A 143364-nucleotide genomic window follows, 5' to 3' on the forward strand; every position below is an offset into this window, starting at 1 on the left:
TAGAGACGGGGTTTCGCCATGTTGGCCAGGCTGGTCTCAAACTCCTGACCTCAGGTGATCTGCCCGCCTCGGCCTCCCAAAATGCTGAGATCACAGGCGTGAGCCACTGCACCCGGCTCAGTTTCTACACTTTCTTATCTCTTTACTTTGTTCCTCAAGCATGGTTCAAGAAACTTCTGTGCTTTCTATTTTTATTTTTTTAATTTTTTGAGACAGGTTCTTGCTGAGTTGCCCTGGCTGGAGTGCAGTGATGCCATCACAGCTTACTGCAGCCTTGACCTCCCACACTCAAATGGTCCTCCCACCTCAGCCTCCCGAGTAGCTGGGACTATAGGCATGCATCACCACGCCCGGCTAATTTTTGTATTTTTGGTAGAGATGGGGTCTCACTTTGTTGCCCAGGCTGGTCTCAAACTCCTGGGCTCAAGCGATCCCCACAACCCCTGCCCTGGCCTCCCAAAGTGCTGGGATTACAGGTGTGAGGCACTGTGCCCGGCCTCCCTTTCTTTCCTTCTTTTCTTTCTTTTCTCTTCTCTTCTCTTCTCTTTTCTTTCTTTCTTTCTTTTTCTCTTTCTTTTACTTTCTCTCTCTCCCTTCCTTCTTTCTTTCCTTCCTTCCTTTCTCTCTCCCTCTCTTTCTTTCTTTTTTTTTTTTTAAATAGAGTCTCATTCTGTCACTCAGGCTAGAATGCAATGGCACGATCTCAGCTCACTGCAACCTCCGCCTCCCACGTTCAAGTGATTCTCCTGCCTCAGCCTCCCCAGTAGCTGGGATTACAGGCACCTGCTACCCACGCCAGACTAATTTTTGTATTTTTAGTAGAGACGGGGTTTCACCATGTTGGCCTGGCTGGTCTCAAACTCCTGACCTTGTGATTTGCCTGCCTTGGCCTCCCAAAGTGTTGGGATTTACAGGCGTTAGCTACCGTGCCCGGCCTCTATTTCTTGTATCTGTCTTCCTATTTTTTTTTCTTCTCCCTGCTGTGCCCCCCCGCGACGCCCGGCTTCCCAAGCTTATGATGTCTTCCTACTTCTGCACCCCTCTCTTATTTTCTGTTTTCTGGGAATAACATTTGAGCTCCTCCAAGGTCTGATGCCATCCGGCCCTGGCTCAAGTCTCCATCCTTCCTGCCCTGGCTTGCCGGCCTCTTCCTGTCCCTAAACAAGGCAAGCTCTGAGACAGAGGCCAGGTGTGGGGCTGAGGTGGATAGAGAGGCTTGCCGCTGAGCTGACCATAGCCATTCTCAAAGTGTGGCTCCTGCTGCATCTCAGTGGCGTCAGCATCACCTGCTAATCAGAAACTGAAACTCTAGGGGTGAGACCCAGGGATCTGGGTTTTAAGGAGCTCTTCAGGAGACTCTGATGCCAACTAGACCTTGAAAATTGCTGGCTTATGGCTGGGCGCGGTGGCTCATTCCTGTAACCCCAGCACTTTGGGAGGCTGAGGTGGGCGGATCACCTGAGGTCAGGAGTTTGAGACCAGCCAGGCCAACATGGTGAAACCCCGTCTCTACTAAAAATACAAAAATTAGTCTGGCGTGGGTAGCAGGTGCCTGTAATCCCAGCTACTTGGGAGGCTGAGGCAGGAGAATCACTTGAACGTGGGAGGCGGAGGTTGCAGTGAGCTGAGATTGCGCCACTGCACTCCAGCCTGGGCAAGAGAGGGAGACTCTGTCTCAAAAAACCAAGAAACAGAAAACAAAAAATTAAAAAAGAAGATTGCTGGCTTAAACTTGGTGCATTGGTGGGGGCTGGGGAGGAGGCTGGTTTTCAAGGTAATAATGTTTGATCAGTATCTCTTGCAGGGAGGAGGTGAGGTGAGGCAGGGCCACTAGTGACAATGCCCTGGGGACAAACTTGCAGGGACTGGGGAGGATTCTCCAAACTAGGGGAGCCAGGGGAGGGATTAGGGAGGGTTCTCTGTGCCAGGTCCCCTCCTGAGCAGATGTCATGATAAGAGATGCCTGAATCCACCCAGGCCCATTGTATAGGTGGGGAAACTGATCCTGGAGGGAGGAAGGCTTTTGCTCAAGGTCAGACAGCTGATAATGATGAGGACCTCCAGGGCTTCCCAGCTGCTCTGAGACACTGTGCCCGGAATTTTCAGTACAAGGGGGTTGGTGAAATATCAGAAAGAGAAAAGCAGCCCCCAATGGCCAGGGACTGGCCTTGCACTCACAGCCAGGCCTCCGTGCTCTCTCTTTAGATAGAAGAGGTTTCAGGCTGGGTGTGGTGGCTCATGCCTGTAATCCCAGTACGTCGGGAGGCTGAGGCGGGCAGATCACCTGAGGCTGGGAGTTCGAGACCAGCCTGGCCAACATGGCGAATCCCCATCTCTACTAAAAATACAAAAATTAGCCAGGCGTGGTGGAGGGCGCATGTAATCCCAGCTACTCGGGAGGCTGAGGCAGGAGAATCGCTTGAACCCAGGAGACAGAGGTTGCAGTGAGCCAAGATCCCACCATTGGACTCCAGCCTGGGTGACAAGAGCGAAACTCCATCTCAATAAATGAATAAATAAGTAAACAAATAAACATTATTAAAAAAAGAAAGGACTTCATAAAACACAATGCATGGCGCAAGAACTGGATTTAAACAAAGAAACAAGCACAAACAGACAAGGTTATTCTCTGTATTGCCCTGAGCTCTCTGTAATCATGTCTGAACCCAGAGAGTTCAAACCACAAAAATATGTTGTTCAAATCACAAAAGAGATCCGTGTCCTCCTATTCTGTCCAACACAAGTGACACGTTTCTAGACAAAAACCCTAGTTCTGGGCACTCCTCATCCTCCTCACCTTCAAGGTAAGAGAATCAGAGTGACCCTCTTTTCCCGACAGCATCGAACCCAGAGCAAAACCACTTTTCTTATTTGTTAAAACTGCAGTAAAATAGGCATAACATACAATTTACCATCCTAACCTTTAATTTATTTATTTACTTTTATGTTTTTAGAGACAGGATCTCGCTCTGTCGCCCAGGCTGGAGTGCAGTGGTGCTATCTTGGCTCACTGCAACCTCTACCTCCCGGGCTCAAGTGATCCTTCTGCCTCAGCCTCCCAAGTAGCTGGGATTACAGGTGCCCACCACCACGCCTGGCTAATTTTTGTATTTTTAGTAGAGATGGGGTTTCACCATGTTGCCCAGGTTGGTCTGGAACTCCTGGGCAAGCAATCCACTCGCCTCAGCCTCCCAAAGTGCTGGGATTACAGGTGTGAGCCAGGGCACCCGGCCCCAAACTGAAACTTTGTACCTATCAAATATTGAACTCCTCATTCTCCCCATCCCCAACCCTTGGGAACCTCTAACTTATTTTCTGTCTCTATGAATTTGTCTATGTTAGATATTTCTTGGGAGTGAACTCATACAATATTTGTCCTGGCTTATTTCATTTAGCATAAATACTCTCCAGGTTCATGGAGGTTGTAGCCTGTGCCAAAACTTCTTTCTTAAGGCTGAAGAATATTCCATTGCATGGATAGACCATACTTTGTTCATTCATTTGATAGACAGTTGGCCTGTTTCAGCCTTTTGGCTATTGTAAAAGATGCTGCTATGAACATTAGTGCACAAATATTTGTTCGCTTCCCTGATTTAAATTCTTTTTTTTTTCCTGTTTTTAAACATTTTTTTTGGTTTGCATTCTTTTAGGTATAAAAGTTACTCTGTTTTGAACCCTTCCCAAAATTATCAAACAAACTCAAATCCTATAACATTTGCTATTAAAAGCAAGGGCAGCTGGGATCGGTGGCTCATGCCTGTAATCCCAGCACTTTGGGAGGCCGAGGTGGGCAGATCACTTGAGGTCAGGAGTTTGAAACCAGCCTGGCCAATATGGCAAAACCCCATCTCTACTAAAAATACAAAAATTAGCTGGGTGTGGTGGTGGGTGCCTGTAATTTCAGTTACTCGGGAGGCCGAGGTAGGAGAATCGCTTGAATCCGGGAGGCAGAGGCTGCAATGAGCCGAGATCGTGCCGGCAACAGAGCCAGACACGGTCTTAAAAAAAAAGAAGCAAGGGCAAAAGCCACAATTCCTTTCACATCAATCTAAAACATCCTTTCAAACACCCTCTTACTGAGAGGCCCCAAAGGTTCCCTTTGTGTTCCTCCTTCTTGCAACAAGACAATAAGCCCTACTTTGCTTGACTACTGGTGTCCCTCTGATGGTTTTTAGCTGATTGACATTGACAGGTTTCACCAAGTCAGTCTTAAAAACCAACCAGCTGGGCATAGTGGTTCACACTTACAATCCCAGCAATTTGGGAGTTTGAGGCAGGAGGATCGCCTGAGCCCAGGAGTTGGAGATCAGGCTGGGCAACAGAGCAAAACCCTGTCTCTACAAAAAATAAAAGAAATTAGCCGGGCATGGTGGTGGGTGCCTGTAGTCCCAGCAACTTGGGAGGCTGAGGTGGGAGGATTGCTTGAGCCCATGAGGTCGAGGCTGCAGTGACCTGTGATCGTGCCACTGTACTCCAGTCTGGGCAACAGAGCAGGACCCTGTCTCAAAACCAAAAATACAAAAACAAAAACAAAAACAAACAACAACCTGTGCTCCAAAACCATTTCTGGGGAAATAATCAGATTCTCTACCCCTTCACCTATTAAACCCAGCTAGAGTCTCTCGTCTTAATCTTTGACAATCAAATACACAAAGTTTTTTTTTTCTTTTTTTTTTTTTTCACAGAGTCTGGAATTGTCGCCTGGGCTGGAGTGCAGTGGTGCGATCTCCACTCACTGCAAGCTCCGCCTCCTGGGTTCAAGCAACTCCCCTGCCTCTGCCTCCCAAGTAGCTGGGGTTACAGGTGCCCGCCACCACGCCCAGCTAATTTTTTGTAGAGATGGGGTTTCACTATGTTGGCCAGGCTGGTCTCAAACTCCTGACCTCTTGATCCGCCCGCCTCAGCCTCCCAAAGTGCTGGGATTACAAGCATGAGCCACCGCACCTGGCCTCGAATATGCAAAGTTTTACATTTAATTTATTTTAGAAATTATAGAGAGGGGGACCATCTACTCACATCTTATAGACCAAGAAAACTGTGAGATCCTTCCTGTTGACAGCAGGGCCATCATCTGCCTTGGTGAATAATGTGTTCCCAGCCACCTAAAAGTGGAACAAAATGTGCAACTATGGTAAAATATTTCCAGAAAGGAAGCAGAATATAGATACAATGATGGAAGGATGCCACAATGAGATACTAAGCAACCTTTTAAGAGAGCGCAGCGAACTTGTAAACATACCATCTATTTGTTTTACAATTTGTTTATTTATCTATTTCCAAGACAGGGTCTCTACTCTGTCGCCCAGGCTGGAGTGCAGTGGTTTGATCATGGCTCACTGCAGCCTCGAATTCCTGGGCTCAAGCCATCCACCCCCCGTCAGCCGCCCAAGTAGCTGGGACTACAGATGCATACCACCACGCCTGGCTAATTTTTTTTTTTTTTTAATATATTTTGTAGAGATAAGGTCTCACTGTGTTGCCCAGGCTGGTCTCGAACTCCTGGCCTCAAGTGATCTTCCCCCCTTGACTCCCAAAGCCCTGGGATTACATGCATGAGCCACCATGCCCAGCCACTATTTGTTTTGTTTCAGTTTATATTTATTTATTTATTTTGAGACAGAGTTTCACTATTGTTGCCCAGGCTGGGGTGCAATGGCACGATCTTGGCTCATCACAACCTCCACCTCCTGGGTTCAAGCAATTCTCCTGCCTCAGCCTCCCGAGTAGCTGGGATTACAGGCATGTGCCACAATGCCCAGCTAATTTTGTATATTTAGTAGAGACGGAGTTTGTCTATGTTGGTCAGGCTGGTCTCGAACTCCCAACCTCAGGTGATCCACCCGCCTCGGCCTTCCAAAGTGCTGGGATTACAAGCGTGAACCACTGCGCTCGGCAGAACTTTCTTATATTTAAATGTCTATCTTCACAAAACAGTACCAGTGAGCTTGTTCATCTGTTTATGTCTTTATTGGCCAAATAAATAGCCACAGTGCAAAATCTCTGTAGTCACTACTATGTTCCCAGCATGTCCTGTAGATGAAGCCGGACAATGTGTGCGATGAGGAATCATTGCTGGGGATGCTGCTTTCTACAATAGAACTCTAAGTAGCAGGTGAAAACAATGAGCGAGGCCCATGGTAACAATGTCTATGTTTTATTGAATTTTGAAATTGATTGCATGAGTCATTTATTTTTCTTTTTTTTTTGGGAGGAGGCCGGAGTCTCCCTCTGTTACCCAGGCTGCACTGCAACCTCTGCCTCTCAGGTTCAAGTGATTCTCTTGTCTCAACCTCCCAAGTAGCTGGGATTACAGGGGCCTGCCACCAGGCCCAGCTATTCTTTTTGTAGTTTTAGTAGAGACGGGGTTCAGCCATGTTAGCCAGGCTGGTCTCGAACTCCTGACTTCAGGCGATCTGCCCGCCTCGGCCTCCCAAAGTGCTAGGATTACAGGCGTGAGTCACCGTGCTCGGCCTTGCATGAGTCATTTTTAGCTCCCTGGATCATGAGCCTTGTCAATCTCCTTGACCCCTGAACCCATGTGGGTCCTGCTATGAGGAGATGAGGGCAGCCAGGGGTCTGACACAGCAGATGCATCTCTGAGGGACCTGACTTGTGTGAACCAAGGTCATGGGTCCCCTGCATACATCAGCAGCGGTCCATGGAAACGTCCATCAGACCTGTGTCCCCTCCTGGTTGGGGGAGCAGGTAACTTCAAGAATGAATAGTAGGGGCCAGAGCGGCCTCAAAGGACCAAAGAGGAAGCTGTGAGGTCATCCAGGAGGGAGGGATGGTGGCTGGACAAGGCGGGCAGCCCGGGAGCCGGGAGGAGTGGGTAGACTCACTGGCATTGATCACGTGGGGCCCCAGCCCTGGGAAGGAATAAGGATGACTTCTGGGGGCTGGCTGGCGGTGCCTCTCCTGAGATGGGGATCCCAACCACAGGTCACGAAGTTGACTCCCCTGATCCCATGTGGAATACCACCTCGCCTGGGCTAGGACCCATGAGGGTGAAACCAAGGCTGTGTTCCCCACTGAGGTTCCCCAGCTCCTAGCACAGCTCGGCAGGCAGTACCTGATCAGTGATGAAGGATTAATCCATCATTCAACTCCTCTGGGGGGCGGGACTGCAGGGCAGGGTGGGAAAGGGAGGGTCCTGGCAGGATGGGCTAGGGTGGGCACAGGAGAGAAGTGATTTAAGAGCCAAGCCCTTGTCAGTACACACTTGTGTTTGGGAACAGATCAAGACTCAGGATGCAAGACCCTGGTCATCTCCAAGGTGAGCGGGGACAGAGATGTGAGGGGTCTGGGCTGATACTGTGGCTGAGGCTGCAGAGTGCAGATCTGGGCAGCCAGAGAAGGGCTGGGCCTGTGCGGGCGGCTTCCTGTCCTGCAGATGGGGGAGAACTTAGTGGTGTCTGGGAAATGAAAAATCATGCAGCTGGGCACAGCGTCTCCCGCCTGTGATCCCAGCTCTTTGGGAGGCCAAGGTGGGAGGATCACTTGAGCCCAGGACTCTGAAACCAGCCGGGCCAACATAGTGGAGACCCGTCTTTAGCAAAAATACAAAAATTACCCAGGGGTGGTGGTGCACACCTGTGGTCCCAGCTACTCCGGAGACTAAGGCGGGGGGTTGCTTGAGCCCAGGAAGTGGAGGCTGCCTTGAGCTGTGATCACATCACTGCACTCCAGCTTGGGTGACAGTGCGAGATCCCCTCTCCAAGAAAAAGAAAGAAGGAAAGAAATTAAACCATGCAGTTGAGTGGAGCAGAGGACTGGGCAGGTGGTGGCGCCCCTGCAAGTGTCAGGGTCCCTATAACCCTTGGATGGGAGGGGACGGGGCAGCTGGGGAGGGCTGAGCAGACCTGAGGCAGCCCGTCTGCTCCGAGGTGAGGTGCCTACGCTGCCTGCCTTCCCAGGAGCTGTTATCGCGCCCATTTCCTAGATGTGGACCCTGAGGCCCAGAGAGGTGCAAGGTCTGGACTGGATCCAGGCTGCTATCCGCGGTGTCGCCCCAGCCCACACTGCCTGGGCTCCTGGCCTGGCGCAGGGGACGGGGTCCCTAGGGGGGCTGGGGGCTGCCTGGGGGCTTCTGTGACCTGTTTCCCTCCCGTCCCCAGGCCCTCCCCTGGCCCGGGACCCTCCAAGGAGACAGCGGCAGGAGCGCACGGTCTACAGTGAAAGCCAGCAGAAAGTGCTAGAATGTTACTTTCAGAAGGAGCAGTACCCGAACTACGACCAGCGAGTGAATCTGGCGGAGATACTCAGCCTCAGGGAGCAACAGCTTCAGGTCTGACCCCCACCCCCACCCCGCCCTCCCCAGTCACCCCAAGGAGCCTCCCACCGCTGTCACTCACCGGGGCCTGGCCACCTCCCGCCCTGCCACGCAAGGGGTCCCGCCAGTGTAGACCCGGGTGGCATCCTGAGTCCTGTTCCAACTGTATGCTAGCCCAAACCCGCCCACGTGATCGGCCCAGGCTGTCCCCCACGGGGTCTCCCGGTGCCCGGACCTCAGGCACCCGTGAGAACCCGCGGTCCCTCCCCTCGAACCCTCCCTGGCCCCCGGGCTCCTGGCGGCAGACCCCGCTCCTCCCCTCCCACCCCCCCCCCCTACTTTTCCCTCCCTCTCCCCTCCCTTCTCCAGGCCTGGGAGCCGGGGGCCCTCATATGGTGGGTGCGGGGTGGGGGTGAACACGGAGAGTTTTGAGGCCGGCGCCGCCCCCGAGCGGCTCATCCGGGCCGCGCGAGCCCCTCCTTCACACCTTCTCCCTGTCCCCTCTGTCCCCCAGGTGTGGTTCAAGAATCGCCGCGCCAAACTAGCTCGGGAGCGGCGGCTCCAGCAGCAGCCCCAGCGCGTCCCTGGACGGAGAGGCCGAGGAGCCCGCGCTGCGCCCCTAGTCCCTGCAGCCGCTGCCTCCGTCCCTGGGGGTCCTGAGTTCCCGCAGGGCAGGGGTTCCTGGATCTCCCCTCAGCTGGGCCCCTGGGGAGTCCTCCCAGCAGCAGAACCGAAGATCTACAGCCTCCACCGGACCTGGGGTGGCCCTGAGTGTGGAACACAGGAGGGCCTCATGGCTGCCCCGGGGCCAGGCCCTGGCCCAATTCCAGCCCCTATCCCAGGCCCAGCCCAGATCCCAGGCCCAGTCCCAGGCCCAGCCCCAAATTTAGGCCCAATGTCAGGCCCACTCTCAGGCTCGATCCCAGGTCCAATCCCAGCCCCCATCTCAGGCCCAGGCCCAATCCCAGACCCAGTCTTAGGCCAAGCACTGATACCAGGCCCAGGATCACTCCCAACCCCAGCCCCAGGCGCCTTGTGGCCTCAGAGTCCCTGTGCCTCCAACTTGTCGCCAGACACCCAGTTATTCCCTGACTTCACCGAGCTGCTCCCGCTCCTAGACCCGTTCGAGGAATCCTCACCCTCTACCATGACATCTCAGTACAAAGAGGAGGATGGCTCTGTGGACAAAAATCACTCAGGCCCCAAGTCATTACTGGATTTATAGGGGGCCTGTGCCTGCAAAGTTCTTCAGATCCCAGTGGGCCTGGAGTGGCTGATCTACACTGCTGGTGACTTTCTGCAGTGAATGCACCACCCTTTACCCACCCTGCTGCAGGTGGACATTTGCTGTCTTCACTGAGCAGCCATCACAGGTGACTCTGCTGTGAATGTGCCTGCTTCTCATTTGAATTGAGCCTGAGCATTTCTCTGCTGAGACTGGAGTCGCTGCTCACTGGGATGTTTGGCATTAGTGAATACAGCTTGAGAGGTTTGTAAAGGGCTTTTCCCAGCCCTCCTTCTGGTCAGTGTCCTCCCCAACACTGAGGATTGTGAGACTTTTTAATGTTTGTTGATCCAATGACTTGTGGTTTTGTTGTGGTTGTAATATTCATTTCTCTGATGACTGAGAGATTGAGAAATTCTCATATAGGTGTTAGGCATTTTCAAATAGTGACTATTTTTAGTTTTTTTTTGAATTTTTTCTTATTTTTATTAAATAGTGACTATTCATGGTCTTTTTGGCCCATTTTTTGTAGTTGATTTCTTTACAAATGTTTATAATTTTTTTTTTGAGTCAGAGCCTTGCTCTGCCACCCAGGCTATAGTGCAGTGGCACGATCTTGGCTCACTGCAACCTCTGCTTCCTGGGTTCAAGTGATTGTCTAGAGTCTCAGCTTCTGAGTAGCTGGGACTGCAGGTGCTCACCACCGTGCCTGGCTAATTGTTGTATTTTTAGTAGAGATGGAGTTTCACCATGTTGGCCAGGCTGGTCTTGAACTCCTGACCTCAAAGTGTTCCACCTGCCTCAGCCTCCCAAAGTGCTGGGATTACAGGTGTGAGCCACTGCACCCGGCCATGATGTTTTAAAATAAAAGTCCATTGGGAGTTAATATTCTGTGAGGATGTCCTATTCTGTGGCTTGTCTTCTTGCTTTTGTTAAGTAGATCACTGTGCATAGCATTCAAAACATTCATCAGCAGACTGATACTTTAGTAGAAGAAAAAACCCAATTTAAAAATTAGACTTGATGGACAAAAACTGTTATAAAAGTTTATTTTTTTTTGAGAGAGGGTCTCACTCTCTCATCCATGCTGGAGTGCGGTCGTGCCATCTTGGCTCACTGCAACCTCCGCCTCCCAGGTTCAAGTGATTCTCCTACTTCAGCCTCCTGACTAGCTGGAAATACAGGTGTGGGCCACCACATCCGGCTAATTTTTGTATTTTTTGTAGAGACAAGGTTTCTCCATGTTGCCGACTTGAGCTTTCAAGTTCCTTCAAGAAAATTGTTGGAATTTTAATTGGAATGACATGAAATTTATAAATGTTTTTGGGATAAATTGAAATTTTTATAAAGTCTAGTCGACTTAGTACTTATTTATATTCATTCAATTGGTGTTTTACAAAGGTTCTTCATGAAATGTTGTTATTGTTATTATTATTTTTCTGACAGAGTCTCGCTCTGTCGCCCAGGCCAGAGTGCAGTGGTGCAATCTTGGCTCACTGCAACCTCTACCTCCCGGGTTCAAGTGATTATCTTGCCCCGGCCTCCTGAGTAGCTGGGATTACTGGGATTACAGTCGCACACCACCACGCCTGGCTAATTTTTGTATTTTTAGTAGAGATGGGGTTTCACCATGTTGGCCAGGCTGGTCTTGAACTCCTGACCTCAGGTGATCCACCCCCATTGGCCTCCCAAAGTGCTGAGATTACAGGCGTGAGCCACCGCGCCTGGCTGAAATGTTATTATTTAATCACAGAACTCTTGCATGCATCTTTCTGTAGATTTATTTCTTGTACTTCATTTTTATTATTGTCTGATATTTTACATGGTATTTTAAATTTCTTATTTTTAAAAAATATGTTTGTCTTGTACATAGGATTCAGTTGATCTGTTTATTTTGTTTCTGGGAACCTAGTTCAATTCTTTTGAATTCTCATAACTTATCTGGACATTGTAAATTTAAAAATGAATAAAAGTTCATGGTTACTTTGTGGACATTGATTCCTGCTAAGCCAACGAGTGCCCCCTCCTCAGCACTCCACACCTCTCCTCAGCACTCCACCCCACTCTCCGCGTCTCGCTTCCTCTGCCGCCCCCTAGTGGCCGTCCTGGCCCTGGGTCTCCACAGCGGGTTCTCTGACCCTGCCTGTCCTGGTCCCGTTTAGCAAATGCTCTAATCCTCTTAGGCCAGGCCAGCCTCAGCAAAGCAGATAGAGAATTAGATCAGATGTAGGGGGAAGGGAGGACGGCTGTGCGTGTGTGCGGGGAACAGACTTCCAAGATGTAATGAAAGCTCCTCCTTATCTAGCCTACCTTGGTATTAAAATACACACAAAAACGCTGAAACTTCACACCAGTCAGACTCTGACAGTGTGGGAAGAGCAGGGAGGAATCTAATCCATCTATTGTAGGTGAGGGAGCCCCTGTGGACATTCTGGGGGCACGGGGGAGAGGTGGTCCAGTCTGACTGTAGATTCAGAATCACATCCTGGGCCTGGGGGAGGGACAGTGGTGCTCCAGGGCCCTGCAGGCATATCAGTGAATGGAAAATGGATTAGTTTATTAATGAAGATGGAATTTCCATGTGCCCTGATTAGCGGAATAGAAAGTGAATGGATTAAGTAGAACAGAATTCCTCTCTTTTTCATCTCCTCAATTCTTCCTTTTTTTTGGATACAGGATTTCATTCTGTCACCCAGGCTGGAGTGCAGTGGTGTAATCTCGGCTCACTGCAATCTCCGCCTCCCCGGTTCAAGCGTTTCTCCTGCCCCAACCTCCCGAGGAGCTGGGATTACAGGTGCCCGCCACCATGCCCGGCTAATTTTTATATTTTTAGTAGAGACGGGGTTTCATTATGTTTGCCAGGCTGGTCAGGAACTCCTGACCTCAGGTGATCCACCTGCCTCAGCCTCCCAAAGTGCCGGGATTACAGGCATGAGTCACCAGGCCGGGCCACGGATTAGTTTGTTAATGAATGAAGATGGAGTTTGCACGTGCCCTGATTAGCTGAATAGAAAGTGAATGGATTAAGTAGAACAGAATTCCTCTCTTTTTAATCTCCTCAATTCTTGTTTTTGGAGACAGGGTCTCGCTCTGTTGCCCAGGCTGGAGTGCAGTGATGCAATCTCGGCTCACTGCAACCTCCACCTTCCAGGTTCAGGCGATTTTCCTGCCTCACCCTCCCTAGTAGCTGGGATTATAGGTGCTAGCCAACACGTCCAGCTAATTTTTGTATTTTTAGTAGAGATGGGGTTTTACCATGTGGGCCAGGCTGGTCTCGAACTCCTGACCTCAGATGATCCACCCACCTCAGCCTCCCAAAGTGTTGGGATTACAGGCATGAGCCACTGCTCCTGGCCTCAATTCTCTGTTTTTTTGGAGACAGGGTTTTCCTCTGTCACCCAGGCTGGAGTGCAGTGGTGCGATTTCGGTTCACTGCAACTTCCGCCTCCAGGTGCAAGCAATTCTCCCACCTCAGCCTCCTGAGTAGCTGGGACTACAGGTGCACGCCATTGCGCCTGGCTTTTTTTTTTTTTTTTGGTAAAGACAGGGTTTCTCCATGTTGCTGAGGCTGGTCTCGAACTCCTGAGCTCAGGCAATCCTCCAGCCCATGTCTCCCAAAGTGCTGGGACCACAGGCAGGAGCCACCACCCCCGGCTATATCTTCTCCATTCAATTTCCCTCCTTTTTCACCCAAGCAAGCAGGCCCCTTCACTCCCTTCGGAAACTGAAAATTCCGAGGAAATTTTACTATCTCCTAGGAAGCTCTCCCGCCTCTCCTCATCATCCCAGGCTGTGTTCTGGGCATCCCCAAGGGAAGCATCTGGACTTCTCACTGGGCCAAGGAAGAGGGGACGAGGTGACTTTCAGAAGGCAGGCCTTGGAAATTCCCCATGTCTGTCTTGGCGAAAACAAGAATTTCCTGTAGCCAAAAAGTATAACAAGAAAGGATTCAGGGTACGTATGAGAACAGTTCATTGTACCTTCGACAAATGGGTCAAGTTCAAGCTTAATACTGCCCTGCATGCTCCGGGATGGAGATGGAGGCAGTGCAGATAGAAATGTCGTTGTCTTGTAAGGATCGGAGAGAGGGGGAAAAGGGCCATTGTTTTTTTGTTTTCTTTTTTTTCGGAAAGAGAGTCTCACTCTGTCTCCCAGGCTGGAGTGCAATGGAGCGATCTTGGCTCACTGCAACCTCTGCCTCCTGGGTTCAAGCGATTCCCCTGCCTCAGCCTCCTGAGTAGCTGGGACTACAGGCGCCTGCCACCACCAAACCCAGCTAATTTTTTTATTTTTATTTTTATTTTTTGAGATGGAGTCTCGCTCTGTCACCCAGGCTGGAGTGAAGTGGCGCCATCTCGGCTCACTGCAACCTCCACCTCCTGGGTTCATGCCATTCTCCTGCCTCAGCCTCCCGAGTAGCTGGGACTACAGGCACCCGCCACTATGCCTGCTAATTTTTTGTATTTTTAGTAGAGACGGGGTTTCATCGTGTTAGCCAGGATGGTCACGATCTCCTGACCTCATGGTCCCCCTGCCTTGGCCTCCCAAGGTGCTGGGATTACAGGCATAAGCCACCGCGCCTGGCATTTTTGTATATTTTGTAGAGAAGGGGTTTCACCATGTTTTCCAGACTTGTTTTGAACTCCTGACCTCATGTGATCCTCCTGCCTCAGCCTCTCAAAGTGCTGGGATTACAAAGTGTGTGAGCCACTGTGCCAGGCCAAAACCTCTTGCTTTAACACCCCGCTTCATCCTAGGTCTCTGGATCTAGTTTCTGATTTTCTTTTTTTTTTTCTCTTTCTTTTTCTTTTTTTTGAGACGGAGTTTTGCTCTTTTTGCCCAGGCTGGAGTGCAATGGCCCGGTCTAGGCTTACTGCAACCTCCACCTCCTGGGTTCAAGCGATTCTCCTGCCTCAGCCTCCTAAGTAGTTTGGATTACAGGCACCTGCCACCATGCCCAGCTAATTTTTTTTTGTAATTTTAGTAGAGCAGGGTTTCACCATGTTGGCCAGACTGGTCTCGAACTCCTGACCTCAGGTGATTCGCCCGCCTCGGCCTCCCAAAGTACTGGGATTACAGACGTGAGCCACCGCACCCGGCCTGATTTTCTTTCTTTCTTTTTTTTTTTTGAGATAGGGTCTCACTCTGTCACCCAGGCTGGTGTAAAGTGGTGTGATCATAGCTCACTGCAACCCTGAACTCTTGGGCTCAAGCAGTCTTCCCATCCCAGCCTCCCTAGTGGCTGTGCCTACAGCCATGTGCCACCAAGCCAGGCTAATTTTTAATTTTTTTCCTGTACAGATGGGGTCTTGCTATGTTGCCTGGGCTGGTCTCGAACTCCTGGGCTCAAGCGATCCTCCCATCTAGCTTCCTAAAGCACTGGGATTACAGGTTTGAGCCTCAGCACCTGGCCTGCCCCATCTCTTAAAAAAAAAAATAGTGAGGTTGGTGGGGTGGAGCACCAGTATGTTTTAAAGCTGTGAGGCAATTCCAGTGTGCAGAGCTTGAGTACTGCTATTCTTGGTCAAATCCCTGCTGTGGAGTAGACAGACTCCTGGGAGTTGATGCCTAACTGTCATTATTAAGAAGACACCAAAGCCAGCTGTGGTGGCTCACGCCTGTCATCCCAGCACTTTGGGATGCCAAGGTGGGCGGATCACCTAAGTTCAGGAGTTTGAGACCAGCCTGGCCAACATGATGAAACCCCCTCTCTACTAAAAATACAAAAATTAGCGGGGCGTGGTGGTGGGTACCTGTAATTCCAGCTACTCGGGAGGCTGAGGCATGAGAATCACTTGAACTGGGGAGGTGGAGGCTGCAGTGAGCCAAGATTGCACCACTGCGCTCCAGCCTGGGTGACAGAGTGAGGCTCTGTCTCAAAAAAAAAAAAAAAAAAAAATAAATAAATAAACCAAAAAAAACAAAAACAAAAACCCACAAAACTTTATTTTAGTAAAAGAAAACTCAAAATTGCCTTATCTGATTGTCACTTTCACAGAAACCCACCTAGATAAAATCAAGTGCCATAAAGAGAAAGATGTGAATGGTCATTTATTTATTTATTTATTTATTTTTGAGATGGAGTTTCCCTCTTGTTGCCCAGGCTGGAGTGCAGTGGCTTGATCTTGGCTCACCGCAACCTCCGCCTCCTAGTTCAAGTGATTCTCCTGCCTCAGCCTCTTGAGTAGCTGAGATTACAGGCATAAGCCACCATGCCCAGCTAATTTTTGTATTTTCAGTAGAGACGGGGTTTCTCCATGTTGGTCAGGCTGGTCTCCATCTCCCAACCTCAGGTTATCTGCCCGCCTCGGCTCCCAAAGTGCTGGGATTACAGGCATGAGCCACTGCGCCCAGGCTGTGAATGGTCATTATTTTTATACCAAATAAATATAGTAGCCACCAGTAAATTCATTAGTTAAAAAGGGTTTTCGGCTGGGCATGGTGGCTCACGCCTGTATTCCCAGCACTTTGGGAGGCCGAGGTGGGTGGATCATGAGGTCAGGCGATCGAGACCATCCTGGCTAACATGGTGAAACCCTGTCTCTACTAAAAACACACAAAATTAGCTGGGCATGGTGGCGGGCGCCTGTAGTCCCAGCTACTTGGGAGGCTGAGGGAGGAGAATCACTTGAACCTGGGAGGTGGAGGTTGCAGTGAGCTGAGATTGTGCCACTTCACTCCAGCCTGGGTGACAGAAATTCTGTCTAAAAAAAAAAAAAAAAAAGGTTTTCAAGGCCAGGTAAGGAGGTGGCTCATGCTTTCTAATCTCGGGAAGCCGAGGTGGAAGGATGGACTGAACCCAGAAGTTCGAGACTGGCCTGGGCAACATAGTAAGACCCTGTCTCTACAAAAAATTAAAAAATTGGCGAGGTGTGGTGGCACTACATGTGGTCTCAGCTACTTGGAAGGCTGAGGCGGGAGGATCACTTGAGCCTGGGAGGTGGAAGCTGCAGTGAGCTGTGGTGGTATCACTGCACTCCAGCCTGGATGACACAGCAAGACCCTGTCTCAAAAATTTTTTTTTTTCCAAACTCCCATTTTAACAGACTGTTTCTGCTGGGTGCAGTGGCTCACGCCTGTATTCACAACACTTTCAGAGGCCGAGGAGGGCAGATCACTTGAGGTCAGGGGTTTGAGACCAGCCTGGCCAACATGGTGAAAACCCGTCTCTACTAAAAATACAAAAATTAGCCTGGCATGGTGGCTGGCGCCTGTAGTCCCAGTTACTCGGGAGGCTGAGGCAGGAGAATTGCTTGAATCTGGGAGGCAGAGGTTGCAATGAGCTGAGATCGTGCCACTGCACTCCAGCTTGGACGACAGAGCAAGACTCCATCTCAAGAATATCCCCCCAAAACAACAAAAAACCCCAGACTGCTTCCCTGAAATTCTTCTAAAGAAAATGCCTGACAGGAAATAACTTAAGGATATTGTGGGTTTTTATTGTTGTTACTTCGAGATGCAGTTGTATCTCTAGAGACACAGTGGGGTCAGATCAGAGATAGGGTTCATTCAGGGGCACCCTCAGAAATGGGAGAGTCCTCGGCTTCCACATACCTGTTGTGATGATCCGTGGCCACCAGGGGGCAACAATACATCACTGTTCCAGCCCAGGGAGCAGCCAGCCAGACCTTGGTCCTGGGGTGTCCCAGGAGCCACCTAGACCAGCTGATTCCTTCCATAGAGGAGACCTCCAGGTGGGATGGGGGAGAGACACCCCACATTCAAGTGGGAGAAAAAAATGGAAAAGACACAGAGGCAACATTGTATTTCTTTCCACTTGTGTAATGTAATTTAAGCTAAAGCCGAAGCCAAACAGCTAGAAAACATAATTTTTTTTTTTTTTTTTTTGGAGACAGAGTCTTGCTCTGTTGCTCAGGCTGGAGTGCAGTGATAGGATCATAACGCACTGCAAGCTCTGCCTCCCAGGTTCACGCCATTCTCCTGCCTCAGCCTCCCAAGTAGCTGGGACTACAGGCGCCCGCCACCACGCCCGGCTAATTTTTGTATTTTTAGTAGAGACGGGGTTTCACCATGTTGGCCAGGCTGGTCTCAAACTCCTGAGCTCAAGTGATCCACGTGCCTTGGCCTCTCAAAGTGCTGGGATCACAGGCATGAGCTACCTTACTTGGCCTTCTTGGGGTTTTAATTTATATTTCTCTAGAGGCAAATGATGCAAAACATCGTTTCATGTGCTGATTTGCCGTCCCTGTGTCCTCTTTCGTGAAATGTTTGTTCAAATCTTTTATTCTTTTTTTTTTTTTTAAAAAGATTATTTGTTTAATGCTGGGTTTTAGGAATTCTTTATGTATTCTAGAAACAAGTCCATTGCCAGATATGAGATTTACAAGTACTTCCTCTCCATCTCTGGTTTATCTTTTTGTTTTCTCATTTTGTTTTGAAATGGAGTCTTGCTCTGTTGCCCAGGCTGGAATGTAGTGGCACAATCTCGGCTCACTGCAACCTCCGCCACCACATCTGGCTAATTTTTGTATTTTTAGTAGAGACGGGGTTTTACCATGTTGGCCAGACTGGTCTTAACTCCTGAGCTCAAGTGATCCACCTACCTCGGCCTCCCAAAGTGCTGGGATTACAGGCATGAGCCACCGCATCTAGCCTATCTTTTCATTCTCTTTATAGGTTCTTTGGTTCTTTTGCGGAACAAGACTTTAGTTTTTTTATTTTTTATTTTTGAGACAGAGTCTCCCTCTGTTGCCCAGGCTGGAGTGCAATGGTATGATCTCAGCTCACTGCAACCTCCATCTCCCAGGTTCAAGCAATTCTCATGCCTCAGCCTCCCGAGTAGCTGGGATTACAGGCATGTGCCATCATGCCCAGCTAATTTTTGTATTTTTAGTAGAGACAGGGTTTCATTATGTTTGCCAGGCTGGTCTCAAACTCCTGACCTCAAGTGATCTGCCCTCCTTGGCTTCCCAAAGTGCTGGGATTACAGGTGTGAGCCATCGCACCTGGCCTTATGTAAGTTTTAAAAGCCTCCATAAACACCATTTATTGTATATGGTTTAACAACACAGAGTAAGAGGATAAAATTAGATTGGGAATTACACTCCTTAAGATCAGAGTAATAATAAATTGTGGAGATACATGTGATGAAAAGAAATGGAAACTTAACTGCTCCTGTAATTTTATTTCTTATTTTTATTACTAATTTTTGCTCTAAAATCTGTCACTGTAGCTATGTCTTATTTTTATTAAAAAATGTTTAGACATCCTTTTAGGTAGTATGTACATTATTCCTGTAGCATTCTGTAAACTGGAAATATTGCAAACATTTAAAAAAGTCTGGGATCCCATGACTCAGCTCACCGCAACCTTTGCATCCCTGGGCTTTGAACCTTGATTCTCTGAACCCTAGTCACTTCTTTTTTTTGAGATGGTCTTGCTCTGTCGCCCAGGCTGGAGTGCAGTGGTGTGATCTTGGCTCATTGCAACCTCCGCCTCCTGAGTTCAAGCGATTCTCCTGCCTCAGCCTCCCGAGTAGCTGGGACTATAGGCGTGCACCACCACACCCGGCTAATTTTTGAATTTTTAGTAGAGATAAGGTTTCATCATGTTGGCCAGGATGGTCTCGATCTCCTGACCCCGTGATCCTCTCCCACCCCCTGACCTCCCAAAGTGCTGGGATTACAGGCATGAACCAACGCGCCCGGCTAATTCTTTTTGTTTTTTGTATTTTTAGTAGAGATGGGGTTTCACCGTGTTAGCCAGGATGGTCTCAATCTCCTGACCTCGTGATCTGCCCATCTCAGTCTCCCATATTGCTGGGATTACAGGCATGAGCCACCGCGCTTGGCCAACCCTGATAACTTTTAACAAGGAAGAGATCAGAGATGCAGAGGTTTGATATTTAAGGTTTCAGGATAAAATAGTAAGTCTTATGCAATGACCCCCAGTCAGGTACAGGTACAAGGACAGGAGAACCAATGTCATTCTCCATATAAGACCCAGGGTGTTTTGGATGTTATTCCCATGGGAACAGCTCTCGAGGAAGATCTGCCATCTTCTCTTGGAACAGTTTATCAAAGGCTTCAGCTTGGGCCACTGTGAGGTGATTTTTCCAGTCCCCAGATACACCTGGGAACATGAAGCAGAAACTCAGGTCAGATCACACATCTCCTTGGCCTGTCCCCACCAGGCACCTGACATGGACATTGTAGCTAACATAGCAGAATGGCCGATGGTTCGTGGTGGGCCTTTATCCTGTCTGGTCACATAGTTATTCACCTAGCTGGAAACAATTTCCTATCTTCTCCTCTCTCCCATCCATCCTGTGTACAATTCCTCAGCAATATATATCATCTGATATGTCCAGAATCGAGTCATGTCTCACCACCTCTGTTTCTACAACATTGACTCAAGCCAACATCATTTTTCACCTGGATTATTAGAGTACACTTGTAACTGGTCTCTGCTTTTTTTTTTTTTTTTTTTTTTTTTTTTTTTTTTTGTGGAGACAGAGTCTTGCTCTATCCCCCAGGCTGGAGTGCAGTAGAGTGATCTCGGCTCACTGCAACCTCCGCCTCCCGAGTTCAAGCAGTTCTCGTGCCTCAGCCTCCCGAATAGCTGGGATTACAGGCGCCTGCCACCACGCCTGGCTAATTTTTGTATTTTTAGTAGAGATGGGGTTTTGCCATGTTGGCCAGGCTGGTCTCGAACTTCTGACCTCAGGTGATCCGCCCGCCTTGGCCTCCCAAAGTGCTGGGATTACAGGCGTGAACCACCGCGCCCGGCCTGGTCTCTGCTTTCATAAGTTCTCTTTCATAAGTTAGTCTCAGCATGGCAGCCCTCACGATCCCAGATCATGCCACTTCTCTGCTCAGATTCTCCGAGGACTCTCGGTTTCACTCAAGTACAAGTGCTGGAGGCGCTTACAGGGCTCCAGGTGATCCAGCCCCTGTGGCTTCTCTGAGTTCATCCCCTAAAACTACCCTCTCCATCGCTCTACTCACATGGGGACTTCTGATTCTACCTCAAACATAGCAGGCATCCCCACTCCTCAGACTGTTGGCGTCCCATGCTCCTTCTCCTTGGAACGCTGCTCTCTCAGATTGGCCCATGACTTGCCTATTTGCCTCTTTCAAGTCTTTGTTCCAATTCAAGTTTCTCAGCGAGGTTCTCTCTCACCACCGAATTTCGAGGTCACTCCCCATCCTTGCTGTATTTCACCTCATAACACATATCATGTAGGACAGGTTCTGTGTATTTTCTTTCTGTGGTGTATGTGTATGGTATGTATCCCTAATATAGATAAGTTATAAAATGGATTTTTTCACCCCATGCAATAGACATTTCCATTCATCTTGGCACCTTACAGTGTGTGATAGCAAAGTCTCTCTTCTCTCCCTTTTCCAGGTGAGGCATTCCTTCACACATTTCTTCATCCAGGACAGATCTCTCTCTTTTTTTTTTTTTTTTTTTTTTTGAGACGGAGTCTTGCTCTGTCGCCGAGGCTGGAGTGCAGTGGCACAATCTTGGCTCACTGCAAGCTCCGCCTCCTGGGTTCACACCATTCTCCTGCCTCAGCCTCCCGAGTAGCTGGGACCACAGGTGCCCACCACCACGCCCAGCTAATTTTTTGTATTTTTAGTAGAGATGGGGTTTCATCGTGTTAGGAAGGTCTCGATCTCCTGACCTCGTGATCCGCCCACCTCGGCTTCCCAAAGTGTTGGGATTACAGGCATGAGCCACCGCACCCGGCCCATCCAGGACAGATCTCTATGCTAACTCACCAGTGGGGCAGCCGCACTGTGGCCATCCCCAACCCCGTCCTTGTCCTCGTTTCTCAGGTGAATCACAGCTTGTAGGTATAGCAAGGGTTGCTAGTTAACTTGCTCACTGTTTGTAGAATGGATAATGCTCATGTCACATTTTGAGGAAAGAGAATCTGAATGACCTCGCGTAAGTCAGATAACCTTCCCAGGCGGAACCAATTTTCCCCACGCGCCTACAGCCCACATCAGTACCACAAGAAGAGGCTTCCTGATGAGGCCACGGGAGAAGTGTTCTGGGTGATGAGCAATTAAAGCTGATAAATTGGCTGGGTGCCGTGGCTCATGCCTGTAATCCCAGCACTTTCGGAGGCTGAGGTGGGCGGATCCCAATGTCAGGAGATTGAGACCAGCCTAGCTAAGATGGTGAAACCCCGTCTTTACTAAAGATACAAAAATTAGCTGGGCGTGGTGGTGTGTGCCTGTAATCCCAGCTACTCGGGAGGCTGAGGCAGAAGAATCACTTGAATCCTGGAGGCGGACGTTGCAGTGAGCTGAGATCGCACCACTGCACTCCAGCCTGGGCGACAGAGCAAGACTCCATCTCGGGGGGAAGAAAAAGCTCTCTTTCATCTCAACTGTTAGCGCCCAGTTGTGACCATAGGCATGCGTGCCGTGTATTCTGGTATATTTGGAAACCAAAGGATTTTCTTTTACCTTTTCTCAGAAGTTGTGCTTTGTCCACTACATAATCAACACTCAGGAGGGAATAATTGGACATCTCGTTTTCTTTCATGCTCTGGAAGGAGCTGTTCTTGAGAACTAAGTTCAGTTCTTCGGGTTCTAATGTCTTTCCCAGGAATTGACAGATCTTCTCTACAGTTCTTCTTGTGTCCTGAAAAAGAAAAATCAAGAGAGAGGATACGAAAGAGAAAGACAAGGCTGGGCGCGGTGGTTCATGCCTGTAATCCCAGCACTCTGGGAGGCTGAGGTGGTTGGATCACTTGAGGTCAAGAGTTTGAGACTAGCCTGGCCAACATGGTGAAACTCCATCTCTACTAAAAATACAAAAATTGGCAGGGCGTGGTGGTGGGCGCCGGTAATCCCAGCTACTTGGGAGGCTGGGGGAGGAGAATCGCTTGAACCCAGGAGGTGGAGGGTGCAGTGAGCTGAGATCGCACCACTGCACTCCAGCCTGATGACAGAGTGAGACCTTGTCAAAAAAAAAAAAAAAAAAGACAATAGAAAAAAGTAAGATGAGAAGGAGGGAACTGCAGAATGAGGAGGAGGAGGAGGAAGAAGAGAGGAACAACATGCAGATATGAGAAGGGATTGAGTTGAATGCAATTAGGAGAAAGAAAGAAAAAAGGTAAAGAAGAGAGGGCATGAAGTATGTAAAAGACGCAAGGATGGGTTGGGCGCCATGGCTCCTGCCTATAATTCCAGCACTTTGGGAGGCTGAGGCAGGCGGATCACTTGAGTCCGGGAGTTTTAGACCAGCCTGGGCAATATAGTGAGACCCTGTCTCTACAAAAAATACAAAAATTAGCAAGGCATGGTGGCGCACAGCTGTGGTACCAGCTACTTGGGAGGCTGAGATGGGAGGATCACCTGAACCCAGGAAGTTGAGGCTGCAGTGAGCTGTGATTGCACCACTGTACTCCAGCCTGGGCATTGGAGTGAGACCCTATCTCAAAAACAAAACAAAGCAAAACAAAACAAAACCAACCAGAACACCACAAAAGATGCAAGGATCCTCGTGGATTTTTCTGTGTGGTAGAGTTTAGGACAACTTAACAGTGAAACACAGAGTCTCAGTTTTCCTAAGAGACGTTTAGAGAGGCTTCTAGACAGTAATCAGGGTTAGCAAGGAGAGGTTCAGGGAGAATCTGATGGAGATTGAAGGGCTTGATTTCAAATCCTGGCTGTACTGTCAGATAGTACCGTTTCCCATAACTAGATTTGAATAACACACAGAGTTTTACAATATCTTCTCATATTTCATCTCAATAATTAGGACTAGGTACATGATCCTGGGAGATTAAGAAAATAGATTTTTATTTTTAAAATTTTATTTATGTATTTATTTAGAGACAAGATCTCACTGTGTCGCCCAGGCTGGAGTGCAGTGGCGTGATCTCAGCTCACTGCAACCTCCGCCTCCCAGGCTCAAGCAATTCTCCTGTCTCAATCTCCCGAGTAGCTGGGGTTACAGGCGTGAGCCACCACTCCCGGCTAATTTACATATTTTTAGTAGAGAGGGAGTATCACCATGTTGGCCAAGCTGGGCTCCAACTCCCGAGCTCAGGTGATTTGCCCGCCTCAGCCTCCCAAAGTGCTGGGATTATGGACGTGAACCACCGCACCTGGCCAACAAAATGAATTATTGTAACCAGAAGGACTTTGCTTTGAATCATAGGCCTTACTCTTAGATCTATAATGCTTTAATTTTTTTCTCTATTTCATAAACCTTGGTTATCTAATAAGAAGATGTACAACTGTGGAAATAACTAAAATAAGTTCATTGTGTGATCCGAAAGGAAGATCTCAGGAAGGTATGGGATCATGTATCTGAGGTAGCCAACCAAACTTGTTACAAAGGGCTTCTTAATAGAAATGAAATTCATTCCAGCTTGGCTAACGTGGTGAAACCCCATCTGTACCAAAGATACAAAAATTAGCCGGGTGTTGTGGTGCATGCCTGTAATCCCAGCTACTTGGGAGGCTGAGGCACGAGAATCACTTGAACCAGAGAGGTGGAGATTGCAATGAACTGAGATTGTGCCACTGTACTCCAGCCTGGGTGACAGAGCAAGACTCTGTCTAAAAAAAAAAAAAAAAGATGGCCGGGCGCGGTGGCTCATGCCTGTAATCCTAGCACTTTGGGAGGCCTGCGGGCGGATTGCCTGAGCTCAGGAGTTCGAGACCAGCCTGGGCAACACGGTGAAACCCTGTCTCTACTAAAACTACAAAAAAAATTAGCTGGGCATGGCGGTGTGCATCTGTAGTCCCAGCTACTCAGGAGGCTGAGGCAGGAGAATCGCTTGAACCCGAGAGGCGGAGGTTGCAGTGAGCCGAGATCGTGCCACTGCACTCCAGCCTGGGCAACAGAGCGAGACTCCACCTCTTAAAAAAAAAAAAAAGAAATTCATGTTCAGGCCATAGGCCATAGAGCATTGGACAGGATGAGCCAGAGGAAGGTGTTGGGACATGATGTTTCCCAGGTGGAACAAAATCCAATGTTGGTGTTATTTTCTCTTTTCTGTGAGATATCACTAATGGGTCAAGTTCTTTTTTTTTTTTTTTGAGATGGAGTCTTGCTCTGTCGCCCAGGCTGGAGTGCAGTGGCACCATCTTGGCTCACTGCAACCTCCGCTTCCTGGGTTCAAGCGATTCTCCTGCCTCAGCCTCCTGAGTAGCTGGGACTACAGGTGCACAACACCACGCCCGGCTAATTTTTTATATTTTTGGTAGAGATGGGGTTTCACCATGTTGCCCAGGCTGGTCTCGAACTCCTGACCTCAAGTGATCCCCCTACCTCAGCCTCCCAAAGTGCTGGGATTACAGGTGTGAGCCACCGTGCCCAGCCTTCTTTTTCTTTCTTTTTTTTTTTGAGACAGGGTCTCATTCTGTCACCCAGCCTAGAGTGCAGTGGTGTGATCTCGGCTCACTGCAACCTCTTCCTCCTGGGTTCAAGTGATTCTCCTACCTCAGCCTCCCAAGTAGCTGGGACTACAGGTGCCTGCCACCATGCCCGGCTATTTTTTTGTATTTTTAGTAGAGATGGGGTCTTGCTATGTTGGCCAGGCTGGTCTCGAACTCCTGGACTCAAGCAATCCACCTTCCTTGGCCTACCCAGTGCTGGGATTACAGGCATGAGCCACTGAGCTTGGCCTCAAGTTGTTCTTTCAATACTCGCTGGTTCTGAGTATCATCTGACAGCTTTTCCTCTCTGTCACTATTCACTCCAGTACTTGGATCTCAGAATAGTGAGATAAATTGATTATATGCCTTCATTTCTGTTCATACCAGCCAAGCTGAGATGTCAGACACTCGGAACCATCTCGGGAACTAAGCCACTTCTACCCAGTCCCATCCTCTTTTCCAGCGCCTTTTCAATGCTTGGTTATCAGCAGCACCATAGGTCTCGCCTAGAGAAATTTTTACATACACCAGTGCTAGCAGGAGACATCACACTCTGCCTCAATGCATGGAATATGCTCCTTATTTTTATTTATAGAGCCAGAGTCTTGCTCTGCTGCCCCAGGCTGGAGTGCAGTGGTGCGATCATAGCTCACTGCAGCCTCGAATTCATGGGCTCAAGCAATTCCCCTGGCCTCGGCTTCCCGAGTAGCTGGAATTAGAGGTGTGCACCCTCCACATCTGGCTAATTTTTTTTTTTTCCTTTGTAGACTGGAGTCTTGCTGTTTTGTAGACTGGAGTCTTGCTGGTCTCAAACTCCTGGCCTCAAGTGATTCTCCCACCTTGGTCTTCCAAAGTGCTGGGATTACAAGTGTGAGCCACTGCACCCGGTGCCAAAAAAGCTCTCTAGTTTTTTTTTTTTGAGACAGAGTCGTGCTCTGTTGCCCAGGCTAGAGTGCAGTGGCATGATCTCGGCATATTGACTCACTGCAAACTCCACCTCCCAGGTTCAAGCGATTCTCCTGCCTCAGCCTCCTGAGTAGCTGGGATTACAGGCGCTCGCCACTGCACCCGACTAATTTTTGTATTCGTAGTAGAGATGAGGTTTTATCATCTTGTCCAGGCTGGCCTTGAACTCCTGACCTTGTGATCCACCCATCTTGGCCTCCCAAAGTGCTGGGATTACAGGCGTGAGCCAATGTGCCTGGCTTAGATGTTTTAAGATAAAATAAGGAGCATGAAGCTTGGGCAAGGGTCAACCAGAAACAGGGCAATGAAGACCAGGGAGTTAATCCCACTCTTTGTGATTCTTCACCAGGCTCCACTTTAACTGAGAGGGTGGAATGAAGACACAGCGGGATGGAGGGAATTTAAGGAAAGTAAGGATGGTGGTGAGAGGGTGTGCACTGACTCTAAAAATGATGGGATTACCTGTTTCAGCTCCTCATAACTCAGTAACAGGAAGTTCTTCTCCTCTCTCCTGGGCATCCAACCGTGAATGTGGTCAAACCATGACCCATATGCCACTGCATGGGGTGGCAGAAAAAGTGATAGGTTACAAATTTTATGAGAGCAGGCATCCAATCTATTATGTTCACCCCCACCGCCTCCCCACTGGCTTGTTAACGTATGATTGACAAATAAAACTTGAATGAAACTTGGTCAAAGTGGACCAACAAATGGTATATATTTAGTGTATAACAGATGTTTTGATATATGCATACACTATGGAATGACAGTGTATTCGTCAGTTTTCACACTGCTATGAAGAACTGCCCAAGACTGGGTAATTCACAAAGAAAAGTGGTCTAATTGACTCACAGTTCAGCGTGGCTGGGGGAGCCTCAGGAAACTTACAATCATGGAGGAAGGGGAAGCAAGGCAACTTCCTCACAAGGCGGCAGGAGGGAGAAGTGAGTGCCAGCAGGGGAAATGCCAGACACTTATAATACCATCAGATCTCAGATGTGGCACGTATACACCATGGAATACTATGCAGCCATGAAAAATGATGAGTTCATATCTTTGTAGGGACATGGATGAAGCCGGAAACCATCATTCTGAGCAAACTATCGCAAGGACAGAAAACCAAATACTGCATATTCTCACTCATAGATGAGAATTGAACAATGAGAACACTTGGACACAGGGCGGGGAACATCACACACTGGGGCCTGTCAGGGGGTGGGGGGAGGGGGGAGGTATAGCATTAGGAGATATACCTAATGTAAATGACGAGTTAATGGGTGCAGCACACCAACATGGCACATGTATACATATGTAACAAACCTGCACGTTGTGTACATGTACCCTAGAACTTGAAGTACAATAATAAAAAAAAATTAAAAAAAAACCTAGGCCGGGTGAGGTGGCTCACACCTGTAATCCCAGCACTTTGGGAGGCCGAGGCGGGCGGATCACGAGGTCAGGAGATTGAGACCATCCTGGCTAACACACTGAAACGCTGTCTCTACTAAAAACACAAAAAAATTAGCCGGCGTGATGGCGGGCACCTGTAGTCCTAGCTACTCGGGAGGCTGAGGTGGGAGAATGGCGTGAATCTGGGAGGCGGAGCTTGCAGTGAGCTGAGATCGCGCCACTGCACTCCAGACTGGGTGACAGAGCAAGACACTGTCTCAAAAAAAAAAAAAAAAAAAAACCTAAAGCTCTAATAAATAAATAAATAAAATCATCAGATCTGGTGAAAACTCACTCACTGTCATGAGAACAGCACGGGGGAAACCACTACTATGATCCAATCACTTCCCACCAGGTCCCTCCTACAACACGTGGGGATTACGGGGATTACAATTGGAGATGAGATTTGGGTGGGGACACAAAGCCTAACCATATCAGACAGAATCAAGCTAATTAACATATTCATTTCCTCATATACTTACCATTTTTTGTCGGGGCGGTGAGAACATTTAAGATGGTCTCTCTTAGCAATTGTCAAGTATGGAATACATTATTATTATTATTATTGTTGACACAGAGTTTCACTCTGTCACCCAGGCTGTAGTGCCATGGAGCGATCTCGGCTGGCTGCAACCTCTGCCTCCTAGATTCAAGCGATTCTCCTGCCTTAGCCTTCCAAGTAGCTGAGACTACAGGCACATGCCACCACACTCGGCTAATTTTTTGTATTTTTAGTAGAGATGGGGCTTTGCCATGTTGGCCAGGCTGGTCTTGAACTCCTGACCTCAGGTGACCCACCTGCCTCGGCCTCACAAAGTGCTGAGACCAGAATGAAGATATTAATCAAGATGGTAGGACTTAATTAATAATTAGAGATAGGAAAGTGGTGAGGGGCCTAGGGGAGTGGGATGGGAAAAGAGGATGCTTATGAAATATTAGACTCATGCTAGCCTTTGCGTGAGGGGTGGAGTAAGATAAACCCCACGCAGTTAAGAAAGGTGTTCAAATGTTTTTTTTGAGATGGAGTTTTGATTTTGTTGCCCAGGCTGGGGTGCAGTGGCGTGATCTTGGCTCACTGTCACCTCCGCCTCCCGGGTTCAAGCGATTCTCGTGCCTCAGCCTCCTGAGTAGCTGGGATTACAGGCACCCACCATCACGCCCAGCTAATTTTTTGTATTTTTAGTAGAGACAGTTTCATTATGTTGGCCAGGCTGGTCTCGAACTCCTGACCTCAGGTGATCCACCTGCCTTGGCCTCCCAAACTGCTGGGATTATAGGCATGAGCCACCATGCCCGGCTAATTTTTTGTATTTTTAGTAGAGACAGGGTTTCATTATGTTGGCCAGGTTGGTCTTGAACTCCTGACCTCAGGTGATCCACCCGCCTCGGCCTCCCAAAGTGTTGGGATTACAGGTGTGAGCCACCGCACCCGGCCAGAAAGGTGTTCAAATTTGAGTGTACTGAATTAGACGCATTGGTGGCTCTCTCTAATGGAGGTATCTGTAGCTGGTGTATTGCTGAGAGACACATCACAGCTGAGATAGAGGCTCATAGAGTTTTGAGATCAATTGCAAAATGGAAAGTACTGAAAAAGCCCAGAAATTCTGCATAACTAAATGTATAGCGATCCTAGAGTCATGCAAACAGTTCTGAGACAGATAGAAACAGAATATTAAGGGGGTTTTGGAAAGAGGCATCAGAAAAAAATGGCGGAAGGTCAGGATTGTGTTGTCCCGGAAGCCAGTGAAAAGCTAACTTCCAGAAATCTACACATTAGGAGAGTAGAGCAGAATATAAGTTTCCTGTGCTAGTGTTGGAGGCTCTAGAGACTCAGAAAGTAGCTAGGATGGTTTATCATGGGGCAAGCTGAGGGGCCGGCTAGAGTTCTGCTGCTATGCGGCAGAGTAAGCGAACTTAGCAGGTTTGGCCTCCAGGGGTGGTGGAGCCTTTCAACCCATGGGTTGGTGAGAGGTAGAGATGTGAGGCTGGGTGTCAAATGAGGTCGGATAGAAGACTCCAAGCACCCCCATATTTTGCAAAACACTCACCAGTTCCTTGACAAAACCATTCAAAATATTGTTCCCATGACTTTGGTTTCTTAATAAACTTCATGTGTTTCCAGAAAAAATAACCAGACACCAAAACATCTCTGGGATTTCTCATGAGATAAATCACCTTAAATGGAAAAATGGGAAAATGGGAAAATGAAAAATCAGTACAGTCAATCCTCACTCTTTTTGATCTTCACAAAAATGGAGAAAAAGCCAATTCCCGGATAATGCCTAATAATGTCAATGGATTCTTTTAACAAATTACTTACTGCATTCACTAATCAAATTTAACGTGCCTATGAAGTAGTCACTGCACTAGGAATATATCAATGGAAGAAGGAAGCATCGTTCCTTCCCTCTGGGATATTACAGTCTGCTCACAATGGGAAGAACATGGAAGGTTTCCAAAGGTGAGTGATGTATATTTGTGTACTGTGGTTTAAAGATCATTAACAAGAGAAGGAATTCATAAATTAAGCTACATTCATAGATATATAGCAATATTATCCATATACAACGCCCAAGATCATGGATAAATTTCAGAGACATTACTTTGTCCTTTGGGCCAGGCATGGTGGCTCATGCCTGTAATCCCAGCACTTTGGGAGGCCGAATCACTAGAGGTCAGGAGTTCGAGACCAGCCTGGCCAACATAGTGAAACCCTGTGTCTACTAAAAATACAAAAATTAGCCAGGCATGGTGGCGCACACCTCTAGTCCCAGCTACTCAGGAAGCTGAAGCAGGAGAATCACTTGAACCTGGGGAGGCGGAGGTTGCAGTGAGCCGAGATCGCACCAATGCAATCCAGCCTGGGTGACAGAATGAGACTCTGTCTCAAAAAAAAAAAAAAAAAAAAAAAAAAAAAATTCACACACCAATAAACACCTTTCAGGAAAGTACGATTCTAGAAGCAGTCTGAACCATGCAAGGTCCTGGATATGCCTTGTCCCTCTCATGATCACCCCTCAGCCCCATGGGAGATGCGTGTGGCTGCTGATATCAACACATATTTACACACAGTAAGACGAAGTGGGTACAGAGCCCAGTCATGGCACCGGGGCAGTCACCCTGGATACAGGCATTGATTGATGAACATGCTGCTTCCCATAGGAACACCTCTGTGTCTTTTACGTGGCAGGAGGCATTTGTTGAATTCAGATTGGCTAATTGTTTTTTAGGGCAACCAAAGGCGGTTATCTAGTATATAATATGCCTATACATTCTGATTGGGCTTAAAACCTGGTTTTCTAAGATTCTGGCTTATTGTTTCACCCTATCCCTGGTTTAAATCTGGCTGGGGTAATCTGTAGAATGGTCTATACCCTTGAATTCAAGGACAGTTCTGGGAGCAGCCACATAGGTGTCACCTAATACGGAATCTCAGGTCTCAACAGCACAGACCTGTTGAAGGAGAATGCATTTCAGCAAGATCTCCAGATGACTTTTAGGCACATCAGTGTTTGAAAGGCATTGATCAAACGCGTCTTAACCATTATGCACTGACCTTGGCCTTGGAACTGAAGAAAGACTTGGGGAATAACTGGATGGGGAGGTGGGAGGAGAAGAAACGTGGACCCTCCTTTTCACTGAGTGCTTTATACCCAATCTCACTCTCTACCCAGGGTGATCGCTCCCAGATGGGCACAGATTGGATCCACTTGGGATCCCCTTTGGAGTGAATCAGGCAGAGAATCTCAGCCAACCAGTTTGTTCCTGGAAAAAGAAGGGAAAATATATATATAATGTACCATCTCAGCCAGACATGGTGGCTCACGCCTGTAATCCCAGCATCTTGGGAGGCCGAGGCAGGTGATCATGAGGTCAGGGATTCAAGACTAGCCTGGCCAAGATGGTGAAACCCCGTCTCTACTAAAAATACAAAAATTAGCCAGGTGTAGTGGTGGGTGCCTGTAATCCCAGCTGCTTGGGAGGCTGAGGCAGAGAATTGCTTGAACCTGGGAGGCGGAGGTTGCAGTGAGCCAAGATTGTGCCATGGCACTCCAGCCTGGGCAACAGAGTGAGACTCAGTCTCAAAAACACACACACACACAAAAAAAAACAACAAAAAAAGTACCATCTCAACCTTAATTTTTTTATTATTTATTTATTTATTTATTTTGAGACAGAGTCTTGCTCTGTCGCCCAGGCTGGAGTGCAGTGGCATGATCTTGGCTCACTGCCACCTCCATCTCCTGGGTTCAAGTGATTCTCTTGGTCAGCCTCCCAAGTAGCTGGAACTACAGACGTGCGCCACAGCGCCTGGCTAATTTTTATATTTTTAGTAGAGACGGGGTTTTGCCATGTTGGTCAGGCTGGTCTCGAACTCCTGACCTCAGGCAATCCATCTGCCTTGACCTCCCAAAGTGCTGGGATTACAGGTATGAGCCACCACGCCCAGCCTGTCAACCACTTTTAAGCCTACAGTTTCGTAATGTTAAGTGTTAAGTATATTCCCAGTGATGCTCAACCAATCTCCAGAGGATTTTTGTGTTGCAAAACTGAAACTCTATGCAGAGCCAGCACCAACTCCCCATTTACCCTTCTCTTCAGCCCCTGGCAGCCACCGCTGTACTTTCTGTTTCTATGGACTTGAGGACTCCAGGTACCTTATGTAAGTGGAATCACACAGTATTTGTATTTTTGTGACTGGCTTATTTCATTTAGCGTAATGTCCTTGATGTTAACGCTGTTGTATCATGCATCAGAATTTTCTTCCTTCTCAAGGATGAATAACATTCCATTATATCTATATACCACGTTTTGTTTATTCACTCACCTGTCAGTGGATATCTGGGTTGCTTCTATCTTTTGGCTATTTGCTGAAATCCCTCTTATTACGTTCCCATTGCTCTTGGCCTCTCAGGGCCATGCCACTTCCAATGTCTTCAGCCTCAATCCTCACCCCATCCGCAGTGCTCTTACCACCCTCCACCCACAGCCCCACTCCCAGAGACATATGATCCTTATCTTTCAGCCCCTTGAGATTGCCTGGCTCTTTTGTGGTTCCTGGCCATTGCACTGATGATTCTCCTATCTGAAAATAACCCTCCCCACCGAGTAATTTCATACTCATTCTTTCCATTTCCATTTAAATGCTATTTCTTCTTTCAGGACATCACTGGTCATCCTCAGCCATCCTCCCTCCCACTGCCACCAAACAAACACCTGAATTTGCCTTGGGATTCATTCCTGTAGATTCTCCTAATACCTTAGATTACCCCTGTGAACACTCATCCTACTGTGTAATTTCCTGACTAAATCCTTTTCTCTGATTGTCAATGGTATTAGGCATTCCTCTCTTCCCCTTAAAGCATTGTACACTGTCTGACATAAAGGAAGAACTCCAATCGTGCACTGAATGGACAGGAACACAACCACAGCCTTTCTCAGTTCACGGTTCTGCCTCCTTACCTGATTTGGGGTAAGTCAATATTATTACATCTTCATCCGTTATCACGAACTCATCACGTACTTTTCTTAAGATTTCGGATGTGTAACCCATAGTAGGGAAAGCTATGCCTTCAAACCATAAGAAATCGTCCGACATGATGATGACCTCTTCCTGCGTGGTGTTAGGGTTTCAACTGTAGCCACCGCTGGAGGCTGTGGCAGCTACCGGCAGATCAGCTTTTACAGCAAGGATAAAACGATCTTTAACCTTGTCCCAGCATGTCACATGTTTGTTGTAAAGTTTACTTGCTGATAAAGAGAGGTATAGTGTGACTCATACTCAAAAGATTGAAGATATTGAGCAATCATGAACTTATCTAGAGACCATTTTAGGGGTCATCTGATCTTGCGTTCAAAAGATCAAATAACAAACAAGAGGACAAATTTTTTTTTTTATAATATGGGTGAATTTATTTCTTAAGGTTTGAGTGCAAACTTAAAAACAAGAACAAAGCTTTTCATCAAGAATAAACACAAAATCTAAATAATCCTGCAATCGTGCATTTTAATAGAAAGTACAAATATGAATACATTATAATTTGTAACCGCATTTAAAAATTAAAATATTTCTCTCCAAATCCAAAAGACCACACAATCTTTATTTGTTCTCATCTTGTTACCTTATAAACATTTGTCATACGCTATCAGGAAAATATAGGCAAGAATTACTAATCAGTTATTCATGATCAAAGAAACATTATTCTCCCTGAGACTTTTTGAATCATTTATCTGTATTTCTGAAATATGACACAATTATACCTCCACTCTGGAGAAAAAAAGAGTTAAGTACAAATATCAGCAATGTACATATTGTAGTAAATTTTTAAAGTACAACTTTAGTTGATGGCTGACGTGTATGTAATAATTGTGAACAATTTAAACAGGTATAAAAATGTGAGATGAAAATCTTTAGGCTCAAATACTTGAAAAGTCACTATGAATATGGAAAGATTTGTTTACATAAACATGTAACGGAAAATCAAGAGGTAGTGGCATCTCCCTGTTTCCTTAACAATATTTGGATTTTCACAAAGAATTGGCAGCACCCAACCTTAAGTGTTAATTATGTTTTTTTCTTTTTTGAAATGGAGTCTCGCTCTGTCACCCAGGCTGGAGTGCAGTGGCGTGATCTCGGCTCACTGCAAGCTCTGCCTACTGGGTTCACACCATTCTCCTGCCTCAGCCTCCAGAGTAGCTGGGACTACAGGCGCCTGCCACCATGCCCAGCTCATTTTTTGTATTTTTAGTAGAGACGGGGTTTCACCGTGTTAGCCAGGATGTTCTCGATCTCCTGACCTCGTGATCCGCCACGCCCAGCCTAATTATGTGTTTCTAAAGGACCTATACAACAGATCAGTTGGCAGTGTTCTAGCTTTAGGGAGATGGGGGTAGATTGGGGGTGCAAATATCTGAGATAAGATAATGCATGCACTCACACATTTAAAATCACCATTCTAGATGGGAAAAAAAAATCACATATTGGAAAAGTCCAAGAAACTCATTCTTAAGGGATAAACAGCAGGGCAGGAGCAAAAGCTGAATAGAAGTCTACTTGATAATAATGGTTTTTCACTCTTCAAAGGCAAGTTGGGAAGAATGAGAATACTCACATACACATAACTTCAGGGAAAACGTGCCTAGAATGTTACCTTGCAAAACACTGAACAGAAATCTTTACAAAAACCTTCATTCTTGGGCTGGGTGCGGCACGGTGGCTCACGCCGGTAATCCCAGCACTTTGGGAGGCTGAGGCGGGCGGATCACGAGGTCAAGAGATCGAGACCATCCTGACTAACGCGGTGAAACCCGGTCTCTACTAAAAATACAAAAAATTAGCTGGGTATGGTGGCAGGCGCCTGTAGTCCCAGCTACTCGGGAGGCTGAGGCAGGAGAATGGCGTGAACCCGGGAGGTGGAGCTTGCAGTGAGCTGAGATCTCGCCACTGTACTCCAGCCTGGGCGACAGAGCGAGACTCTGTCTCCAAAAAAAAAAAAAGGAAAGAAAAAAAGCCTTCATTCTTGTTTATAATATTTGATTTTTCCCTTATTACCACCCTATACATCTCATTTAAGTATTTTCTTTATAAATATTTTAGAGCAAAAAGAATTTGTTTTGTGGCAATGGTGGCCCACATCTGTACAAAACAACCTAAGCAACATATATATATATACAAAATGATTAAGAAAAAGTGCAAAGAATAACAGTATTAAGAATTTTTGCATTTTATAGTAACTACAGCTCAAGTGTGAATATCTATCAGGGATATATAATCCCAGGTTTTATTGTTTTTATTTTATTTATTTATTTTTTTGAGATGGAATCTTGCTCTTGTCACCCAGGTTAAAGTGCAATGGCATAATCTTGGCTTACTGCAACCTCCACCTGCTGGGTCCAAGCGATTCTCTTGCCTCAGCCTCCTGAGTAGCTGGGATTACAGGCGCCCGCCACCACGCCTGGCTAAATTTTGTACTTTTAGTAGACACAGGGTTTCGCCATGTTGGCCAGACTGGTCTCAAACTCCTGACCTCGTGATCCACCCGCCTTGGCCTCCAAAAGTGCTGGGATTACAGGTGTGAGCTACTGTGCCCAGCCAATCCCAGGACTTAATTAAAGATTCAAAAACAAACCACACTCCAAATTACTGCACAAACATCGGTCCCTTATCAAGCAAGTCTGCCCTTCTCCCAAATCTAGTATTTCCAGTTTCTAAACTCTTCCCAAACAGGAAAAAAAAATGTTTTTTAATACGCTTCATTTTTTAGGGCACTTTTAGACTTACAGAAAAATTGCAAAGAGAGTACAGAGAGTTCCCATAGTCCATACTTAATTTGGATTTCCTTAGTTTTTATCTCATGCCCGTGTTTTTTTTTTTTTTTTTGATAGAGTTCTCTCTTTGTTGCCCAGGCTGAAGTGCAGTGGCATGATCTTGGCTCACTGTCTCATGCCCTTTTTTTTGCTCCAAAATCCCATCCTGTATAGTACATGACATACACTCATCCTGTCTCCTTGGGCTCCTCTTGGCTGTGACAGTTGTTGCTCAGACTTTCCTCATTTTTTTTTTTTTTTGAGATGGAGTCTTGCTCTGTTGCCCAGGCTGCAGTGCAGGGCACAATCTTGGCTCACTGCAACCTCTGCCTCCCCAGTTCAAGTGATTCTCCTGCCTCAGCCTCACGAGTAGCTGGGATTACTGACACCTGCCACCACACCCAGCTAATTTTTGCATTTTTAGTAGGAACGGGGTTTCACCATGTTGGCCAGGCTGGTCTCGAACTCCTGACCTCAGGTGATCCGCCCACTTTGACCTCCCAAAGTACTGGGATTATAGGTGCGAGCCACCGCGCCCGGCCGACTTTCCTCATTTTTGATGACTTTGATGGTTTTGAAGAACACTGGTCAGGCATTTTGTACAATGTTCCTCCTTTGGAATTTATTGCATGTTTTCTCATCCAACAAATGGGTTCATGGGTTTTGGAGAGGAAGGTCACAGAGGTAAAATACCATGGTCATCACACCATATCAAGGGGACTTATTAGCAACATGATCTGGCACTAATGATGTTGACTTTGGTCACCAGAGGTCACTTGACTTTTCTCCCTCTTCCCTTTCTATGTGGCCATATTTTAAGCATAAACTCTAGGCCTGAATATATTAGTGAGATAACATTATATGAACTCCAAATGAGGGACAGTCTGCAAAATGATGGGCCTGTAGTTTTTAAATTGTGAATTTTTTTTTTTTTTGAAATGGAGTCTTGTGCTCAGTTGCCCAGGCTGGAGTGCAGTGGCACGATCTCAGCTCACTGCAAGCTCTGCCTCCTGGGTTCACGCCAGTCTCCTGCCTCAGCCTCCCGAGTAGCTGGGACTACAGGTGCCAGCCACCACGCCCGGCTAATTTTGTGTATTTTTTTAGTAGAGACGGGGTTTCACCATGTTAGCCAGGATGGTCTCGATCTCCTGACCTCGTGATCCGCCTGCCTCAGCCCCCCAAGTGCTGGGATTACGGGCGTGAACCACTGTGTCTGGCCTAAATTGTGAAATTCTTATGAGGAAAAACACAAGTTGAGTACATATATGTTCCAGATTAAAGGAACATGTAAACCAAATATAACGTGAACCCTAGACCACACATATACAAACATGTTATAACTTTATTATTGGGAAATTTGGCCAAATTTGAATATGCAACATAGACTTAGTTAACAAGACTGTATCACTGCTGGATTCCCTGATTTTTGTACTTTTACTGAGGTTATACAGGATATATCCTCGTCCTTAGACAATATACACTGGAGTTTTGAGAAATAAAAGAAAATGAGTATCTGCAACTTACTCTTAAATGGTTAGGGAAAAAATTAATATTATATATGAGAGAGAAAGAGAGATGATCTAGCAAATGTTTGCAAAATATTACAATTGGGCTGGGTGCAGTGGCTCACGCCTGTAACCCCAACACTTTGGGAGGCTGAGGCGGGTGGATCATCTGAGGTCAGGAGTTCAAGACCAGCCTGGCCAACAAGGTGAAACCCTGTCTCTACTAAAAATACAAAAATTAGCTGGGTGTGGTGGCGGGCGCCTGTAATCCCAGCTACTTGGGAGGCTGAGGCAGGAGAATTGCTTGAACCCGGGAGGCGGAGTTTGCAACAAGCCGAGATTGCACCACTGCACTCCAGCCCGGGTGACAGAGTGAGACTCCATCTCAAAAAAAAAAAAAAAGAAAAAAAAATTACAATTGGTCAGTGTGTGACTTGCATACAAGAATCTTTTGCTATTTTTTGTTTGTTTTTGGTAAGACATCTTTAAGTTTGAAGATATTTTAATGTAAAAGTAAATAACAGGTATCCTGTAATCATAACAAGCTGGAAGGAAATTGAGAAACTCTAGACTGTATCCTCTTTGAGTAAGAAGGTCAAGAACTTGTTTTTGCCACACAGTTGGAGGGTGGATTTATATTCAACTATAACTGGACTACAGGACCCAGTCTTGTTTTCTATATGGCCATTAACACACTGGGCATTCATTATGTACTTTCAGTGTTAGGGACTGAGTTAAGAAAATTCTCATATTGACCACACTGAAAATCCTAATAAGCACGATTATTTCCTTGGTCCAGCTCTTTTATTTCCCAGTGGAGGGTTCTGAGAGCTCAGAGGGCCCATGGCTTCACATGTTCAAACAGCAAGCCAGAGGGAGGGTGCCCACTGAATGCGTGGCCTCCGGATGCGAGGAGGACTTATAGAACCATCTAGTTTCCACCATTTCCCCGTGGGCTTCCCTAAGCTAAAACGAATATCATCTAATGAATGCTCTAGCCCCCAAATTTGAAGGTAGCAATGTTTGAATTAGAATATTCGATGGTCAGCCTGGCGCGGCGGCTCACACCTGTAATCCCAGCACTTTGGAAGACTGAGGTAGGCGGATCACTTGATGTCAGGAGTTCGAGACCAGCCTGGCCAACATGGCGAAACCCTATCTCTATTAAAAATACAAAAAAATTAGCTGGGTGTGGTGGTGGGCGCCTGTAATCCCAGCTACTTGGGAGGCTGAGACGGGAGAATCGCTTGAACCCCGGAGGCAGAAGTTGCAGTGAGCCAAGATCATGTCACTGCACTCCAGCCTGAGCGACAGAGCATGACTCTGTCTCAAAAATAAATAAAAGAATATTTGATGATCAAGAAAACATTTACCATCCCTTTTACCCATCAGTCCCGGGCTGGGTGAATAGACTGAGCACTTGTGTGTCACACCTTGCGCTGATAATCCATAAATCTGAGTCTCACTCATTTGTTGACCTTTTTGTACGTTTAGGGGAGAAAGATGAAACAGGCTACATCTAATGTTATCTCTCAGAGATGAGCGGAATTTCGCCAGCAAAGACCTGAGGTTGCACATGTGCTCTATCTAAGCAGATAGAATGATCTCTACAACAGGATCAAATGGTTAAACTTTATCAAATAGTTAAGGGTTTCACTACCTTTGGTTCATTCCTCAATATTACCAAATAACTCTAGATAGTGATAATAATTATGACACAGTGAATGAACAATAATTATCGAGAGCTACCTTGTGTCAATAACATTCTGAACCCTCTGTACTTGATGACAGTTAACCCAGGTGACACCGAGTTCATGCTCTGTACAGGACTATAGCATTTACAGATACGCCAGGGGTTGTGCTTGTGAAGCATTTACAGATACACCAGGGGCTGTGCTCGCTGCTGGACTACAATCCTTCGTATTGATGCTCAAGTTCATCCTCTGTCCTGGATTACAGCTATACTTGTTCTCCACTAGGAAAGCTAATTTAGTACCTGTATAAAGTTGCACAGTTAGTATTTTACTAAGTTGTGATTTATATCCTATAATGTAGCTTTTTTTTTTTGAGACAGAGTCTTGCTCTGTCACCCAGGCTAGAGTGCAGCGGCACGATCTCAGCTCACTGCCATCTCCGCCTCTTGGGTTCAAGTGATTCTCCTGCCTCAGCCTCCAGAGTAGCTGGGCACCTGCCACCATGCCTGGCTAGCCTGGCTAATTTTTGTATTTTTAGCACTGACAGGGTTTCACCATGTTGGCCAGGCAGGTCTCGAACTCCTGGCCTCAGGTGATCCACCTGCCTCGGCTGCCCAAAGTGCTGGGATTACAGGCGTGAGCCACTGTGCCCGACCCCAAATACTTTTAAATTAAACAACATATATCTTAATAACCCATGGGTCAAAGAAGTAATTAGAAATTAAGAAGGGTTTTTAGCTGAATAAAAATGAAAACACAACATATCAACATTTGTGAAACACAGACAAATTTTAGAGATAATACTTTAGCTTTAAATACTTACATCTTTTTTTTTTAACTTTTATATTTATTTATTTATTTATTTATTTATTTATTTATTTATTTTTGAGACAGAGTCTCGCTCGGTAGCCCAGGCTAGAGTGCAGTGGCGCCATCTTGGCTCACTGCAAGCTCTGCCTCCTGGGTTCACACCATTCTGCCTCAGCCTCCCGAGTAGCTGGGACCACAGGTACACACCACCACGCCCGGCTAATTTTTTGTATTTTTAGTAGAGACGGGGTTTCACTATGTTAGCCAGGATGGTCTCGATCTCCTGACCTCGTGATCCGCCCGCCTCAGCCTCCCGAAGTGCTGGGATTACAGGCATGTGCCACCACGCCCGGCCTATTATTTATTTTATTTTATTTTGAGATGGAGTCTCACTCTGTTGCCCAGGCTGGAGTGCAGTGGTGCAATCTCAGCTCACTGCAACTTCCGCCTCTCTGGTTCAAGTGAACCTCTTGCCTCAGCCTCCTAAGCAGCTGGGATTACAAAGGTGCACCACCATGCCCAGCTAATTTTTGTACTTTTAGTAGAGATGGGGTTTCACCATGTTGGCCAGGCAGGTCTTGAACTCCTGATCTCAGGTGATCCGCCTGCCTTGACCTCCCAAAGAATTACAGGCATGAGCCACCATGCCTGGCCATACTTATATCTTTTCAAAAAAGACAAAGGATATTATTATTTGACAGAAAAGGGAAATAAAAGGGCCATTAAACCATACAATTGGTTATTAATCATACCTGTAATCAGGGAAATACAAATCAAAATCACAGTAACGCATGTAGGTTGTCACTTCTTATATGCTGGAAGAAAAAAATGGGACGATACTACCTGTTGGTCGGGCTGTTCGAATTTGGTGGATCTGTTCATTTGCATGGTGGTATTGGAGGAGAGTTTCAGAAAGTAACTGGAGTTGAAACTTGCAGAGATATATGTCCTTGGAGACATTTTCATACATGCACAAGGAAACTCGAAAAAAAAATGTGTATTTCAACATTGCAACTGTGAAAAATGGGAAACCAGTTGAATTTGGGGATGAATGATTAAAACACAGGATAAGTTATAGAATATGTGGAATATGACACTATAGTTGAATGAATGAATGAATGAATGAATGAATGGGACTTACATCTGTCAGCCTGCACACACTCAGCACAGAATGTTAGAGGAACAGGCAGATTCCTAATCATGAAGAGATGGTGCTCAGGCCATGTTCACAGGCACAGAGCAGTGGGGAGCGGTGCCATGATCCTAAACACCACGGGCTGGAAGTTGCAGAACAATTTCACCTCTGGAAAGGGGAGCTGAGCAACAGACTCAGGAAAGACTTTAGAAGAAGCCTCAATTGTGTCTTGACTTTCTCACTGGATTCTTTATCTGAAGACACAGGGCAAAATGATAGCCTTAAAGAGTTTTGTTGACATGCTTTTCTTTTCTTTTTTTTTTTTTGAGACAGAGTCTCACTCTGTTGTTCAGGTGGAGTGCAATGGCGTGATCTCGGCTCACTGCAATCTCTGCCTTCCAGGTTCAAGTGATTCTCCTGCCTCAGCCTCCTGAGTAGCTGGGATTACAGGTAGGCACCACCATACCTGGCTAATTTTTGTATCTTTAGTAGAGATGGGGTTTTGCCATATTGGCCAAGCTGGTCTCAAACCCCTGACCTCAAGTGATCTACTCGCCTCAGCCTCCCAAAGTGCTGGGATTACAGGCCTGAGCCACCGTGCCCAGCCTGTTTACATGCTTTTCTATATGTGTGAGACATTTCATAATAAGATGAATAGATAAAACCTAAACATGGCGCCACATGGAACTGGCAGATTGGCTGGGATGAGCTCCTGAGATCTTATCTCCGGCATCTGGTTTGGGTTCTTTCCATGTCTGGCAGTAATCTCTGGAGCTGGAAGAAAATCACTTCAACTGTGGCCCAGAGTGAGGCCTCTGAGGAGCTTATCTGGGAGAAGATGTCAATGTCTCCCCAGGGCTGGGATCAGGGCTGTGGATAGTGAGAGAGGAGGTAGGAAGAAAGTGGTCAGACGGGCAGTTAGGGTGAGTCCTTGGTAAAACTCCTTCAAACGAAGAACAGCCTGAAAATCCAGCTGCAGGCCCCAGATAAGAAAGAGCTCACACCAGCAAAATTTCTTCAAATCAAGAACAGCCTGAATATCAAGCTACAAGCCCTAGATAAGAAACAGCCCGCGTCCTTGAATGGAAATGCCTACTCTGTGAGCCTAGATGAACAAATTCCACTCCTTTTTTGGACACATTTGCCTCCCTTTGATGCATGTTTGTCTCATTTCACATGCTTCCTCCGGATTGATCCTTACCTTTCACCTATTTTACATATACTTATCTTTCTGTGATTGGCCGTGGGCAAAATCCTCGTTTGCATAAGTGTAACATCACTCCAGCCCCTAATCGGTTGCAGGCCAAGCCTTCACCTCAGCCTCTAATTGGCTCTTTTCACTGTTGCATGTCTTTCTGAGTGGCCCACAGACCAGTCAGCACACTCCTCCCACTTCCCAGTCCATAAAACCACTGAACTTAGCCCTGCAGCCAGCAACTCTTTGTCAGGTCCCCTCTCCTTGTTGAGAGGTTTTCTGTCACTTTCGCTTGATAAATCCCACTCTGCCCTACTCAGTCTCCAGTGTCGACGTTTCTTATTCTTCTTGGTTGTGGGACAAGAACCTGGAGCTTGCCGGTGGTGGGAGTGAAAGAGCTACAACACTCCGTCCCACTCACTGCAGTGAAAAAGCTGCAACAGGGCTGGGTGTAGTGGCTCACACCTGTAATCCCAGCACTTTGGGAGGCTGAGGTGGGTGGATCACAAGGTCAAGGGATTGAGACCACCCTGGCCAACATGGTGAAACCTGGTCTCTACTGAAAATACAAAAATTAGCTGGGCGTGGTGGCACACACCTGTAGTCCCAGCTACTTGGGAGGCTGAGGTAGGAGAATCGCTTGAATCTGGGAGGCAGAGGTTGCAGTGAGCCAAGATCACGCCACTGCACTCCAGCCTGGTGACAGGGCGAGACTCTGTCAAAAAAAAAAAAAAAGGCTGCAACAATAGGAGGTGCTGAAAACCAGTCACTGTCTCCAGCACCGGGCAAGGGTAATTTTGGAACAGAGAAAAGGTTCTTACATTTTCTTAGTGATAATCCACCTGTTTCAAGAATTAGAAAGCAGGGTTTACTACTCCATGGTTCTCCGACCATCTGAAAGATGCTCTGCAGCTTAGAGGGTTGCTGCATTCATTTCCCAGCGAGGCTGTCACAAAGACTCACCAACGAGGTGGCTCAAAACAATGGAAATTTGTTCTCTTACAGTTCTGGAGGCCAGATGTCTGATATCAAGGTGTCACCAGGGCTGTGCTCTCTCTGAAGACTGGAGGGGAGGATCTGTTTCATGCTGACAATCCTTGGTGTTCCTTGGCTTGTAGATGTGTCATTCCAATCTCTGTCTGTGTCATTATGTGGCCTTTCTGTGTGTCTGTCTCTGTGCCTCTTTTCTTCATATAAGGACACCAGCCATATTGGATTAGGGCCCATACTAATGACCTTATCTTGATCACTTCTGCTAATTCCCTTTCTGCAAATAAGGCCATTTTCACAAATACCTGGGTTTACTCAGCCTTTAGATATATACTTCTGGGGACACAATTCAACTTATAATAGTTGCTCAATTGAAATATAACATTCACAGAGCAATAGTGTTAACCTCTATTTCAATAACAGCCTTGAAATAGCATAGGAATAACACATGGAAATAAATACAAGTATAGATATAGAAAGCCTCATGGAGTTTAAAGGTCAGATAATATGTAGGGATAGTGAATGGGAAGTGGACATGTTTGGCCCCTTTAATGGGATCGTGAACAGGAACCAATGTAAAAACCAGTGCCAGGGAAACACACGCCAGATACCCAAGCATTTCTGTGTGAAGCTGCTCTTAGCATCAGCATTTCTTTTCTTTTTCTTTCTTTTGAGATGGAGTCTTGCTCTGTTGCCCAGGTTGGAGTGCAGTGACGTGATCTTGGCTCGTGGCACCTCCACCTCCTGGGTTCAGGCGATTCTCCTGTCTCAGCCTCCCGAGTAGCTGGGATTACAGGCGCCCGCCGCTGCGCCTGGCTAATTTTTTTGTATTTTTAGTAGAGACGGGGTTTCACCGTGTTAGCCAGGATGGTCTCGATCTCCTGACCTCGTGATCCACCCACCTCAGCCTCCCAAAGTGCTGCTATTACAGGCGTGAGCCACCACGCCTGGCTTCTTCTTTTTTTTTTTTTTTTAAATGGTGAAAAGATATATGAATATTTAGAATTAGCCAGCTGGACTCAGTTTAGATGATCCCAATTTTGTTGGCAACATCCAAAGCATTGTAACCAGGAGTCCGTTGAACATATGACTTCTTCTCTCCGTCAGGCCGAATCAGAGCTTCTTCACAGCCTGTTGGATCTGGTGCTCGTTGGCTTTAACATCTATAATGAAGGCAAGCGTGTTGTTGTCGTTCTGTCTTCTTCACCGTGGACTCAGTGGTTGGCGCAAACGTGATGATCGCAGAGTGGCCAAGCTTGTTTCTCCAGGGGGCGCTCTTCCGAGGATATTTGGGCTGCCTCCGGAGTCGCGCTGTCTTGGGCCGCCGGAAGGTGGGTGACATGCGGATCTTTTTTTTTTTTTTTTCTGCCTGTGGACGCCTTTCAACACTGCCTTCTTGTCCTTCAAAGCCTTCGCTTTGGCTTGGGTTTTAGGAGGGACAGGAGCTTCCTTCGCTTTCAGCACCATCTTGTGAAAAGGGTCCATTCAGCTTTATTGTTATTTTAAGTTCTGGGATACATGTGCAGGATGTGCAGGTTTGTTACATGGGTAAATGTGTGCCATGGTGTGTGGGTGGCAAGCCACCCAGGAGCTGAGGCAAGAGACCGAGGACAAGAGCTGTTCCAGTATAATAAAATATAAAACAAGACTAGTTATACCAGATATAGATCTTAGATATGATGATATATGAATATAATTAATCATTAGTTTGTAGCAATTACTCTTTATTCCAATATTATAATAATCCTCGCTCTGCAATCATAACCTAGGAAAAACCAGGCCATACAGAGATAGGAGCTGAGGGGACATAGTGAGGAGTGAGCAGAAGACAAGAGTGCGAGCCTTCTGTTATGCCCAGACAGGGCCACCAGAAGGGCTCCTTGGTCTACAGGTGATGCCAGCATCTGGGAAGACTCCTGTTGCCAGGCGGACCGTGGTCTAGCGGTAGCGAAAAGTGTCAAGGAAAAACACCTGCTACTTAGCGGACCGGGAAAGGGAGTCTCCTTTTCCCCGGGGGAGTTTAGAGAAGACTCTGCTCCTCCACCTCTTGTGGAGGGCCTGACATCAGTCAGGCTTGCCTGCAGTTATCCAGAGGCCTAACCGTCTCCCTGTGATGCTGTGCTTCAGTGGTCACGCTCCTAGTCCGCCTTCATGTTCCATCCTGTACACCCGGCTCTGCCTTCTAGATAGCAATAGCAAATTAGTGAAAGTACTAATAGTCCCTGATATGCAGAAATAATGGCGTAAGGTGTCGTTCTCTCTGTCTCCTCTCCCTCTCTGCCTCGGCTGCCAGGCAGGGAAGGGCCACCTGTCCAGTGGACACATGACCCACGTGACCTTACCTATCATTGGAGATGACTCACACTCCTTACCCTGCCCCTTTTGCTTTGTATCCAATAAATAACAGCGCAGCCAGACATTCGGGGCCACTACCGGTCTCCACGCATTGGTGGTAGTGGTCCCCTGGGCCCAGCTGTCTTTTCTTTTATCTCTTTGTCTTGTGTCTTTATTTCTACACTCTCTCGTCGCCACACACGGGGAGAAACTCACCGACCCTGTGGGGCTGGTCCCTACAATGGTGGTTTGCTGCACCTGTCAACCCATCACCTAGGTATTAAGCCCAGCATGTATTAGCTATTTATCCTGACGCTCTCCCTCCCCCAAGCCCCCAACAGGCCCCTGTGTGTGTTGTTCCCCTCCCTGTGTCCTTGTGTTCTCATAGTTCAGTTCCCACTTATAAGTGAGAATATGCAGTGTTTGGTTTTCTGTTCTTGTGTTACTTTGCTAAAGCATTCTGCTTTTTTCTGTTGGTTAAACCTAGTGTGCTGCTGAGACAGAGATATAAAAACAGACCCAGTCCCTGAGAACCCTCCCAAACCCCCAAACTTCTTGGGGAGACTGGTGAGAACCCAGGCTGTTTCAGAGTAGTGGATGAGGACACAGAAGGACTGGAAGAAGCTCAAGGAAGAGCCTCTACCCAAGCTTAGGAGAGGGTGCCTATCCTAGACCAAATCTTCTACCTCAACCTCAGCACTGTGGACACTTGGGGCTGGATGATTCTTTCTTGCCAGGGGCTATCCTGGGCACTGTGGGATGGTTAGCAGCATCCCTAGCCTCTACCCACCAGATGCCACTAGCAGCACCTTCTCCAGCTGTGACAACCAAAAAAGTTCAAAATTGCCCCTGGTTGGCCATTTTGGTTCGATGGCTCACGCCTATAATCCCAGCACTTTGGGAGGCCAAGGTGGGTCAGGAGTTTGAGACCAGTCTGGCCAACATGGTGAAACTCCATCTCTACTAAAAATACAAAAAATTAGCCAGGTGTGGTGGTGGATGCCTGTAATCTCAGCTACTCGGGAGACTGAGGCAGGAGAAACACTTGAACCCGGGAGGCAGAGGTTGCAGTGAGCCGAGATCACGCCACTGCACTCCAGCCTGGGTGACAGAGTGAGACCCCGTCTCAAAAAAAAAAAAAAAAAAAAAAAAAAAAAAAAATCGCCCCTAGTTGAGAACCACTGTCTTGGATGTAAAAGCTGTTATTCAGACAAAGAGGACAGGTGAATGCTGGTGTCATCAGCAGAGAGAAGGGTAGAGTTCATCTCCTGGAGGCACATTTAGAATAGATGCCATCTTTCACATGGGCACATATTTCCATTTCACATTCATTCTTTCTAAAAGAACTAGATTACAGGCTCACGCCTGTAATCCCAGAACTTTGGGAGGCTGAGGCAGGCAGATCATGAGGTCAGGAGATCAAGACCATCCTGGCTAACACGGTGAAACCCCGTCTCTACTAAAAATACAAAAAATTAGCCGGGCGTGGTGGCGGGCGCCTGTAGTCCCAGCTACTCGGGAGGCTGAGGCGGGAGAATGGCATGAACCCGGGAGGCGGGGCTTGCAGTGAGCTGAGATCGTACCACTGCGCTCCAGCCTGGGTGACAGAGCAAGACTCCGTCTCTAAACAAACAAACAAACAAACAAAAAAACCAAAAACTAGATTATAAAATTCTAAAAGCAATCATATATCATAAGCAATCATGTATTTTAAAGACAATTATAATAATACAGCCAACAACAAGATTATGTTATTTAGTTTTCACAGTGACCATGGGAAGTGTGAGAAATTATTTTACTTTATTTTACAGGTGATGAAACTGAGACACACAGATCTTAAAGGATACTTTTGAACTTTTAAAGTCAGTATTTCTTTTCTTTTCTTTTTTTGTTTTATTGAGACAGAGTTTCGCTCTGTTGCCGAGGCTGGGGTACAGCGATGCAATCTCAGCTCACTGCAACCTCCACTTCCTGGTTCAAACCATTCTTGCGCTTCAGCCTCGCAAGCAGCTGGGATTACAGCTCCCCACCATCATGCCTGGCTAATTTTTGTATTCTTAGTAGACACGGGGTTTCAACCATGTTGGCCAGGCTGGTCTCAAACTCCTTACCTCAGGTGATCTGCCTGCCTTGGCCTCCCAAAGTGCTGGGACTACAAGTGTGAGCCACCGCACCCAGTCTAAAGTCAGTATTTTTTCTTTCTTTCTTTTTTTTTTTTTTTTGAGACGGAGTCTCACTCTGTCACCCAGACTGGAGTGCAGTGATCTCGGCTCACTGCAGGCTCTGCCTCCTGAGTTCACACCATTCTCCTGCCTCAGCCTCCTGAGTAGCTGGGACTACAGGTGCCCGCCACCATGCCCGGCTAATTTTTTTGTATTTTTAGTAGAGATGGGGTCTCACCATGTTGGCCAGGATGGCCTCGAACTCCTGACCTCGTGATCCGCCCGCCTCGGCCTCCCAAAGTGCTGGGATTACAGGCTTGAGCCACCGCGCCCGGCCATAAAGTCAGTATTTTTTCATCCATAAACATTTAGATGAAGATTATTTTGTGCCAGTCACTCTAAGTACTTTACAAAACATTAAATGATTTGAATGTTTCTAAGAACTCTATGGAGCAGTTAATTTTTTTTTTTTTTTGAGACAGAGTCTCGCTCTGTCTCCCAGGCTGGAGTGCAGTGGCGCGATCTCGGCTCACTGCAAGCTTCACCTCCTGGATTTTACGCCATTCTCCTGCCTCCGCCTCCCGAGTAGCTGAGACTACAGGTGTGCACCACCTATGCCTGGCTAAATTTTTTTTTTTGTATTTTTAGTAGAGACGGGGTTTCACTGTGTTAGCCAGGATGGTCTCAAACTCCTGACCTCGTGATCCTCCCGCCTCGGCCTCCCAAAGTGCTGGGATTACAGGTGTGAGCCACTGTGCCCGGCAGCAGTTAATATTATTTTCCTCATTTTACAGATGCAGGATCTGAACCACAGAGAGGTTAGGTTGTGGGCTCAAGAACACACAGCAAACAAGTTCCCACCTCACATTGAAACCCAGAACATGTGCTCTTAATCACAACACTGTTAGGCTCCCTTTTTTCCAGCAGGAAAAAAATGATTAATTAACTCATCCTTAGTTACAGAGTTAGAAAGTGACCCAGCTGTGGCTGGGTGTGTTGGCTCATGCTTGTAATCCCAGCACTTTGGGAGGCCGAGGCGGGTGGATCACCTGAGTTCGAGACCAGCCTGGTCAACATGGTGAAACCCTGTCTCTACTCAAAATACAAAAATTAGCCAGGCGTGGTGGTCCACGCCTGTAGTCTCAGCTATTCGGGAGGCTGAGGCAGGAGAATCGCTTGAACCTGGGAGGCAGAGGTTGCAGTGAGCCGAGATCGTGCCATTGCACTCCAGCCTGGGCACAGAGTAAGACTCTGTCTCAAAAAAAAAAGAAAGTGACCTAGTTGTGATTCAAACTCAGGTTTAATCCTTTGAATTTGTGCTGAGTCATCATTCTGCTAATGGAATTGGAAAACTTAGAACATTTGTTCCAGGAAAGAATGTTAGCGAAGGAACAAGTGATCCTGGCAACATTTTATAGTACTTAGTTTAGAAATCAATTTTTCAGTATCCTTCAGTTGCAAAATACAGATTGTGAAATTATCAATGTTCTGTTTTCTTTACTGGTGCCTAACAAACCACCCCCAAACTTAGTGGCTTAAAATAGAGATTTGGCAAACTTTTTTTTGTTTGTTTGTTTTTGGTGGAGGTAGGGAGTGAGGCGGCTCCCTGACCCAAGGTCTTCCATGGTCCAACCTCCCTCACTGCCATCCCACCTGCAAAGGGAGAGCACAGAACTGTTCTCTGTTCTGTGACTCCATAGGGCAGACTTTTTTTTTTTGAGAAGGGCTAGAGAATGAATATTTTCAGCTGTGAAGATCATATTTCTACTACTCTGTCATTACAGCATGAAAACATTATAGACAATACATCGATGAATGAGTGTGGCCGTGTGCCAATAAAACTTTGCTTACCAAACGAGGTAGTGGGCCCGATTTGGTTTGTATATGGTAGTTTGCTTACTCCTGGCTTAAAACACAATTCGGTGGTTCTAGGACTTTACTGGGCTCAGCTGAGTGGTTCTAATTTGGAGTCCGTCATGACACTGCAGCCAGATAATATCTAGGGCTGGGATTGTTTGAAGACCTCTTCACTCACAGGGCTTGCACCTGGGCTCTGAAGGTTGGAACAGCTTGGGGCTGGTTGGACATCTGTATCTTAAAGATGCCTCTCATACTCCTATTCCAATTTCTTTTATTCCCCCCATTCCGATTTCTAAAAATAAAACAAAAAAATTAAGATGCCTCTCCATGTGACTAGCTTGGGCTTCCTTACAGCATGGCCGTCTCCCAGTGAGGATGCTCCAAGAGACTTAAGGTGATACTTTCAATGTTTCTTAGGATCTGACTTTAGGAGTCACAGGCATCACTTCTGCTTTCTTCTATTGGTTAAAACCTAGTCATAGGTCCAGTCCTGATTCACGGAGAAGGAATGACACAGGGAATAAATACTGGCTAGATCACTCTTTGGGTACCATCTTTGGCAACAAGCCACTAGTTTGATTTTTCAGAGAACTTGCTGACTTCCAGATGCTAATATTCTTGTGGCCCAATAAAGATCACACAAACCCAAATAACATGGCCAGGATGGAAATACATACCTTTATGTGATAACTGTTCATAGCAGAAGGTTTTATACCCTCCGTCTGGTAGACAGTTTACTGGAGAAATCTGAAAAGAATGCTATTGATAAAAATTCACTTTGTAAGAATAGTGGTTATTTGATAGACTTTTGGATGCTCACTGTTGAAAACCACACAGAGTGGAGAGTTGATATGTAGGTTGAGAAATAAACATTTAGTCTGGACAATGTGTGTGCATTATGGGAGGATGTGTTAAGCCCTGGCCAGGCCTGCTGGCTTCGGACAGCTCATGGGTCAACTTCAGACTCCGGAAGAAGGACTTTCACCCCACTTTCCATCTGTACGCTATGTCAAGTCAGGGGTCCCTGATATCTGTGGTCCAAGCTCTACAAATGCATGTGTTTGCTGTACAGCAAGGGAAGTGTGCCTTTGAGTTTCTGCTAAATAGGGTTAATTCCACCTGCCACAAGCTGACAAAGACCTGGGATCAGGGCTTCATGCTATCTAGTTATCTCCCTGTGTACCTCTGCCCTTTCCGTTTACATATAAATGGCATGCCTTGGCAAGGCACCAGGATCTACTTCCATTAGGTTGATGGAAAAGTAATTGTGGTTTTTGCCATTACATTTATGACGTTGCAATTACTTTTTTTTCTTTTTTTTTTTCTTTTTTTTTGAGATAGAGTCTCACTCTGTTGCCCAGGCTGGAGTGCAGTGGCACGATTTCGGCTCACTGCAACCTCTGCCTCCCGGGTTCAAGCGATTCTCCTGCCTCAACCTCCCGAGTAGCTGGGACTTTGGGCATATGCCACCATGCCCGGGTAATTTTTTTTTTTTTGTATATTTAGTAGAGAGGGGGTTTCACCATGTTGGCCAGGCTCGTCTTGAACTCCTGACCTCAAATGATCTGCCTGCCTCGGCCTCCCAAAATGCTGAGGTTATAGGCATGAGCCACCGCGCCCAGCCATATACTCTTAAGTTTGGTTGAAGTTTGTTTATATATTGTTAAGTTACAGTTTGCCACATAAGGAGGCGGCTTCAGGACAAATTTCACTTAATTTAAACAAATGGTTTTCTCAATGCTGCAGTGAGGTGAGGGCAGAAAGGCCTGAGTGCTTGATGTGTCAGGAGGGAAATGTCTTCACTAACGTAGAACAACCTGAAATTTCAATGGATCACATCTGAGAAATGAATTTGAGGATGAGTTGAAATCAAATATATAAAGTCAGGTAGCAGTGAGGACAAAATGCTGATCCTTGATGTTTCATAAATGCTTTCATACATACCAGGGAACTATTATTATCTCTATTTTAGAGTTAAAAAAGTGGGTGTTCAGAGTGGTTAATCGTTTTACGAAGTCATGTAGCTCCTAAGTGGCAGAGCTGGGATTTGATCCCAGACAGTTTCATTCCAAGTCTATGTTTGTTATCGGTGACTTATGGTCCCCAAAAGATATGTTCACGTCCCAACCTCTGGAACCTACCAATATGACCTTATTTGGAAAAAGGGTCTTTGCAGATGTCATCAAGTGAAGAATCTCAAGATGAGAGTATCATTAATTACCTGGTGGGCCTTAAATCCAATAACAAGTATCCTTATGAGATAAAAAAGAGGAGAAGACACAGACACACAGAGTAGAAGGCCACATGAAGATGGAGGCAGAGATTGGAGTGTTGCAGCCATAAGCCACCGAAGGCCTGCAGCCACCAGGCGCTGGAAGAGACCAGGAAGGATCCTTCCCCAGAGCCTCCAGAGGGAATGTGGCCCGACCGATACCTTGATTTTGGACTTCTGGCCTCCAGCACTGTGAGAGAATAACCCAGGAGTGTGTGGTGGTTTGTTCTGGCAGGCACAGGAAGCTAATACAGTGCTCTTTAGTTCTATGTGGCCCCGCTTCCTCCAGAGCTACGTGCGCCTTCCCTATTAGATGATGTTCATCAGTTCTATTGCACAAAGCTGAAGTTGTCCAACAACAGTACTCAAATCCCACACATCCTCAGGGGACCTTGAGGGTTCTAGGCTCTCTAAGGTAAGGTGCCAGTTAGGGAGGACAGAATCCAGAAACAGTGAGTTCGTTTTTTTTCTTTTCTTTTTCTTTTTTTTTGAGAGGGAGTATCACTCTTATTGCCTGGCTGGAGTGCAATGGCAAGATCTCGGCTCACTGCAACCTCCGCCTCCCGGGTTCAAGCGATTCTCCTGCCTCAGCCTCCCGAGTAGCTGGGATTACAGGCATGTGTCACCACTCCAGGCTAATTTTGGGTTTTTAGTAGAGATGGGGTTTCACCATGTTGGCCAAGATGGTCTCCAACTCCTGACCTCAGGTGATCCGCCTGCCTCGGCCTCCCAAAGTGCTGGGATTACAGGCTTGAGTCACTGCGCCCAGCCAACAATGAATTTTTAATACAGAACCCAGAACTTCTCTCCCATTCTGTACTCTTCTCTAACCATATAAACAAAAATTAATATGCAAAACGTTTGTGGTGGGGCACGGTAGCTCACGCCTGTAATCCCAGCACTTTGGGAGGCCGAGGCAGGTGGATCACGAGGTCAGGAGTTCAAGACCAGCCTGGCCAAGATGGTGAAACCCTGTCTCTACTAAAAATACAAAAAATTAGCAGGGCGTGGTGGCAGGCTCCTGTAATCCAGAGGCTGAGGCTACTCCTGAGGCTACTCCAGAGGCTACTCCAGAGGCTGAGGCAGGAGAATTGCTTGAACTTGGAGGGCGGAGGTTGAAGTGAGCCGAGATTGCGCCACTGCAATCCATCCTGGGTGACAGAGTGAGACTCTGTTACATACAAAAAAACAAAAAACAAAACAACAAACAAACATTTGCATCTGAAAGAAATCTGCAGACTTTTGTGTCATTTTCATTGATATTTCTCTCAGGTTCATCAATCTTGCCAGAAAATCTGCAGAATCTGCAGATATTCTTACTAGAGAAGCCGCAGTGAGTGTGAACATTTCAGCCAGGGATGGGAGGAAGGAAAAATAGTCCTGGGGACATTCTTCGCCCCAGGGGACCGGTGATGCTCCATTAAGTGGCACTTGCAGATCAAGTTCTGTTTCTGCTTCGAACAGAATGTTCAGGCACCCGAGAGATAGCACAAAGTGCTGAACTCTGTTCTTCACATCATTAACCTTAATGACCTTCAGACAGTTCCCATCCACACACAGAGTCCTACGGATTTCTGAGATCCAAAAGGTTATTTTACTATTGTCTTACCAAATTTATAGGGGTCTTGTCTTCAGCATTAGGTAGCAGCTATGTGAATCTTCCAGGGGTAAAGGTCCTTGCTTCCTCACACAGATTCTCCCACAATCCCTTCCTGGATGCCACAAACACAGCATGTCCCTCTCCCCCTAATCCCTGCACCTTCCAGGCAACATTTAATGCACCTTTTTTTTTTTTGAGACAGAGTCTCACTCAGGCTGGAGTGCAGTGGTGCGATCTCGGCTCACTGCAACCTCCGCCTCCTGGGTACAAGTGATTCTTCTGCCTCAGCCTCTTGAGTAGCTGGGACTATAGGCACATGCCACCACGCCTGGCTAATTTTTGTATTTTTAGTAGAGACGGGGTTTCACCATATTGGCCAGGCTGGTCTTCAACTCCTGACCTCATGATCTGCCCACCTTGGCCTCCCAAAGTGCTGGGATTACAGGCATGAGCCACCGCGCCTGGCCTTTTTTTTGGGGGGGGGACAGAGTGTCACCCAGGCTGGAGTGCAGTGGCATGATCTTGGTTCACTGCAACGTCTGCCTCCCAGGTTCAAGTGATTCTCCCACCTCAGCCTCCTGAGTAGCTGGGACTACAGGCGCCCACCACCATGCCCAGCTAATCTTTGTATTTTTAGTAGAGACGGGGTTTCACCATGTTGTCCAGGCTGGTCTCTAACTCCTGGACTCAAGTGATCCACCTGCCTCGGCCTCCCAACGTGCTGGGATTACAGGTGTGAGCCACCGCGCCTGGCCTAATATCACCACTATCTAATTAATTCCAGAACATTTTCATCATCTCCCCCGAAAAACTCCCCACCCATTAGCAGTCACTCTTCATCTCCCCAGGCCCTGGCAGCCACGAGTCTCCTTTCTGTCTTTGTAGATGTGTCTGTTCTGGACACTGCATGTGAGCGGAATCATGCACTCTGTGGCTTTCGTATCTGGCTTCCTTCACTCAGCGTGACGTTTTCCAGGCTCATCCATCCGGTGGCAAGCGGCAGAGCTGCATTCCTTTTCATGGCTGAGTGATCCTCTGTTGGATGGATAAGGCCGCACTTTGTTTGGACATCTAGGTTGTTTCTGCTTTGGGGCTGTTATGAATAATACTGCTATGAACATTCATGTACAGATTTTTGTGTGGATGTATCATTTCTCTTGGGTATATACCTAGGAATGGGATAGCTGGGTTATAGAGTAATGCTATGTTTAACTTTCTCAGGAATTGCTGACCTGTTTTCCAAAACATCTGACACTTTTATGACTTAACTGCTTGGTGGCTGAATTTACTGTGATGGGTAAAGAATATTCCTGGCCAGGCATGGTGGCTCATGCCTATAATCCCAGCACTTCGGGAGGCCGAGGCAAGTGGATCACTTGAGGTCAGGAGTTCGAGACCAGCCTGGCCAACATGGTGAAACCCCATCTTTACTAAAAATACAGAAATTAGCTGGGCGGGGTGGTGCGCGGCTGTAGTCTCAGCTACTCAGGAGGCTGAGGCAGGAGAATCGCTTGAACCCAGGAGGCAGAGGCTGCAGTGAGCTGAGGGCAATGGAGTGAGACTCTGTCTCAAAAAAGAAAAAAAAAAGAATATTCATGAGAAGGACACTTGGAGAAGTACCCAGCACTGTGTCTGGCTCACATTATGTGCTCTACATTAGCTATGATTATCATCAGTTAGGGCTAGAAAAATTATTATTATGAGTCTGAAAAGCCAGATCAACCATCAAGGGGTACTGTGAAAACTGAATGAGTTGGCTGGGCACAGTGGATTACACACCTGTAATCCCAGAACTTTGGGAGGCCAAGGTGAGAGGACTGCTTGAGCCCAGGAGTTGGAGACGAGACTGGGCAACATAGTGAGACCCCATCTCATTTAAAAAAAATTTTTATATAAAAAAATTAAATTAAAAAAAAACTGAATGAGTTAATGCCAGGAGTGATTAGCATAGTACCTGTTACGCACTGAGCACTTAATAAAATTAGCTGTCATGACTGACAGGCATTTGACCAGCTAAGAGCATACAGTCAAGAGACAGAATGAACCCTGGTACTGCCAGTTACTGGCTGTGTGTCCATGGGCAGGTCACATAACATCTCTGGGCCTCAGCTTCCCTTTCTGTATGATGGTCATAATGACAGTACCTCCCTCACAGGACGACTGCACCAGTTAATAAACATAGACATGTAGGCCAGGCACAGTGGCTCATGCCTGTGATCCCAGCACTTTGGGAGGCCGAGGTAGGCAGATTACTTGAGATCAGGAGTTCGTGTCCAGCCTGGCCAACGTAGAGAAACCCTATCTCTACTAAAAATACCAAAATTAGCTGGGGGTGATTGGCGGTGCCTGTAATCCCAGCTACTTGGGAGGCTGAGGCACAAGAATCACTTGAACCTGGGAGGCAGAGGTTGCAGTAAGCTGAGATTGCGCCACTGCACTCCAGCCTGGGCGACAGCGACTCCTTCTTAAAGAAACAAAAACATTGCGTAGTGACTACTACATACTAAGTGTTATATAAGTACCAGCTCTTAGCAGCATTATATTTTTCGTTATGTGACTTTCAGAAAACCATGGCCCAAGCTTATCCCGTTAGAAGCTATGGGCCTATTTCTGTCTGAGACAGGCATGCTTATGCCCGTTATGTAGATGAAGAAACTGAGATTCAGGGAAAGGAAGTCTCACAGCCAGAAAGCGGAGGTGTGAGTCCAAAGGCTTTGTTCTGAACCCCCTGACCCTGACTTGTGGGAGCCTTCTCTGGTAGGAAGGCTCTCTTTCGTCCTCTCTCTATCTCTCTCTCTCTCTTTTTTTTTTTTTTTTTTTTTTTTTTTGAGATAGAGCAGAGTCTTGCTCTGTTGCCCAGGCTGGAGTACAGTGGCACAATCTTGGCTCACTGCAACCTCTGCCTCCCGGGTTCAAGCGATTCTCCTGCCTCAGCCTCCCAAGTAGCTGGGATTACAGGTGCCCACCACCACGCCCGGCTAATTTTTGTATTTTTAGTAGAGATGAGGTTTCACCATGTTGGCCAGGCTGCTCTAGAAATCCTGGGCTCGAGTGATCCTCCTGCCTTGGCCTCCCAAAGTGCTGGGATTACTGGTGTAAGCCACTGTGCTGGGCCAAGAAGATCACTTCTTGGCATAGCAGAACAACAAGCATTCAGAGAAAGCATGCTTCTCCAAAAAGCTCCGAAGTTGCTTAATAAGCCATCGTGCTTTATCCATAATTCTGGTCTAAACTTTAATTCTTCTTGAAGTTTTCACACTCTTCTTCAAACATGGGTATCTGCTTCCTCATATGAAGTATTATTTGTGTGAAAGATTCCGAGAAGGCTGGGACTTCATGGAGGCGACTCATAGAATTAACATCAGCAATGAGGGAACTTTGTTGTCTCAAATAACCAAACCAAGGAAAAGGTGGAGGTAGAATTCCAGATAACCGGATTCAGAAGCATCTGCTTCATTCTCCTACTGCATGTGGGCTTTTGGCTCATAGCAGGGAACAAGGCTTAAGCATCTTCCTTTGATCTCCTGAAACTTCAGGTAGAAGAAAAGTCTTCCCTTACCTCCATTATCAGTTAGAAGAGTCATGACTCTAGCTGGATCATGAGTCCATACCCAGAGGGACAGGTTCATATGCTATGTCCTGAGTCAACTTCCAGTTCTGTGGTCTGAGCGTCTGTAAGTCACTGCTGAAGTTGAACATGCTTGAGCTGGGGGGCTGGGGTGGGTTTTATAAGCATAGGGTAATGAAGTGTGATCTGATTGGATCTTGCAGTGAGTGATGCCAGGAGGCATGATTTGATTGGATCTTGCAAGAAAGTGATGCCAGGAGGCATGATCTGATTGGATCCTGTGATGGGGTGATAACAGGGCTTGATCTGATTGGATCCTGGATCTTGCCTTGTAGCCTCCAATGTTTAATTCAGTCCCCACTCCTCAGTCTGCTCCTGGGTCTTAGCTACCCCTGAGGTTACACAGTTGGTTCATCTGGGGATGCCCAGGTTATGAGACTTTGAACCTAGGGGCCCATGGCAACGGGAAAACAACTCACAACTTGGTTACATAAAAACTGAGCCAGTCTGGTGTGGTTACATTTAGTTTCGAAAATGAATCTAGCTCTCACAAATGATACACACTTAAAAAATTTAGCTGGGTGCGGTGGCTTACACCTGTAATCCCAGCACTTTGGGAGGCTGAGGCAGGAGAATCTCTTGAGCCCATGAATTTGAGACCAGCCTGGGAAACATAGCGACCTCATCGCTACACAAAAAATTAAAACATTAGCTGGGAGTTGTGGTGCATGTCTGTCATTCCAGCTACTGGGGAGGCTGAGGTGGGAGAATCGCTTGAGCCTGGGAGGCCAAGGTTGTGCTGAACCATGATCACACCATTGCACTCCAGCCTGGGCGACAGAGAGAGACTCTGTCTCAAAAGCATGTATATTAGTGGGTAGACCAGTGGTATATCCATATAATTGCATATTACTCAGACAAACTAAGGAATGAAGCACTGATACATGCTACAATGTGGATGAATCTAAAAAACATGCTGAGTGAAAGAAGTCAGGAACCAAGGGCCGTATGTTGTATAAATCCATTTATTTATTTAGAGACGGAGTCTCGCTCTGTCGCCCAAGCTGGAGTGCAATGGCGTGACCTCAGCTCACTGCAATCTCTGTCTCCTGGGTTCAAGTGATTCTCCTGCCTCAGCCTCCTGAGTAGCTGGGATTATAGGTGCCCGCCACCATGCCTGGCTAATTTTTGTATTTTTAGTAGAGATGGGGTTTCTCCATGTTGGTCAGGCTGGTCTTGAACTCCTGACCTCAGGTGATCCGCCTACCTCAACCTCCCAAAGTGCTGGGATTACAGGCGTGAGCCACTGCGCCCGGCCATATAATTCCATTTATATAAAATATTCAGAATCAGCAAATTTATGGAGACAGAAAGTAGATTAGTTTTTGCCAGGGGCTGGGACGGAGGAAGAATGGGTAGTGATTACTTAATGCGTACAGGGTTTTCTCTCAGGGTGATGAGGTTTGGGAACTAGATAGAAGTGATGGTTGCATAACACTGTGTACTAAGTGCCACTGAATTGTTCATTTAAAAATAGTTAATTGCGGCCGGGCGTGGTGGCTCACGCCTGTAATCCCAGCACTTTGGGAGGCTGAGGTGGGCGGATCAGAGGTCAGGAGATCGAGACCAACCTGGCTAACACGGTGAAACCCAGTCTCTACTAAAAATACAAAAAATTAGCCAGGCGTGGTGGTGGGCACCTGTAATCCCAGCTACTCGGGAGGCTAAGGCAGGAGAATGGCATGAACCCAGGAGCCGGAGCTTGCAGTGAGCCAAGATTGTGCCACTGGACGCCAGCCTGGGTGACAGAGCGAGACTCCATCTCAAAAAAAAAAAAAAAAAAAAGGTTAATTGCATCTTATATGAACTTAAAATTAAAAAAAATTCCAAATGCATATTCGACTTCATTTTAAAAAGTTTAAAATCGTCTGAGGGGAAGCTTGAAGCTCTCTGGGAATTTAGTTAACCTACCGAAGATTATACTGTTAGCAATTTATCGGGATCTTGTTTTTAAATGGCAGGAGAGGTGATGAATTTGTTAATTATAACGACTTAATAATACCAGATAGTAAACATATAGCAAAACATCACATTATACCCCACAAATAGATGCAATTACTATTTGTCATCAGGATCTTGATTTGAATGCAAGTTCTTCCCCACAAATGCCCTACTGGCTCCCCACCCCATCACTGTCAGTATTGTCTTAATCACCTTTGAGCTTTGGCTGCACCTCTTTTCTTTTCCTTTTTTTCTCTGAGATGGAGTCTTGCTCTGTGGCCCAGGCAGGAGTGCACTGGCATGATCTCAGCTCACTGCAACCTCCGCCTCCTGGGTTCAAGAGATTCTCCTGCCTCAGCCTCCTGAGTAGCTGGGATTACAGGCGCCCACCACCACACCCAGCTAAATTTTGTATTTTTAGTAGAGACAGTTTCACCATGTTGGCTAGGCTGGTCTCGAACTCCTGACCTCAAGTGATCTGCCCACCTCAGCCTCCCAAAGTGCTGGGATTACAGGCGTGAGCCACCGTGCCTGGCCCCCTTTTTTTTTTTGAGACGGAGTCTTGCTCTGTCGCCCAGGCTGGAGTGTGTAGTTGTGTAATTTCTGCCCACTGCAGTCTCCACCTCTCAGGTTCAAGTGATTCTCCTGCTTCAGCCTCCCAAGTGGCTGGGACTACAGGCACGCACCATCATGTCTGGCTAATTTTTGTATTTTTAATAGAGATGGGATTTCACCATGTTGGCCAGGCTGGTCTCGAACTCCTGACCTCAAATTATCTACCTGCCTCAGTCTCCCAAAGTGCTGGGATTACAGGCATGAGCCACTGCGCCTGGCCATGGCTGTGCCTTTTTTCAATAAAAGGAGTAATCAACGTGGAAAAGAGATCAAATCTTTATTGATCAGAATGGTCAGGATTGGAAAGGATAGAATTATATTTGGAGAGGAAGCTGATGAATGTGTGACTTCTGTCTCTTCAAGAACACCAAGAGGTATCTAAGTACTGTGGAGGAAAAAGAAGCGTTAGAACGATGTCATAGTTTTTCACCCTGCAAGGATCCGTATCACAGTCTGTCTCTCACCCTGATAGACAATTGTTTTTTCCACCTGATGGGAGATCTGGTCTATTCCCAAGAACAAAATAGCACGGGTAAATGGGTCAGGAGAAGGGCAGAGGAGCTTGAAAGATCAGTGGCCTCAGAAGGGTGTAAGTATTTCTCTTTGACTTTCAAATTAAATATACAATTACGGATTATTTTTATGACCACATTGCTAGTATTTGAAAAAAAAATGTAGCAAATTAATTATTTTCAGCGTTAAGAAAGTTGTTAAAAATGGACAGTCTCAGTTGGGCATGGTGGCTCACGCCTGTAATCCCAGCATTTTGAGAGGCTGAGGCGGGTGGATCATCTGAGGTCAGGAGTTCAAGACCATCCTGGCCAACATGGTGAAACCCCGTCTCTACTAAAAATATAAAATTAGCTGGGCGTGGTGGCATGCGCCTGTAATCCCAGCTACTTTGGAGGCTGAGGCAGGAGAATCACTTGAACCCGGAAGGGGGAGGTTGCAGTGAGCCGAGATCGTGCCATTGCACTGCAGCTGGGGCAACAAGAGTGAAACTCATCTCAAAACAAAACAAAAAAAATAAAAAAATAAAAAAACACAAAAAACCGAAATGCCCCACAGGAATATTTGTCTCCGTGCCACTGATGTTATGAATAATGACTCCAAAGATGTTTCTGAATAAATGGCTCTGAGTTCTGACAAGTGCATCATACTTTTGGGAAGGAATGAAGACTGACTTTAACCACCACTGACCCTGGGTTCTGTCTGGGGCTTCGTCTCTTAGAGGCTGATGGGCTAAGACATTCAGGCTTGCCATGTCCATTCCCATATACATAAAATGGCAGTTTTGATGGAGAGAGAGGTCGTGAGTGAGACGCTTATAATAGAGCTTATAGCAGGGGCTCATTGAATGGTGCTTATTCATGAGTGGTCTTTGAATAACATCTTGTTAAGGTGATGGGATTTGACACCTGGGTTTGGACAGAGCCGAAGACTCCCAAGCCTGTTTCCTCATTGGCATATGGGTGTGATGATTCCTATAGTCCCTTCCTGAGGTCATGGTGAAGGTTAAATGAGGTGCTGTGCAGGAATTACTCAGCATGGTGGCCAGAGCTTATTGTGATCAATCAAATCCTTACTAAATAACACAGAGCATGGGGGTGCGTGGACTCTCCCATGTCTTCTCCTGACTGTGCTTTTCTCTCTTTCTCTTGTGTTTTTCTTTTCTTTTCTTTCTTTTCTTTTTTTTTTTTTTTTGAGACGGAGTCTCGCTCTGTCGCCCAGGCTGGGGTGCAGTGGCGCGATCTCGGCCACTGCAAGCTCCACTGCAAGCTCCGCCTCCCGGGTTCACGCCATTCTCCTGCCTCAGCTTCCTGACAGCTGGGACTACAGGCGCCGGCCACCACGCCCAGCTAATTTTTTTGTATTTTTAGTAGAGCTGGGGTTCTTTTCTTTTTTTGAGACAGGGTCTCAGTCTGTCACCCAGGCTGGAGTGCAGTACCATCATGCCCACTCAGCTAATATTTATTTATTATTTATTAATTAATTTATTTATTTATTTAGAGACGGAGTCTTGCTCTGTCATCCAGGCTGGAGTGCAATGGCACGATCTCGGCTCACTGCAACTTCCACCTCCGGAGTTCAAGTGATTCTCCTGTCTCAGCCTCCTGAGTAGCTGGGATTATGGGTGCCCACCACCACGCCTGCCTAATTTTTGTATTTTTAGTAGAGATGGGGTTTCGCCATGTTGGCCAGGTTGGTCTCAAACTCCTGACCTCAGGCAATCCTACTGCCCTGGCCTCCCAAAGTGCTGATATTACAGGCACGAGCCACTGTATCCGGCCTAATTTTTTTTATTTTTTGTAGACATGGGGGTCTCACTATGTTGCCCAGGCTGGTCTCCAACTTCTGGACTCAAGTGATCCTCTCACATTGGCCTCCCAATGTGCTGGGATTGCTGGTGTGAACCCCCCGTGCCTGGCCTCTTTTCAATGGAAACTAAACATTTCTTCACCAGCCTGGGATCAAGGACTGATCATCCAAGCCAGAGGTCAGAGGTCAGAGGTCTTTTTAATAGGGCCCAGTGGCCAACTTTAACCCAACCCACTGTCAGTGTTTGTACAGCCCATGCCATGAACTAATGGTTTTCTCATTTTTAAATGGCTGGCCAAAAAAAAAAAAAAGAACAGGAAACTAATACTTTTCCATACCTAAAAATTATATGAGATCCAAATCTCAGGATACATAAATAAAATATTGTTGGGCCAGGTATAGTGGCTCACACCTGTAATCTCAGCAATTTGGAAGGCTGAGGCGGGAGGATCACTTGAACCCAGAAATTCAAGACTTGCCTGGGCAACACAGTGAAATCCTGGTCTCTAAAAATAAAAAAATTGGCCAAAGATGTTTCCATCTTTGTTGTAAATTTTTGTCGACGAACACAAGCTGTGTGTGGCATGCGACTGTGGTCCCAGCTACTTGGGAGGCTGAGGTGGGAGGATCGCTTGAGCCTGGCAGGTTGAGGCTGCGGTGAGCTGTGATTGCACCACTGCACTCCAGCCTGGGTGACTGAGTGAGTCTCTGTTTTTAAAAAAATATTGGAACACAGCCACATTTATTATTTTTCTTTTTTTTCTTCTGAGATGGAGTCTTGCTCTGTTGCCCATGCTGGAGTGCGGTGGTGCAATCTTGGCTCACTGCAACCTCTGTCTTCTGGGTTCAAGTGATTCCCCTGCCTCAGCCTCCTGAGTAGCTGGGACTACAGGCGCATGCCACCACGCCTGGCTAATTTTTGCATTTTTAGTAGAGATGGGGTTTCACCATGTTGGCCAGGCTGTTCTCCAACTCCTGACCTCAGGCAGTCCTACTGCCTAAGCCTCCCAAAGTGCTGAGATTACAGGCGTGAGCCACTACACCTGGCCTGTTCATTTGTTTTTGTATTGCTTCTGGCTGCTTCTGTGCCGTAATGGCAGAGTTGAGTATTTGTGACAGAGACCACATGACCTGCTCAGCCTAAGGTATTTACTATTGGGCCCTTCACAGGAAATGTTTGCCAACTCCTGGTCTAAGCCATTACCAGTTAATCTGGGCTGCAAGCTCCCCACTCCCTTACTCCAGAGGATTCTCACTTTAAGAGATCTATACGGGGCCAGGTGCGGTGGCTCATGCCTGTAATCCCAGCACTTTGGGAGGCCAAGGTGGGTGGATCACCTGAGGTCAGGAGTTCCAGACCAGTCTGACCAACATGGAGAAACCCCATCTGTACTAAAAAGACAAAATTAGCCAGGTGTGGTGGCACATGCCTGTAATCCCAGCTACTCAGGAGGCTGAGGCAGGAGAATCACTTGAACCCAGGAGGCGGATGTTGCGGTGAGCCAAGATCGCGCCATTGCACTCCAGCCTGGGCAACAAGAGCGAAACTCCATCTCCAAAAAAAAAAAGAAAGAAAGAAAAAAAGATCTATAGGATCCCCCATTCCACCGTTCCCCAACCAGCTTACTTCTGAGGAGAACATTGCTTCCATTTCCTATCTTTATTGTAATTGTTTGTCAATGAACACCAACTCCGATTCAAAATATAGCCTTCCTTGGTGCAATTGTGAAAGACTTTTTGTCTGAAGAAGAAGGGGAAGACACACTGAGGAGGATCTGCAGGGAAAATGGGGGCAGAGGAAGAATTATGAACATAGACAGTTTCTAAAAAATTGTTTAATTTTTAATTTATGTGGGTACCTAGTAGGCATATATATTTATGGAGTATATGGGATACTTTGATACAGACATACAATGCATAGTAATCACATCAGAGTAAATGGGATATCCATCATCCCAAGCATTTATCCTTTGTATTACAGACAATTCAGTCATACTCTTTTAGTTATTTCAAAATGTATAAATTGTTATTGACTATAGTCACCCTACTGTGCCATCAAATACTAGATCTTATTTATTCTTTTATTTATTTATGTATTTTTTTTTGGAGACAGAGTTTCGCTCTTGTTGTCCAGGCTGGAGTGCAGTGGCACGATCTTGGCTCACCGCAACCTCTGCCTCCCATGTTCAAGTGATTCTCCTGCCTCAGCTTCCTAAGTAGCTGGGATTACAGGTGCCGCCATGATGCCCGGCTAATTTTTCTATTTTTAGTAGAGATGGGGTTGCACTATGTTGGCCAGGCTGGTTTTGAACTCCTGACTTCAGGTGATCCGCCCGCCTCGGCCTCCCAAAGTGCTGGGATTATAGGTGTGAGCCACCGAGCCCAGCCTACATCTTATTTATTCTTTCTAATTATTTATTTTACCCATTAGTCATTCTCCACTTCCCCACCCCATTCCCTCTTCCCGGCCCCTCATGGCCATCCTTCTACTGTCTGTCTCCATGAATTCAATTGTTTTAATTTTTAGCTCCCACAAATAAGTGAGAACATGAGAAGTTTCTCTTTCTGTGCCTGGCTTATTTCACTTGACAAAATGACCTCCAGCTCCATTCATGTTGTTGCAAATGACAAGATCTCATTCTTTTTTATGGCCGAATAGTACTCTATTGTGCATATATACCACATTTTCTTTATCCATTTGTCTGTTGACGGGCACTTGGGTTGCTTCCAAATCTTGGCTATTGAGAACAGTGCTGCAATAAATATGGGAGTGCAGATGTCTCTTTGACGTTTGAGTTTCCTTTCTTTTGGGAATATACCCAGGAGTGGGATTGCTGGATCGTATTGAGGCTATAGAACAGGGATTTAGGGTAACCAAGGGTTAAGGTATAAGTAAAAGAACAGCAGGTGCAGCCAGTTCTAGGCAAGATTAGGCAGCATCCAGGCTACATCCTCACTCCTATGATAACAAGACAGAAGTCTCCACTCCAGCCTCTGATTGACTGTGGGCCAGGTCTCCACTTCAGCCTCTGATTGGTCGTGGGCAAATCCCTTATAAGGTGTAACCAATTGGAGGCATCTAAAGGGGACCTAGGGGTGTTACCTAATTCTTCCAGCCTAATGAAAACCCTAGAGAACATTGTAATTGGTGTGCTTGAGCCTGTTGCTGAAGCCAGCTCCCACTCTGTGGAGTGTACTTTTGCTTCAATAAATCTGTGGTTTCATTACTCCGTGCTTTTGTTGCTTTGTCTTTTGTTGCTTCATTCTTTCGTTGCTTTGTGTGTTTTGTTCAATTCTTTGTTTAACACGCCAAGAACCTGGACAACTGACCGTCAAGACCTTCCATCTGGTAACAGTATGGCAGCTCTGTTTTCAGTTTTTTGAGGAACCTCCAAACTGTTCTCCATAGTGGTTGTACTAACTCACATTTCCTGAGAGGCTTTGTTTGTTTGTTTGTTTGTTTTTGAGATGGAATCTTGCTCTGTCACCAGGCTGGAGTGCAGTGGCATGATCTCGGCTCACTGTAACCTCTGAGTCCCGGGTTCAAGCCATTCTCCTGCCTCAGCCTCCTGAGTAGCTGTGACTACAGGCACCTGCCACCATGCCCAGATAATTTTTGTATTTTTAGTAGAGATGGGGTTTCACCATGTTGGCCAGGATGGTCTCGAACTTGTGATCCACTCGCCTCGGCCTCCCAAAGTGCTGGGATTACAGGCATGAGCCACTGTGCCCGGCCTTCCTGAGAGTTTAGAGTTTAAGTGTAATCACTGCTGAACTAACGGCACACCATGCTACTTTTTATGTTTTTTGAGACCGAATCTCACTCTATCACACAGGTTGGAGTGCAGTGGTGTGATCTTGGCTCACTGCAACCTCCTCCTCTTGGGTTCAAGAGATTCTCCTACCTCAGCCTCCCGAGTAGCTAGGATTACAGGTGTGCACCACCACACCTGGCTAATTTTTGTATTTTTAGTAGAGATGCGGTTTTACCATGTTGGCCAGGCTGGTCTCGAACTCCTGACCTCAGGTGATCCATCCACCTCGGCCTCCCAAAGTGCTGGGATTACAGGTGTGAGCCACACCCGGCCAAACCATGCTTTTTTTTGACCACACTGAGCTATTTTCAAAGCAATTAAAATTTTGTAAAAGAGTCAGGATTTGAACTCAAGTCTGTCTGACACCAAAAACCATGTAGCCAGCTGCTATTAAGTACTTCTTGGGTCCTGGGCATCTAGGATAGTCCAACCTAGGATACTCACCCAGCCCCGTGCAGTAGCGCCACCTGCCTTGGAATTCCTTGTCAAGGGAACACCAGTCAAAGTCACTGTGGATGGAGATGCAGCTGTAGTGGGTGACATCATCATAGGTAAATGGGAAGACACAGGGTTCACGGGAGATCACTGGAAAAGAAAAGACACGCTGGGCCGGGCGCAGCGGCTCACGCCTGTAATCCCAGCACTTTGGGAGGCTGAGGCGGGTGGATCATGAGGTCAGGAGTTCAAGACCAGCCTGGCCAAGATGGTGAAACCCCGTCTCTACTAAAAATACAAAAATTAGCTGTGCGTGGTGGTGGGCACCTGTAATCCCAGTTACTCAGGAGGCTGAGGCAGAGAATTCCTTGAACGTGGAAGGCAGAGGTTGCAGTGAGATGAGATCGTACTGCTGTACTCCAGCCTGGGCAACAGAGCAAGACCGTCTCAAAAAAAAAACAAAAACAAAAACAAAAAAAGAAAAGAAAAAGACAAGACACGCTGAATGTAGGGCCAGCTTACAAAGTGATTTTTTATTTTAGTTTTTTATTTTTGAGACAGGATCTAGCTCTGTTGCCCAGGCTGGAGTGCAGTGGTACAATCATGGCTCACTGCAGCCTCAAACTCCTAGGCTCAAGTGATCCTCCTGCCTCAGGCTCCCAAGTAGCTGGGACTACAGATGGGTACCACCATGCCTGGCTAATATTTATATGTTTTGTAGAGACGGGATTTTGCCACGTTGGCCAGGCTGGTCTTGAACTCCTGGACTCAGGGAATCCATCCATCTCAGCAAAGTGCTGGGATGATAGGCATGAGCCACTGCGCCCAGCCGGACAAAGGGAATTGACTTTCAAATGTCCATCTCGATTATCTGCACCGTGCTTCTCATACATCCCCCCATATCTGCATGTATTAGGTTGCAGCAAAAGTAATTGCGGTTTTTGCCACTAAAAGTAATGACAGTGAGCTGGTCTCACTAACTGCCTTTCTTGTGTGTGGTGGAAGATACAAGCGAAGATCAAAGGAAGCCTTAATTCAACCCAGGGCTGGAAGCAGGCTGGAGTTGCTGGCTTCCTTTTCATGGAATTCTTCTAGCAACTACACACCTGATTTCCCTAAGCCAAAACTCTGGAGTCTTTTTTTCTTTTTCTTTTTAGAGATGGGAGAGGAATGGAGATGAGGTAATCATGGGCACATGGAGAAGTCATGATGAGAAAGTGGGCAAGCATTTTGTTCTAATCTTTTTTTTTTTATTTTTGAGACGGAGTCTCGCTATTGCCCAGGCTGGAGTGCAGGGGCGTGACCTCGGCTCACTGCAAGCTCCGTCTCCTGGGTTCATGCCATTCTCCTGCCTTAGCCTCCTGAGTAGGTGGGACTACAGGCGCCTGCCACCGCGCCTGGCTAATTTTTTATATTTTTTTAGTAGAGACAGGGTTTCACTGTGTTAGCCAGGATGGTCTCGATCTCCCGACCTCGTGATCCGCCCGCCTCGGACTCCCAAAGTGCTGGGATTACAGGCGTGAGCCACCGTGCCCGGCTATCCTCCCAAATTTTTGTTTTGGCGCCCACATTCTGAATCTTTTTGTATTTGTCACTATGCTGTCAAATTTACCTCTCGCCCATCACCTGGTCCTATCCTTTCTTTTTTTTTTTTTTGAGATAGGGTCTCCCTCTGTCACCCAGGCTCAAGTCCAGTGGCTTGATCATGGTTCACTGCAGCCTCGGCCTCCCAGGCTCAAGCGATCCTCCCTCCTCAGCCTCCCAAGTAGCTGGGATTACAGGCGTGTGCCGCCACGCCCAGCTAATTTTTTGTATTTTTAGTACAGATGGGGTTTCCCCATGTTAGCCAGGATGGTCTTGATCTCCTGACCTCATGATCTGCCCACCTCAGCCTCCCAAAGTGCTGGGGTTACAGGCGTGAGCCACTGCGCCCAGCCTCTTTTTTTTTTTTTTTTTTTTTTTTAATTTAAAGAGACAGGATCTCACTCTGTCCCTCAGGCTAGAGTGCAGTGGCATGATCACAGCTCACTGCTGCCTCAGACTCCTGGGATTAAGCAATCCTCCTGTTTCAGCCTTCTGAGTAGCCAGAATTACAGGTGCGTGCCACCACACCCAGCTAATTTTTTTATTTTTTTGTAAAGGGAAGGTCTTGCTATGTTGCCCAGGTTGGTCTTGAACTCCTGGGCTCAACTGTTCCTCCTGCTTCAGTCTCCCAAAGTGCTGGGATTACAGGCATGAGCCACTGCGCCTAGCCTGTAAATTTACTAAAAATTGTTGAATGGTAAACTTTAAAATGGGTGAATTTTATGGAATGTAGATTGTACCTCGATAAGGCTGTTCAATTTATCAAACAAACAAGCAAACAATAAAAACTACCATGCTTTTTTCAGAAGTTTAATTCATAGAAGTAGAGAGTAGAATGGTGGTTACTGGAGGCTGGGGGGATGGCTGGGGACTAGGGAGATGTTAAGGGTGATAGAGTTTCAGTTAGACAGGAGGAATAAGTTTTAGAGATCTATTCCACAGCATGGTGACTATTAAATTTCAAAATTGCTAAAGATTAGATTTTATTTTATTATTTATTTATTTTTAGCTGGAGTCTCGCTCTGTTGTCCAGGCTGGAGTGCAATGGCATGATCTCTGCTCACTGCAACCTCCGCCTCCCAGGTTTCAATGATTCTTCTGTCTGTCTTCCGAGTAGCTGGGATTACAGGTGCACACCACCACACCTGGCTGATTTTTGTATTTTTAGTAGAGACAGAGTTTCACCATGTTGGCCAGGCTGCTCTCGAACTCCTGACCTCAGGTGATCTGCCCACCTCGGCCTCCCAAAGTGCTGGGATTACAGGCGTGAGCCACCGCGCCTGGCCGAAAAATTAGATTTTAAATGTTGTGACCGTAAAAAAATAAGTATATGAGGTGATGGATATGTTACTCAGCATGATTTACTCATTCCTCAGTGTAAATACATCACAATATCCAATTCTACCCCACAAATATATACGATTATTATTTGTTAATTAAAAATAAAACAAAATAATGAACAAACAAAAAGCTGCCGCACAAATGCTGATGTTAGTTACAACGGAGAAGAGAGTAGTTTTTGGAGAGGCAAGGGAGGAAATCTTGGAGAGCGAACTGAACTGGATCTTTTTGTTTTTTTCCTTGTGATCCGCCCGCCTCAGCCTTCCTAAGTGCTGGGATTACAGGCGTGAGCCACCGCACCCGTCCAGAAGCTTTATTATTATTATTATTTATTATACTTTAAGTTCTAGGGTAAATGTGCACAATGTGCAGGTTTGATACATAGGTATACATGCGCCATGTTGGTGTGCTGCACCCATTAACTCGCCATTTACATTAGGTATATCTCCTAATGCTATCCTTCCCCCTCCCCCCACCCCATGACAGGCCCCAGTGTGTGATGTTCCCCCTCCTGTGTCCAAGTGTCCATCAATGATACACTGGATTAAGAAAATGTGGCACATATACACCATGGAATACTATGCAGCCATAAAAAAGGATGAGTTCATGTCCTTTGTAGGGACGCGGATGAAGCTGGAAACCACCATTCTCAGCAAACTATCGCAAGGACAAAAAACCAAACACCGCATGTTCTCACTCATAGGTGGGAATTGAACAATGAACTGTATCTTGAAACATGATTTGGCTGCTGTGACCACGGAGAGCCTTTTTTGTTTGTTTTTTGTTTTTTTTTTTGAGACAGGATCTCACTCCACTGCCCTGGCTGGAGTGCAGAGGCGTGATCACAGCTCACTGCACCTCAACCTCCTGGGCTCAAGTGATGCTCCCACCTCAGCCTCATGAGTAGCTGGGATTACAGGTTCTCACCACAACTCCTCGGCAATTTTTGTGTTTTTAGTAGAGATAGGGTCTTGCTATGTTGCCCAGGCTGGTCTCGAACTCTCGGGCTCAAGTGATTCTCCCGCCTTGGTCTCTCAAATTACTGGAATTACAGGCGTGAGTCCCCATGCCTGGCAATGGAGAGCCTTCCACGCCACAAGAACAGCAGAGGAAAGGGTGAGATGGCAAGAAAGTGCAAGGGACTTTAGGAATATAATATTGCTTAAGGGGTGGGGCTAGCATGTGAGACGCTAACAAACTAAGAGATGGTCTCCTTACCTTGAGTCGGAGGGTGCAAATGTGCAATCAGTTCTGAAAGAGAAAAAAAAGGATAACATTTAGATCACCTCGTAAGTTACTCTATCCCCAGAGTAATGGCTGTGAAAAGTACCTCAACATTCACGCAGCCTACTGTTCTGTTATAAAACGCCTACAATATCATATCCATGAACACTTCTGATTGGGAGATTGTGCGTCTACTCACGAAAGCCCATTTATTTATTTTATTTTATTTTATTTTTTTGAGATGGATCTCGGCTCACTGCAACCTCCGCCTCCTGGGTTCCAGGGACTCTTGTGCCTCAGCCTCCCGAGTAGCTGGGATTATGGGTGCTGACTACCAAACCCGGCTAATATTTGTATTTTTAGTAAAGATGGGGTTTCACCATCTTGGCCAGGCTGGTCTCGAACTCCTGACCTCAAATGATCCTCCTCCCTCGGCCTCCCAAAGTGCTGGGATTATAGGTGTGAGCCACGGCACCCAGCCCGAAAGCCCATTTATTCAGATAAGGAACTCTGAGCATTCCGAAGGCTTTCTTTTCATTTTTAAAACATTTGCTTGTTTATTTAATTTATTGAGAGGGACAGAGTCTCACTGTGTTGCCCATGCTGGAGGGCAGTGGTACAAAGATGACTCACTGCAGCCGCAACCCCCTGGGCTCAAACCATTGTCCCCTCTGGGACGGACAGGCATGCACCACCATGCGCAGCTAATTTTTGTCTTTTTATTTGGTAGATATGGGTTTTTGCTCCATTGGCCAGGCTGATCTTGACCTCTTGGGCTCAAGAGATCTGCCCTCTGCAGCCTCCTGAGTAGCTCCGACTATAGGCACATGCCCTCACGTCTGGCTCCTCCAAAGGCTTTTCTAGGGTTAGGTGACAGTAAACTCACTCTATCAATGTTATTCAATGTCCACCTATTTGCTGAAATTCTGCAATTCTCCAGGTCAGAGAGAATCTCTAGCTTTCACCCCTATGTCCACGTTTCAGGAAAACAACGTGTCGGTTCACTGCATTTTCCCAGAAGCCTCAGTGGGTTTTTCTTTTTTTTCTCCTAGAAAATTGTGCTCTTTTATCATCCTTGAGCCTATTTTAGGGCGTTTTAAGTGTCTGTTGTACCAACACCTCCCACAGAGCCTCTGTCTAATAACAGTGACTCAGGCTGACTTGGCCATCACCACATTCCAGTTGCCGCCTCATTTCATCTTCACAACAGCCTCAGGAGGGAGAGATGCGAATTTATAACTCCCTTCCCTCCCAGCCCCACCTCCCAAGTTTGACAGATACAAAGATGTGCTATAAAGGGACAACTTGCCAGAAAGTCTACGGTCGGCTTGTAGGAATTAGGCGTAAGCTCGAGAAGTCTGACTTCACAGACTGTTCTGCACAGTCGTGCGTTGTCAGGGCACACAGCAGGCATTCCGTAGATGTTGATCTGACCTCAGAAGTGCCAGTTTTCTGTGCAAGGGAATAGACTTCCCTTCCCCCTCCCCTCCTCCTCCCCTCCCCCCTCCCCCTTCCCGTTCGTGTCCCTCTTCCCCTCCTCTCCCCCCTCCCCTCCCCTCCCCTCCTCCCCCCCTCCCCCTCCCCCTCCCCTTCCCACTTCCCCCTCCCCCCACTCCCCTTCCATCTTCCATCCTCCCCCACTCCCCTCTTCCTCCCCTCCCCCGCTCCCCCTCCCCCTTCCCCTTCCTGTCCCCCTCCCCCCTCCCCTCCCCCTCCCCTCCTTCCTCCCCCTCCCCACCTCCCCCTCCCCTCCTTCCTCCCCCTCCCCACCTCCCCCTCCCCTCCTTCCTCCCCCTCCCCTCCTCCCCCTCCCCTCCCCGTCCCCTCTCCCCTTCCCCCTTCCCCTTCCCTCACTCCCCTTCCACCTTCCCTCCTCCCCCACTCCCCTCTTCCCCCCTCCCCCTCTCCCCCTCTCCCCCTCTCCCCCTCTCCCCCTCTCCGCCTCTCCTCTCCTCTCCTCTATTCTCCTTTCCTTTTTTACTGCTCCTTATGGAACAGGGCTAACTCATAGGCAGTGTGCCCAGAGTCAGCCTACTTTCTTTATTTTTATTTTATTTTTGAGATCGGAGTCTTGCTGTCACCCAGGCTGGAGTGCATTGGCGTGATCTTGGCTCCCTGCAACCTCTGTCTCCCGGGTTCAAGAGATTCTCATTCCTCAGCCTCCCAAGTAGCTGGGATTACAGGCGCCCAACACCACGTCTGGCTAATTTTGCATTTTTAGTAGAGATGGGGTTTGGCCATGTTGCCAGGCTGGTCTCAAACTCCTGGCCCCAAGTGATCTGCCCACCTCGGCCTCCCAAAGTGCTGTGCCTGGCTGACTTTCTTTATCTTTGATAAAAAGATGCTAATTCATAGGTAGTTGGTATTGTTATATTATATATATATGTATATATGTGGGTGTGTGTGTGTGTATGTGTGTATATATATGTGTATATATATATATATTTTTTAGACAGGGTCTCTCTCTGTCACCCAGGCTGGAGAATGCAGTGATGCAACCATGGCTTACTGCAGCCTTGACCTCCTGGGCTCAAGTGATCCTCTCCCCTTGGCCTCCAGAGTACCTAGGACTACAGTTGTGGGCCACCACACCCCCTAATTTTTGTATTTTTTTGTAGAGATGGGGTTTCATCATGTTGCCCAGACTGGTCTTAAACTCCTGGGCTCAAGTGACCCTCCCACCTCGGCTTCCCCAAATGCTGGAATTACAGGCATGAACCCCACAACACCTGGCCAATAATGCATATTTTCATCTTTAATTTATTTTTATTTATTTTTTTTTGTAGAGACAGGGGTCTTGCTATGTTGGCCAGGCTGGTCTTGAATTCCCGTCCTCAAGCAATCCTCGTTCCTTGGCCTCCCAAAGTGTATAATGATATATATTTTTAATATATGTGTATGATCATGATCTACCATTGTGCCCAGGAGTGGAGGCTTGGAGAGGGAAATTGCTTGTTCAAACAGAACTAAGAAGCAGCTCAGGTATAACAGCGTCTCTGCAACAGTCTTGCCTCGTGGGGACATTGTCACAAACCTGAACTTCCTCCAAGTGCAGCTGGTGAGTGACTGTCATTTTAGGTTAAAACCACAGGTGCTAATATTTTGTATTAAACACCGAGATCCGAGGTGGTGCTGGGTGACTTTTCTACTTTGTGCAGTCATGGAGCTCTTGGCTCTGCTGACATGACAGCTAATCTTTATAATCTTTCACTCTTATTGTCCTTAATCTCTATAATCTTCTAGTTTTACAGATGAAAGAGCAGAGAAATACTTTTATGTGTGTTTCGTCCACATAGCCAAAACCAGGTGCAGCCTGGACTCAGGTTCAGCCCTGTCTGATTTCAGAGACGGGGCTATTTCTTTCAGACTGTGGTGCCCCTGGAAGTAGTCCTTTGCCATTCCATCTACGAATATTGCTGAACACAACCAAGTCCTTACAGTCATTGTGATTTAAACCTCATGTTCCATCGTGTCTCTGGACAAACGTGAGCATTTTTTTTTTTTTGAGATGGAGTCTTGCTCTGTTGCCCAGGCTGGAGTGTAGTGGCATCATCTCGACTCACTGCAACTTCCATCTCCCGGGTTCAAGTGATTCTCCTGCCTCAGCCTCCTGAGTAGCTGGGATGACAGGCACACACCACCACGCCTGGCTAATTTTTGTATTTTTAGTCAAGACAGGGTTTCACCATGTTGGCCAGGCTGGTCTCAATCTCCTGACCTCAGGTGATCCTCCCGCCTCGGCCTCCCGAAGTGCTGGGATTACAGGCGTGAGCCATAGCGCCCAGCCAGCATGAGCATTTTTACCACTTAATCTTCCTTCTTTTCGAACTGATCAAATGATGAAGAGACACCACCACCACCACCACCACCGCCGCCAACAACAACAACATGGAGAATTACTTTCATGTGTGTAAGAACGTAGCCATGTGCCTGCTGTGTTCTGGGAAGGAGAAAACAGAAGGCAGTCCCTGACATTTGAAAGCTGACATGGCACTCAGAGCTGGCCAGCTTGTTCTCCTATCGGACATAATCTCCCAGAATAATAATCTCTACCTTGCCCTGAGATCTTCCTACCATGAGATAAAGGAAGGTCACTTCCGAAGTTTGTGTAAGCACAGGCAAAAATCAGGTCCCTGTGCAACTTACGCAAAACCCAACACCTCCTCCGTCATGGCTGAAGTGACTGCTACTTCTTTACTGATTAAATCTTCTTATTCTAGTCTGTCTTCCCTGTAGACAAGATTTATTGAGAGACCCACTCATAGAATGTCCCTCCTTCACCCTCTTTCTGACAGCATCTAATCTTTTTTTTTTTTGGATGGAGCCTCGCTCTGTCACCCAGGCTGGAGTGCAATGGTGTGATCTTGGCTCACTGCAACCTCTGCCGCCCAGGTTCAAGCAATTCTCCTGCCTCAGCCTCCCAAGCAGCTGGGATTACAGGCGTGCACCACCACGCCTGGCTAATTTTTGTATTTTTAGTAGAAATGGGGTTTTGCCATGTTGGCCAGGCTGGTCTCGAACTCCTGACCTCAGGTGATCTGCTCGCCTCGGCCTCCCAAAGTGCTGGGATGACAGGCGTGATCCACTGTGCCCGGCCAGATCCAATCTTGAGTGAATCTCTGCTTTCTTAAGACTCCCATCCCAAAGCCCCCAACCAAACCCCACATGATAGAACAGGTTCTTTCTAACATCCTGTTACTTACAACCCCTCCTGGTGCATGTTCTCCCTGGCTGCAATGAGTGATAGATCAGTGTCAACTCCAGCGTGCTCCTGGTGGAGGCTGGCTACAGAGCACTGGCAGTTCTTTCCTACTTTAATCCTTACAACGACCATGAGAAACACAGGTCACTTGGTTTTGCTATTAGTAGATTTATTTTCTGGAGAAGTGATTCAAACGGTTGGAATTTCAAGTGAATTATGCAAGGGAGAACATCAAAGTTGTCTGAGCCATGTCTGACCTCAGTCACACTGTCATCTTCCCTGCCAGTTACTGATGTAATTCTTGTGAAATCTTGATAGATTTTTTGAATAGCCAAACAAGCATTTACCACCCCCCCCTTTTTTTAAGCACAAAAGATAGCTTAGTGTATATACTGTTTATTTTGTAACTTACTTTCTTAACAACAGACCTTGAAGAACTTCCCAAAACAATACATCAAAAGCCCTTCCCTTCCCTTCCCTTCCCTTCTTCCCTTCCCTTCCCTTCCCTTCCCTCCTTTCCCTTCCCCTCCCCTCCCCTCCTCTCCCCTCCCCTCCCCTCCCTTCCCTTCCCTTCCCTTCTTTCGAGAGTCTTACTCTGTCACCCAGGCTGAAGTGCAGTGGTACAATCTTGGCTCACTGCAGCCTCTACCTCCTGGGTTCAAGCGATTCTCATGCCTCAGCCTTCCGTGTAGCTGGGATTACAGGCGCGCACCACCATTCTTAGCTAACGTTTGTATTTTTAGTAGAGACAGGGTTGCACTATGTTGGCCACGCTGGTGTCGATCTCCTGACCTCAGGTGAGCCACCCGCCTCGGCCTCCCAAAGTGCTGGGATTACTGGAGTGAGCCACCACACCCGGCCCAGCTCTTTCTTTCTTAAAGATTATTATTACTATTACATAAATGAGACAGCCACGGCTTAGAGAGAGGCACGATCACCCACGATCTCCCAACTAAGAACAGGAAGAACCAGGGGTGGAACCTGGGTCTCCCCAAGTCCTCTATTCTGCACAGAACAGTGCTGTGTTCAAAACAGATGGTGGACAATGAACAGAATCTGTTTCCTGTCTGTCTCAACCCCTGCTCTGTCCCCTGCTCCTCCCATCACTCACCCACCTTGCCGCCTCACCTGTGTTGAGCCCACACATGCAGCCAGCCAGCGACACCCATCCCACCAGGTTCTGCATCACCTCCAACTGCTGCAGGTGTCATGCACCTTAGCCAGCGCCACCTGATTTTATACTGTCCTGTTTCTGCCCCTCCTACTCCAGCTGCTCTCACAGATGTACTTGACAGCATTTTCTCCCCTGCTCTCAATCTCAAGGTGCTCAGAAAAACTAGGAGCATCCACCTTGGAATGTCTTTTTTTTTTTTTTTTTTTTTTTTTTTTGAGACCAGAGTCTCACCCTGTCACCCAGGCTGGAGTGCCATGGCGTGATCTCGGCTCACTGCAACCTCCATCTCCAGGGTTCAAGCGATTCTCCTGCCCCAGCCTCCCGAGTAGCTGGGACGACAGGCACCCATCACCATGCCTGGCTAATTTTTGTGTTTTTAGTAGAGAGAGGGTTTCGCCATGCTGGCCAGGCTGGTCTCAAACTCCTGAGCTCAAGTGATCTGCCCACTCGGCCTCCCAAAGTGCTGGGATTACAGGCTTGAGCCACCATGCCCAGACTCTGGCTGATTTAATTTTTTCTTTTTTTTTTTTTTAGTAGAGACAAGATCTCACTATGTTGCCCAGGCTGGTCTTGAACTCCTGGCCTTAAGCAATCCTCCTGTCTCACCCTCCCAAAATGCTGGGATTACAGGCATGAGCCATTGCATCTGGCTGTTAATGCATCTTTGACTTTGATTTCCTTCTTCCCTTTCCTTCCCTTCCCTTCCGTTCCCTTCATTTCCCTTCCCTTCCCTTCCCTTCCCTTCCCTCCCCTCCCCTCCCCTCCGCTCCCCTCCCCTCCCCTTCCCTTTCTTTCTTTTTCTTTTTTCATGAACACTCTTTTAACGCTGTTAATTCTAGACGTAACTTCTCTCAAAGACAATGGGCAGTGATATTCCTGAATATTTGTGAGGTTATAGAGGCTATGATAAATCCATACAGAGCTGGTGAGGAACATTCTGGAGATTCACCCCCCACCGCACATTAAAGGCATGTTCAGGACACTGAGCCAGAGCCAGAACACCTTACCCTCTGGAAGGGCTGACGTCAACACAAGAGAGAACTCATTATTCTTTTCCTGCTCAAGGGAAGAGTCACTATACCCCAAGGCACTGGACCAACTGTGATAAAATATTTTTTCAGAACCAAAGTTGGTATCTAGCCAACGGTACGGGGTGGGTAGGCGCGGGGATGAAAGAAAAATCTTACCTGAGGTCATGAAGTGTCAGGATGGTACCTGGATTCTAGAGCTTCCCTAGGATTGCCGCTCATCACAGGCACACAGAAATTCCCGATGATTCTAAGAGAGAGGACATCATTCAGGGATTCCATTGTTATCTTCTGCAGACATGAAGAGGGATGCCATTGGGTTTGGATTCAGAACATCTACCTGCAATGCTGGCTTTAGGACCAATGGAAAATATAAGAGTATTCACATCAGATAGACTCACGTTCAAATCCCGGATTTTCCACTTATTAGTTGAGGATGTTAACTAAATGCCTTACCTCTATCTGCTACAGGGGTTATTGAATGTCTTGTTTCACAGACGCATGACACAAGACCAGTGGCAGGCATTCAAGCTTCACGAGTATTTGTTGCTTTTAAGAGTTGAATAAGGCCGGGTGGCTCACGCCTGTAATCCCAGCACTTTGGGAGGCCGAGGCAGGCAGATCACCTGAGGTCAGGAGTTTGAGACCAGCCTGGCCAACACGGTGAAACCCCCTCTCTACAAAAATACAAAAATTAGCCAGGCGTGGTGGCGGGGGCCTGTAATCCCAGCTACTCGGGAGGGTGAGGGGGGAGAATCGCTTGAACCGGGAGGTGGAGGTTGCAGTGAGCTGGGATTGTGCCATTGCACTCCAGCCTGGGCAACAAAGCGAGACTCTGTCTTGAGAAAAAAAAAAAGAGTTGAATAATTGTAGTAAAGACACACAGATCTTCCTGAACCCTGTGCACCTGCAAGGGCTGCTATAGAATGCCACAGGCTGGGGGTGTTTCCTCACAGTTCTGAAGGCTGGAAATCCATGGTCAAGGTGCTGGCAAACTCCGTTTTGGGTGAGGGCTCTCTTCCTGGCTTCTGCCTTTCCACTGTGTTCTTATGAGGCATTTTCTCTGTGTGCATGGAGAGAGGGGGACAAGAGAAAGAGAGTTTCTGTAATCCCAGATACTCGGGAGGCTGAGATAGGAGAACCGACTGAACCCAGGAGGTGGAGGTTGCAGTGAGCCGAGATTGCGCCACTGCATTCCAGCCTGGGAAACAGAGCGAGACTCCATCTCAAAAAAATTAATTTTAAATTTATATATATATATATTTTTAATAGAGACAAGGTCTGACTATGTTGCTCAGGCTGGTCTCGAACTACTGGGCTCAAAGAATCCTCCTGCCTTGGCCTCCCAAAGTGCTGGGATTACAGGAGTAATTACAGGGGGGAGAGAGAGAGATCTAATATCTCTGTCTCTTCTTATAAGGACACCACCCCTATGGGATTAAGGCCTCGCCTTTGTGATCTCACTTAACCTTTTCCTTCCTTCCTTCCTTCCTTCCTTCCTTCTTTCCTCCCTCCCTCCCCTCCCAGAGCATTGGCAGTTTCTTTCTCTTTCTTTCTTTCTTTCTTTCTTTCTCTTCCTTCCTTCTCCCTCCCTCTTTCTTTCTCTCTTTCTTTCTTTCTCTCTTTCTTTCTTTCTTTCTTTTTCTTTCTTTCTTCTCTCTCCTTCCTTCATTCCTCCCTCCGTCTCTCTCTTTCTTTCATTCTTTTTTCTTCTTTCTTTTTCTTTCCTTCTTCTTTCTCTTTCTTTCCTTCTTTCTTTCTCTCTCCTTCCTTCCTCCCTCCCTCCCTCCCTTCTCTCTCTCTCTCTCTTTCTTTCTTTCTTTCTTTCTTCCTTCCTTTCACAGTATTCACATTTCACTCCGTCACCCAGGCTGGAGTACAGTGGTACAATCATGGCTCACTGCAACCCCAACCGCCTGTCTCAAGCAATCCTCTAGCCTCAGCCTTCTGAGTAGCTGGGACTACAGGTGAGCGCCACCATGCCTGTCTAATTATTTATTTTTTATTTCATAGAGATGGAGTCTTGCTATGTTGCCTAGGCTGGTCTCAAACTCCTGGTCTCAAGCGATCCTCCCACCTCAGCCTCCCAAAGTGCTGGGGTTACAGGCATGAGCCACCTCACCTGGCCCTCACTTAACTTTTGTTACCTTGTTATAGAACCTGTCTCCAAATATAGCCACATTGGGGGTTAGGGCTTTAACATATAAATTTTAGGAAGACACAATTCAGTCTGTAACACCCTGATGTATCTCTGCAAAATGAGATTGTTGGTCTCAGCCTTGCTTATGTCATTGGAAAATGTGAGATCTTGGGCACGAGAGTAAACATAAAAAGCCAACACAAAAAGTAAAGATGAAACATTAAAAGTGAAGTCAACATAGAAAGTAGAGATGTTTCAATTCACGGGAGAGTTTAACTGTGTCCCCATGTAGATGACTGGCATTAATTTTCACCTATAGCTCTCATGGAATTGAGAGTTTCAGGAGATAAAGTGTGATGGGGCAATCACAGGCACATGGAAAAGCTGGAAAGAGAAAGTGGATGGCTATGTTGTTTTTATCTCTTCTTCTTCTTCTTTTTTTTTTGAGACGGAGTCTTGCTCTGTCGCCCAGGCTCGAGTGCAGTGGCGCGATCTTGGCTCACTGCAACCTCCGCCTCCTGGGTTCATGTGATTCTCTTGCCTCAGCCTCCCGAGTAGCTGGGATTACAGGCGCCCGCCAAGAGATGGGGTTTCGCCATGTTGACCAGGCTGGTCTTGAACACCTGGCCTCCAATGATCCACTCACCTTGTTCTCCCAAAGTGCTAGGATGACAGGCGTGAGCCACTGCGCCCAACCTCTTCTATTCTTTTAGAGACAGGGTCTCACTCTGTTGCCCAGGTTGGAGTGCAGTGGTGTGATGTGTAATCACAGTTCACTGCAGCCTTGACCTTCTGAGCTCAAGCAATCCTTCTTCTGCCTCAGCCTCCTGAGCAGCTGGGGCCGCAGATGTGCACCACTGCACCTGGCTAATTTTTAACATTTTTGTGGAGACAGAGTCTGTATAAAATAAAGTATAAATAGTACCACAAATAAAGTATACATAGTACCTTTTTATAATAGTATAAAATGGACATTAGAAACTCTGAACTTAAAATAAAAATTAAATTAAAAAATACACAAAAGTAGCTCTCGCATTGCAGAGACTTGGAGAATCCAGGAATCAACAATGTCGTGGAACTCCTACTGCATTTTATAAAGAATGGCCCTCGAGGAAAGTGGAAGTTGTCAGTGGGCATCGAACACCATCGGCCCACTCTTGAGTTCTTTTTTTTCGAGGCAAGTTCTCACTCTGTCGCCCAGGCTGGAGTGCAGTGACGCGATCTCGGCTCCCTGCTACCTCCGCCTCCCCGGTTCAAGCGATTCTCCTGCCTCAGCCTCCCGAGTAGCTGGGAGTACAGGCGCGCACCACGCTCAGCTAACTTTTGTTTATTTAGTAGAGACGGGGTTTCACCATGTTGGCCACGCTGGTCTCGAACTCCTGACCTCGTGATCCGCCTGCCTCAGCCTCCCAGAGTGCTGGGATTACAGGCGTGAGCCACTGCGCCCGCCTTCTTGAATTGTTTTCTAGGAGAAGCCAAGAACCCTCCCGGGATAAGCCTCAATTTTGGGGCTTGCCTGTGCTGCATCAGCTTCACACCTAGAGGAGAGAGTAAAAGAGAAGGGAGAGCTGTCCTTTTGGGCTGCCTTGAAATAAAGGTTGACCCATGGGTTCATGTCTTGTCAATCATTCTCATTCTCTCTTCCTCTCTCTCCCCCCGCCCCTTAAGTTAGCTTTTCTAAACCCTACCTGGATAAGGATGAGAAATAGAAGGAGGGGACACTTTAGGATGCTACAAAATAAAATACAGCAACAACAACAACAATAACAGCAGCAGCAGCAACAACAACAACAACAACAAAAAGGGAAGAAACAAATCTGGCCGCTGCACATTCCTCCTTGCCAACAAAAAGCCATGCATGCAAAAAGCTGCCCTTCACTGCATAGACAGAAGAGGGCACGCTTGAGCTATGAATCTCGGAAACTACTCAAACCATCAGCCTCTGTGAAAAGCAAAGCGGACGGCCGGGCGCGGTGGCTCACGCCTGTGATCCCAGCACTTTGGGAGGCCGAGGTGGGCGGATCACGAGGTCAGGAAATCGAGACCGTCCTGGCTAAACCAGTGAAACCCCGTCTCTACTAAAAAAATAAGAAAAGCGAAGTGGATCTCCCATTAAACGAGGTACTGCCGGAAGAAAGCAAAAAATGAGACCCAAGTCCACACATGCACGCGCGCGCGCACACACACACACCCCAGAAGAAATGAACCAAGGGGAAATGAAATATTCTCAAATAAGCATTTGGAGATGGGGAAAACACCTGGAAACAGAAATTCATAAAGTACAGAAATGTGTTTTTTTTTAAGTTAAAAAAGGAACAATAATAAACTCAGACAGAAAATGAATAAAAAATAAAATGTCATATCAGAAGTGAAGATAAATTAAAAGTGGTCAAAGGAGAAGAGATCTAAATGCAAACTTAAGAAGAGGCATTTTTTTTTTTTTGAGACGTAGCCTCACTCTGTTGCGCAGGCTGGCATGCAGTGGCGTGATCTTGGCTCACTGAAACCTCTGCCTCCTGGATTCAGGCGATTCTCCTGCCTCAGCCTCCCAAGTGGCTGGGATTACAGGCATGAGCCACCATGCCCAGCCCATGATTAAAATCATGGAAATTAAACAACCTGCTTCCGAATGACTTTTGGGTAAAGACTGAAATTAAGGCAGAAATCAAAAAATTATTTGAAACTAATGAAAACAAAGATACAACATCCCAGAATCTCTGGGACACAGCTAGAACAGTGCTCAAAGGAAGTTTATAGTGCTAAATGACTACATTAAGAAGCTAGAAAGATCTCAAATTAACAGCCTAACATCACACCTAGAGGAACTAGAAAAACAAGAGCAAATCAACCCCAAAGCTAGCAGAAGAAAAAAAAACAAAAAACAAAATCAGAGCTGAGCTGAATGAAATTGAGATGTAAAAAACCATACAAAAGATCAAAGAAACCCAAAGTTGATTTTTTAAAAAAATTATTTATTTATTATTTATTCCATAAATTATTGGGGTACAGGTGGTATTTGGTTACATAAGCTCTTTAGTGGTGATTTGTGATTTTGGTGCACCCATCACCTGAGCAGTATACACTACACCCTATTTGTTGTCTTTTATCCCTCGCCCCCCCCAACTCATCCCCATAAGTCCCCAAAGTCCATTGTTTCATTCTTATGCCTTTGCGTCCTCATAGCTTAGCTCCCACATATCAGTGAGAACATACGATGTTTGGTTTTCCATTCCTGAGTTACTTCACTTAGAATAATAGTCTCCAGTCTCATCCAGGTCACTGCAAATGCTGTTAATTCATAAAAAGTTGCTATTTTTGAAAGAATAAATAACATTGAAAGACCACTAGCTAGATTAATAAAGAAAAAAAGACTAGATCCAAATAAACACAATCAGAAATGACAAAGATGACATTACCACTGACCCACAGACATACAAGAAACCCTGAGACTATTCCACATGCCTCTATGCACACACTAGAAAACTAGAGGAAATGGATAAATTCCTGGAAACGTACAACCTCTCAAGATTGAACCGGGAAGAAATGGAAACTCTCAACAAACCAACGATGAGTTCCAAAATTGAATTAATCATACAAAACCTACCAACCAAAACAAAAAGCCTTAGACTAGACGGATTCACATTCGAATTCTACCAGATGTGCAAAGAAAAACCGGCATCAATCCTACTGAAATTATTCCAAAAAATTGAGGAGGAGCAACTGCTCTCTAACTCATTCTATGAGGCCAGAGTCATTCTGATACCGAAACCTGGCAGAGAAACAATGAAAAAAGAAAAATTTGTAAAGTAATACATACGTTAATGATATTGATTTAGCCATTCTACGGTATATATATATTTCAAAACAATATGTACATGGTAAATATGTACAATTTGTCAATTAAAAATATATAAAAGGAATAGGAAAAAAATTCAAATGGCACAGAATTTGAAAGGAGTAGATACAGAACAAACTCTAGTGTCTTCTTTATTTAACTAACTTAAGCACTTATTTAAATAATTAACTTGTTTAATTAATTAATTTTAATTAAATAAGTTAATTATTTAAATTATTTAAACAAGTGTTGAATTGCTTTAGTTTCTGCTAATTGTTCTAAATAAACAGACATACAATATAAAAATCACAAAATGTCAGAATAAAATTTCTTTTCACAAATATATAACAAAAACTTAGCAATAATTAATGTAGTAATATAGACTGGGTTTGTGTCTTACATGTGTGAAGAACTTGTGAACAGAATTTGATTCCTCAGTTGAATATTGGTTCTAGAATTTCAGAATCATTATTCATTCTGAACAATCAAAGTTTAACCTAAAATTAAACAGAAAAATATTTAACTTAAAGGTAGTCCCAGAACAGCACAGCTAACATCACACTTAATTGTGAAACCTTTTCCTCTAAGATCAGGAAGAAGACAAAGATGTCCATTTCTGTCACTGCTGTTTAACAGAATAGTGGAAGCCCTTAACAGAGCAATTTTTTTTAGGCAAGAAAAAATAGTAAGAGGCAACCAAACTGGAAAGGAAAAAGTAAATTATCTCTGTTCACAGAAAACATGATCGTGTGTATAGGAAACTCTAAAGATTCTACATACAAAAAATGTGTTAGAACTAATACATGAATTCAGCAAAGTTGCAGGATATGAAATCAACATGTAAAAATCGGTTGCATTTATATACTAACAACGAATAATCCAAAAAAGAAACAATTCCATTTATAATAACACTAACCCCCCCAAAAACTTAGAAATAAATTTAACCAAGGAGGTAAAAGACTTGAAGTTAAATAAGATATAAATAAATGAAAAGACATATGTTCATGGACTGGAAGATTTAATACTATTAAGATGTCAGTATGGACCCAAAGCAATCTACCAATTCAATGCAATTCCTACAAAAGTTATAAAGGTTCTTTGCTTTGTTTTGTTTTTGCAGAAATAGAAAAATCCATCCTAAAATTCATATGGAATCTCAAGAGACTCAGAATAGCCAAAACAGTCCGGGCATGGTAGCTCATACCTGTAATCCCAGCACTTTGGGAGGCTGAGGCGGGCAGATCACCTGAGGTCAGGAGTTCGAAATCAGTCTAGCCAACATGGTGAAACCCTGTCTGTACCAAAAATTCCAAAGTTAGCCAGGCATGGTGGCACATGCCTGTAGTCCCAGCTACTTGGGAGGCTGAGGCAGGAGAATTGCTTGAATCCAGGAGGCGGAGGTTGCAGTGAGCTGAGATGGTGCCACTGCACTCCAACCCGAGTGACAGAGCAAGACTTTGTCTAAAACAAACAAACAAACAAACGAATAGGCAAAACAATCTTGAAAAATAAGAACAAAGTTGGAGGCTTCACATTTCCTACTTTCAAAACTTACTACAAAACCACAGTAACGAAAACAGTGCGGTGTTGGCATAAGGACAGCCACATAAACCAATGGAATAGAATACACTGAAATTTTCTAAAGGACAATTTTTTCAATTTCCAACTTTTATGTGGTTTAACATTCGTAAGCAAGTTTGTGTTCTTTGAATCATTGAGAGCTTTTGAGCATGTAGCAATAGCCTGCACAAATTTTGCATGACTGTGTTTAAGACGGGTAAGTACTAAATGTCTCATGCAGCCGGGCGCAGTGACTCACGCCTATAATCCCAGCACTTTGGGAGGCCAAGGCAGGTGGATCACTTGAGGTCAGGAGTTCAAGACCAGCCTGGCCAACATGGTGAAACCCCATCTCTGTTAAAAATACAAAAATTAACTGGACGTGGTGGTGGGGGCCTGTAATCCCAGGTACTTGGGAGTCTGAGGCAGGGGAATCACTTGAATCCGGGAGGCAGAGGTTGCAGTGAGCCGAGATCGCACCACCGCACTCCAGCTTGGGTGACAGAGCAAGACTCCGACTCAAAAAACAAACAAACAAACAAAAGTCTCATGGAGGAAGTCAGTTCTGTAGAATGACCCCACTGCAAGATGTTATTCCAGTGCCAGGAAGTGGATTATGTTCTAGGAGCCACGAAGGAGAGTTTACAGAAGTCCATTCTCCCCTTCATCATCATTGTAACACAATGGAAGCTGATGACCTGGCTGCCTAGCTACACTGTATCTATCAGCTTCTCCTGCATTTAGACGGGGGGCATGTAACTACACACTCTAAGTAGGTGCTTACCCAGGACCAAAGTCTCCAGGAATAAGATCAATGTAGAAGAGCAGCTACAGAAGGAGTCGGTTGACTTGAATGACATAAAAATAAATCATGGTAATTGTTTAAGCCTCAGCATTTTTTTCTGTAATGTCCCATTTAGATAAATGAATAGAGTTTGACAACAGACTTTCATGTCTTTGTTGGTGCCACCAAGCTCTGAAATTCCCAAGGAACATAATGTTTCTTCACGCGCATCATTCTCGTAGGAGGGTAACTACAATGGCGTGCAATGTGACTTTTCCCTATCTTAATAGCTGGGCCCAAGGGTCTGGGAACCGATGTGAGTCATACACCTTTCTGAAAATATTTTTTTCAAACTGTATTACTCCTGGGCCCTGCAGAAATAATTGCAGAAAGTATTTGGTATCACACTGAGCTAACACAGAGAAGTGAACTTAACTCAGGACTCTGTCTCATGTTCCTATAATTTTCCACTCGAATCACTGGATATCAGTAGTATTCCAAGGCCTTGAAAACTAATCTTTGCTCAAAACCAGTATACAGTAGGCTCTGGAAAGTTTATGTATTTACCTTTGTAATTTCTTTCTTTTCTTTCTTTTCTTTCTTTCTTTCTTTTTTTTTCTTTTTTTTCTGAGAGACTAGAGTTTCACTCTAGTCTCTCAGGCTGGAGTGCAATGGCACGATCTCAGCTCACTGCAACCTCCGTCTCCTGGGTTCAAGTGATGCTCCTGCCTCAGCCTCCCGAGTAGCTGGGATTACAGGAATGCGCCACCATGCTCAGCTAATTTTTGTATTTTTAGTAGAGATGGGGTTTCACCATGTTGGCCATGGCTGGTCTCGAACTCCTGACCTCAGGGGATCCACCCCCCTCGGCCTCTCAAAGTGCTGGTATTACAGGTGTGAGCCACCGCGCCCAGTCCCGTTTCATTTTCTTACTGTGTCTACCTATGGCCTTATAGCAGTGCCTGATTACCCAGCCTTGCCTTCACTAAAGGGCATTGAGTTTGTGAACTGTCTTGTGCCTGGAACTGGGAGAAAAGCCATGACTCTAGCGCAATGGTTCCAGTCTGGCTGTTATACTGTGGATCTTCTGTGCAATGAACGTCTTTTTTTTTTTTTTTTGAGACAGTGTCTGCTCTGTCACCAGGCTGGAGTGCAGTGGTGCAATCTCAGCTCACTGAAACCGCCCCTTCCCGGGTTCAAGCAATTCCCCTGCCTCAGCCTCCCACGTTGCTGGGGCTACAGGTGTGAGCCACCATGCCCGGCTAATTTTTTGTATTTTAGTAGAGACGGGGTTTCACCATGTTGGCCAGGATGGTCTCGATCTCCTGACCTCGTGATCTGCCCGCCTCGGCCTCCCAAAGTGCTGGGATTACAGGCGTGAACCACTGCATCTGGCCACAATGAATGTCTTCAAGCGAGCTGCCAGTTGAATTCATTTCTGAAAAAAACTATGATTAATTTATCACCACCAGATGTCGCTCTTGCACCAGCCATTCTCTATGATCTGATTAGTAATTATACCCTGTTGCCTGGTATCACTTTGCGTCTTAGGGATTAATTGCCACCACCTGGGCTCAATCACACCAGGCTCTGCCTGTCTCCGCTGGAACCCTGAAGCCCACTTTAAAAAGCGTTGCTTTCTGCTAGCATTCCTAGACCGGAAAAACAAGTCAGCCGTATTCTTTACAAAAGATTTCCTATGCTTTGTGAAAGATTAAGATGAGATCTCTGGGTTCACAAAGACAATGTTTCCATTTTTTTTTTTAACCATAATCTATAGAAAGAATAGACTTTAAAATATGACCTGACATCTACCTATCTATCATCTATATCTTTCTATTTAGGCATCCCTATCTATCTATACAATCTCCAAAACCTTTTTAGAAATAACTCATGCCATACACATGAAACACTGTGTTTTTCCATCCACGTTTGCATTATTTTTAATTTAAACAATGCTGGTTGTGCTTTGATAAATGGAAGATTATGACTCATCATTCGAAAAGAGCTGGCCTAAGTGCTTTTCTTTCTTTTTTTTTTTTTTTTTTTGAGATGGAGTCTCGCTCTGTCACCCAGGCTGGAGTGCAGTGGCACGATCTCGGCTCACTGCAACCTCCGTCTCCTGGGTTCAAGGAATTCTTCTGCCTCAGCCTCCTGAGTAGCTGGGATTACAGGCGCCCGCCACCACACCCGGCTAATTTTTGTATTTTTAGTAGAGACGTGGTTTCACCATGTTGGCCAGGCTGGCCTCGAACTCCTGACCTCAGGTGATCCACCTGTCTCAGCCTCCCAAAGTGCTGGGATTACAGGCATTAGCCACTGTGCCCAGGCATATACTCACTGTTTTCTTGGCCATTCATGAACACGTGAACAGCAGGGAAGAACTGGAATTGTTCAATGCCCTCATGCCCTGCTGAGGTTGAACAAGGTGATGCTCCACCTTCTTGTTTCAGCTTTCAGTGTATACAAGGGTCCTTCAGGCTGGGCGCGGTGGTTCACAACTGTGATCCCAGCACTTTGGGATGCCGACGCGGGCGGATCACCTGAGGTCAGGAGTTCGAGACCAGCCTGACCAACATGGGGAAACCTCGTCTCTACTAAAAAATACAAAATTAGCTGAGTGTAGTGGCGCATGCCTGTAGTCCCAGCTATTCGGAAGGCTGAGGCAGGAGAATTGCTTGAACCCGGGAGGCGGAGGTTGCAGTGAGCTGATATCTTGCAATTGCACTCCAGCCTGGGCAACAAGAGTGAAACTCTGTCTCAAAACCAACCGACCAACCAACAAAACACACACACACACACACACACACACACAACAAAAAATAAACAAGTGTCCTTGTGATCTATTTAGTCTCATGTTTTTCCCATTTTTGTATTTTTTCTTGGCGATGTCACTGTTTAAATGACCCCCAAGTGTAGTCCTAAAAGCAAGTGGTTATGGCGCACCTTATGGAGAAAATATGTGTATTAGAGAAGCTTCATTCAGCCCCGTGTTCAGCCCTGTTGGTCTTGAGTTCAGTGCTAATGAATCAACATTATGTATTAAATGAAACATCTTTAAACAGAAACACATATAAAAGAAGGTTATGTATTAGTCAGTTAACAAAAATGTTGTGACCAGAGGCTCTCAAGAAGCTAACCTTGTATTTCCCCTAGAAGCACCAGCTCGGTATTCACTAATTCAGTATACATGGCTACTTTCTAGAACACACTTACCACATACAGCAAGAATCGACTGCATCAGCTTATTTTAGATTCACAAAGACCTATGAGACTTCTATCTCCACTTCACAGATAAGGAAACTGAGCATTAGAGAGAGCAGGAAAATTGCCCATCATCAACGATGCAGCCTGGATAGCAAACACATCCTTTGTCCTGTTGCTCAAAGAATACTTAAGAAAGGCCAGGCGTGGTGGCTCAAGCCTGTAATCCCAGCACTTTGGGAGGCTGAGGGAGGGCGGATCATTTGAGGTAAGGAGTTCGAGACCAGCCTGGCCAAATCCCCATCTCTACTGAAAATACAAAAATTAGCTGGGCGTGGTGGCGTGTGCCTATAGTCCCAGCTACTTGGGAGGCTGAGGCAGAACAATCCCTTGAACCCAGGAGGCGGAGGTTGCAGTGAGCCGAGATCATGCCACAGCACTCTAGCCTGGGCTACAGAATGAGACTCTGTCAAAAAACAAAAACAAAAAACAAAACAAAACAAAACAAAATAAAATAAACAAAAAAACTTAAGGAAGCTCCCAAAGCTCATAGGTGTTTAGAAAACAAACGTCCTCTGCCACGTTAAAAAAAAAAGTATACTGGCAGCTGGAGTAGGAGACAACCTGCAGGGGAAGTACCTGAGCATACTGTTATCTTCTTGGGATGTATGAATGGGGTCGATCAAGGGGACTCAAGCTGGGGTGCACACTGAGGTCACCAGGGGAGTTTTAGAAGATGTGATGCCTGGGCACCACCCTAGGACTTTCTGAATGAATTGATATGGGCAGCATACTGGCCATGGAGAATTTTTAAAGTTCTACAGTCGAATGTAACCTAGATCAAAGTTCGGAAGCACTGGGGCCAGGCATGGTGGCTCATGCCTATAATCCCAGCACTTTGGGAGGCCGAGGCGGGCCGATCACTTGAGGTCAGGAGTTTGAGACCAGCCTGGCCAACAACATGGTAAAACCCTGTGCCTACTAAAAATACAAAAAATTAGCCTGGCACAGTGGTGCAGCCCTGTAATCCCAGCTACTTGGGAGGCTGAGGTGGGAGGACTGCTTGAACTTGGGAGTTAGAGGCTGCAGTGACCCGAGATCATGCCACTGCACTCCAGCCTGGGTGAGAGAGTGAGACTCCATCTCAAAAAAAAAAAAAAAAAGCACTGGGATAAGCCTAGGGCTCAAGAGACCAGGCATTTCATTTCTTTCTTTCTTCTTTCTTTTTTTGACTCAATGGATGTTTAATGATTTAAAATTTAATTTAACTTAATTTTAGATTCAGGGGATACACGTGCAGGTTTGTGACATGGATATATTGCATGATGCTGAGATTTGGGCTTCAATGGATGCTGTCACCCAAATAGTGAACATAGCACCCCACAGGTAATTTTTCAATCCTTTCTCCACTCCTTCCCCCCGCTTTTGGGGTCCCCTGTGTCTATTGTTTCCATCTTTTATGTTCATGAGGTTTGTTTAGCTCCTACTTATAAGTGAGAACACGCAGTATTTGGTTTTCTGTTTCTGCATTAATTGACTTAGCATCATGGCCTCCAGCTGAAATTTGTTGCTGCAAAGGATACGATTTCATTCTTTGTTATGGGAGACCAGCCATTTCTAGTAAGCTGCATGCTGCTCTCTTCTTTCTCCTTTGTCTTCTGTATTAGTTTGCTGGGGCTGCCATAAAAAAGTAACACAGATGGGGTGGCTTAAACGACAGAGATTTATTTTCTCACTGTTCTGGAGGGTAGAAGTACAGGATCAAGGTGACATCAAGGTTGCTTTCCTCAAAGCGTCTCTCCTTGCCTTGCAGATGGCCACCTCCTTAGTCCTCACAAGGTGTCCCCTCTGTGCACACACATCCCTGGCATCTCTCTGTCTGTCCAAATTTTCTCTTCTTATAAGGACACCAGTCATATTGGATTAGTGCCTACTCTGAATACCTCATCTTAGCTTAATTGCCTTTCTAAACACCCTTTCTCCAAAAACAGTTGCATTCCGAGGTCCTAGGGGTTGGGGCTTCAACATACGAATTTTGGAAAGGACACAGTTCAGCCCATAATGACATCTCTAGCCAATTCTGAGGTATTGTTTGAACATTACAGCCTAGTTCCATCTGTGCTGCTTGGAAGAAGTTATATGTCAACCCACAGAAAGGATATTGAAGGGGAAGTCATTGATTCCTGTGGCTGCCATGTTGGTAGGAACCACAATGAATGTGAGGTGCCCGAAGGAAGATGCATCTTAGTGGATGGATGCCTTGACTCTGATGTCCACTCATCACTCTCCCTGCAAAGATTTCCCTTTTGCTAGAAATGCTGGAGAAAAAGAGTTTTATTTTATTAAGAAAATTGGGGGTTACTGTATATCAGACCATTCTGACCTGCTGAAGAATCCATGGCTTTCAGGAAGAAGATTATTACTGCTGGATGCATTGATCATGTTTTGTCTGTATCTGATAGCCAGCAGATGCAAGCAAACCTAACCCAAAGAACAGAAGCAGAAGTCAGAAAGCAGACACAGATTGCCCTGACATTTCCTGCTCATTCTCTGCCAGGTACTAAAACATCTGATCTGGAGTCTGTGAAGACACATGTCTTCTCTGCATATAAAATCAGTCTCTCTCTCTTTTTTTTTTTTTTTGAGACAGAGTCTCTGTCTCCCAGGCTGGAACGTAGTGCTGCAATCTCAGCTCATTGCAACCTCTGCTTCCCGGGTTCAAATGATTCTCCTGCCTCAGCCTCCTGAGTAGCTGGGACTGCAGGCACGTGCCACCACGCCCAGCTAATTTTTGTGGTCTCAGCTTAGGAGGCTGAGGTGGGAGGATGACTTGAGCTTAGGAGTTTGAGGCTGCAGTGAGCTATGATGGCACCACTGCACTGCAGTGGCATGATCATAACTCACTGCACTCCAGCCTGAGTGACAGAGCAAGACCCTGTCTTAAAAAAAAAAAAGAAATCACTGATGGGTCAGGCACGGTGGCTCATGCCTATAATCCCAGCACTTTGGGAGGCTGAGGCGGGCGAATTTTCTGAGCTCAGGAGCTCACGACCAGCCTGGGCAACACGGTGAAACTCTGTCTCTACTAAAATACAAAAAATTAGTTGGGTATGGTGGCATGCACCTGTAGTCCCAGCTACTCAAGAGGCTGAGGCAGGAGAATTGCTTGAACCTGGGAGGCAGAGGTTGCAGTGAGCCGAGATCACACCATTGCACTCCAGCCTGGGTGACAGAGCGAGACTCTGTCTCAAATTAAAAAAAAAAAAAAAAAAAAAGAAATCACTGATGGCTGCCTGGAGGGTGGATTTTAGGAGGGTGTGAGTGGTAACAGTAAAAGTAGCTTGGAGACTATTGTTGTTGAGGCTGGTGCTGGTGACACCAGTGCACCTGCAGATAAGTAGATGGATTTGGCACGTTTTTTGAAGACAGTCTTGGTAAAACTTGTGAATTAGTTGGACGTGGTAGACATGGGAAAGAGAAGAGTAAAAACAGCCTCTTAGGTTTGGGGCTGGGCAAATGGGTGGATAGTCATGAGATGGGAAGATTATCAGAGTTCCTGGCCTGGGGATATGAAGCAGAATTGAGATTCTATTTTGTTTTGCATGATTATTCAACATCCAAGTAAACAAATCCTTTATCCAGTTTGATACATGCTTTTGGGGTTTAGGAGAGAACTCAGGACTGGAAATAGAAATTTGTGCGTCAATGATGTATGGGGGATATTCAAGTCATGAGGCTTTATAAGATTCCTGTGTCATTCAGGATTCAATCAGGAGACGGAAACGACACCTGTAATTCAAATGGAGAAAAATGTAATATAAGGATATATTATAAATGGTTAAAGGGTATTAACTAGAAGGGATAAAGAGAATCTTAAGAACCCTAAGGAATAGCAGATTGTAGGAAGAAGCCACTACCTGTAAGGCAGGGAGAGGGGGAGAGAGAGAGAGAGAGAGAGACTTTAGAATTTATGTTTGTGTGTGTGAGAGAGAGAGACTTGAGAATTTATGTTTGTGAGAGAGAGACTTTAGAATTTACGTTTGTGAGAGAGGGACTTTAGAATTTATGTTTGTGTGTGTGTGTGAGAGAGACAGACTTTAGAATTTATTTTTGTTTTATTTTATTTTTATTTTATTTTTGAGATGGAGTCTCACTCTGTCACTCAGGCTGGAGTGCAGTGGCGCGATCTTGGCTCACTGCAACCTCCGCCTCCTGGGTTCAAGCAGTTCTCCTACCTCAGCCTCTGGAGTAGCTGAGATCACAAGTGCGCACTAACACACCCAGCTAATTTTTGTATTTTTGGTAGAGACTGGGCTTCACCGTGTTGTCCAGGCTGGTCTCAAACTCCTGACCTCAAGTGATCCACCTACGTCGGCCTCCCAAAGTGCTGGGATCACAGGCATGAACCACTGCGCCTGGTCAACTTTAGAATTTATGAGACCAGTGTCTTATTCTTCTCTTTTTCAGATATGTGCGTTGGTTGTTGTTATCCTATTTCTGTCCCAACGTTGTATCATTATATGTTGGGGAAAAGGACTAAAATGTGTATTTTTAGTTCACAAGTCTCCAAATAAGGATAGTACAAAGGTTGACTTGATGCAGATCGCAAGATCCTAATGCTGTGACCCGATGAGATTTGGGCACTCTTGGGATGTTGGCTAGATTGACTTGCATGTGGAAGAAACATGAATAATAGTGATGAACAGGTGGGCTGTGATTATTTTGGTTATTGTTTACCAAATACCCTTCTCCTCTTCCTACCATGAGCAGAATTTACTTCCCTGTCCTATTAATAGTGGACCTGTTCTTGTGCTGTGATATGGCAATGGGGTGTTAGCAGTATGGTATGAGGCTACCACTTCTCCTGTTGTCCTTCTCAGTTTCTCCCCTTTTCCCTAGTTTTCCAACCTCCCCTTTTCCCTAGTTTATAAGACAGGAGAAAAGGGAGAAAGTAAAAAGTTGGAAAGAAACAGAAGTAAGATAAATAGCTAGACGACCTTGGCACCACCACCTGGCCCTGGTGGCTAAAATAATAATAATAATATTAACCCCTGACCAAAACTACTGGTGTTATCTGTAAATTCCAGACATTGTATAAGAAAGCACTGTACAACTTTTTGTTCTGTTAGCTGATGTATGTAGCCCCCAGTCACATTCCTCACGCTTACTTGATCTATTATGACTTTTTCATGTAGACCCCTTAGAGTTGTAAGCCCTTAAAAGGGCTAGGAGTTTCTTTTTCGGAGAGCTCGGCTCTTAAGACACGAGTCTGCCGACGCTCCCGGCCGAATACAAAAAACCTCTTCCTTCTTTAATCTGGTGTCTGAGGAGTTTTGTCTGCAACTTGTCCTGCTACAGCAGGATTGATACAAGCAGTCATTTTAAATGTGTTTCTTCAGTCTTTGTGCTTCTGCCTTTAGTCATGAGAAGAGGATGGCTCAGGTAGTCACTCCTTATGGGAGGATGAAAAATCTACATCTTGGAGCCAAACTAAGCCTAAATCAGACAAATCCTAGCTGACCCATGAATGCATGGTTACAAAAATAATGCTCATTATTTTGAGGGTGGTTTGTTATGCAGCAGCATTGTGAATAGCTAACTGATACAGGGAGAAAAATACGGTGGTGACTTCAGTGGATTCAGCAGTGGCATCTTCCTGACTTCTGAACCACAGCCAAGGTGTTGGGATCCCTAAAGCATTATCACTGGGAGTGTTCTTGCTTTGGCTCTTCCTGCCTCTCCAGTGATTTTGTGAGCCACTAATTCTCTGTATTTTATCTTTTAATTAATTAATTAATTAATTAATTTTGAGATGGGGTCTTGCCCTGTTTTCCAGGCTGGAGTGCAGTGACGTGATCTCGGCTCACTGCAACCTCCGCCTCTTGGGTTCAAGCGATTCTCCTGCCTCAGCCTCTGGAGTAGCTAGGATTACAGGCGCATGCCACCACGCTCAGCTAGTTTTTGTATTTTTAGTAGAGATGGGGTTTCACCATGTTGGCCAGGCTGGTCGGGAGCTCCTGAGCTCAGACAATCCACCCGCCTCGGCCTCCCAAAGTGCTGGGATGACAGGCGTGAGGCACCACACCCAGCCTGTATCCTATCTTTTAAAATAAAGAGATTTTATTGTCTGCACTGACTCATCAAAGGTCTTCTTTGATCAAATCCCTCTCATTTTTTATAGTATAGCCGTATTTCTCTTGTTCTAGTCCTCAAATATGCCACACCTGTTCCTGCGTTAGGAACTTTGACTTGATGTTCTCACTGTCCCCAGACAACCTTTCGCTGGATCTTCACATAGCTGGCCTACCAATCTGAAACAGACTGTTTATCACTTAATATTTTATTACCCTAATTTTTAGCATAGCATCCATTCATACTGAATAGCTCCTTTCTTATTAATTGAGAGCACTCCCAAGAACACGCGTCTTGTTTTATTGTGCAAGAAGGAGATTTATAATAACATTAATATCTGTTACCAGTTTGTCTTGTTCATTGTCAAAGCCTTGGAAATATAATTTGAATAAAAAGGTTTTGGAATACTGAAAAGTCTTTAGAAATTTTTGTTCTGTCCTATGTTCATAGTCTTTGAAGAAAAAGTTATCATTCTGACTGTTTTTCATACTTGTTCATCTGCTTCGCTGGTTGTAATTGACGTCTCTGCATTCCTAAACAAGATAAATACCTGGGGTTTGCTCTATGAAATCAGAAGATAATTGGCACTTTCCTCTTCTTCAACATGCGTAAATGGTGAGTGGAATCTAAAATCTGCTAGATTTCACAATTTAACAAGGGGGTGGTGTTAAAAGTCTTACCTCATTTAGGTTGACAGACGGAATACTTGATTCCAGTTGTTCCATGCTAACCTTGATATTCTTTTTTTTTTTAAACTTTTAGGTTCAGGGTACATGTGCGGGTTTATTATACAGGTAAATTGTGTGTCACAGGGCTTTGGTGAACAGATTATTTCATCACCAACGTAATAAACATAGTGCTTTATACGTAATTTTTGTATCATCTCCCTCCTCCCACTCTCCACCATCAAGTGGGCCCTGGTGTCTGTTGTTCTTTTCTTTTCTCCATGTGTTCTCAATGCTCAGCTCCCACTTATAAGTGAGAGTATGCAGTATTTGGTATTCTGTTCCTGCATTAGTTTACTTATAACCTTGATATAGTTACATGAACCAAATATCTTACTGTATTCTTTAAGGTAGTTATATAGAGCTGGATTTTAAATAGAAATTGGAAATAGAAAATTCTTCACCATGGTTACCTCGGATGTGTGGAATTAGAATATTGAAGCTGAGGTGGAGAGAGTGTTTATTTTAATATGTTAAAATAGCATAGTATTTCTTTTTAATGTAATTTTTAAAAAATTAAAAATTTCCCAGTTTTATTTCCTTCCTATATATGCGTGTGTGTGTGTGTGTGACACACACACACATCCCCACCCCCACCCCACACATACGTAATTGAGAGCATATCCAGATTTGGTAAATAAGTCTTTCTATAATAATGTAGGCAGCCGGGCGTGGTGGCTCACGCCTGTAATCCCAGCACTTTGGGAGGTCGAGGCGGGCGGATCACAAAGTCAGGAGATCGAGATCATCCTGGCTAACACAGTGAAGCCCCATCTCTTCTAAAAATACAAAAAATTAGCCGGGCGTGGTGGCGGGTGCCTGTAGTCCCAGCTACTCGGGAGGCTGAGGCAGGAGAATGGCGTGAACCCAGGAGGCAGAGCTTGCAGGGAGCCGAGATTGCACCACTGCACTCCAGCCTGGGCGACAGAGCGAGACTCCATTGAAAAAAAAAAAAAAAGGAAGAAAAAAAATGTAGGCAGTAACATGCCAGAGCCAGTAGTTTTTACATGATTCTGTGTTTTTCGTAAAAAATTTGGAATATTTTACTCACTTCTAGGGAACAGTCTCCTGTCATTTTATTGGTACCATCTCATCAATCATCAGCACGCTCAATTCATTTTAGGACAACTCATCCATCTCTATGGTCCTTCCACCTCCATGGGAATCCATATGTGTGCACACAAACACACACACTTCTCATTCATAACCTTGCCTCTTATCTGTTTCACAACGACAATAAAAAGTACAGCTCTCATTTTATTCTGCAAATATTTTGAGGCTAAGAGAAAGGGGAAGCTGGGTGAAATTCTGGTTCAACATTTGAGAGTTGCTGCTTGCTACAACAGTTGGTTGTTGAGAGATTGGACCCTTCAATTCAGCCAAAAAAGAAAGATAATGTTTGCCTGGATATTATTGAATATTACAAGAGAAATAAGCAAGCGAAGTACACGCAGGGAGGGCGCCATCTTGTTCTTGTTCCCGCCACTGCTCTGACACAGCAAGAAGTCAAAATCAGTTGGGGCTTCCAGTCTACTGAGCCTCTACCTTCTTCTCCTTTTATTCACCGCCATCTTTTCTTTGCTGTTTATTCACTTCTAGCTCCATATTTATCCTTATGATCTTTCTTTTGCACATACTCTATCCTTAGCACTCTGCTCTTCTCCCACACCCACCGAACACCCACTTGGAAATAAACCCAAACATCGCCCTTCTCAGTGTGATCCCATGAGCAGCTATAGCTGTGGTGAAATCTCATAATTTAGTTTGGTGGGATTACAAACTCATGTTCCCCAGCCACGCTGAGTGCTAACTGCATGGACCTCCCGGCTCACTCTCCACCCCTCATTCTGCTCTGAGCTTCTTTCCCTTCGCTTTCTACTTGGGCTTGACCAATGAGATGCACTGGCAGGAGATTAAAGGGAAGAAGGTTGAAGTATTAATTCCCTTGGCTCCCATGGATTGGTCACTTCCACAGCCACTTTCTCTCTCTTTTTTTTTTTTTTTTTTTTTTATTTGAGATGGAGTCTTGCTCTGTCGCCCAGGCTGGAGTGCAATGGCACGATCTGGGCTCAATGCAACCTCCACCTCCCGGGTTCAAGCGATTCTCCTGCCTCAGCCTTCCAAGTAGCTGGGATTATAGGTGCCGGCCACCACGCCTGGCTAATTGTTGTATTTTTAGTAGAGACAGGGTTTCGCCATGTTGGCTGGGCTGGTCTCAAACTCCTTACCTCAGGTGATCCTCCTGCCTCAGCTTCCCAAAGTGCTGGGATTACAGGCGTGAGCCACTGTGCCCAGCTTCTCTCTTTTCTACCTGACCCTCTCTCTTCCCTCCTTTCCATTCTCTCCTGTTCTGTCTCTCCCTTTCTCTCCATCTCTGTCCTTTTTCTTCCTCCCTTGCTCTCCCACGCTCTCAATTCCAGGAATTTCTCTTCCCCTCACTGTTTAGGTATTGCTCTTACTATCCCTGAATACTGCATTATCATCTGTAGTTTCCAGTTTCCTCTAACTACCCAATTTGAGCGTGCAGTAAGCTTCCTGACTGACACATTAACCTCAACCAAACCCCCTACACTAGCCAGACGTCTTCCAACATTTCTCTGGTCACCTCACTCTCCACTCTCTTCAATGACCATGATGCACCTACCCCACTATACCCATCCCTCTCATTGTCACAAGATTACTTTTCCTACTACTTTCCTGATAAAATACAATAAAAAACCTCTCTCACATATGAATCCCCTCAAATCTACAAATCTGCTTATATCCTCACGCACTCATGTTTTCTTATACCTTGTAACAATGGAAGACCTGTTTCTACCGAAGGTGACTCCACTTCCTCCTCCTGGGATCATCCCATCTCTTCCTTTTTTCTCTGGGCCTTCTATCAGATATTTCCTCTCTACTATTCTTTGTTATTTTCTTTCATTTTTTTTTCCCTTTTGAGATGAGGTCTTGCTATGTTGCCCAGGCTAGTCTCGAACTCGAGGGCTCAAGCAATCCTTCTGCCTCTGCCTCCCAAAGTGCTGGGATTACAGGCGTCAGCCACTGCTCCTGGCCTCTATAATCAAATTGGATTGTATCCAGATTCTGCTTACCGAACAATGCTCTGTGGCTTCTCTTTGGACTTAGCCAGCTCTCAAGTGCTGGCTTGCCAACTGCCTGGCTCCCAGGGCACTCACCATGGACCAGCCCCAGTGGCTTTCCCTCACTTTGTACAATGCACCCAGCTTTGTTGCCCTTGTTCGTGTGGTTCATATCTGACCCTTTTTAAACCTCACTCTGATACTTTATCTCCACACCTGTATTCCTACCTCAGGTATCACCTCAGTTATCACTTTTTTTTTCTGTTTTAGAAATATTCTTTATTAAGGTAATGCATTTTTTTTTTTTTTTTTTTTTTGAGACGGAGTCTCCCTCTGTCACCCAGGCTGGAGTGCAGTGGCGCAATCTCGGCTCACTGCAAGCTCCGCCTCCCGGGTTCACGCCATTCTCCTGCCTCAGCCTCCTGAGGAGCTGGGACTACAGGTGCCCGCCACCACGCCCGGCTAATTTTTTGTATTTTTAGAAGAGACGGGGTTTCACCATGTTAGCCAGGACGGTCTCGATCTCCTGACCTCGTGATCCGCCCGCCTCGACCTCCCAAAGTGCTGGGATTACAGGCGTGAGCCACCGTGCCCGGCCAAGGTAATGCATTTTTAATACACGTTATTTTTTAGAGCAGTTTTAAGTCACGGAAAAATTGAGTAGTAGGTATAAAAATTTCCATGTACACATAGCCACCGTGTTATCAATATCCTCCACCAGAGTGGAACATTTGTTACAATTGATGAATCTACATTGACACATCACTATCACCCAAAATCCATAAGCTTATTTTACTTCATTTATTTTATTTTAGAGGTGGGTCTCTCTTTCATCACAACTCACTGCAACCTTGAACTCTTGAACTCGGGTGATCCTCCTGCCTCAGCTTCCTAAGTAGCTGAGACTACAAGTGTGTGCCACCATGCCTAGTTACATTTTTAAATTTTTTCTTTTGTAGAAATGGGGTCTTGCTATGTTGGTCCAGACTGGTCTTGAACTCCTGGCCTCAAGCAGTCCTTCCTTTTTGGCCTCCCGAAGAGCTGGGATTATGGGCATAAGCCACCATGCCTACCCCATAGACTTGATTTTTAAAAGGGACTAATTTTACACAGTTAGCAATTAAAGTGCTGAGGCTAAACTACAGATTTCCATATTAAAACCCCATAATCCTTAATCAAAAACCTCTAGTTATTTATAATTAGATCACCTTCAACTCACATCCCAGAAAAAAAAAAAAGAAAACCCTCTCTAATGAGAAAGGGTTCTCCTCTGCCAACAAAAACTATAGGTTCTTTCCAAGGAGAATGATTAAACGTCTTCATCCCCCTCCCCTGGTAAATCTCACCATCATTCACAGTATTTCCAAATTCGGTCCTTGTTAAAATTTTTGGTCAGTGAACACCATTTTCTCCCAAATGCTTCCCCATGATCAGTACACTCCCAGTAGATCAAGCGTCTGTACCAGAAGGGAAACACACAGCTTGCAAAATCTGCAGAGGAGGAAGAGGAAGAAGCAGAGTAAGAAACCTTTCTAATTTGCACCCACCTCCACCACACCATGCACACACATGCACACATATGCACACACGTGCATGCACGTGAACAAATGTGCCCACATACAAATGCACACTCACACAGACATACATGTATGCACACTCGTGTGCTCACACACACATGCGCAAATACACACTTTTGCTTCCTATTCAGTATCATCTGCTCTGCCCTATTTCACCAAAGGCACATGGGAACAATATTGGTGGGGGATTCAGATCCCATATTACTTTGATGTTCTACTAAAAAGATTCTTTTCAAAATAATGTGGTTGAAATGCTCATAACATATCTATGGTGCAATGTGATTTTTATATCGTCAGAAATTGAACATCCTTTATTTTCACAATTTAATCGGCTATGGATTCTATTTTCAGAACCCTCTTGTGTTTCACCTCAGATCCCAGCCTCAGAGACCAAGATTACTGCTCTGAGGTATTTAGAGGCAGGACACTCACCTTCTGCACTGCAAAACTTCCAGTATCCTTCGTAGGTCTTGTTTAACGAGCACCACTTGTGTCTTGCTTTGGACTTGATGCAGTCATAGTATGTTCCATTTTTATAGTGGAATGGAAAGACACACTCCCCATCTAGAGAAAACAAAATTCTTCCTCTGTTTCTGGGTGTGTTAGGAGAGAGGTTATCAAGCGACTGTCTTCCTAGGAGCTGTTGCCCTTTGAAATCAGAGTCATTGGCTGTGGCTGTAGTAAATGTTATTGCGCCACTCAATAGCAGAGCTTTGGCTCTCTAATGACAAAGGTCTTTTGTTTTATATTCCTGCCCCTGCCCTACTTTTTTTCCAGGGTATAAACAGTCTCAAAATTTTGCTTAGCATTTGCCCCAGTTTCAGAAAGCTCTCCTAAGCGTAGAAACATAAATGTGGGAGTTTGTCTACCAAACAATTCTTCCCTGCTGCCCCTGGATCTCTTATTTTTACCTCCTTCCATCATCTCTCTTTCTCTCCCTCTCCCATACAACTATACATGAGTGTATGTGTGTCACCTGGGTATATCTATGTTGTATGGTTTTATATATATACTTATACATGTTATATGGTTTTATATATATACTTATATATGTTATATGGTTTTGTATATATGCTGTATGGTTTATATATATATATATATATAGTTATATGTGCATACACACATACAGGCACACATACATAATTTTTTGCTACCCTTCAAAATGAATCATATTTTATACTTGAGTTTCCAACTTAACACATCACAGAAATATTCTTAAAGTGATCGTGTAGCTCTAACTTCTTCATGGTTCACTGCAGCCTTATCCTCCTGGGCTCAAGCAATCCTCCCACCTCAACCTCTGGAGTAGCTGGGACTGCAGGTGCGTGCTACCATGCTCAGCTAATTTTTAAATTTTTTGTAGAGATGAGATCTCACTATATTGGCCAGGATGGTCTCAAACTCCTGAGCTCAAGCATCCTCCTGCCTGAGCTTCCAAAAATGTTGGGATTGCAGGCGTGAGCCACTGAGTCCAGCCTTAACTTCTTTCTAATGCTGATTCATGTTCTGTGATACAGATTCACCACAATTTATTTGGTATTTCCACATTCAGATTTTTCCTACTGTAAATACAGCTGTAGTAAACATTTCACATATTTAAGTCCTTATGTATTAAAGTATTTGTTTCTATAGAATCCCCAAAGCAAGGTTACAAGGACAAAGTGTATATACAATTTTAACATTGATGAATATTGCTTTGTCAAAGGAAAATGGCAATTAGTCTTTCCCACCAATTGTGCTCCTTTACCTGAATTTTCATTAGCACGAAGCATTTACACACTTTAAAAATGTTTACCTGTATTACAGAAGATTTCTGCCTTGCTTTAAAAGATCTGCTGGTCCTTAGGCCATACATATATTTTCCATTTTCTTCTTAAATTAAACAATTTTGTTCCTTTTACATTTAAAATTTGATTAAGCTAGAATTTAGTCTTGTATATGATGCCAAAGGGCAATGCAACTTTCTTTTCTTTCAAACATATTTAGTAATGACGGATTGATGATGAAATAAATCACCTGTACATTTAAACAATCATGTTTAAAACCATGGATTATTCTAATATATCCTGGGATCCATTCTACATTTTCTATAAAGTTTCTTGAAATTATTAGAGAGGTAAGGAAGCATGGTGGTAAAATGAGCAGGCTCTGGAGCCAGCAAGCATCACAAAATATTTCTTCTTTTCTTCTCTCCTCTTCCTCCTCCTCCTTCTTCTTCTTCCTTCCTCCCTACTCCTCCTCCTCCTCTTCCTTCTATTTTTCTAGGCTGATTCCATGTTGTTTATATTACAATATTTTAGTATGTCTGCATATCTGATGAGACAAAATATTTCTCTACTACAGCACTTTGTTCATATTTCTAATTATTATTGGATGTTTTTTCTATATAAATTTTAAAATCTATTATTTCCTGTTAGATTGGCAGAAATTAAAGAGTAGACACATTTATTGCTGATGAAAGTTCAGAGTGACTTCTATACCTCTGTTGTCTTTATCTGTTTACGAGGCACTTATGTTACATTTTATATAAGGAGAAAAAATGATTTTTTTTTACTGGAAAAACATTACTGAGTTCCCCACTTTTACAAAATTAAAAGAAAATATATATTAATAATCAAAGTTTTCTAATCAACTTACCTTTAACTTCTGGAAAATGAGTTATAGTTTCTGAAAAATAAAATTTAGAGCTGACATTTATTTCACTATTATTAGGCTTTAAAATGGGCTCTTACGTAAAATAAAATTAAATAAAAATGTTAGTTTGGGAAAAAGTGATATTGTTATGGCATTATGTTTTCCATTCAAGAACATGGCATTGGCTCTTTTTCAAAACGTATTTTTTTGCTCTTCAATATGATTTTCTTATTTATTCTATATAAATCCTACACATTTCTCACTAATTTAATTCCAAAGTGCTTTTTTTTTGGTCACTGATGTTAAAAAGAATGTTTCCCATTTCCATCAATGTCCAGTTGTTTCTTACCAGTATAGAGAAAAACTATTGACTGTTGTATGTTTATCTTGTATCCAGCCACATAGCCATATTACTTTATTAAAACTAATAATTTTTATTCATGTTCTTAGGGATTTAAAGTATACAATCATAAAATAATTTTGCCTGTTATTTTATATAGATTTTTCCTTTTTACAATATCACTTATGTTAGAACCTAAAATAGTGTTAATGTAACACCCCTGTGCTTTCCTAGTTTTAATTGGAATGACACTTAGATTAAGAATGTTTATTTCAGCATTATTAATATTAGATTAAAAAATAATAATCAATTAAAAAATATTAATCCCTGAGGGAATTTTAAAATGAAATTGGCTTTATAATATCAAGTAGGCATTAATAAAGATGAGTATATAAATAGATATGGAAAAATTTGTACTTCATTTTTAGGTGGCAAAAGGCATTTTCTATTTCATTCTTTTCCATAATACTTGATTTTTGCTAAAAATCACATTATGAATTTACATGTAATGACATGTTTAATCATCCAAAAATAAAATTAACAGTAAAATTGTGATTTATCTTTTCTTCTTTTTTTTTTTTTTTGAGACGGAGTCTCACTCTGTCACCCAGGCTGGAGTGCAGTGGCGTGATCTCGGCTCACTGCAAGCTCTGCCTCCCGGGTTCACGCCATTCTCCTGCCTCAGCCTTCCGAGTAGGTGGGACTACAGGTGCCTGCCACCACGCCCAGCTAATTTTTTGTAGTTTTTTAGTAGAGGCGGGGTTTCACCGTGTTAGCCAGGATGGTCTCCATCTCCTGACCTCATGATCCCCCCGCCTTGGCCTCCCAAAGTGCTAGGACTCTTCTTCTTTTTTCTTAACATTTTTAACATGAAATTTACTTTATATATAAGTACATAAAATAGTAATCTTTAATGAAAAATATGATTTCTTACCAGGAAAGGGAATATTCAGTGGTTTCACATTTTATTGTAAAAATTTGAAAAGAAAACGCTCATAAAAGTTTTTTGATCAACTCACCCACAGTTGATGATAATTCATCTGAAAGACACAATTTTGAACAAATATTTATGTCACTTTAAAATAAAAGAAATGAAAAGATTTCACCAATTTCTATTCTAGTAAGAATAATACTATTTTGAAAGTTAGGCATCAAAGTTCAATAGAGCTTATTTTTAGCAGTGTGATTGTGGGTGATTTCTTACTTTCCTTTTGCTTTAATTGTATTTTTCAAATATTATTAAACGATAGGAATGATTAAAATTATTCTTAAAAACAAAAAATTCAGCAGGCAAAGGAAATGATTTACTGTCACTTTTTTTTTTTTATAAAATAAACCACTTCATCATAGGTTTCTGATATGGAACACTATAGGCTTTTATTTCTGTCACCACTTCTCACTCAATACCTGAATTCTACTATTAGACATTCATGTCTTTGGAGTTGCCACTTTCAAAATGGAAACCTCTTCCTCTACGAGGGAAAAATAAGAATGATACCTCTGAGGTATGTAGGAAATGCAAATAAATGCTCTGAACATCTTCTCTATCCTGGGCACTATATTTTATTTAACTTATCAGAACAATTTTGTGAGGCAGGCATTGTTTCCATCATCTTAGAGACAAAGTTCAGAAATGTTAAGTTCCATTAAATTAAAAAAGTTAAGCATATGGCAATTCAATTCGAATCCCCCCGGAGGAGTTGGTTCAGTAGGAAGTAACGGCCCAAACCCTGGCACAACCACTTACCAACCATCTGCCCTCAGTTTACTCTGCTGTAAAATGGAGAGAGGACATTAGGATGTCAAGTCCTCCCCAGTTTGAATATCCTAATATTCTTGGAATGAAGGAAACTGCCTGATAGCTTTACTTTTTTTTTCTTAAAGCAGCATTTTTCAACCATTGTTCCTTCATGAGCCATTACACCTGTAATATTTACCTCCCCCTCCTTAGAACTTGAATTTTTTGTTTTGTTACTTTTGCATGGTTCCTGATGAAGTGATTTTATGCAAAGGCTATTTGATTTAAAACTAGCATGTGTTTAGTTAAATATTACGTAACTGTTACAAAGTCCATTTAATTGAGGCTTTAAGAACTGTCATAACTTTAGGATGAAATATAACATAGAATGAATTGTAGAATAAATATAGAGTGAAAAATTTGATTTTTTCCCAAATAGCCCATAATAGATGATGCTTAATAACCATTAAAATGATGTCAGATAGAAAACCACAATTTACCAACAAGTAAATTTACAAATGTCATATTTGTTTAAGAGAACATACACATACTATAATGTAATTTGCAGATATCTCTTATATTAAAGCATTAGAACTCAACATAATCTGTGTTCATAACTAGTTCATCAAATTTGTAGATTATACTTAAAAGAGCAATGACTTAATTTTTTTATTTTTTGAAAAGATTTTTGCAAAAGCAATGATTTTAATTCTGAATTTGTTGTGTATATTTCATTTATTACTGACTGTTTTGCTATTTGCTCATGTTTATTCATTCCACAAGTTTGTTTTTCAGCTAAATTGTCCTGGCTGCCATTGTGGCTTGAAATTAAAACGTTTTTCCTTAGGCACATATTATTTAAGAAATAGTCATAATGGACCAGCACAATGGTTCACAAGCTTTGTTGCATATTAGAATCACCAGCTGAGTTTTTAAAAACCCAGATCCCTTCCACTTCTGGGTATATATACAAAATAATTGAAAGCAGAGACTCAAACAAATATTTGTAAACCCACATTCATGGTAGCATTATTCATAATAGCCAAAAGGTGGAAAGAACCCACATGTCCGTGAGCAAATGAATAAATAAATAAAATATGATAGATATATACAATGGAGTACTATTCAGCATTAAAAAGGAACAAAATTTGAATAGATGCCACCACATGGATGCACTTTGAAAATACTAGGTTAAGTAAAATAAACCAGACACAAAAAGACAAATATTATGTGATTCTACTTATATGAGGTAACTAGAATAGTCAAATACATAGAGACAAAAAGCAGAATGGTTGTTGTTAGGAGCTGGAGGGAGGGAGGAATGGGGAGTTATTATTTAATGGGTGCAGAGTTTCAGGTTGGGACAATGAAAAGGCTCTGGAGATAGATTGCACAATTTGAATGCATTAAATGCCACTGAACTGTGCACTGGTTCCAGTATATAGGGAAGATCTCATGATGAAGGGATCTGCATTTATTCAGCCAGTCCCTCAACCCACTCAGGTAGACAACAAATATGGATTGAATGCCTACTATGTGCCCAACATAGTGCTAGGTTCTGGGCTACCCAAAAAGGGAGTGGCTGAAATGGTAGACTCTGGACTACATAAACTATGAGATTCAGGTGGGAATCCAAGATCAATGGACTCATCAGGAGTTACGCTTGTCTTTCTCTGAAATATGGGGATTATAATTGTTTCTACTTCCTGGATTTGTTGGGTTCATTCAGTATGCATTCCATAGTGAAACTATTAGGAAATGGATTTTGGTTCTGAGGATCATCATAGGCCTGATCTCATGAATGGGGAGATACAGACAAACGAGTCCAACATAGCCTGTCTGCTAAGCACTGTGATCTTAGAACAGGTATCACCAGGTAAGCATCAGAATGCAACATCATCATATCATAAACGTAGTGCACCATCCTCGGTGCTATAAAATTATGAGTCCCCACTCAAACGTCTCACTCTGATTAACACCAGAAATTCTGCCCTCCACCTGGTGGATCATTTGTTGTGAATGTTGGGATGTTATGTTTCAAAAAATACCTTGCAAGTACAATGCAATTGCAAAGCAAGTGGACTGCAAAATGAAGCCGCTCACTTTGTGAAAGATGCAAGAATGTATGAATTTAATGATGGTGATACAAAAAAGTTAAAAAGAGCACATATTGTGACTCCATAAGGGCTTTGAAGAGAATTTTTTGTTGTTGTTGTTGTTGACATGGAGCCTCACTCTGTCACCCAGGCTGGAGTGCAGTGGCACGATCTCGGCTCACTGCAACCTCTGCCTCCTGGGTTCCAGCGAGTCTTCTGCCTCTGCCTCCCAAGTAGCTGGGACTACAGGTGTACACCACTACACCTGGCTAATTCTTGTATTTTTAGTAAAGACAGGGTTTTGCCATGTTGGCCAGGCTGGTCCCAAACTCCTGACCTCAGGTGATCCACCCGCCTCGGCCTCCCAAAGTGCTGGGATTACAGGTGTGAGCCACTGTGCCTGGCTTGAAGAAAAAAACATATATATGACGTATATTATATATAAAATACATATACGACGTATATTATATATAAAATACATATACGACCTATATTATATATAAAATACATATCCGACGTATATTATATATAAAATACATATAGGACGTATATTATATATAAAATAGATATAATACGTGTATTATATATAAAATAGATATAATACGTGTATTATATATAAAATAGATATAATACGTGTATTATATATAAAATAGATATAATACGTGTATTATATATAAAATAGATATAATACGTGTATTATATATAAAATACATATAATACGTGTATTATATATAAAATACATATAATACGTGTATTATATATAAAATACATATAATACGTGTATTATATATAAAATATAAATATATAATATATATATTTAATTTCAAAGGATTTTAAGAAGGACCCCTAAAAATTAATATAGTCCGAGGATTAGTCTTAGAATACTTATACAAAACTGGCTTTCTTTATGACCCTTTGAGGAAAGCGTAGAATGGAAGAAGACAAAGCTATGCACTGGAAAATCATAACAATTTTGTCAGGAAAGTCCTGCATCCCTATTCTTTTCATTCTCAAGAATTCACCTTTGGTCATAATTCAAGCTAAATTCTGTTACAATATATAAGGTTTTAAAAATACCCTTATCTGAAATAAAAATGAGTCTCACTTTTTCAGATAAATCCAAATCGAAATTGTTTTATGCAGCCATAACAAAGAACAAAATCATGTCCTTTTTAGCAACATGGATGCAGCTGGAGGCCATTAGCCAAGCAAATTAATGCAGAAGCAGAAAACCAAATACCACATGTTCTCACTTATAAGTGGGAACTAAACATTGGGTGCACAGGGACACAAATATGGGAACAATAGACACTGGGGATTACAAAAGTAGGGAGGTAAGGAGGGGACCCAGGTTTGAAAACTACCTATTGATGGCCGGGCGCAGTGGCTCACGCCTGTAATCCCAGCACTTTGGGAGGTTGAGGTGATGGATCATGAGGTCAGGAGTTCAAGACCAGCCTGGCCAACATGGTGAAATCCCGTCTCTACTAAAAATACAAAAATTAGCCAGGCGTGGTGGTGTGTGCCTGTAATCCCAGCTACTCGGGAGGCTGAGGCAGGAGAATCACTTGAACCTGGGAGGTGGAGGTTGCAGTGAGCTGAGATCACACCACTGCACTCCAGCCTGGGCAATACAAGACTCTGTCTCAAAAAAAAAAGAAAAAAGAAAAAAAGAAAACTACCTACTGGGCACTACGTTCATTATTTGGGTGATGGCTTCAATTGAATCCCAAACCTCACCATTTATGCAACATACTCATGTAACAAATCTGCACATGTACCCCCTGCATCTAAAATAAAATTTTTTAAAAGAAAAATCTTTTGAAAGAAGCCAGAGGGGGAAAAAATACCTTACCTACAGAGAAGCAAAGATAAGAATTATATCCAACTTCTCTCCAGAAACCATGCAGATAAGAATGAAGCATTTAGAGTGTTGAGAGAAAAAAAATCTTCAATCTAGAATTCTGCACCCTGCAAAATTATTCTTCAGAAGTGAAGGAGAAAGAAAGACAAAGATTCTCCGACAAACAAACATTGAGGAAATTTGCTACCAGAAAACCTGCCTTGAAAGAAATGTTAAAAGTTCTTCAGAGATATAGAGGAAGCACATTAGAAAAAGAGTAAGTGGGCCCAGCGTGGTGGTTCACACCTGTAATCCCAGCACTTTGGGAGGCCGAGGCGGGCAGATCACCTGAGGTCAGGAGTTCGAGACCAGCCTGGCCAACATGGTGAAACCCCGTCTCTACTAAAAATACAAAAATTAGCCGGGCATGGTGGTGTGTACCTGTAATCCCAGCTACTCAGGAGGCTGAGGCAGGAGAATCGCTTGAACCTGGGACGTGGAGGTTGCAGTGAGCTGAGATCACACCACCACACGCCAGCCTGAGTGACAGGGCAAGACTTTGTCTAGAAAAAAAAAAGGAAAAGAATAAGTGAATGTAAATAAAATGAAAGCATGGGAAATGTGTTCAGGAGCTTATGAAGTCCCCCGAACCTGATCACTTTTCCAGAGGATGAGTAGTGAATTTCAGCATCTTCAACAGCAGGTATTGGCATTCTCGCAGTTGCCCACAGGAGGATATAGTTTATCAGACTTTATTCTTCCAAGCTACGGAGCCCCAGAGGAGGGAGCTTGGGGAAGCTGGTCGAACAGACTAGGGAAAAAAAGCTGCAGTCGCCTCCCTATTGTGGGGAATTGCTGTAGCCTGCTACACGGTAGTCCTACGACCCTAACTTGGCCAAGATTCTTGTTTGGGTTCAAGAGCTGGGTCAGGAGTCTTCCCAAAGTGCTGCACTTGCTGTTCCATTCTGTGTTCAGTGGAATACAGCACAAGATAGAAGTCAAAACTTACGAATCTAGAGAATGTCAGAAGGCCTGGAAGAGCACTGCTGAAGAGCAGTAACAATGGATGGGGAGGAGTTGGGGTCCTTGGGTACCAAACCACGGGAGGCTCATCTCCTAGACAGGATGAAAGCCACAGTGTGGCCTCTGTGATTGCTTCTTCCTTGATTTTGTGCTGTAGAATTTTACTGGTCAGGCATGGTGATTTACGCTTGTAATCCCAGCACTTTTGGAAGCTGAGCCAGGAGGATCGCTTGAACCCAGGAGTTTGAGACCAGCCTGGGCAACATGGCAAGATCCCATCTCTACAATAAATAAAGATACAAAAATTAGCTGGGCATGGTGACATGTGCCTGTAGTCCCAGCTACTTGGGAGGCTGAGGCAGGAGGATCACTTGAGCCTGGGAGGTCAAGACTGCAGTGAGCCATGATTGTGCCATTGCACTCCAGCCTGGGTGACAGAGTGAGACCCTATCTAAAAAAAAAAAAAAAAAGTCTAGACAAAGTACCATAGACTGTTTGGTCTAGAGCAATAGACATTTATTGTCTCACAGATCTGGAGGCCAGAAGGCCAAAATGTTAGGATTGGTTCCTTCTTAGGAGCTCAAAGGGAGAAACTTTTCCATGCCTGTCTCCTTGCTTTTGGTGGCTGCTGGCAAGCTGTGGCATTCTGTGGCTTGTGGCAGCATCACTTTAATCTCTGCTTGTGACTATGTGTGATTGTCTTCCCTGTGTGTGTCTGTTTCCTCTTCTTATAAGGATACCAGTCATTGGATTAGGGCCAACCCTTATCCATTATGACTGCATCTTAATTACGTACATCTGCAAAGACCTATTTCAAATACAGTCATATTCACAGATCTCTGGTAAACATGAATTCTGGAAGGACAGTATGCAATGCAACCCCAGACAGTGAGGATGAAGATGAAGAATTTGAGTATCACTAGACAATACAGTTTGCGGAGGCTGAAACACCTCTGTCTTGGATGCTAATTCGCCGTGTTGGTTTCTGATTAACCCCATTCTCAGAATGTCCCTAAAATTTCTATTTTATCTACTGTTCTTTGTGTAAGAACATGTACTACATGTACTTTTTTTTTTTTTTCTTTTTGAGATGGAGTCTCACTCTGTCACCCAAGTTGGAGTACAGTGGCACTATCGTAGCTCACTGCAGCCTTGACGTCCCAGGCTCGAGAGATTCTCTTGCCTCAGCCTCTCAAGTAGCTGGAACTACAGGCACACACTACCATAGCTGGCTAATTTTCAAAAGTTGCTGTAGAGACTAGGTCCCATTATGTTTCCCAGGCTGATCTCGAATTCCTGGGCTCAAGCAATCCTTGCACCTTCACCTATGCGTGGCCAGAGCATGTCTTTACTATTGATCCTGCCCTTAGGTCAAAACAACCTTGATCAAAGAATCTTTAGGCAGGGCTGGGTGTGGTGGCTCACAGCACTTTGGAAGGCGGAGGTGGGCAGATTGCTTGAGCTCAGGAGTTTGAGACCTGCCTGGGCAACTTGGAGAAATCTTATCTCTACCAAAATTACAAAAAAATTAGCTGGGCATGGTGGTGTGCTCCTGTGGTCCCAGTACTGGGAGGCTGAGTTGAAGGATTACTTCAGTCCCGGGAGGCGGAGGTTGCAGTGAGCTGAGATCACGCCACTGCACTCCAGCCTGGGTGACAGAGTGAGACCTTGTCTCAAAAACAAATAAAATAAAATAAAATAAAAAATTAAAACATCAGAAAAATTTTAAAAATTAAAAAAAGAGAAAATCCTGCCGTTTTCAGTAACATGGATGAACCTGGAGGACATTATGCTAAGTGAACCAAACCAGTCACAGAAGGACAAATATCGCACGATTCCACTTGTATGAGAAGTTTAAAGTAGTTAAACTCATTCTGTGAGTATCGACTACTAAATCCAAACCCTTATCCTGCCTCTTTAATACTGTAATAGTACTTTTGGTACTGTAATAGTAGTAATAATGACATAATGATAACAGTTCTGTTCTGAGCGTCACGCATGCTAACCCATTTAATCTTCCAGCAACCCTGGGAGGCAGCAAGAATCACGATCCTCCTGTTTCAGATGTGGGAACTCATAGACATCCAGGGCTCAAAGTGTTGCTTGAGGACACAGGCTAAGCTTGGTTGGAACCCGGAGATGCTAGAGGGAAAACTGGTCTCCTGAGCTTGCCAGGAGCAGAGTCGAGTGGGACAGAGGAGGCGAGAGGAGCCTTCAGTTCTTGGTGAGTGGGGATGTATGAGAGCTCTTAGCGATGGTTCCTCCTCATCCTCTTTAAATAATAACGGCTCTTGCAATGCACGATTCACATTTTAGCACAAACCTTTGTTGACATCAAACGATTGGTTGGTGGGCAGTCCTACCGCACCAAAGCCTGAACTGGCAAAAGTGAAAACCCCAGAGTTCTGGGTTCACGAAGCATGTCCGGGTCTACACACCTGGACAGTTCTTCCCGCAAGGGACCCCACTCCCGTGTAATCCCTTAGACAACCCATCAACTTGGAATAGTAATTACATGTTGGACATGGCAAATTCCTAGCCCTGGAACAAGATCACTGAATCAAGCCCTTTGTGAAGTCTTGCCAATTCAACTACTTTTTCTTTTTCAGGCCAGGGGTATAGCTGATATAGCACGTGCCACACACATGGTCTGTTTCCTCTTCTGTCTTCCCACTAGATCGTGCACTAGTGGGAAGAGGTGGGGGTGCATACCGCATGCTCATGAGTGGAGATGCTCATGCTATTTAGTGTCTGCATCCTGTGCATCTAGCAAACCTATCATGTCACCGTTTTTTTATTATTATTATTATTTTTTGAGATGGAGTCTTGCTCTTGTTGCCCAGGCTGGAGTGCAATGGCATGATCTCAGGTCACTGCAACCTCCGCCTCTTGGGTTCAAGTGATTCTCCTGCCTCAGCCTCCTGAGTAGCTGGGATTACAGGCACCTGCCACCATGCCCGGCTAATTTTTGTATTTTTAGTAGAGACGGGGTTTCACCATGTTGGCCAGGCTGGTCTTGAACTCCTGACTTTGTGATCCGCCCGCCTCGGCCTCCCAAAGTGCTGGGATTACAGGTGTGAGCCACCGCACCCAGTCTGTCACTGCTTCTAAAACACCAAAATGCAGTGCTCCTCTGATGAGGGTGAGGAGGAACCATAGCTGAGAGCTCTCATACATCGCCACTCATCAAGAACTGAGGACTCCCTTCTTCTCCTCTGTCCCACTTGACTGCTCCTGGCAAGCTCAGGAGTCCAGATTTCCCTCCAGCATCTCTGGGTTCCAACGAAGCTTAGCCTATGGCCTCGAGCAAGACTTTGAGCCTTAGATGTCTATGAGTTCCCACCTTCCCCTTATTTGTGATGATATCTTATTATCTGCAAGGCGGATTGCTGTGGGGACCCAGTTGTTATTGTCTGTATTGAATTCAACCAGCATCAAAAACTTGCAGTTTGCTACTCAGTAGCTCAAAAGAACTCTTAAGAGACAATACGCCGGGTGCGGTGGCTCCTCCCTATAATCCCAGCACTTTGGGGGGCTGAGGTAGGTGGGTCACCAAAGGTCAGGAGTTCAAGACCAGCCTGGCCAACATGGTGGAACCTGGTCTGTACTAAAAATACAAAAATTAGCCAGGCATGGTGGCGCGTGCCTTTAGTCCCAGCTACTTGGGAGGCTGAGGCAGGAGAATTGCTCGAATCTGGGAGGCTGAGGTTGCAGTGAGCCGAGATCACACCACTGCACTCCAGTCTGGGTGACAGAGCAATACTCCATCTCAAAAAAAAAAAAAAAAAAAAAAGAGAGAGACAATAAGTCCAGGAGGCAGATGCTTGCAAGGGAGAGAGAGGGAGATAGTGAATAGGCAACAGTCCTGCAGATAAAAAGTAGACTAGCACCACATAATTTAAAATACAGGCTAATGAGCCCGGGGCCCACGAGTTTTTATTCTCTGATTCATTATTAAGAGAAATGCTTCATCACTAAGGCTCTGAATAGCACAAGTATTATGTGGAAAAATATGACATCCATAATTCAGGAGACCAGACATTGACAGTGGAGAAGCTTTAGGATCATCTTAATTAGCCTTTTTCCACTTATTTATATTCCTTTTCATATATCTACAAACATGATGTCTGATTTAAAAAAAAAACCTGTGGCCAACTACAGTGTTATTTTTCCATAAGCATAAAATAATTCTAGTGGATAAGAAAGCAGTGGTCATAGTTACATTGGGAGTGTCTTTTTCTTTTCTATTCTTTTAAAAAAAATTAGCAAGCACAGTGGTTTTTTTTGTTTGTTTTGTTTTGTTTTTAATGCAAAGATGTCCTGAACAATACTTAAAAGAAATATCTGCAAGATCATTCTTGGTCATTCCAAAAAAATTGTTTTTGAAACTATGCTTAGTCCTCATCAAACGTGTCAGATGCATCCATAGTGAATTGCCTTCTTATTTTTCTATTTTCGCTTCATAATTGTTATAGGCAACACGACTTTGGAAAAGGAATAAAATCGACTTTATGAAAATTAGTCTCCTTTTCAAAACCTCTGCATGAGGCATTTAAAATCTCCTAGCAGGAAGGGAGGAGACACATGGTTTTCAAGTAACATGTCACTAGGATTTTCCAATTTACATTCTTAGTCTTTCATTATTTTATTAGCCAAACTTTCTTATTTTTAAAAAAATCTTTACCCATGGATTGTGTTTCTGACCTGAAAGGGAGAGTATCTTTTTCTTTCTTAAGGTACCTAAAGCAAGGGAGACTGTTGCCCTCCGTGGCGACTGGGATTTGATTACATACAGCAGGCGATGTGCAGGATTCCATCCCAGCCAGGGTCACCTGTCTCCTCACCTTCTTCTAGAACGTTGAATAGAGTGCCGACCACACCACCGACCACACCGCGAATCAGGCAGACCCAAACCAGCAGGAGCCCCATGTGCCAGGCCATGCTCCTGTCAGACACTTGTGGTTGGCCAGCTGATGTCCAAGATTTTATAGCCCCTGGAACTAACCACAACCACTTCCCCTCCCTGTCCCTCCTCTCTTTCCCTCCTCCCCACTTCTTCCTTGTCCCTCTCCTTTTTTACCTTCTCTTCCTCCTCATTCTTTTTCTCCCTTCTCCTTCTCCTCTCCTCCTCCTTCCTTTCCTCCTCCTTCTTCTTCTCTTCCTTCTCCTCCTCCTCCCCCTCCTCTTCCTCCCCTCCTCCTTTTCTTCTTTCTTCCCCTCCTCCCTGTCATCCTCCTCCTCCCTCTCCTTCCCCTCTGTCTCCCCCTCCTCCTCCTCCCCCTCTTCCTCCTCTTCCCTCCTCCTCCTCCTTCCCCTCCTCCTCCTTCCCCTCCTCTTTCTTCCCCTCCTCCTTCTCCCCCTCTTCCTCCTCTTCCCTCCTCCTCTGCCTCCACCTCTTCCTCCTTTTCCCTCCTCCTCCTTCCCCTCCTCCTCCTCCGCCTCTTCCTCCTCTTCCCTCCTCCTCCTTTCCCTCCTCCCCCTCTTCCTCCTCTTCCCTCCTCCTCCTCTTTCCACTCCTCCTCCCCCTCCTCCTCCCCCTCTTCCTCCTCTTCCCTCCTCCTCTTTCCCCTCCTCCCCCCTCCTCCCCCTCTTCCTCCTCTTCCCTCCTCTTCCTCCTTCCCCTCCTCCTCCTTTCCCTCCTTCTCCTTCCCCTCCTCCTCCTCCCCCTCTCCCTCCTCTTTCCCCTTCTCCTCCTTCCCTCCTCCTCCTTCCCCTTCTCCTCCTTCCCCTCCTCCTCCTTCCCCTCCTCCTCCTTCCCCTCCTCCTCCTCTTCCCTCCTCCTCTTCCCTCCTCCTCTTCCCTCCTCCTCTTCCCTCCTCCTCCTCTTCCCTCCTCCTCCTTCACCTCCTCCTCCTTTCCCTCCTCCTCCTTCCCCTCCTCCTCCTTCCCCTCCTCCTCCCCCTTTTCCTCCTCTTCCCCCTCATCCTCCTTCCCCTCCTCTTCCTCCCCCTTTTCCTCCTCTTCCCCTTCCTCCTCCTTCCCCTCCTCCTCCTCCTTCCCCTCCTCCTCCTTCGTCTGCTCCTCCTCCCCCTCCTCCTCCTCTTCCTCCCCTCCTCCTCTCCTTCCTCTTCCTTCTTCCTCTTCCTCTTCCTTCTTCCTCCTTCCTCCTTCCTCCCTCTCCTCCTCCTTCTTCTTCCTCCTTCCTCCTTCTCCCTTATTCCCCTCCTTCTCTCCCTCCTCCTCCTCTTCCTTCTTCACCTCCTCCCCCTCTTCCTCCCCCTCCTTTCCCTCTTTCTCCCCCTCCTCCTCCTTCCTCTCTTCCTCCTCTTCCCTCTTCCACCTCCTTCCCCGCCTCTTCTCCCTCCTCCTCCTTCCCCTCTTCCCCTTCCTCCTCTTCTTTCATCTTTCATCCCCACCTTCTCCCTCCTTCCTTGCTCTCACTCTGCTCCAAAGTTAAGCTATCTGCCTTGCATAGGAAGAAATATAGAAAAAGAAATACTTAAAATAACAGACAGGGAAGATGCAAGCTGAGGAATTTCATGTCGTTTCCACGAAGAGAAGCATCAGGGAGCCCATGAGCAGTCACAGGTTTCCGGTATCTGAGATTTTCCTGGTCTTTGTCAGCCAGGGCTCAAGAATCCCCTGGAGAGGCCCAGGGAGGCTTCTTGGAAAAGCAGGTTTGCTTCCCTAATATAAGCACCGTTGTTGATGCTCCACAAACCTTCAGTGTGGGCCACTGTTCTCTGGAGGCCCTTGGTGATTAACCTAATGGGCTGCAGATGGCTTTGAAGTTCTGAGGAACAAGCGGTGCAGCATTATGGACACCTACATTTCCAACTATGAAATAAATAAATCAATAAAAATATTAAAAAAGAGAAATCAGATTAATCATGAATTCTGAAGCGCAGCGTGTTCTTAGTTACTTTTCCTTTTTTTTTTTTTTTTTTGTTTTGAGACAGAATTTTGCTCTTGTTGCCTAGGCTGTAGTGCAATGGTGCAATCTTGGCTCACTGCAACCTCTGCCTCCCAGGTTCAAGCGATTCTCCTGCCTCACCCTCCTGAGTAAATGGGATTACAGAAGGCTGCCACCACGTCTGGCTAATTTTTGTATTTTAAGTAGAGACAGGGTTTCACCATGTTGGTCAGGCTGGTCTCAAACAAGGTGATCCACCCGCCTTGGCCTCCCAAGGTGCTGGGATTACAGGCGTGAGCCACCGCGCCCGGCCCTTAGTTACTAGTCTTAGAAGAGGGGCTGGGCACAGTGGCTCACGTCTGCAATCCCAGTGCTTTGGGAGGTTAAGGTAGGGGGATCGTTTGCAACCAGGAGTTTGAGACCAGCCTGGGAAACATAATGAGACCCCCATCTCTACAAAAAAAAAGAAAATTGACGAATTTAGCCGAGCATGGTGGCATGTGCCTGTTGTCCCAGCACTTTGGGAGGTTGAGGTAGGAGGATTTTTGAGCCCAGGAGTTTGAGGCTGCCGTGAGCTATCATTGCACCACTGCACTCTAGCCTGGGCAACAGAGTGAGACCCTGTCTCAGAAAAAAATTGTGGAAAACGGGCTATCTTTTCATCTCCATTTTTTTTTTTCTCAGTAGGATGGAATCTCCTTTGGAAAAAAGTGGCAAAAGAAAGCCCTCCCCCCAATTAAACTGTCAAAAATGTCAACTACTGTCAAATTAGAAGCTCTTATGAAATAAAAGCCTATCCAAGACTTTAAAAATAACTTTGAGGAATCCTAGTTTTTAGAAATGACTGTTGCCTTCACTTATTTCTAACATTTCTTTTTTCTTTTCTTAATTTCTTTTTTTTCTTTTTTAATTTTTTTTAGATGGTGTCTTGTTCTGTTTCCCAGGCTGGAGTGCGGTAGCGTGATCTCGGCTCACTGAAACCTCCACCTCCTGAGTTCAAGCAATTCTCCTGCCTCAGCCTCCTGAGTAGCTGGGACCACAGGCGTGTGCCAGCAGACCCAGCTAATTTTTGTATTTTTAGTAGAGATGGGGTTTCACCATGTTGGCCAGGCTGGTCTCGAACTCCTGACCTCAGGTGATCCACCAGCCTTGGTCTCCCAAAGTGCTGGGATTACAGGCATGAGCCACTGTGCCCGGCACCTCTTTCCTTCTTGTTTGAACATCTTTTACAGATCTTGACTATATTCTACAACATAATGGGTGGTCTCTGGCACACTGCATTTTTGCTATTATTATTGATACTTTATGAAGACCAAGTGTGCTAAGACATTGCACATTTGTGGAGCCACCCATCCCCCCCTTTAACATCTTTGTTTCATGTCAGTCATCATTGCATTGCATGTCATCAGTTTCCCGTTCTGCAAGTATTTCTTCCATCAGTTTCCCTTTATTATTAGCCATACGAGATCCAAAAATCTCTTAGCAGGTTAATGTGGGCTGGGCACAGTGGCTCATGCCTGTAATCCCAGCACTTTGGGAGGCCGAGGTGAGTAGATCACCTGAGGCCAGGAATTCGACACTAGCCTGGCCAACCTGGTGAAACCCTGTCTCTCCTAAAAAATACAAAAATTAGCTGGGTGTGGTGGCATGTGTCTGTGGTCCCAGCTACTTGGGAGGCTGAGGTAGGAGAATTGCTTGAACCTGGGAGGCAGAGGTTGCTGTGAGCTGAGATCATGCCACTGTACTGTAGCCTGGGTGACAAAGCGAAACTCCATCCTCTGGCTCAAAAAAAAAAAAAAAAAAAAAAAAAAAAAAAAAAGAAGCAGCAGCAGCAGCAGGTTGATGGAAGAAGAGAAAGAGAGGAAAGCACACACACATCAATATATAGTGAGACATTCAAACAGAAGGAGAGACACTGAACAAAACCCAAAGACAGAGAAAGAGCTTCAAAGAGGAAGGAAAAGGAGGCAAGGACAGAGGGAGAAAGAGAGACTGAGGAAGAGAGTGACAGGGAGGGCCAGAGAGACAGCCAGCGAAAAGAGGTGAAGGCAGAGACAGACAGAGAAGTCAGGGCAGAGGAGGCTGCCATGTGAGAACCGCCAGCCTGCGAGCCTCTTAATTCTGAAAACACTCAAGCCTGGGACATGAGGATGCAGCACAAAGAATCAATAAAACAAAGAGCCCCAGACACGCTGATTCAAGCCCTACTCTCCCCAACAATTTGCTGTATGAGGTTCAGTAAGTCCCTGAGCCTAGCTGTGCCTCGACTCCCTTATCTGTAAAACCAAGGAGTCATACTAGGGTCAGCTGTAACATGTGGCCAACTCTGAAAGATCCCAAGAGAAGGCTTGTGGACTTCTTCACAAAATCCAGGGATGGTGGAGAATCATTTAAAAATGACGGCCTGTACTCCCAGCACTTTGCGGGGCTGAGGCAGGTGGATCACCTGAGGCCAGGGGTTCAAGACAAGCTTGGCCAACATGGTGAAACCCTGTCTCTATTAGAAATACAAAAATTAGCTGGGCATGCTGGTGGGCACCTGTAATCCCAGCTACTCAGGAGGCTGAGGCAGGAGAATCACTTCAACCCAGGAGGTGGAGGTGACAGTGAGCCGAGATCACGGCTTTGTACTCCAGCCTGGATGGCAGAGTGAGACCCTGTCTCAAATAAAATAAAATAAAATAAAATAAAATAAAATAAATAACATAAAATAATAAAATAAATAAAATAAAATAAAATAAAATAAAGATTTTAGAAGGCTAGTTTCAATTATCCCATGCTTGCCTTTTCACTAGAAAATTCTAGGGCTTGGCCGGGCATGGTGGCTCATGCCTGTAATCCTAGCACTTAGGGAGGCTGAGGCAGGCAGATCACCTGAGGACGGGAGTTTGAGACCAGCCTGACCAACATGGAGAAACCCCGTCTCTACTAAAAGTACAAAATTAGCTGGGTGTGGTGGCGCATGCCTGTAATCCCAGCTACTCGGGAGGCTGAGGCAGGAGAAAGGCTTGAACCCGGGAGGCGGAGGTTGTGGTAAGCCAAGATCACACCATTGCACTCCAGCCTGGGCAACAGAGCAAGATTCTATCTTAAAAAAAAAAAAAAAAAAAAGAAAGAAAAAGAAAAGAAAATTGTAAGGCTCTTTCATTGTTCAGCTGGAACCTCTCCAGCTCCTCATAGCTGAATTTCTCGGAACGTTCCCTCCTCTGTTCATTGATATTCTCGTCCCTGACCCCAGCCCCCGCAAGGCCTCGTCCATGTACACTTGACTGAATTTTATGGGATTCGTGGATATGCATGGGCTTATCTCCAGACATCATAAATTAACCACAGCTGATCTCATCCAAACTGTCTTCTGACAGTAACCACTGATGAAGAACCCTCCTTTGAGAAACTGCCGTTGTGTCCTACAGACAGGCTGGGGCCAAAGCCATTCAACCAATCCCCAGATAATCCAGAGCTCTTAGGAGCAGAACCTTAAGAGAGATCGTGGAGGGAGCTAGGGCCCAGAAGAACGCTCTCAAAGGTACATTTTGACCTGGAAACTTGGGAGGGTGTGAGAAGCGGGGTCTTAGGGCCCCCATAGCAAAGAAGGAAGGTCTAGAGCATGATGGTGCACTAGAAATATAATATGAGCCACATAAATCATTGTAAGTTTTATAACAGAAGCATTTTTAAAAAGTAAGAAAAGATAAGTGCAATTTATTTTAATAATATGTTTTGTGGAATCCATGGATATCTAAACGATTATCATTTCAACACATAATGTATACAAATAATTATTAATGAGATACTTTACATTTTTTTCCTATACTTTGTCTTCAGAATCAATAAGTATTTTACACTTACAACATAGAACAATTTGAACTTTCCCATTTCAAGTGCTCAAGAACCAGAAGTAGCTGGTGGCTGCCATATTGGTTCTGGAAGGGGAAAGCCAGAGAAAATAGGGAAGGGGGTCTTGTGGGTGAGGTCCTTTCTCTGTTAATAAACTCAAAGAAATGGGTTAAACCAGATTATATGAATGATGTAATACTAAGGAAGGTTGCCTGAATCCCAAGTTTAGGGAAGAAACTGAAGAAAAGGGAACAAGTTACCTGTTAAGAGACTGGGTGTATTACTTATTAAATTCTTGGTAGTGGATTAAAATCTTCATGGTTCTATCAATTTTTGCACCATTTCTCCAAGGTAAGGCTTACTCTCCCTATTTTAGGAAAAAGAAAGTTGAGATTCAAAAAGAGCTTACTGAGATCCTGTTGCTTCTCCCTCCAAAGGCAGCCTAAATATGTAATAGAAGAGGTGTGTGTGTGCGCTTAGAGGTGGAGGGAAGGCTTACACTGAAGTTTTGTTTCAGATCTGGGGTCATTTGCTGCTGAGAAGCAGAAGGACTCATTATTTTGAAGGTACACTATACTTCAGTGACTTTACAGCCCCATGTGTGCCTGTAATTATCACAATGGCTTCTATAGTTTAGGTTTTATCTCCACTAAACAGATAGGAATATTGACTTGGAGTTCAGAGAGGTGAAATGACCTTCCCAAGGCCACCCAGTTGAAACATGGGAGAGGTAGGATTTGAACCCTGGTTGGTTGGGTGCTATTATCTTCTCACTGCTCCACCGTGAAATTGTTTTGGCTTAAGAGAACGAGAGGGCAGAGGCTGTGGGCTAAGCTGCCTCTTGGGCACCCTATCAGTGCCTACCAGTTGTGGCTGACATTATTTTCCATGTTGGGTGGTAGATATTGGTGCCAATGTCTTTTCTCTAGCTGTTTGAAGACAGCTATCATATCTGGTTCCTCTTGGTACACACCACATTTCCTTATAAATGATAGGGTTCTTGAATACTCATTGGATGGGTGGTGGATTGATGGAAGATTAAAGAATGAAGGGAAGGATGGGTGGATAGAAGAATGTATGAATGGTGAAAGAATGGATGGATGGAAGGATGGATGAGGAGTGGATGAATAAATCGAAGGATGGAAGAAACGATTTATCTCTGATTGTTGAGGGCAGAAATCATGTATGGTTCCTCTTGGTACTTGACACAGTTTCTTATGGATGGTGGGTTTCTTAAATACTTATTGGATGAATGATTGATGGATGGATGATAAGAGGATGGATTAAATGAATAATGGATGAATAGAAGGATAAATGAATGGATAGATGAGTGGATAGATAGATGGCTGGTGAAAGATGGACAAAAGGATGGGAGAATTGACAGATGGATGGAAGAATGGGTGGAAGGATGAATGGGTGGATGAATTGATGGATAGATGAATGAATGGATGATGGAAGAAGATAGATGAAAAGATGGATAAATGGAGGAATGGATGGAAGAATGGGTGGAAGGATACATGGGTGGATGGGTGGATGGTTGGATGATTAAAGAAGGGTTGGTAAAAGGATGGTTGATGGATGGATGGATGGATGAGGGAATATTAACAATGAAGAGTATCATTAAGCAGGGAAAAAATTTCTCAGAAGGTCATATTTTCAGGAAAGTTTGAAAGCCAATAAATAACAAAAGTAAAAGAAGAGAATTAGAACATTCTCAAAATGTTTGCTTAATTAATTATTGCTGCAGGTCTAGCATGGTGAATGAATGTTATCATCATCATCATCATCATCATCATTAACGGCCAACATTTATTGTGAATTATCTCTATAGCACACATTGTCTTCAGCATTTTGTATCTTTCATCTAATTTAATCCTCCCAACAACTCTATGAAGTAGATCTGATTATTAGCATCCCCATTTTATAGAGGGGTAAGCTGTGAAGTACCTTATTAAATGTCACTCTGCTAGGCACCAGTGAAACAGCCACACAGGCTTTTAATTACTGGAATGCCAGTGGAATTGGAATGCCAACACCAAGAGACCCCTGGCACCATGCTTTGCTCTATAGATGTTCAATAAATTTGGTAAGTCAGTAACTACCCCATAAAATTAATCAATTCCTAACACAGCCATCTCATTGTTGTAGATTTTTCATTTTGTGATTTTATACTGTCTCCTATTGCTTTAGCCAGGATGTTCTATCTTTTTAAAAAACCGTTTTAACTCTGCATGTTTTCGTGTGAGCATATGTGCATGCATATACCTGTATATGTGCACATATGATGTGTGTATATTATGTATACATATATACACATCTATAATGTATACAGGCATGTGCACGTATATGTATATACACATTATGTATGTGCATAGATATACATGTATAATTACTGTTTTTAAAATGTTTTATTGATACACAATAATTGTATGTATCTATTGAGGTACAGGTGATTTTTTTTCTTTTCCCTTATTTATTTATTTAATAGACATGGAGTCTCACTATGTTGTCCAGGCTGGTCTCAAATTCCTGGTCTCAAGTAATCCTCTCACCTCACTCTCCCAAAGTTCTGGGATTACAGGTGTGAGCCACTGATGTGATATTTTGATACATGCATACAGTGTGTGATGATCAAATCAGGGTATTTAGGATATCCATTACTTCCAACATTTATCATTTCTTTGCATTGGGAATATTGCAACTCTTCTAGGTATATACATAATTAAATTGTTTTTAATGACATAAGTCACACAACTGTGATAAAAACTTAAATGGAAAGAAGTCTCCTATTTACCCCTGATTCCCGCTTCCAGAGGTGATTGATGTCAGTGGCTTCTCACATGCCCGCTCAGGAAAACGCTCTGTGCATGTATGTGCATAGGGAACACAGATGCAGTGTCTTGCTGAGAACTACAAGGCTCTAAGTGAGTTAGGTTTGCGAGTGTCACCGTCTTTTCGATCCTCTGCACTTATCCCAAAATTGGTAGTCAGCAGCTTCCAGTAAAATCTCAGGGATGGACTGGGCGCAGTGGCTCATGCCTATAATCCCAGCACTTCGGGAGGCCGAGGTGTGTGGATCATGAGGTCAGGAGTTCAAGATCAACCTGGCCAACATGGTGAAACCCCGTCTCTACTAAAAATACAAAAATTAGCTGGGTGCAGTGGCAGGGGCCTGTAATCCCAGCTACTCGGGAGGCTGAGGCAGGAGAATCGCTTGAACCCGGGGGCAGAGGTTGCAGTGAGCTTAGATCGTGCCACTACACTCTAGCCTGGGTGACAGAGTGAGACTCCGTCTCAAAATAAAAAAAAAAATCAATCAATCAATCAATCAATCTCAGGGATTGGGCTAATGAGCCCGGGCATGCGCATTAACAGACAAAATGGCAGAGTCCGCTAGGCGCGGTGGCTCACGCCTGTAATCCGAGCACTTTGGGAGGCCGAGGCGGGTGGATCACGAGGTCAGGAGATCGAGAACATCCTGGCTAACACAGTGAAACCCAGCCGGGCGTGGTGGCGGGCGCCTGTAGTCCCAGCTACGCGGGAGGCTGAGGCAGGAGAATGGCGTGGACCCGGGAGGCGGAGCTTGCAGTGAGCCGAGATCGCGCCACTGCATTACAGCCTAGGCGACAGAGCCAGACTCCGTCTCAAAAAAAAAAAAAAAAAAAAAATGCAGAGTCCGACCTTTCGGGGGACATTTCACTGGAAAGGGAAGAAAGTCTCAGATGAACTTGTGTAGAATTCCAGTAAACACACCGCGCATGCTCACTTCCCAAGCCTAAAGGAGGCACTGCGCATGCGGGAGGCCCACCCTAAGGGGAAAAATGAAGGGTCCAGCCACGTGGACCTCCCTTCTGTGCGTCAGAACATGTCACACTGTTTCCCACATCAGCAGCTTTGCCCTCACTGATCCCTCTGCCTGGAATGGTTGTTCCTCAGACTGTGTGTGGCTGACTCTAGGTTTTGGTTCAAGTCTCACCTGCTGAGAGAGGCCTTCCTTGACCACCAAAGGAGACATCTGTCAGGCACTATAGTTTACATTCCCCTGTTTATTATTATTTTTTTCATTGCACTTTTCATATTCTGAAATGGTTTTGGTTTTGTTTATTGTGGTAGAATACACATAAGATTAAGATTTTAACTATTTTAAAGTGCACAATTTAGTGGCCATAAGTACATTCACAGTGTTGCACCATCATCACCATTATCTATTCCCAGGAACTTGTCACCACCCCAAACTGAAAGCCTCATTTCTTTTTTTTTTTTTTTTTTTTTTGAGATAGAGTCTCGCTCTGCCACCCAGGCTGGAATGCAGTGGTGTGATCTCGGCTCATAGCAGCCTCCGCCTCCTGGCTTCAAACGATTCTGGTGCCTTAGCCTATGGAATAGTTGGGATTACAGGCAAGTGTCACCACGCCCGGCTAATTTTTGTATTTTTAGTAGAGATGGGGTTTCACCATGTTGGCCAGGCTGGTCTTGAACTCCTGGCCTCAAGTGATCTACCCACCTCGGCCTCCCAAAGTGCTGGGATTACAGGCGTGAGCCACCACACCTGGTCAGAAAACCTCATTTGTATTTTGTCTTTCCCACCCTAGTAAAATATTAGCTTCATGCAAGAAGGAATTTCACCTGTCCAGTCTATCGACAGCTCCACACAGTAGGAGGAACACAACAAATATTTATCACATAAGTGATTTTTTTTTTTTTTTCAGGAAATGGGGTCTCACTCTGTCATTCACGCTGGAGTGCAGTGGTGCAATCATAGCTCACTGCAGCCTCAAAATCCTGGGCTTAAGTGATCCTTCCCCCTCAGCCTCCTGAGCAGCTGGGACTGTAGGTGTGCACCATCTTGCTCAGCTAATTTTTAATATTTTGTAGAGAAGCGGGGGGTCTCACTATGTTGCGCAGGCTGGTCTTGAACTCCTGAACACAAGTGATCCTCCCACCTTGGCCTCCCAAAGTGCTGGGATTACAGGCCCAAGCCCACATGCCCAGCCTATGTTTACCATGATTATTTGTTGAGCACTCAGCATGTGCCAAGAACTCTGCTTACATTGTATCATTTCATTCTTCCCCCACCTCGGCCGACCCCCAAATCCTGCCCCCTCCCCCATCCCCCACAGATGGAGTCTCACTCTGCCCAGGCTGGAATGCAGTGAGCCGAGACTGGCACGATCTTGGCTCACTGCAACCTCTGCCTCCTGGGTTCAAGCGATTTTCCTGCCTCAGCCTCCTGAGTAGCTGGGATTACAGGCGCACGCCACCACACCCAGCTAATTTTTGTATTTTTAGTAGAGACGTGGTTTCACCATGTTGGTCAGGCTGGTCTCGAACTCATGACCTTGTGATCCACCCTCCTCGGCCTCCCAAAGTGCTGGGATTATAGTCATTTCATTATTAAACAGTCCTATGGGATAGATTTCAGTTGTCTCATATATAGAAAAGAAAGCTGAGAGTCAAATACATTCCATAACACTCTGAAGGTCACATGGATGAGCAGAAATTCGTATACAGGCCACCCTTTTCTGAAGCCACAACCATTTATGTATTTCTCCATTGTGGAGATGAGGACTCCGAGCTGTGCGTGTGTCCCGTGGAGCCACACAGCTGGCTTGAGAGGGAGCCTAAGGTTAGACACCTTTGCTCTGTATCTCCTCCAGGATGGCTGATTCAAATGGGACAGTGATAATGAAAATGATAATGATTAATATTTACAAAGCACGTTTTATGCGGCAGGCAGGGTTTTCAGCCCCCTGTGTGTGCATTAGTTTTCTGCAGCGGCTGTAACAAATCCCCACACACCTAACCGACTTAACACACACTTGTTCTCTTACAGTTCTGTAAGTCAGTCTCACTGGGGCTAAGATCAGGGTACCAGCCAGGCTGCGTTCCTTCTGGAGGCTGTAGGGGAGAATCCGCTTCCTGGCGTCTTCCAGCTTCTAAAAGTCGCCTGCATTCTTTGGCTTGTGGCCTTTTCCTGGCATAGCTCTAACCTCTGCTTTCTGTTGTCACACCTGGTTTTCTGACTCTCCTGCCTCTCTTTTCTTTGTTTTTTGTTTTTTTGCTTTTTTGAGACGAAGTCTCGCTCTGTTGCCAGGCTGGAGTGTGGTGGTGCAATCTTGGCTCACTGCAACCTCTAACTCCCTGGTTCAAGAGATTCTCCTGCCTCAGCCTCCTGAGTAGCAGGGATTACACCACACCCAGCTAATTTTTTTTTTTTTTTAGTGGAGACGGGGTTTCACCATGTTGGCCAGCATGGTCTCAATCTCCTGACCTCATGATCCTTGTGATCCACCCGCCTCGGCCTCCCATCACCTCTCTTTTATAAGGGCCCTTGTGATGACATTGGGTCCATCTGGAGAATCCCGGATCATCTTCCCATCTCAAGATCCTTAGCTTTATGACATCTGCAAAGTCTTCCACACTCCTTTTTTTGAGACAGGGTCTGGCTCTGTCACCCAGGCTGGATCATAGCTCACTGCAGCCTCAAACCCCTGGGTGCAAGTGATCCTCCTGCCTCAGCCTCTTGAGTAGACAGGACTACAGGCATGTGCCACCATGCTAGTTTTCTTTCTTTTTTTTTTTTTTAAGATTGTTTGTAGATAGGGGTCTCACTATGTTGCCTAGGCTGATATCGACCTCCTGGGCTCAACCGGTCCTCCCACCTCAGCCTCTCGAATAGCCCTGCAGGCATGTGCCGCCATGCTGGCTATTTTTTTTTTTTAATTTTAAGATTTTTTGTAGATATGAGGTCTCACTATGTTGCCCAGGCAGATCTCAAACTCCTGGGCTCGAGTGATCCTCCTGCGTCAGCTTCCCGAAGTGCTGGGATGACAATTATGAGTTACCATGACTGGCCCGCAAAGTCCATTGTACCATGCAACCTAGCATATTCATGGACGCTAGGAATTAGGACGTGGACAGATTTGTGTTGGGTGGGTATTATTCTACCCGCCAAGCATCTATGAACAACACTAACATTCTGTAACAGCAACAGTGATCACCATCCCTTCCATTGTGCGGATGAGGACTGAGACCCAGGAAACTCAGTACTTTGTTGGGGTCACAAAAGTAGTAAGAGGCAAAGCATGGAAACCCACGTGGTTGGGCTCCAGGGCAGGCTCTTTCTGGCATTATAATCTTCTGCCTGTCTGGATCTTAGCATCTAAGCCAAAAATTATTCATTTGAATCTTGGGGAGAAGGGTCAAAATGAAAGCTTGAGGTTAATGAACCGATTAAGGTGTAGGAATTGGGGTTTTGGGCCAGGCAGGAATATAAGCATGACACTGCAGGTAGTCAAGGGTTTAGAGGAGGTGGCAAAATTTGTCTCTCCTCCGTTTCCATAAATAGTAATTAAAACATCTCGCTTGGGCCGGGCACAGTGGCTCATGCCCGTAATCCCAGCACTTTGGGAGGCCCAGGTGGGCGGATCACTTGGGATGAGGAGTTCGAAACCAACCTGGCCAACACGGTGAAACCGTGTCTCTACTAAAAAGACAAAAAATTAGCTGAGCGTGATGGCTCGTGCCTGTAATCCCAGCGACTCGGGAGGCTGAGGCAGGAGAATTGCTTGAACCGGAGAGGCGGAGGTTGCAGTGAGCTAAGATCGTGCCACTGCACTCCAGCTTGGGGCACAGAGCAAGACTTCATCTCAAAAACAAACAAACAAACAAACAAAAAATCTAGCTTGTATGCTGTCTCCATAAATAGTAATGAAAATATCTGGCTTGTATGCCCCCTCTGACATTTACACAGTGCTTTCCAGCATCTACTGCATGTATAAGATCCCAAGGTGGAGTTTATTCTCCCTCGTTTGATGATTGGAAAAACTACCCCCATGTTTGCCTGTGGTTTGACTCCAATGTCACAGCAACCCTTTTTTCAACCAGCCAAGAAACAGTGGTGGTGGCAGGATGCTGGTCCCAACCACCCCAGGGCTCAGGACAGAGGGTTGTCCAAGCATCTGAACCTGCCAGTGCCCAAAGCATAACTTGGTCCTCACCTGGATGTTCCAGACAAGACGTGGGTGTCTGGCTGTTAGGGCTTGTTTTACAGTTGAATAATTATTTTGAATGGCCCCTAAAATATTTTCTATGAATATCCATAACTTGGTCTGTGTACAGTCATAAACATTCCAGACCATCAGTTGCTACCAATTCTTCGAATTTGCACAAAACTCTTTATTGCACAATGAAGCAAGCCCTGCAAATAACTGGGGATGGAGGGATCATCCCAGGCAAAGAGAAGAGCGAGTGCAAAGGCCTTGAGGTGGCTTCTGCAGGAAACAACTAAAAGGCAGATCGAGGGAGGGGAAGGAAGATAAGAAATGAGCTTTGAGGGAAGGCATGGTATGGACTACGGATTGTATTCTAAAGGTGATGGAGGATTTTGAATTAATAAATGCCACCCCTCCTCACTTTTTTTTTTTTTTTTTTTTTTGATGGAGTCTTGCTCTGTCACCCAGGCTGGAGTGCAGTGGTGCGATCTCGGCTCACTGCAACCTCCACCTCCTGGGTTCAAGCGATTCTCCTGCCTCAGCCTCCTGAGTAGCTGGAACTACAGGCACCTGCTATCACGCCCAGCTAATTTCTTTTTTTTTGTATTTTTAGTAGAGATGGGGTTTCACCACGTTGGCCAGGCTGGTCTCAAACACCTGACCTCAGACGATCTGCCCACCTCATCCTCCCAAAGTGCTGGAATTATAGGCATGAGCTACCGTGTCTGGCCCACTCCTCCTCACTTTAACCCCTTCCATGGCTTCTGGTTGCTTCTATTCCATTCCATTCCATTCCATTCTATTCTATTCTATTCTTTTGAGACAGTCTTGCTCTGTTGCCCAGGCTGGAGTGCAGTGGTATGATCTCGGCTCACAGCAACCTCTGCCTCCTGGGTTCAAGCGATTTTCCTGGCTCAGCCTCCCGAGTAGCTGGAATTACAGGCACGCACCACCATGTGGAGGGAATTTTTGTATTTTTAGTAGAGATGAGGTCTTACCATGTTGACCAGGCTGGTCATGAACTCCTGACCTCTGGTGATCTGCCCACCTCGGCCTCCCAAGGTGCTGGGATTACAGGCATGAGCCACCGCACCCAGCCTTCTGGTTGCATTTAGAATCTGAGGGAGGCTCTACGGGGTCCGGTCCCATCCACCTCACCATGCATCTCTGTGGCCTTGCTCCTCCTCACTTGTTGTAGAGACGAGGTGTCACTGTGTGGCCCAGGCTGGTGTCAAACTCCTAAGCTTAAGCCATCCTCCTGCTTAGCCTCCCAAAACACTGGGATTATAGGCATGAGCCGCTGTGCCCAGCCTGGGCCCTAGCCATGCAGGTCCCACTTGCTCCTTGAGCACATCTAGCTTTTTCTATCTCAGGCCCTTTCCACATTGGCTTCTCCTGCCTGGATGCATCCCCCACTCCCATACCTCCAGCTCCTCTCACGTCTCCCTCCTCCATCTGTTCCTCCAGGTGTCAGCTTACCTGTCATTTCTCAGAGGACCCTCCCCTCACCTCTCAATCAAAAGTGACCTTGTCCTAGTTGTTCCTGAGACTCGTCCACAGCAGTGATCACAGCAAAGAGTTGTATTTCTTTCTGGTTTCTTCGCCTCATATCTGTCTCCTTGGTAGACTCTCAGCCCCACGAAGGCAGGGCCTATGCCTGCTTTGCCCACTGCTGCATGCTCACCATGTAGCCCTGGCCCCATATCTTGTAAATGCTCAATAAATACTCATTCCTGAGTGGATGCATAAAGCATGCATCAGGAAAGGGCCCATACTGGGCACAGTGGCTCATGCCTGTAATCCCAGTGCTTAGGAGGCTGAGCAGGAGGATGGCTTGGGCTCAGGAGTTTGAGACCAGCCTGGGCAACATAGTGAGACCTCGTCTCTACAAACAATAATAATAGTTTAAAAATTAACTGGGTGTGGTGATGCGTGCCTGTAGTCCCAGCTACTTGGGAGGCTGAGGTGGGAGGATCACTTGATGGGAGATGGAGGCTCTAGTGAGCCATGATGGCACCACTGCACTGCAGCCTGGGTGACAGAGCAAGACCCTGTCTCAAAAAAAAAAAAGAAAAGGAAAATAGAAAAGGAGAAAAAGAGCTCAGCCTTGTAGAGGAGAGAGGCTGAAGGCTGCATATCAGTGAGGCAACAGGACAACAGTTGAATAGTTGAGAAGAGAGATGAAAAAGGCCTTCCTTTACTCTTTCACAGCAGAGGCAGGAAAAGCGGATAGATTCAAGAGCTTCAGAAAGCAGAACCAACTGACTGATAGAACACAGCAAAAGACAGGGACAGCAGATCTACACTGGGGGCTACAAATCAGGTGGTTGGGAAAAACATAGTGCAATTAAATGAAGTAACATGGGGGAAGGATAACATATTTTGGGCTGTATCTCAAAAGCCAAAGCTTGGAATTTGAGATGCTTGAAGGGCATCTAGGTGGCCATGTCCGGGAGGTAGTTGAAAATATAGTTCTGGCTCTCAGAAGTGACACAATACTATATGGACAATACTACTTTGGATAATATTTATGAGTTCTTAGCACATGTCCGGTCCTATGTCAAGCCTAGAGGCAGCATTGTACATTGGTTAAGAGCTCAATTATTCTGAACGGAGTCAGATTGTTGGGGTTCACCTGCAAGCTCCCTGACTTACATGATCTGTAACCCTCAGCAAGGTGCTTAAGCTTACTGTGCCCCATCTGTGCATATCTGGGGTAGTAATGATACCTACCACGTTGGGCTGCTTCCTATCAGGATTATAGTGAATTTAGAATAGTGTGTAGCACTGAATGAGTTTTATCTGTTTTTTGTTTTGTTTTGTGCTTTGAGACAGAGCCTTGCTGTGTCACCCAGATTGGAGTGCAGTGGTGCAATCATAGTGCACTGCAGCCTCGACCTCCTGGGCTCCAGTGATCCTCCCACCTCAGCCTCCTGAGTAGCTGGGACTATAGGCATGCACCACCATGCAAGGCTATTTTTTTTTTTTTTTTTTTTTGTAGAGATGAGGTCTCACTGTGTTGTCCAGGCTGATCTCAAACTCCTGGCCTCAAGCAATCCTCCCATTTAGGTCTCCCAAATCTGTTATATTTTTATGATTGTCATTAATCGTCATAACAAGGCTGAGTGGTAGATAAGATTAGTATCCTCATGTTTTGACACGATGAAACTGAGGCTTAGAAAATTTAAGGTCAGGTACAGTGGCTCATGCCTGTAACCCTAGCACTTTAAGAGGCCAAAGCGGGTGGATCATTTGAGGTCAAGAGTTCGAGACCAGCCTGGCCAACGTGGTGAAACCCTGTCTCTACTAAAAATACAGAAATTAGCCGGGCGTGGTGGCACATGCCTGTAATCCCAGCTACTTGGGAGGCTGAGGCAGGAGAATCGCTTGAGCCTGGGAGATGGAGGTTGCAGTGAGCTGAGATGGTGCCACTGCACTCCAGTCTGGGAAACAGAGTGAGACCCTGTCTCAAAAAAAAAAAAAATTATTTAAGTAATTTCCCCAAAGTCACCCAGCTGGTAAACGGTGGAGCTGGGATTTGAACCTGACTCATTCATCCTTCACTGTCAGGTCTAAGTCCTGACTCTGAGCCACTAGCCAAAGAGAATTAGAGTCCCTCACAAGTAGTGAATGAGATCACTCAGAAAAAGCCTGTTTGAGGCATGGTGCTGGGGTTAAGAGTAAAGGCTTCAAGGAAGAATAACAAGAAAAAGGGAGAAAGACACTTTGATGTGTAGCAGGAGAACCAAGCACGGTTGGTAGAGGAAAAAAGTTTGGGGCGTGTTGTGTGGCTTAGCTACTCAGTGGTGCCACCTAGCTGTGGGAGGACTTAAATCAGTAACTTTGGGTTTTTGATTCCTGACGGTATCTGGGTTTGTTGCTAAAAGTTGGTTCCATCTGATGTCTTCCCAAGCTATCCTGACCTTGGCTTTAATAATTCATGAATGCCACTAACAATCTACAAGTGAAAAGCATTTTCACATCAATGTCTGATTGGACCCTCGTGGCCACTCGGAGACACAGGAATGACTAAAAACATTCTGCAGATGAGGAAACAAAGGCTCATAGAGGCGAAGGGGTTTACGTTGCTTAAGAACTCTGACACTGGTATAGACAGACCCGCATTGACTCTGAGATATGTCACGTACCAGCTGTGGTCCTTTGGTAAGTTACTTAACCTCCCAAGCCTCAGTTTCCCTTTTCTATGAAGTGGAGATGATCATGCCTACCCTTAGATTTTCAGGAGCAAATTGGATTGTGGATACGAAGTTTAGGACATCCGGTATACAGTAAGCAGTCAATAATTGGGAGCCACCCATAGAAGTGGTAATAGTAGCTGAGCCTCAAGTCAAATCCAGACCACCAATTCCAAACTGTGGGTTCTTGTTGCTGCTGAGAATGGCAGTTACCTGTCATCAAGGAAATGGCACGAAGGAAAATAGAGCTAGCAATAATTATGGTTAATGAGGACGGTAAATGCTAATCACTGAAGGACTTTCGTATCCAGCTAAGGAGATGAGTGTGATTCATGGGGAGGATTTAAGGCTATTGTTAAGGTTCCAACAATGAGAAGGGCCTTTGCAGCCATTAATATGGGTTAGAACCCAGACCCTGCCCTTTCCTCCCTGGGTGACCAATCCAGGTCTGAGTGTTAGTTTCTGCATCTGTGAAATGGGGATTAAAACAAGTATTACTTGATTTGTGAAAGCCAAGTGACATAAAGTGTGTTGAACATCGAGCCTGGAGTATAGTCAGTGTTCAACAAGCGTTTCATTTTTTTCTTTCCATCACAGTTTCCTAAGGACAGTACATGACACTAGAGTCATGCATTGCTTAACGGCAGGAATACATTCTGAGAAGTGCATTGTTAGTCAATTTTGTCCTTGTGTGAGCATCATAGAGTGTACTCACACAAACCTAGATGGTAGAGCCTGCTACACACCTGGGCTATATGATACAGCCTGTGCTTCCAGGCTACAAACCTGTACATATACACATGTAGAAACACATATGTGTGTGTGTCTCTAAAAATACACACACATATATCACACACACGTAGAAATACACACACATATCACACACACATATGTAGAAACATATATGTGTGTGTGTGATATATGTGTGTGTATGTGTGTATTTAGAGACAGGGTCTCACTCTGTTACCGAGGCTATAGTACAGTGGCACAATCATAGCTCACTTCAGCCTTGACCTCCTGGGCTCAAGTGATCCTCTTGCCTCAGCCTCCTGAATAGCTGGGACCACAGGCATACACCACCATGCCTGGCTAATTTAAATGAAAATTTTGTAGAGATGGGGGTCTTACTATGTTGCCCAGGCTGGTCTTGAACTTCTGGCTTTAAGCGATCCTTTGTCTTGGTCTCCCAAAATGCTGGGATTACAGGTGTGAGCTACCATGCCTGGTCTATTTTTTAAATTACTGTGGATAGAAAGAAAAATGGCATGTATGACGTCAAATCTAGGAGCTAGTGGGAAGAGGAAGAGGACTTGTGAGATGACAATTTTTGTCTTCTTTTCCAGAGAGAAGAGGGCAGCCAAGATGACCCGATGGTCCAGTTACCTGTTGGGATGGACGACCTTCCTTCTCTATTCCTATGAGTCAAGTGGAGGTGAGGACAGTCAAAATGATGGGGAGGATTTAGAAGCTGGAAAAGAATGAATGGGGCAAAGCAAAGATTCCTGGAACTAAGTAGGGAGGAGATGGCTTAGCAAAAATCTCAGAAGAAGCCGGGCGCGGTGGCTCACACTTGTAATCCCAGCACTTTGGGAGGCCATGGCGGGCAGATCACTTGAGGTCAGGAGTTCCAGAGCAGCCTGGCCAACATGGCGAAACCCCGTCTCTACTAAAAATATAAAAATTAGCTGGGCATGGTGGTGGGCGCCTGTAATCCCAGCTACTTGGGAGGCTGAGGCAGGAGAATCGCTTGAACCCAGGAGGTGGAGGGTGCAGTGAGCCGAGATCGCACCACTGCACTCCAGCCTGGGTGACAAGAGCAAAACTCCCTCTCAAAAAAAAAAAAAAAAAAAATCTCAGAAGACCTGGGGTTTGGACCCTGGATCTGCCACTTCTTTTCTTGGTAAATATGGTCAAGCAACATAAGCTCTCTGAAGTCAGTTTCCAGACTGTGAAAGAGAAGTAACCGTATTTATCTTATGGGATTATTTTGAAGATCAAATAAGATAATGGGCACCAGCATCTTTCATAATGCTCAGCACATGGTGGGGGTAAAAGGCAGGCTATATAATTCCAATGAACAGAACCCTCAGACCCCAACCTGGACACCCTAATTATATCTTAATGTATCTCAGAGTCTCAATTAATCACTAAAAGACTGTAGGATAAGCATAGAAACAGAACAAGAGGAGACCTTGCTTACATGTCATTCACTCAAGCCTTGGTGAGTCATTCTTCACAATTAGAATCCTTTTCTGCCTAATAAATCATTCTCCTCTGGATAAGGCTCAGGAACCCTTTGCATATTGATGCACCTTGATCCCACATTCTTTATTCCAGAGATTCCTAACCTGGGGTCACTGAGTGAGGATTAGAGTCCATGAAAACTTGAATTTATATTTTAAAAAGTGTGTGTATTTATGAGGGTAGTGAGAATAGCTATTGTAACAAGCGAACTCCGAACTATCAGCAGCTTGACACAGTAACATTTTTTTTTTTCTTGGTTCTGCAAAGTCCCAGAAGGGTGCATCCGGTCAGGAAACAATGCTCCATATGGTCTTTCAGGGATCCAAGCTTCTTCCATCCTGGGGCCCCACCATCCCCTAGGGTTTCAGAGTCTGCTGAGGTTTCTTTGCTTTTAGCTCGTAGACAAGGATCAAGAGAGTCTGGAGGATCTTGGAGGAGAGGGTTTTTTGTTTGTTTGTTTTCTTTTGGCCAGGACACGAAGTGATATTCATCACTTTCTCCTACTTCCACTGGCCAGAACTGATATGGCTCTTAGCTGCAAGCAAGTCTGGGAGATGCAGTGTAGCAGTGCATTTGGGAGGAAAGTGAAACTGATTTCGGTGAACACACAGCCATCTCAACCATAAGGGCATATGAATATTCTCCTAGAGAGAAGTTCTGGGTTCTCAAAAAACTGACAAATTCCTAAAAGGTTAGGAACTCACAGTTTATTCAGACAAGGAACAATGTACTTGATGGGGTATCCACTTTTCTGGTTATAATCTCATTTTTGTCATGCCTCCCTGAGACCACACCCACATAATTGTGGTGAAACTCAGTATTCCAAGTTAACTTCCCTTTGCGTGTATTTACAGACAAATTATTCAGTATACACCTACTGAGTGATCTGTAAGTTCCAGGCATTGTGTTATGGACCAGAAGTGCAGAAATAAACAAAACCTAAACCCTCCACTCAGAGAGTTCACAGTAATTGGGAGTTATAGACACATAAATGAATTATTTTTTAAAAATTGGCAACTGCGTTCATTTATGGAGATTGACTCTGAGCATTATAAGTGTGAGGAAGAGTATTGACCCAGACTGAGCCAAGTCTTCATGGATGAATAGCAGGGACTAAAGCTGGGAAGAGAGGAAAGGCATTCAGGGCAGGGTGAAGGGCAGGACAAAATCCCAAAGACGAGAAAGAACATGGAGTAAGGTCAAGGGAATGTTAATCAGGGAGTGAGAACAGGCAGGTCAGCAGGGTCTGGATTATAGAGGATTGTAACTCAGTTAAGAAGATTAGGCCATCTGCTGGATTACTTTGCAGATGGCTAATAGTATTCATTATGTGCTGATTCTTACTAACAACTCCCAGAGATAACCTTAATTCCACCTACAGGGGCATCTGCCCTCCCCCTCAACACAGTGTCCTATATACTCAGTGGTGCTCGTGACTGAGGCAAAGCATTGATAATGACGATAATGATAGTGAAGAAGACAATGATAATGATGAGGATGATGATGACAATGATGATGGTAATGATGACAACAATAATAGTGACAACGACAATGATGATGGTGACAATGATGATGACTACGATGATGATAATGATTATGACAATAATGATGTGATGAGGAGGAAAATAATGATTACAATAATGATGATGACAATGATGATGAGAATGACAATAATGGGGTTGATGATGATGACGATGACAATGACTGATAATGATGATGACAGTGACGATGATGATCATCATGATAATGACAATAATGAGTTGATAATGATGGTGACAATGACTGATGATGATGACAATGATGATGATGATGGTGGTGACAATGATGATGATGACGATGATGATAATGATGATGCCAATAATGATGTGATGAGGAGGAGAATAATGATCACAATGACAATGACAATGATGATGATGACAATGACAAAAATGAGGTTGATGATAATGACAATGATAATGATGATGATGACAATGACTGATAATGATAATGACAATGATGATGACAATGATGATCATCATCACATGATAATGACAATAATGAGGTGGATTATGATGACAATGATGATGATGATGACGATGATGATCATCATCATGATGACAGTGACAGTAATGAGATTGATGATGGTGACAATGACTGATGATGATGACCATGACAATGATGATGATGATCATTATGATGATACCAATGACAATAGTGTGGAGAATGATGATGACAGTGATGGTAATGATGATGATGCTGACAATGATAATCATAACTAATATTTGTTAAGCAGCAGCCATGCTCCAGGTACTCTTCTAAGCACTTTCCAGATTTAAACTGGTTAAAGTTTCACAAAAATAAATACCAAACAGTTCTGAGAAACAGAGGTGAAAAATGCAACGAACTAACAGATGGCCAAGTTGAGCTCTCATCCCAGGTCTGCTCAAAAAAAGCAATCAACTTTAATTAGTCCTTATTGTACGTGGGTTTTCATGTAATGAGGAATTTGGCATAGAATAGTATTTCTTTCTTTTTTAGAAAAAATTTACACATCAAAATTCTGCAGAACACCGTTTTTGTTTTTTGTTTTGTTTTGTTCTGTTCTGTTTTGTTTTGTTTTGTTTTCAGACAGGGTCTCACTCTGTCACCCAGGCTGGAGTACAGTCGTGCAATCATGGCTCACTGTGGCCTCAACCTCTCAGGCTCAAAGGGTCTTCCTCCCTCAGCCTCCCAAGTAGCTGGGATTACAGGCGCACACCACCATGCCTGGCTAATCTTGTTTGTTTGTTTTTTGTAGAGACAGGGTCTCACTTTGTTGCTCAGGCTGGTCTTGAAGCGATCCGCCCACCTCAGCCTCCCAAAGTGCTGGGATTACAGGCAAGGGGCATTGTGCCTGGCCGAAAACAGCATTTTTTGATATATTTCAGGGACCATTAGTCTCTAGTGCCATTGAATTTTGAAAAAAAAGAAGGACAACTCAATATACTGTATACATCAATTCTCATTTTCATATTAACTTTTCTGATGAGTCCTTCATTAAAGAAACCTGTTTAACTTTATTTCACGTGGCATTTTTCCAAACTTATTTTATTGTTTCTGTTGTTTCTTGAGCAAGTAATTATTCTAGGTTCTGTAGATACACTGCACAAAAAACAAAGTTCCTGTACTCATTGAGCAGAATAAGGACATCGAAAGTTGTCCCCTCAATATTTGCCACATCTGGGTACCACCAGTACTATTATTTACTCAACATTTTTCTTTAAATTTGCTTACTTTTCTTCACTTTAAAAAATTCATTTTAGGAGATCGGTTAATATCAGTATTATAATATAAAAAAGCACTACCACTTTCCATAAATAGGAAGTACGACCAAAAAGAAATACTGTACTATGAAAACAAAATCCCATTATTAAATTCTGCTAGACTATTGTCCAAATAAACCTTTGAGTCTGAGTCCTGCTACCCACCCCCCTCTCTTTTTTGTTAAAATGGGAGATTACTAAGTATTAGAGATGCAGTAGAGAAATACTAGTATTAAATTGAAGCTTTCTCTTTTGCGTAAGCAGAAGGACTAAAAAGACCACTGGAAAATGATTTTTTTCCAGTCTATATTTCAAAATTATTTAATGTGTGTCCCTACATAACCTAATGTGATCTTGTGATCCACCAAAAAGTATTTTGTGTAATGTCATTGGCCCCCCATTTTATGTTCTGAGAAACAGTGGTCTCAAGGAACAACACGCCATGGTTCTCTTGGTTGTGTATGAAACTGTTCCCCAGTGCTCCTGGCCCCAACATGAACTGGATATGCTCTGACATGTCATTAGGAAGTTGGATGCTAAGCCTAGGTGTGTAGCCTTCAGGCCACCATGAGAACTGTCTCAGTCCATTTGGGTTGCCATAACAAAATACCACAGGCCAGGCATGGTGGCTTATGCCTGTAATCCCAGCACTGTGGGAGGCCAAGGTGGGAGGATCACCTGAGGTTAGGAGCTCGAGACCAGCCCGGCCAACATGGCGAAACCCCGTCTCTACTAAAAATACAAAAATTAGCTAGGTGTGGTGGTGGGCACCTGTAATCCCAGCTACTCTAGAGGCTGAGGTGGGAGAATTGCTTGAACCCAGGAGGTGGAGGTTGCAGTGAGCTGAGACCAGACCATTGCACTCCAGCCTGGGTGACAGAGTGAGACTTCATCTCAAAAAAAAAAAAAAAAAAAGTAGATAAAATAAAAATTAAAAAGTACCATTGACTGCGTAGCTTATAAACAATATACATTTCTGTCTCCCAGTTCTGGAGGCTGAGAAGTCCAAGGGCAAGTCACCAGCAGTTTCAGTTGCTGATGAGGGCCTGCTTCCTGGTTCACAGATGGTGACTTCTTGCTGTATCCTCACATCGTGGAAGGGGCTAGCTGGCTCTCTGGGGTCTCTTATAAGGGATCTTATCTCAGTCATGAAGGCTCTGCCCTTACGACCTAATCACCTTCCAAAGGCCCCTTGTACCATGACCGTGGGGGTTAGGATTTTAACATATGAATTTTGGGGGCGGGCAGGACACGGACATTCAGATCAAAGCAAGAGCCAAACCAAGACTCATCCTTTGCTAATTCATTGTGATTCTTCCCCCCTCCTGTTTTCTCCTTCTGCCCTTCAGGGATGCACGAGGATTGTGTCTTTCCTTTTACCTACAAGGGATCTGTTTACTTCACTTGCACCAATATTCATAGCTTATCCCCTTGGTGTGCCACCAGAGCGGTATACAATGGCCAGTGGAAGTACTGCCAGAGTGAAGGTGAGTGGTATCACAATGTCCCTGGCCGGTGGCCTTTGAATAGGGTGGATCACAAAAGAGAATGTGTGACTGTCTATGACATGATCACATTTTTGCAGACAAATTATAGTACGTATGCGTGCATAGAAAAGGCTCTGGGTTTTAATGATTGCCATTCTAACTGGTATGAGAACACATGGACACAGGAAGGGGAACATCACACACAGGGGACTGTTGTGGGGTGGGGGCGGGGGGAGGGATAACATTAGGAGATATAGGGGACTGTTGTGGGGTGGGGGCGGGGGGAGGGATAACATTAGGAGATATACCTAATGCTAAATGACGAGTTAATGGGTGCAGCACACCAACATGGCACATGTATATACATATGTAACAAACCTGCATGTTGTGCACATGTACCCTAAAACTTAAAGTATAAAAATAATAAAATTAAAAAAAAAATCAGTGATAATGTAATGGGTAATAAATAATATATAATTACTGTTTTTAATTTCCACAAATGAAAAAAAAGAAAAGGCTCTGGGATGCCAGACAATGAATGCTAATAATGGGTAATAATGTTAATAATGATAGTGTTAAAAATGGTGCTCTCTGGATGAGGGTCTTATGATATTGTAAGACTAGTTGACCCAGTAGAACCATCCCATCTTTATGTCTTTCTTAATTTTCTAAGTTAATAGGGAAAAAAGAAACAAAATGTAAGAAAAGGGATTTGAGGCTGGGCGAGGTGGCTCATGCCTGTAATTCCAGCAAAACTTAACTACTAATAGCCTACTATTGACGAGACGGCTTACCAGTAACATAAACTGTCAATTAACACATATGTTTTATGTCTTATGTATTATATACTGTATTCTCATAATAAAGGAAACTAGAGAAAAGAAAATGTTATTAAGAAAATTGTAAAAAGGAGGAAATACGTTTGCTATCCATTAAGTGGGAATGGATCAGCATAAAGGTCGTTAGCATCATCTTCATGTTGAGGAGGAGGAGGAAGAGGAAGGGTTGGTCTCACCATCTTCGGATGACAGAGGCAGAAGCAATGGAGGAGGTGGAAGGGGAGGCAGGAGAGGCAGACACATTCAACAAAACTCTTTTTGAAAAACACCCACGCCCGCTGGGCACAGTGGCTCATGCCTGTAATCCCAGCACTTTGGGAGGCCGAGGCGGGTGGATCACCTGAGGTCAGGAGTTCGAGACCAGCCTGGCCAACGTGGCGACACCCCATCTCTACTAAAAATTAAAAAAAATTAGCTGGGTGTGGTGGCAGGCACCTGTAATCCCAGCTACTCAGGAGGCTGAGGCAGGAGAATTGCTTGAACCCAAGAGGCAGAGGTTGCAGTGAGCCAAGATCTCGCCATTGCACTCTAATCTGGGCAACAGAGCGAGACTCTGTCTCAAAAAAAAAAAAAAAAAACAAAAAAGAAAGAAAAAAGAAAAGAAAAGAAACTCACATATAAGTGGACCCGAGTTCAAACTCATGTTGTTCAAGAATCAGATGTATATGGCATAGGCAAATGCTTGATGAAATAATGCATAAAGTCTCTTCTGAACCTTATGTCTGTCCTGTCCTATGATGATTGATTGATGATTAAATGACTTTGTCCTGTGACTGACTAGAGGAAGTCAAGCCACTCACAAACTCTGTTCCTAACAGATTACCCACGCTGTATCTTCCCTTTCATCTATCGAGGAAAGGCTTATAACAGCTGCATCTCCCAGGGCAGCTTCTTAGGCAGTCTGTGGTGCTCGGTCACCTCCATCTTCGATGAGAAACAGCAGTGGAAATTCTGTGAAACCAATGGTGAGCCCCTGTGGCAGGGATGGGATGTGTGGTGGGAGGGAGAGTGGACAGCAAGGATCCTCCTGAGGGGAGGCTGGGCAAAGTAGAGACCAGAGCACCCAGGGGGAAGTACTTACAGGAGCCAAGTGTCTGCTCAGAGAGTTAATTATGACAACCACAGACAGGGGTATCCCGAGGCCATTCACCCAGTCCCCAGTCCAGCATGAAAAGACAGGTGTCCTGAGAACTGAAACACTGAGCTGAAGTCCTGATATTGGCTTCTGAGTATTTCTGTTTCTAGAACTGACAATAGTGAAATTCACCCACTGATGGACCCAAACTGCCTTTTCTTTCTTTCCTTCCTTCCTTCCTTCCTTCCTTCCTTCCTTCCTTTCCTTTCCTTTCCTTTCCTCCCTCCGTCCCTCCCTCCCTCCCTTCTTTCTCTCTCTCTCTCTTTCTTTCTCTTTCTTCCTTCCTTCCTTCCTTTATCTCTCTCTTTCTTTATTTATTTTTCTTTTTCTTTCTTCTGTTTTTTACAGGGTCTTTGCTCTGTCACTCAGGCTGGAGTGCAGTGGAGTGATCTCGGGTCACTGTAACCTCTGCCTCCCAGGTTCAAAGGATTCTCCTGCCTCAGCCTCCTGAGTAGCTGGGATTGCAGGCGCCCACCACCACACCCAGCTAATTTTTGTATTTTTAGCAGGCACGGGGTTTTGCCATGTTGGCCAGGCTGGTCTTGAACTCCTGGTCTCAGGTGATCCATCTGCCTCAGCCTCCCAAAATGCTAGGATTACAGGCATGAGCCACTGTGCCTGGCCCTGACCTGCATTTCAATGCAGCCTAACATCTTATTAAGTCTACACATAATCTCAGGTGAATAATGACCAAAATTCATTCAATGCCCTCTCTGTACTACACTGATCCAAGAGCTTTGTATACAATATCCTGTTGAATCTTTCCATAGCAGCTCTGTGAGCTGCTGCTCACCACCACCTGTTCAATAAACGGTCCCAGTACAACTGAGCCCTTCCCAAGGTCACAGTCCTGCGCTATATTATAATTAGAGCTTGAGTTCTAGTCCATATAGTTCCAAAGCCCATGCTCTCTCCTTAAGCATTGTTGCGTCCACAGAGACAAAGATGTATGAAGGCACTTATTCATAGGCATGCTTACTCTTGCATAAAAATCTTAATTCTGTTGTTCCCTTAGCACTCAACAAATCCTAATTCCATCTAAACCTTAATTCTATTCTAGCCCTAATCATCCACCATTTGTGTTCTTTACTATAAACCAACCTTAACCTTAAATCTCACTATAGCTTTGTCCTAGTAGTTAACCTAATTTTTCATCCGAAGCCCAACTCTTTCTCCATTTCCATTCCTGACTCTATATTGTATCATTAATATATACATTCCATCATTAATAAATACATTAATAATATACTCAGTCATTAATACATCATTAAGTCATAACCTTAGCCATTTCTTAACCCTAAACCAAATAGATGAATTAGGAAAGGTATCAGTGAGACCAGGCTCAGTGGCTCATGCCTGTAATCCCAAAAGGGATTGGGAGGCTGAGGCAGGAAGATTGCCTGAGGCCAGGAATTTGAGACCAGCCTAGGCGACATAGGGAGACCCACTCTGTAAAAACAAAAATTAAAAAATTAACTGGTCATGGTGGTGCGTGCCTGTAGTCCCAGCTACTTGGGGAGGCTGAGGTGGGAGGAGTCCTTGAGCCCAGGAGTTTGAGGCTGCAGTGAGCTATGATCGCATCATGGCATTCCAGCCTGGGCAACACAGTGAGATCTTGTCTCAAAAAAAAAAAAAAAAAAAAGGAGGAAAAGTAACATCAGTTTTATGGTAATATAACCTTAAAATCTAAGCTCCTGTTTATCCTTAAAACTATCCAATCTCCTTAGACCCAGTTTTGATGGAGTAACAGATTCAAATTTGCATAAATCACCAAACGGATGTCCAGGAAGAGATACCTTTTAGCTTTGGCTTCCCCATTAGGTTAAGAAAG

General features: G+C 45.1%; 4 protein-coding genes and 1 pseudogene across 6 annotated transcripts in view; 2 read left to right on the forward strand and 3 right to left on the reverse strand.

Moving 5' to 3' along the window:
• The first annotated feature begins 7239 nt into the window (after window positions 1–7239).
• Window positions 7240–9706, forward strand: TPRX2 (tetrapeptide repeat homeobox 2). Its single transcript, XM_054466000.2, has 3 exons — window positions 7240–7276; window positions 8118–8287; window positions 8787–9706. The coding sequence occupies exons 1-3, from the start codon at window positions 7252–7254 to the stop codon at window positions 9495–9497; spliced, it is 906 nt and encodes a 301-aa protein (XP_054321975.2). The 5' UTR covers window positions 7240–7251; the 3' UTR covers window positions 9498–9706.
• An 8782-nt stretch (window positions 9707–18488) lies between these two features.
• On the reverse strand, window positions 18489–32970 carry SULT2A1 (sulfotransferase family 2A member 1). The gene is made up of 6 exons (XM_054465737.2): window positions 32747–32970; window positions 30840–31048; window positions 29332–29458; window positions 26297–26391; window positions 21941–22118; window positions 18489–19589 (listed from the first exon to the last, which is right to left on the reverse strand). The coding sequence occupies exons 1-6, from the start codon at window positions 32880–32882 to the stop codon at window positions 19477–19479; spliced, it is 858 nt and encodes a 285-aa protein (XP_054321712.1). The 5' UTR covers window positions 32883–32970; the 3' UTR covers window positions 18489–19476.
• Window positions 32971–59639: 26669 nt separating this feature from the next.
• On the reverse strand, window positions 59640–75929 carry LOC129020807 (binder of sperm protein homolog 2-like). 3 transcript variants are annotated; one of them, XM_054465633.1, is made up of 5 exons: window positions 75880–75929; window positions 70044–70076; window positions 65910–66050; window positions 63278–63425; window positions 59640–59716 (listed from the first exon to the last, which is right to left on the reverse strand). In XM_054465633.1, exons 1-5 carry the CDS (start codon window positions 75896–75898, stop codon window positions 59710–59712), a joined length of 348 nt encoding a protein of 115 aa, XP_054321608.1. In that variant the 5' UTR covers window positions 75899–75929; the 3' UTR covers window positions 59640–59709. The 3 variants fall into 3 exon arrangements, with proteins under 3 accessions (XP_054321608.1, XP_054321611.1, XP_054321609.1); XM_054465636.1 differs by lacking the exon at window positions 75880–75929 and adding an exon at window positions 74753–74811 and having other exon boundaries at window positions 65910–65974; XM_054465634.1 differs by lacking the exon at window positions 75880–75929 and adding an exon at window positions 74753–74811 and having other exon boundaries at window positions 65910–65992.
• Window positions 75930–77966: 2037 nt separating this feature from the next.
• On the reverse strand, window positions 77967–116183 carry LOC129020527 (binder of sperm protein homolog 1-like; annotated as a pseudogene).
• A 3684-nt stretch (window positions 116184–119867) lies between these two features.
• The window catches only part of ELSPBP1 (epididymal sperm binding protein 1), a 30725-nt gene continuing 7228 nt past the window's right edge, over window positions 119868–143364 (forward strand). The window contains exons 1-4 of the mRNA XM_054464992.2: window positions 119868–120046; window positions 133893–133979; window positions 139422–139559; window positions 141217–141363. Coding sequence (XP_054320967.1) covers window positions 133910–133979; window positions 139422–139559; window positions 141217–141363 — 355 coding nt within the window. The 5' untranslated portion in view covers window positions 119868–120046; window positions 133893–133909. The remainder of the gene's footprint in view (window positions 120047–133892; window positions 133980–139421; window positions 139560–141216; window positions 141364–143364) is intronic.

Source organism: Pongo pygmaeus, chromosome 20 (genome assembly GCF_028885625.2).
Source record: "Pongo pygmaeus isolate AG05252 chromosome 20, NHGRI_mPonPyg2-v2.0_pri, whole genome shotgun sequence".
NCBI classification, from domain to species: domain Eukaryota; kingdom Metazoa; phylum Chordata; class Mammalia; order Primates; family Hominidae; genus Pongo; species Pongo pygmaeus.

What these genes read in the sequence shown, in the direction of transcription:
- TPRX2 (XM_054466000.2), top strand. Translation starts at nt 7,252, where the DNA reads ATGCAAGACCCTGGTCATCTCCAAG. An exon ending in AGACCCTGGTCATCTCCAAG is followed by an intron (nt 7,277 to 8,117) that starts GTGAGCGGGGAC and finishes TCCCGTCCCCAG; the next exon opens with GCCCTCCCCTGGCCCGGGAC. An exon ending in TCAGGGAGCAACAGCTTCAG is followed by an intron (nt 8,288 to 8,786) that starts GTCTGACCCCCA and finishes TCTGTCCCCCAG; the next exon opens with GTGTGGTTCAAGAATCGCCG.
- SULT2A1 (XM_054465737.2), bottom strand. Translation starts at nt 32,882, where the DNA reads ATGTCGGACGATTTCTTATGGTTTGAAGGCATAGCTTTCCCTACTATG. An exon ending in TCTTCAGTTCCAAGGCCAAG is followed by an intron (nt 29,459 to 30,839) that starts GTCAGTGCATAA and finishes TTTCCATTTAAG; the next exon opens with GTGATTTATCTCATGAGAAA. An exon ending in AGCACAACTTCTGAGAAAAG is followed by an intron (nt 19,590 to 21,940) that starts GTAAAAGAAAAT and finishes TCATGTTCCCAG; the next exon opens with GTGTATCTGGGGACTGGAAA.
- LOC129020807 (XM_054465633.1), bottom strand. An exon ending in TTTGCACCCTCCGACTCAAG is followed by an intron (nt 66,051 to 70,043) that starts GTAAGGAGACCA and finishes TTTCTTTTCCAG; the next exon opens with TGATCTCCCGTGAACCCTGT. An exon ending in GCGCTACTGCACGGGGCTGG is followed by an intron (nt 63,426 to 65,909) that starts GTGAGTATCCTA and finishes TTTTCCCTGCAG; the next exon opens with ATCCTCCTCAGTGTGTCTTC.